The sequence below is a fragment of the Caloenas nicobarica genome, chromosome 4, assembly GCF_036013445.1.
Source record: "Caloenas nicobarica isolate bCalNic1 chromosome 4, bCalNic1.hap1, whole genome shotgun sequence".
NCBI lineage: Eukaryota > Metazoa > Chordata > Aves > Columbiformes > Columbidae > Caloenas > Caloenas nicobarica.
This window is the reverse complement of record NC_088248.1, coordinates 71,359,336-71,503,514: the sequence shown is the minus strand read 5'-3', so window position 1 is coordinate 71,503,514 and position 144,179 is coordinate 71,359,336. Positions and strand designations below refer to the sequence as shown.

Here is a 144,179-nt window from a genome sequence, read left to right as displayed (position 1 = left end):
TGACATGACCCACCAAGCACATGGCAGCTCCATTGTCAGAGCTCGTCTAACAGGAGAGATTGAATTTCACACCGCGTTTGATATTAAATCTCTCCCAAGCACAAGCTGGCTTGGCTGGGTAGAAAAGACATTCAAGGATGGGCGGTGAGGGCCTCAGCAAGGGAAGGTGCTAAATACCCACTGCCCTCATTTGAAGCATCACCATCCAGCCTCCACCTGATCTCAGTGGGCAGCAGATGTTACGGCTGCGTCTGCCTTGTCCTTTATAACTGTCCCACTGCAAAACCAACAGCTCCACCATGTCCCATATCTCGTTCCCCCCTCCCCTCGCTGCAGCCTGCACGCTTGCTGTGTCTCCTCCCAGGACACCTCCAGCACCACCACTCTGATCTCCCGTGTCCCCTCACCTTCTGCAATGTCCCAGTGTTGTTTTACTTGTTGCTGAGCCAGGAGAAGCACATGCTGCTTTGCTGGCCGACCCAGGCTGACTGGTCGGCCAGAAGATGGATCTTTCTTGGAAAGTAGTGAGAGATCACCTTTGACTTGAGTCAGATGCCTGAAATAAATAAGCTGTTTGAACTCTTCACTGATGACACAGAAAGTGCTCTTTGCAATAGGGACACTGTCTTCTTATAAGCTTGTAAAACGCAGTGCTCAAAACGTTACATGCAAATAAACTGAAAATGGATAACCAGACTGAAATAGTCCAATCGGGAACCAGATAGATAGAAAATTAATGTATGTGCAGTTATTTACCATTGCACTCTCTTTTACAGCCCTCGTGAAGGCTTCTCTGTAACCTCTCACATCTCTTCCAAGTTCTGTGAAATCCAGAGCTTGATTAGTGGGTTACCCTAATTACATTTGATTAGCAGTGGCTTGATTAGCAGTTTACCCCGGGAATTGCTAGTGATTACATCTGGGAATGTGGGAAACCGGGATACCTACAAAGCATCTGACAGGTAGATGAGAGCTTCTAGCTTGGTGTGATCTGGAAAGCCAGACCCCAAATCAACATTTTGTAGATACCTGTTTGTACCTGATTATGTAGATGGGCCCTTAGATTCCTTCACGGTCTTTGCCACTGTCTAGTTGATGGAATTTGGGAAAACCTGTTAGCCCAAACTATTCAGGAAGTTCAACTCGAAATAGCCCAATGTGCAATTTAGCTCATAGATTTTTAAGTGAAAATAAAGGGCTTTTGAATCAATTTGCATAACTTTTCTTTTCTCACAGGACACTACATTTCTCCCAGTTATCTGATACCAGGCTAAGAATTTTCAGTCTTATAACTCTAAAGTACATTCGTCTCTCTAGCAAGGCCACCAATCTTGATCTGAAGACAATATGAGATGGAGAAATGGCTGTTTCTCTTGCCAGTTTTTGTTTCAAAGGTTAACGATTGTCACTGCTAAAACTCATGCTTCGTTGTCAGCTTGAAATTGCCTGGCTTCCGTGCTTAGACCCTTATTCTTATTACAACTTTCTCTACAAGCTGAAAGAACATTTTAAATGCTGATTCTTTTTCTGTGCAAAGGTACATAGATGTTATAACTAATTCAACTATTTTGCTTCCTTTGGGCTTGCTGTACACATAGAACTCTATAAGTCCCAAATGTTTTGCCTGTGAAGGCATTTTCTTTAATCTTCAAATCATCGTAATGGTACTTTTGTCAATTGTAGGCACCGGAACTGAGTATGGCTTTTCATTGTTTAGGCCAAATCCGTAATAAACTCAAAGTGTTTCTTGGTTCATACCAACCCCTTGGCTAAACCATGACAGCAGAACTCAGGCTCATTCGTTTTTCAAGTATGGCCACTGAATAATTCTGAATTCATTTTTGCTCTCTTCGTTCCTGGATGTACTTCATTTGGCTGCATTGCAATATATTTTATCAACACATTTCTGCTTCTAGATGACCATCCAGTTCTCCTTGCTGGCTACACTACCAATTTCAGAGTTTTCCCCAAATCTTGTCAGCAACATTTTTTTTTCCTTTCGTTTCATTCATAAAAAAAACCCCTTACAAATACTCATATGGTTCTTATTGCTATGTCTCCCTTCCAGAAAAACCCCTGTTCAATAATCTCCCACTGACAACAGCTTTTGGGGAACTGTCAGCGTGAGATGGTTTTTATACTCTATGAAGTACTCTGACTACTGCATGCCCATAACTCTCAGTGATCCCAGTGGAAAATGAGATCCTCAACCTGGTCCTCAGGACAATGTCAAAAAATATGTTAACAATACTGTTGGATATTAAAAACACATTGCCCAGCTCCGTGACCTGATTGTAAAGTCTGGTTGCTAAGCATGAACAATAACTAAGGCTTTCAGAATTTTTAGCATACTTTTCCTAGTAATTTTTGTTTAATTGTCAATAACCACTTTTTACATTTTTTAGATCCTTGCAAAATATCATAGCGCATGCCTTAACAATGGGACCAGCACCATTCCGTGAACAAATACGTTCTGCATAGTCCTTCCTTTCTGTAAAGATTACATGAACTGGGTTTCAATAAAGTAACACAAGGCTTGCCATACCGTTGTGCTCCGTTGGACAGTCCATGGTTGGTGTTTCATTCCTTGTGTGAAGGTTCTCCTCTGGGAGCAGCTGACAACACTAGCACCCATGCTGTTGCCCTCTTATGGAGTCCCAACAAAGCCTTACTGGGGAAGTCATTCTGGAAAAATTACACTTCACTGCAGCTTTTACGTGTCTGAGATCTACTTTTTCTTGGGTGCCAAAAGCAGCCTCTGGGCTGTATCTATTTACCCCAGGCCATCTGGCAGAGCACCAAGGAAATGAGGCTGTAGATGTTCCAGTTCTCCACAATCTGAGATCTTCTATCTGCTAAGGGAGCAAACCAGACTCACAGAAGGATAAATTTAGCTGTATATATAACTTATATGACTAAAATAGCTGATGCAGAGAAGATACACCATGTCCCAGAAAGAGTGAATAAAGATCGACAACACCACTAAAGGAAAAGTCTTTTTGGATGGTCACCAACAGCAACTGGAACTTTGAGTTTGATGCCACATCCAATTGTAGTTTTGTTAGTTTTGACCTTATTATGTTTATTGCTTATAATCGTTCTATATATCAAAGTTTAGCAAAAAAATGAAACCAACTACATCTATTCAGCATGTAAAACATGTACAATATATTGATTCTGTATGTGAAATGGTATAGAACTAACATTAATTATGGTTAAACTAAACATCTTATCAAGTAATTGGACTCTTGCCACACTACATATTTATGACAGAGAGACAAGAGGTAACTGTACTGCCACTCTATGAGTCAATAAAGTGGATTGACTGTAGACACAGGATGGAGTGTGATGGGCGTGCTCAACCCCTTGACCAGACTGGCGGTGGTTTGGTACAGGCTCCAAAGGAGGCAAAGGCCTGAGCTGTAATCAGGCCATGAGCTCCTCCATCTTCCCCACAAAGGAGCAGAATGGTACAGTGGGCCCTGGTGCATATGAGCTTGGAACACCAATCACGCGAGAGATGTATGAATAACAGGTGGCTTTTCTGAGACTCATTTATGGAGAAACAAAGAAAGTTATGGACACAAGGAGTCTCATACCTACCTTTCCTGTCACATGTGATTTGACTACAAGCCAACCACTTTATTCCAAAAATATAACAACCTAGACGAGCCTTCTTTTAGCTAGGCAGCATGGCCGTATGGCAGTGACCTCCCCTTGAGCTGGGACCCCTCTCAAGGTTGCTCCTCTAGGCAGAGAGACCTTTTACCAATGGCAGATCTTTCCTAAGTGACCGATATTGTGTATAACCTTGTAGTATAATAACTTTGATTTTGCCTTGGTAACTTTGACTGCGTGTTGAATTGCTACTAATGAAACGTTATCAACCCCTGTGGCCGTCCAATATTGATTATTATAACCTCTGTATTCCTTACCCTATTTCCCTGTATCTCTGCCCTTAGACATAAACCGTTGACCAAGTCTGAGACTATGTCTGGATCCAGCTGCACCTAGAGTCCTCTCTGAGAAGGAGTTTAGAAAGCAAGGGGATCCATTCTGAACTTTGTGACTCAATGGGAGGGTTTTCCTTATATTTTGCATCCCCAGTCTCTGTGTAAATCATTCTAACTCAAGACTAACTAAGTTTTCCTATGTATAGTTCCTCCATAGAGTAATTAAGAAGGTGAACCTTGCCATCAAACTTGTTGAATCATGTCAAACCACTGTTAACTTCGCTAAATTCCGTCAAATTCATTGAACTCTCTCATATTTTACCTCAATAAAACATATTGCTGCTTCTCTCTTTCAAGTGAGCTGCATTCCACTCATCCGTGACAACATATGTATAATGAGAGAGAGAAAGAAATGTGCATATATACATGTACACACATAGTCTGGTTGATTTCCTTCCTTGAGGCACTTCATCAACTGATTAATTACCAAATAAAGGCTGTGCTATTTAGTGATTCATTTTTTTCACATTTGCAAGCTGTAATCTAGTCTGAATCCCTGGTCCTACGTGAACACTGGATTACTCACATCTGCTCAGGCAGCAGATACTTTTCTAGCACACTATGCACAAGGTAACAGAAATATCACACTGAACTGAAGGGGTCAGTGAGGTTTTCAATAGCTTCCACATTGGGAAGCCCAGCATAAGACAGATTCATTTGTTTCCAGTTGGCAGAAGAAACTACTTGCCATATCTTCAGTTGACAGAAATCTGTGCAGCCTCATTGACTTCTAATCAGTTAACTTCAAATGAGCTCTGCTGAACCAGGTGGAGATCTTAGAATGAGGAGTAAAAAAAAAGTCATTGCACATCTGCATGCCACCCCATGCCAAACTTTTTGCTACCTTGGCGAAGTGTACCATAATTCCTAGTGGCACTTGGACAGTGCCAGAAGTGATCCAACAGGCCCCTTCCTAGTGAAAAAGAGGCCACTGAGACCCTTCTCTCTTCCTTTTTGCATGTAACAATTTCTCAGTGGCTGTTTGGTAGACCACAGATTCCTCCACTTTCAAGTATGGCTTTGCCTATGATATGAGATGCAACTCTGACCAAAGATGGATGACTGCAATTAGATAATTACTCACTTTCCAGCTGCATGCTAGCCCAGAGATAGCCTGAACAACCTATCAGTACTGAAGATCAGATAGATGAAGGCTGCTTTCAGGTTCACAGATTACCTATCAGTACCGCTCTTTGGAAAATCAGTGCTAATTTTAGACAACCCATAACAGACAGTAATACTAGCATTACTTGTACCAGTCATAACAGTACGAAAATGCTAGTAAATCTATCAGAAAGTCTTTTCCTATATGATTTGGTTTCATTACCTTTCCTGAAGAATATTGGTGATACTATGGCAAAACTAGGCCATAAAGGTCAGAAACCAAGTACATAACAGAGAGGGCATGTGACAGCTGAGACCGCTTTTGCTTCTCATCTGTAAGTTACATTGTCAGAAAACAGAAATAAGCCTCATGTAACTCAGAGGGAGAAGAAGAAAAGAAAGCAAGAAGTGAAAGCGAAAGCGAAAGGGAAAAAAGAACTCTTGAGCTAAGAAGCCTGGGTCAAGAAATCCAACACTGCAAGAACAAAAAGTGCTTGGATCTGTGTTTTCGCTCAAGGCAAAGGTGACGTGCCAGGTCTGGACTGGGACTAAATTCAGATACAAGTTATAAGCAGTGTCGACATTCAAGGACACTAGAATCAGCGTTCTGCTCAGATTTCATTCACAGAAGTGCGTATCAAAGTTAAACACCCAGAGAGCATACTGATGGAAATTGCTAGACCCAATGCAGTTTTCTTTTATTCACGGAAACATACAGCAAAGTAAATACCCACACAACATGTCGATGTAAATTAGTAGGCCCAGTGAAGTCTATATAAAAAGTCTGACTAAAAAGAAATATTACTGGCAGCACAGGGTGTCAGCTGGGGCTTTCATTCCTAACTGGACTCGTTCAGGCTGGCAGCCCTGTCTGGCTGGGCTCAATGCAGGTGTTTTTCCACTTCTGGCTGCTACTTTTCCCCATGAGGACAAGGGCCAGACCTCCACCATCTTCCCTGGGTGCAAGGTCAGATGTGAGGAGCACGTGGGGGCACAGAGGGAGACTTTTATGTGGCCAAACAACTTTCTGGCCTCCAGCTCTTGAAAAAGTTTCCACTGTCTGCCAAGCCCTTCGAACTACCCAAGCACTTCGGAAATTACAGCATCTCATTTTCCTGCCAATTGGGAAATCTGCTTCACTGCATTAACTGTCAGAAAACAAACTACACTTTTTTGGGGAATAATATGTTTGTCTCATTAATGTTGAAGTGCAGTAACTTAGACACTGAGCAAAGGTGTGTGGTGTTTCACTTAGGACTCCCCACGAGGGTCCTATATTCAAAAGCATCAGAGACACACTTCTACATTTTTGTCTAGGCTGAACACCTACGCTTATACCAACTATATGGCTCTGGCTTTTTTTTCCCATCCACTGCTCACATTTCTCCTGGATTAGTGTTCTATCAATGTCATTAATGCAGTCATATCAGGAGAGCCAGTTGCTGCATTTCTGCTTTGTGGCCTGGAGGGCCCTTAACCATCCCTAAATTGAAGCCCTCTAGGCAATAAAATAGTTGGACCCTAAGGGATTTATTGGAAATGTGCTGTGAATGAGCAAACAGAAAAGAAATTAATGCTATGTTGATCCTCCTGGCTCTAAGTTCACCTTTTATTTGGCTTATTAAGAACTAGTATGTACTAATGAGAAAATAAACCAGCTTTTAAAAAGCCTCTGACACATGATGTCTTTTAATATATCCAGTGAATATTTCCAAGGCACGTGTCTCTTTCTGAACAGTGGCTGCCTCAGTAAGTGTCCTAGAAAGGGGATGAACTTTTGTAGATACACTTAAGACACACTTTCCTCACCACCCAGGCTAGAGAAACATGGGTTTAGGATTCCATTTTAAGGGAGAAAACTAACTTCAAACAGTAGGTGCCACATGCCGGCCCCATGGGCAGAAGAGCAGCACAGGTATTTGGGCATTAATCAAACCTTCCCTCTCAGAATAAGAGATGGCTGCATGGAGAAGCCTGCAATATATGTAGTTTAATAGGTGAGGGAGAAAGACAAGACAAGAAAGATAAGAGAAAGCTCTGTAGCCTGGATTCATCTGACCTTGGTTTAGGTGTAGGAGATACACAGATGGCAGTCTGCCTGTCCCCATAAAAAGCAGTAGTCTGAGCAAAGTGAAGCCTTTTTCTCCCTCAAGATATTAGTTCAGCTCACCGAGATCTTAGTCATAGATTCGCCTCTACCTCCATTTATTATAAAAAGAGCCTATGGCAAATTCATTCCTAACTCACGCATGTTAGCAAGGTGCTTGTGTTTATATGGGCATTTATATGGGATGAAGCTATATTTGGATTGTAGCCATGAAACAGCTAGGAACAGACCCTCTCATGTGGTCAGTCATACTCAAATAGTACGTAACTGTTGTTCTTGTTCTGAATAAACATCCAACAATGATGAAAGTCCTCATCACACCAAGCTGCTATTTTCAAAGGGAATTTCAAAATCTTTTTCCTAACAGGAGTCTCTGAACATACAGCCTTAACCTTACTCTTGCTGAAATCAATTACAGAACTTACAGGTTACTTTCTTCAAGGTTACTTGAGGCCTATAAACTTTTATGCATAGCAGAGAGCTCCTTGGACACTGGCTCGGTTCAATAATTTCTCTTCCTTGGTTCCCCTCAAGGGCTGCTAAGCTCAGAGAAGTCTTGCCAAGCTGCTGGTCCCTGTCCTTTGGTCCTGTGAAGAGAATTTAAAAAATGTAAAGGAAACAGCAGAGAGTGTCCAGGCCCTAAGGGCATCACTAGGTGTTAATGTCCCTGCCCAGCTTCCCCCGAGACCCCCCATATACACCCTTGCCCATGGTCCAGGACCCCATTTCAGCTCAGCCCAGGCCTATCAGTATCAGCCTCAGTTATGGCATAGGTAGTCCTGTGTCCAGCCCCATCTCCTTTTGCTCCTGACTGGACTCTTGGGTGGACCTTGGACTTCATCCACCTTGGGCTCCCTCTCCCCATATGGAGAAGGTGCCTATTTTGTTCCAAGTATGGGCAGGCATTGGTCATTCAAGAAGTTTAGTGTTTTCTGGGTTTATACGAGGCTACCTAAAATATGAAACAATTTTTTTAAATGACGTTTTGAATTGGTTTTGTTCTGTGAACCAGCTGCATGCTGCTGGTTTTTATTCTGATAGCTCATTTACACGTGTAGGAAGCATAACTTCTGGGTCATATAGATGAATAAGGTATAGAACATAACGTTCTCTGGGAACAGTGATCACCATATTACCCAGATGCTCAGTCTGGCCATGACCTGCACTCCCTTACGGCTGTGTTATTTGCTGGGACAGGAAACAACATCCAAGTCAAGGCAGAAATTGGATTCCAGGGGGCGGTGGGGACAGAGGGCTAAAATAAAATACCCAGCTCAAACCTCATGTCTGTGTTCTATGAATATTACCAGGAATTCGTCCATGAACTACTAAATGCACTGCATAGCCTCAAGAGATACCAACACCTCCCATTATACCATGACCACATTGAAATATTTCCTGCAATTTCTCAATGTCAGCAGTAAAGTATCTATCTACCCTACACCACCTGTGGTGATTAAATGTGCCTTATAAATGTCAAAACACTTTCCAGCATAAATCTTCAAAGGTCTGCATGAAACTGTGTTTAAAACTGTCTCTTCTCTCTTTCTGCCTTCTGTACTAAGAAAGGGAAATAGCAGTAGATGGTATAGAACTTTGGGCATTTATTTCCACTAATGGTAGAACACAGAACTAAACTAAGACATACCAAAAGACCTACTAAGACATACCATAATACTAAGACATACCAAAACTATGAAGTACCAAAGGTTATTTTCTAATCAGTTCATGCACATCTTGCTGTTGCCAATGACTAGTCAGGTAAAAATGTCCTTTGGCCTCTGTCTGCCTGGAAAATCCATCTTACTTTTAAAGTCAATTGGAAGTTGTATCTGGAAATCCTTGGATGAGTTAATCTTAGGGTAGTGTTTTCCGGCATAGAAATAAACTGGCTAGGAAAATATTCTACTCTCCATAGGGTCATTCACTCCTATGTACAAAATACAACTAAGACTTTTATGGGAACAATTGCCTCTAGAAATGTGAATCATTTAGGGGTGGTGCCTACAGCTTCAATCTTGAAAACAATTACAAGTGTGAGAAGGTCCTGGATTGAAGTGGGGTTAGTGTGTAACTAAAACAAAGCACATCAGTTGATGGTCACCGTGCTAGGCACACATTCATTGGAGGGCAGAAATCCAGCCCTGCCAGCACCACCTTGTTTATCTCAAGTGCCCCAGAGCAGTTTGCATCCTCAAAGAGGAGGTGTGAGCTGTTCAACCACCAAGCACTAAACAACCTGTGGTGACCTGTCATCTAGACTAACTACGCTATCTGTAAAACCTGAATATTCTTCTTCTTCATCACTTCATGCCCTCGCACTCCATACTATGCATCCACTTAAAAAAGACTGGTCTAAATTGCAGGGTCCTTTAAAACTTTTCCAAAGGTAGTTTGGGATCATTTGCAGCCTTTTGCAGATTAAGTTGCACGCAACTCTTCCCATACAGACAACTCCTTTCCAAACCAAAGACAAACATTTGGGACTGTTGGTTCATATGTGCTGTGGACCTCCAGCGCTGAGACTGGACACGCTGTGGAAATGCACGCAGGCTGGCAACAAATCCCCCAGGCTGAGTTGCATCTCGAGTGAACTGCAAACCAGTTCACTTCCCATGAAATGTTGACATAACACAGACCGAGACGGGAAAACCTGCAACGGGGAAGACTTTGGCCATAGTTCTGAACAGCGTGTGCTAAAGGGTAGTGACACAAGCAGCTCTAAGGATGTCTGGAAATTAGTGGTTTCCAGGTGCAGCCAAACATAGAGCGGATTAGTTTGTACTTTCCTGCTCTGCACGCATGCAGAAATGGCTATGGAGCCAATACAATAGACCAAAGCTACACATCGATAAACCTGAGAAGCCCAAGCAGGTATAATTTGAGGTCGGGGAGCTCACTTCCACCACCTCCTCCAGAAATTTCCCTTGGATAAGCCCAAAAATTCAATCTGCCATTAAAGATTTCAGGACTTTCCAGCAGTCCCAGTATTTATAGCAACCAGCACCAAAGACAAGCACCTCCTTAAACCGACAGTTATGTGTTTCAGTGGGTTCAGTTTGTAGATGTGCCTCTACCAAGACCACGTTCCTCCAGGAAGCCACTGCACTCCCTCAGTCACAGAGCATGTGGTGGGCCTGTGCAGAAACCTGCTTTCTGTAATCAGAAGCCATAAGGAGAGCGAGCTCCACTTCATCACTCTCTGCCTAAATATATAAATAATCTGAAATCTGAAGTGTGTGTTGGACAGCACCCTCGGGCTATCATTTTACACCCAGCTGTTATTCTCGGAGGATTCTCAGTAAAGCCAGGAATAGACCCAGCCAGGAGTCGGGAACAGGCTCAGAGGAGAATGTCACCATATGGCAGCTCCTGACTGTTGCATAAATACATTGATTAGCTGTACCGGCTTCAGGATGTCTCTATTAAAGGACAGTAAAGTCAAGAAGAGATGTAAAATCATCAGAAAGATGATAAAGTACCTGATCTGGCCATTCTTTTCCATTTAAGTATCTTCTTGTCTGAAGTTTGACACCGATCGCTTGAGAAAATTGGTTAATTTTGGTTAATTCCAAAGCTTAAAGACAATTCCTAAATAAAAAATGAACAGAATAATCATATTTTATTGCTATGACAACTCAGAATAGCACATTGGTAACTCAAATGACAACATTATTCCTCCTATTACATTGACATTGGCAAGAAAAGAAATGGTGTTAGAGTTTGTAATAAACGTTTTCACAAAGGAAAGATATGATCACATGTTAAACCCCACTGTGAATGCAGAAATCCTCACAGAGTATTTTCTTTGCCTGTTTAAGCAGCTAGTGAGTGGGTTTTGAACTGTGTGCTTTAATGCTGAGAGGAATCTGTTGTAAAACAGGTTCTCCCGTTCACTTTCTGCCTGGCCTACAGCAAACTACTTGAGCCTCATTGCTCTCATCATTGGTCCAAACGCAGCTCAAGGGGGAGAAAAGCTGCAGACCTTCGCTTGATCTGAGAGCCAGGAGACTTCATTGTGTCCTCTTTGGTGGCAGGTGACACACCTGGAGCAGTGGGTCACATCAGGGATGGTTGTGGTGGGCCAGCTGACAGGGACAGGGCACTGGTGCTAGAACATGGGGCTCCTATGGCAGCTCCCTCCAGTTGGGTACCTTGTAGAGACCTCACCATGCTCGGACAGCAGAGCTCAGTTTGTGCTGGTTGGGATGTGCAAAATAGATGCTGCCACCAAAAGCCAGCCACTCAGAGATTTAGCAGGACTGGGGTGGTAGAGAGGCAACAAGGATAGTACACCATTTAAAAAAAAAGACGAACACCAGGCTGTTTCAGACCCTGAGGTAGCATTGGGTCTAGGTTTTCTGGGACTGGCTTGGGCTGACCTTCCCTCTCCATGAATGCAGAATGAACATCCCAGCATGGCACCAGGGAGCTCTATGCCGTGGTCCATACCACGCTCCAGATGAGAGGATAAACTCAGGTTTTCAATTGCTAGTGGCTAGAGTTGCTGTTTTGTGCTTCTGGAAAGACTGAAGCTGCTCACCATGAGACCAAGCCAATTTCATAGCTGGGTGACAACTGAAGAAGTATAAAACAGCAAACAAACTCATCCTGAAAAGTTTTCTGTACTGCATTTTGGGTTCAAAATGTTCGCAAAGAAAATCCTGTTAGTTTAGGGAGCTGTTGGCCAAAATTGATACATTTTCCAGGGAAGTCAGCCAGTTTTTAAAGGAGGCCAAATCTGTTTCCACATGGAAATAGGCTCGTTTTTGGAGGATAGATGAGCTCTGCATAAAAATATATTAAATTCCTTCCTCTACCCACAACTGTATATGCTTTCATGCATCTTGATGGGAGAACTGCTATTCCGTCAGCAACAGGGAAGTGCAATTTGAACAAGTGTAATATTATGTAACTAAAATGACAGTCATGTCAGTATGGATGAGATGGGAAAAAGAGAAGAAATCTGGAAAACAAAAATTACCCATTTCAGTTAGCTCTTGGAAATGCTTTTTCAATGTATCTAAGCTCTCCTGGGAGCTGCACATGGGTACAGATAGCTTCACCTTTCTTGTTCTTTAACAAAAATAAAACAACGCACAGCATAACTATTAACAAATGCACGGTATATTGCCATTAATCAACAAAAGGCCAGTTATACAGCTTGTACAACTGTAATAGCCCTCATCCTGAGTGCATTTGGATAGCAAGTTTGTTCCAAGAAGCACACCCTCCTCAAAGAGCATCATGGAAAAAGGGAAAGGTTTTTTAATACATACTGTACCGAAGAACTAAGATGTGTCAAAAAACACATCACATGTACCAATGCCTCTCTCTGAAGTGTCTGCCATTTGGAATATTGTCATTTAAATATTTTGCCTGTTTAGTATATTTTGAATGGCTTCATTATAGAGCTGGTGGGAAATTCTCCAGTGAACCTGGAAAAAAGAATTTCAGATTCAAGATTGTCAGGATGCCCCATTTTAACCTTTTCAATGAAAGAAAAAAAATGAGTACATGTTGATACACACACATATATCCTACAATATGTATCTATAAAATATATAGCAAATTAGTAGTAACTTGACTCATAAATAAAATCATAGAATCATGGAATCATTGACTCATAGAATAGTTTGGGTTGGAAGGAACCTTTAAAGGCCAAAATTTCAAAACCACTTGGAAATGATTGAAGTTGAAGATTTCAAGTGGTCTACATTAAATGCTAAAGAAGGGCTTCAAGTAAAAAATGTCAACATTTTGGCAATTTACATGGGATAGAAACCCAAGTCTAGCCCTCCTGTAATATTACACATCCCAGATCAATGGCATCTTTAGTAAAGGAGATCCCGGTGCTGCCCATCATTGATCGACATGATATGAGACCTTATTCCTGTTGAGCTTGACACTGCAGGGACATGTAACTGTGGCACTTGTGACCAGGCTGGCTTCAGGGAAGAAAGTTGTGCACATGTGTAGGAATCACATCTCAGTTGCCAGCTCATCTCTTACTGAGAAAGGTCATTGCCTCATTCAGGTATTCGCTAAATATAGGAAAGGCTCAGGAAGCTGAACCCTTTGATCTTGAAATACTTGCAGGCTTGATGCTATGAAAGGATGAGGGAAACATTTAAAAAGGATCGAGGGAAACAGATGTTTGGCTTCTCCTATCCGCTACCACTAAATCAGTCACTGGCCCAAACTAGTATTTAGCACAGGTGATTTTCCACAAAGCTAATCCTGCTTTCATTCAGAGCATTCTTCTTCCAATAAAAATCCATCTGCTTGTCTAGCTTTAGACACCAGCATAAATTGTAGCTTGTCCAAATGGTTCTTTCAAGGGGGTCTCTGCACCAAGGCTGAGAGAACCACATGCTGTTTAGTGAGAAATCACAGAGCTGCTCGCAGCTTGAGCTGGCTGAGTCACCAGCTGATGAGAAACTTGACTTTTTGCTCGAATTTTCCTGCTCTTTTTAAGGGAAACTTTAAAAAACAAATAAACCCCACAGGCAAGCAAGCGAACTTTCTCGTTTCATAGGCACTCCCCTCCCAGCCATGGTTAAATACACCACAAAATCCATTTTCTCATGGATTTTTTTCATTTATTTCCTGCCTGCCTCCTTTTGTTTTTCCACAGGCATTAGTATCATTTTCTCCTCCTGAACACAGGCTGTGAGTATTTAGTTCATCCTCTCCAACACATGCAGCAAAGGGCTACCAAACGCAACGTGCCCCAGCAGCTGCACCCACAGCCGCTTTGCAAACAAGAAGCCACACTGGGGTGGCTTTTGCTAAAGAATGGTGATAGCAATAGTTCTGGTTCATGAAGTATCAGAGTAAAGGCATGGCTGAAAATCAAGTCGACCACGTCCTCCCTTTGCAACCCATCAGGGTTACTCTAGCTCTAACTCAAAGTCGAAGCTCACTGGAACAGCCCTTTGTCACAGCTTTCAGCAGTCCTCTGAATCACTGTTTCTCAGCAGCTTTTCACCTCTCCTAGCTAGTAATGCTCATCAGGTAGTAGGCCCAGATGCTTATGGACTAGTTAATAAACACAGATAAATGCTTAAAACTCTTAACTCTATTCAGCTGTCCAGACAATTATCTACTTATGTATTTGCATCATTCTTATTAACATTATGTCTCATCAGCTCCCATGTATTAAGGGATTTTGTCCTCTGCAAGTGCCTACCACAACAGAACAAAAAAGTAATGTCAACATTTGTTCCTATTTTTCTTATAAGTAAGTGCCAGGTTCTTCCGATCATCAAAATAGTTTTTTATCTTGAAAATGCTACAAAAAACATACTGTCAACAAAAGCAAGTTTGTACTGGAAAGTTTGCAAGTTCAACAAAAGTAATTCTGCTGCTTAAAAAAACTGTGATTGCAAAAGAACTCAAAACATTTATACTGCCATGAATGTAATTTAAGGATATATAACCTTTGCTAAACCTCTTACAGAAAAAATGGTGCTTCACCCTGTCTAAGATAATGACTTTTAGGTTGCAAAATCTAATAAAGTATTAGCAGTAAAAGTGTATTATGAATGCTAAAGTTGTATTACAGTACTGCAGCTTCACAAATAGATAAATAATTTCATAGCACAGCCTTCTGTAACTTTTTGAGTTGTTTATCATAGAAGGTTATTGTAAGACATAATTTGTTTAGCAACAGCATATAACATATAGCAACTTTGCTTACACCATGTAATTCAGTTCCCCAATAAGTTTTACAAAAAACAGGCAACATGTCACTATATTACAGTAAATAAACCAATGATAAAATTTGGGTTAACCCAGACTTTGTGTAGCAAGGCAGAGCAATTCTTGTAGTTTGGGGACCAGGGCAGAACACGAACTGAGTTCATGCAAACTGATTTCATCAAAGCTTAGTCAGGGTAAAAAACATGAGAGGATGTTTTGCTTCTCTCCAATTCTGAGCTGATACTCAGAGACTTAAGTGTCCCTAGAGATGAGAAAACACACTCGGTTCAGGGAACTACAGCTTTTCACATCCCCAACTAAAAAAAGTTCGCAAATATAAATAAAATACCTATCTTTTGAAATAAATGTCTAAAAAAAGTCAATATTGTGATACGGAACTTAAATCCACACATCATTTCAGCTTAGGTTTCCTTTAGGAAACTCTGTTGTATGATCACCAGCAAAATGAACCAATATTTTTTTCCTTTACCCGTAATATGCTTATTTCCCACAAAGGGTAATACGTGCTCTTCTGTTCATGGCCTTATAGACTGAAATTGGAGGTGAAAGTTGTTTTGGGTTAAAGGAGTATATGGCTGATGTATTTCTTCCACTTATTATTTGATCTCATTCTATTGTGTGTTTCCTTATGGCTCACTAAATAGGTCCGTAATCATGGGGAACAAGATAGAAAGGGTAGGGCAAGTATTGTATTTCCTGCCTTGGCTGGTGCATAATTTTTGTTAGAGTGTATTTTGAATCACAGCTTCAAGATAAGGATCCAGCATGAAGGATTAGAGATATGGTGTTCTGGGCTTAAACCTCCAGTTACTTTGGTTTTGTATGTAAGCAACATAAAGAGTTAATACACTGACCACTTTTTTATAGCTGAAATATTTAAACTTTTGCTTAAAAAAAAAAAAGGGAAATGGTACAGTGGTGCTTAAAAAAGTTGTTTTTCCAGCTCCTTTGGTACAACAATTGTTTGACATAAACTTGCATGACACTGTGAGCTTCCTCTCTGCTAATAGCCCAAATGTTCTTTTTCCAGCAGGAGGAAAATGCCTGTGTCCAGGGTGAGATCACACTGGCTGCCCCAGCACGAAGACCCCCACCGCGGTGCCAAGGCAGGGCTTGCCAAGCACTCTGAGCGCATGTGGAGTTTGGCACGTATGGAGGGTGGAAGAAGGGATATGTGCATGTGTGGGGGGGGTATTTTTTAAAGCAAAAGCCGTGTACAGTGTAGCCTGGAAGGGAAAAGAGGATATAAGATAGAAAATGAACTGCAGCTGTTTGCTTATAAAGAACGGGGTGCATTTTGCTGGCCCACAAGCCCTGAGTGCTTGAGTGAAGATGGAGGAGATTGCATCAAAGCAGATGAGATATGGCAGAGGTTTCATCCAGCAGAGGGCACGGAGAAGGGGCAACCTCCAGCTGAGAGCACGGCAGATGGCCAGGAAAAGAGTCAGCAAGAGGTTCAGAGACCAGCATCCCTGCTCTGCTCCCAGGAAACACCATTCCCCTTGCAGGGGTGGACACCCCGAGATCATAGAATGATAGAATAGTTTGGGTTGGAAAGAACCTTCAAAGTTAATCTAGTCCAACCCCCCTGCCATGAGCAGGGTCATCTGCACCAGCTCAGGTTGCTCAGAGCCCCGTCCAGCCTGGCCTGGGATGTCTCCAGGGATGGGGCATCCACCACCTCTCTGGGCAGCCTGGGCCAGTGTTTCACCACCCTCAGTGTCAAAAATTTCTTACTCGTTTCTAGCCTGAATCTTCCCTCTTTTAGTTTAAAACTATTATCCCTTGTCCTGTGTGGACATCCCACCTCTGGCCATGGGGTTGGGCAAGGCAGAGGGCAGCATACTCTGGCAGCAGGTTCCCAGAGACCAGAGGGCCAGAGCCATGCTTTGATCAAATGTCTCTGATGATTTTTGGGAATTAAGCCTGAGGAAGTGAAAGAAAAATTTCAGTACAGCCTTATGGCTCTTGAAATAATAGAAACCACTTGAGAAGCTGCAGGTTAGGACAGGTCTGGAGATTTCAGGTTTCAGTAAAATCTCCAACTGCTTCTTGAGGTAGCTTGTTGAAGCGGAGATCTTGCCAGGCTGTTACTCATAAAAAGAGTTGAAAGGTCCCAGAAAAAGGTCTTGCCTAGAAAACAGGTTGCATAAAGTCAGGTCATCCAAAATTTTCACAGCTTCAACTGCCTACCGTAGGGGGAGTCCATGACTAAATCCCAGCAGTACCCTTTACACACATAACACCGTATGTGTGCAAGAAAAAATGCATAGTGGACCTAGACCCAAACAGACCCTGGGGATCTCCAAGCCCTTTCATCCAGGACTTCAAGTGCAGGTGGAGATGTGTGTCCCTTACGATGGGCCTCCACAAGCAGGATCCTCCTATGTCTGCTGTCAAGGGGACACTGGCAAGGACCTTGCCTGAGAAGTCCCTTTCCCCACCTCAGATACCTCCTGGCAACCCTGCAGCGGGTCCCTCTGCAAGACCAAGGTCCACAGCTCTGAGCACCTCCTGGGATCAGTCCCTCTGGCCTGCAGAGGCCCTCATGGCACGGCCAGCGCTCCCCGCCTCCCCCCGCAGAGCAGGAGCAGGCACACCAGCACTTATCACACTCAGCAAATGCCCCGCAACACCCTGACTTGCCTTCAGTTAACCACTCCCTGGATTTCTCACTGTGGGCGTTATTCAAAACCGCAGACATTTGGTATCCATACGTCCTTTTGCTTCAGTAGCCCTCAGTGGGCCTGTCAAAGCAATAGTGTAGATATTACAACAGTAAAATGGAGGAAAGTGCTGAAGCTCTTTCACGCCAGATGTGCAGTGGTTAATTTGGGATGGCAAGAAGCCCACAGTGGCCAGTTCCTGCGTCCTGTCCAACAAGCGATGACATTCTCTGATTGCAAACATGATCCTACGCACCTCAAAGACAATTTTAGTCACAGGCTAAATTGTATAAATCTGCTTTCATGAAAGATAAAATCTTCCCTTGTATTTTTTTCCATTGCTCAATTAACTATTGTTTCGCTCAGCATGTTTTAATCATAAGTAAGTTCATTAATAGATGTGCTCTTTGGAATCATGGGGGACTCTGTGATACGATGGCATTAATCTTTTTGAAAAACATAATTAATATCATTTGCCCCTTAAAGGCATCCACTATGTCCCCCTGGCAATTTCATGGTACTGAATGAGCTCATCTGGCTAAAATGACTACAATGCATGTCTGCATAATATTGCTGTTAGTTGCATCCTATTTATTTATACTATTAATCAGCCACTACTAGAACTTTTTTGTGAGCACATTTGTCCTTTTGCTGTAAAGCCACCAGCTCAGCTAGCTGCTCTCCACCTGGGTCTCAGGAGAGTCGTCCTACAGAAAGATCATGAAAGAAGAAGGAGATCTAGAAATCCCTAAACTGGGAGCTTTTTGATGATTCTTTTCAAAGTAACCTAGGAGTTGTTTTATGACTAAGGCCTGATCTGGTTAGAAGGAGTCCCACTGAATTCAGCAGGCTTGGGGGTGTCACTGAACCCTGCCAGTCTTCCTACCAGCCTCACTAAAACAAAATTCCCGGTTTCTGAGTGAATAGGCACTTTTCTCTCCAGAGCTGGGAAAGGTGAAATTGCAGCATACCCACACAGTGAGAGGCTGAGCCATGCACATTAAAGATTCCCAGCACAGGACAAATTTGAATATATGAGTATATCTTTATATTCTCCCTACAGCCACTTACATCTTCCTATCTGGAGTCAAGATTCAAACTTCCAAAGAATTTGGGTTTACTTTTATTCATCCTAGATTTTCAGCAGTAAAACAGACACTGCCTTTCTCTCCTTTATAAACCAGGCTGAGGACCACAGATAAACCTTCCTATACAGAGGTGAGATAACTTCATTTTTTCACGAGCATACTGAAGAGCTGATGTGTGCTCTGAGCAGAGCAGCAAAGTTTGTGGGTTTGCTTTGTTTATTCTGTCCATATTTGGATGGGAAGAGGCATAGGCAGTAGATGAAAGTAGCTCATATGATAAAACTGGGTTTGGATGAAACTCAGCAGTATATTACTGTTTCATTTTAGCACTCCTGAAATAGTAAGGCCTTGTCAAATTCAGTCCCAGAGGAGAAGACCACGCAGATTTCAGTTTCAACATGTGCCACATAGTTGCACTTTGCCATATTTGCTCACATTATGGCATATATGTGTGGAGGAAGAAGGGAAGAATTTTCCCATTTCTAAGCTGTAAAATGTCTTTCAACACCTCTGTTCTGTACTGCAATAGCAATATATCATTCCTGGTCACAAAGCGAGGCAATTACATGACTACAGCTGCTCTATCTGCAAATATGGCGATCCAAAATGTGGATTCAGCTCAAATTTAAGCATGAGGTAAGAATTTTTGCTTCTTAAATTCTGACTTGTGTCTCCAAAATGCCCATTTTTTGCTACCTCTTTCATTTCCAGCTATGCATATATTACTGAATATATGACCGCGACCTTATCCTACAGGGCTTTTGGCCAGAGGTTTGACTGGTCCTCCCACAGGCAAGATGCACTTTGAGACTGCAAGTTGCACCAAGAGAAAAAAAAAGTGAACTGTTTCACTAACAAGGAACTTTGCTGACCCTTAAGAGCAAGGAGGAGCAGTCAGATGTTATCTACTACCTAAGGACACTGCTATTTGTAGCTTTGGCTGCCAGACCTATCTGATGAAGGACGTACAGGAGAGGAATGGGAAGCTGCATGCAAAGATGGTGATGTTGCAAGTTAACCTGGACTCTGAAATCAGGGGAAAAGGCATAGATCAGAAGCATCTTTTGCCCATTTCTGGCTCAGTCCTGTCAGAGCAGAAGAAACCACCACCCTACACACACAGAGATGATTCTTCTCCTGGAGGCCAGAATCTGGATTTTAGCAGCAAGCAGGCTCCTGGGAGCAGAGTATCCCCACAGCCCCTGGAATGTGAGAACCAGTAGCATCTTCGGGTCTTTCTCCTGCCTAGGATAACTGCATATGATGAAGAAATGCAACCATCTCACTGAGTCCAGCCCAGCATACAAAGTCAAGGAGTCCTACTAATCAAAAATGAGCAGGTGTTGACCTCAGTGTTCCTCCCAGCTGTGCCACAACATAAGGAATTTTTTTTTTACAATGAGGGTGCTAAAACACTGGCCCAGGTTGCCCAGAGAGGTGGTGGATGCCCCATCCCTGGAGACAACCTAGGCCAGGCTGGCCAGGGCTCTGAGCAACCTGAGCTGGGTGAAGATGTCCCTGCTTATTGCAGGAGGGTTGGACTAGATGACCTTTGAAGGTCCCTTCCAACCCAAACTATTCTATGGTTCTATGATCAGGAAACCCTCTGTGCCAGAAACACTCCCTCTATAAAGAGGGAATAACATTTCTCCCACGCTTGGACTGTCCAAGCTACTTAAGCACTTGGACAGGGATTTCATCGGGCTGGAGCTTTGCAGATAAGAGCTCACAGTGGGAGCCCCCATCCCAGCCAGGGCCTCCCGGCACAACAACAATACGGATGATTAGCCGTGGTGAGCGGTCAGGGCAGGCAGCAGCCCTGTCTCTTGTCTAGCCCACACCGTGCACATCAGGGCTCCTAAATATCTTTCCTAGTAATATTTACAGAGCAGCCGGAGCCACAGATGCTGCTGACCCAACAAAAAGAGGGTGAGGCAGGTTTTCATCGTGTCTCCTTGCTTCGATTTGGGCATGCAAGTTTAGGAATATTGAAGAAATAATTCCTCAGCTGTGTCTCAGGCACAGGCCAGAGCAAACTCTCTGCTGACTGCAGACCTATGGCAGAGGAGGTTGCCTCCTGGCTCTCAAACAACTGGTTTAAACTTCCTATCAGTGTTTTTGCCCAAATCTTCCTGGCAAAGGTCGGATCTCTCCGCATATCCCTCTCGTCCGCCTGCTCCTGCCTCCCGCTCCCTCTCCCTCCATCTTCCTTCCCACAGCCGTGGGAACAGGCTTCATCACTTGAGAAAAATGCCCTGCTCATACCCCCCGCTGTTGCTTGAAGCAGACAAAAAAAATTAAAGTCTTTTGAGCAGAGAATCCTTGTCAGGACAAGAAATAATACTGACCTCAGTGAGGATGGCATGTACCGCCAGAGAGGTGGTTCGGGCTGTGTGTCCTGCAACCAGCTGTCTGCGCGACTACAATACGATGTGGACTATATGGAATATAATTTCCTTCTCCATTTACATTTAATACAATGGCTTCGGACCACACATTATTAAAAAAGATGAAGTCTAGGCACTTGGCTTTCACTAATGGCTTGTTACTCCTCTGACACTGTCTCTTCAGTGCAGAATAACAGGGTGATTTGTGTCTCTCCCAAACACTCCCCTAGACTCCTTCCCTACTCTGCCTGAAATTTGCTACTTTTAAAAAATAATACCACCTCTGTATAACTGTGGGAGGACTGGACTCACATGGGTGGTCTCTTGTAATGAAGATAGAGTATCTGGGAAAAATATTTTAATGTGTTTTTCTTCTAATTGAGTTTTTCCAGCGTTTGGGATAATTATTTCTACCAATTAGCCCAGTGGTATTGTTAGCTGGAGGCAACTGATCCTTCTTTAGGCCTCTGACAGAGGTTTACAGTATGCACAATGGTGCATAGTCAGGTTTATGAGAAAAAAATTGCCCCTCTGCTCCCAAAACTATAGGAAAGGGCTCCATTGTGAGACAAATATTTCCCATGGAAATTGTCCTGAGAAGCCTCATGAAGGTCTGGGTTTCAGATAAAAGAAAGTGGGTGGAGATTTTAAAATAAAGCTCAGGAAAAAGGGAGTTATGCCTGAGGGGGAGAGAGTGGGACAGGAGAGGGGAGGCAGCAGTCAGACTAGATGAGGCATGGGATGGTTTTGGTCCTTGTACCCTGCAATATCCCAGAAGAGATGCTAAGCCCCACGACTCTTGTGACCAAGCCTATCCCTAACAGTGAAAGAACAGATCAAGATTTAATGACAGTAAATTCCTTCAGAGTAAATTTTAAGACTTTCTTTACAAAAATAAGAGCTAAACAGTTGTTTTTCCTAATAAATGAGAGCTGAAAGAGGATGCAGTCACATCAGTGCTGGAGCAGTGGCCTTGGGCACAAGCCTGTAGTGGCTTTGCCTTACAACAGCCCTGAGCAGGAAACTTTTTAGCAGCCTGTAGAAGGAAGCTGTTAATGCTGAGGAGAGAGGGCTGGCAAGAACTCAGTGCCAAGACCCTGTGGCAAAAACACATAATTGTCATAAAGGTAAAGACTAGTGAGGAGGAGCATATGAACTGGTAGAAAATAGGCACAACACTGGGGAATTTTAAGCCAAGTCTTGCAGGACCAAAAATCTCTGCCTGCGCAAAATTCAGTTAATGAAAGTAGAGGAACTTTGCAAGTCAAAGATGAATGAGGCCTTTACATAGCCCAAAAGGCAAATGATCTGGTGATGATGGCTATATAAATATGAATTCTTACCTACATCTGAAAAATAAAATCTCCAGAAGTTCTTAAAGAAAGTAGGGAGATAAATGCTCCCCCTGTAGAAATTTTTCAGTGAAATCTTTTTTGTTAGAAAATGCTCGTTCCTGGAAAAGGAAGTTGTTTGTGGAAGCAGAAGAGCATCAGGAAAGATGCCTCTGCATTCAGGACAGAGCTCGTGGGCTGCTCCATGGTGGCAGGAACACCATTTACCCTGGGACAACCTGACCTACTGAAACCCCTTGTTTTAGGTACACTTTTTCTTTGCCACTGCTTGTCAGCGTTAGAAGACCACCACTGTATCCATGCAAGGCCAAGCTGCCGTCTCTCTGGTGTAGTCCCAGCATGGGATGGAGCCACAATGGTGCTCAGAGGCTCAATCACGGGCATTGCCGGAGCTGCCTGGTGGGTACCAAGGTTTTGCTAGTTTAGTATCTGCCCCTAAACATGCAACCACAGCCAAACAAATCTTATAGCAACTTTTATTACTAGTGTAGGAAAAGTATAAGAGAAAGTGAGCGAAGCTTGTTGTGAAATCAAGCCACAGGGGAGATTTTTGCAAATGGGAAGCAAACACCTAATGCTCCTACAGCAGGAAAGTAGGTACGGCACGGTGGAATGGGATTATAAAGAGAAAACCTGTAAAGATAACTTATTTTATTATGTTTTTATATGTGTGTTTGTCCCTATCTTCCTCCCTCTCCTTCTCTGCCTGGTAAATTCTTCCTACAGTGGGATGGTCTCTGAGTTACTGTTAGCAATTTCAGTGCTTTAACAAAGAAGTAGATAATCTATTACTAAGATAAAAGTCCCAAACAACCATTTTAGCATGTGCTAGAAGCCTTGGCAGTAAGTCCTTTACACCACAAATATCTCCATACAGAGCCAGGAGGCCTGAAACTTCAGTGGGGTCACTCACATGGTGACTGGCGAGGTACAGCATAGGGATTTAGACTGATCTCCCTGAGGATTACAGATCCAATTCATGAAAATATCAGAAACAGGAGTTATCCACAACTATTGCTTTTACTATGACATCTCTTTCTTTATTAAACTTTTTGTAAAATGTATAAATAAATATCTTTAAGCAATGTACCTCTATTTGACATTGCTTTTCCATGGAAGCAATGGCCCCAGTTTTTCCAAGGACTGAAGGTCCTATGGGCAGAAATCAGATAATCCATCTGCCTGGACCATTCCCAATGTCTGTCCATCTCTCTGAACTATTCTGCCAAATCTACTGTGATGGAGACTCTGCAATACTCATTGTTAATCTTAATTTCATCTCAAATGTGAGAAAATAAGGGTAAGCGTCTCTAAGGCAGAACTGGATACAAAGGAGGTTTCCTGACTTGAAAAAATATTGTTTGATCTTTCTTTCATATTGTCACTTATTCTACACATTTCAGATCAGCAGTATCTAGTGTATGGATCTCAGCTTTAACTATCTCAGACCAGTTTGTACTGGCTTTTACAAAAGATGAGCAAGCTCTATTATGGCTCCAGGTAGAAAAGGGTTTTTGCTGAGATCACACCATAATAAATTGCCTGGTGTCTGTTCTAGCAGAGTTTTAATAACCTTAAAAGATGAAAAAAAGATAAAATCCCTGCTAAAAAATCTTGAAGGAATTCCTTAAAAAGAGAGGTCTGTCTCACATTATAAGAAAGTCCCACTGTGGTTTTCCACAAGCTCCTACAGAGAAGCTTAAAATAGTGAATCGGGCAGTAGTCAACAGGGATACCCTGGACCAGATCTAATGTACATGCATGCAAGACATTTTTTAACATGCAAGCCAGTATCAGATGCTTTAGAGAAAATTCATGCAGCTGTGGGATAATCTGCCTGCCAGGAGAATTTCATCCTAAATCTTTATACTGAAACACTTAAACCCTGAAGAATGAGGTCTGATAATATTTCCAAGTCTCTAGTTTTGTTAGCTTTAGAGTTATAGTTCTCTCTGCACTTGCTATCAATAAAAAATGTCCAGTTCCTAGTTGAACCTTGCTAAATCCTTGGCTTCAAAGAAGCTTGGTTTCAACAGTCTATCTAGACTTTGTCAGTAAAGGTAAGGAGAAAGAAAAATCTTTGCAAGTGCCTCAGATATCAGAACCAGCTCCAGGAGAATATAACACTGGGAAAGATACAGAAGAAGTATAACTTCAAAAGGTCAGAGTGCAAAAGTCTGAAGCAGCTGAAGAAAAGCCATCTATCACCCCAGAGTTTTAAGATAACTGACAGAAGAAGAAAATAATTTTTGAAGGATAACTGCTTCCACCGTGCAAAAGCAGGTTTTCTTTGGTAAATATGCTAACCCAAAGCTGTTCAATATCACTTTTGCAACAGATGTTGGCTACATTTGCACACAGGAACTCCAGGAAATGGTTGAGGTGGATGCAAAGAGTCGTGAATGTAAGTATTCAGCAATACTTTACAAAGCACTGTAGCTTTCCTGCAGGCAGTGGATCTCTGCCAGTTGCACAAGATGAAGATCTGTCCTACTCATGAAAAGCTTCAGTTCTTTGGGAAAAGAGGTGGGCATGTCTTCGGAGTTGGTCTCCCTGACCTAAAAACCCAAGGAGACCGTGGCAAGATGGAGCAGCACATCTGAAAATCCCCCAGATAACTATAGGTCATAGCTCAAAGGTGCACTGATGACCACATTTAGTTCTTTTAAAGAAGAAATTGCTCATATTTCTAGAGGGCATAATGGAAAAGGGATCTTAATTTTGCACGTCTTTTTGGGAGGCAAAGAAGGGCACCACTAATGGGAGCCCTGCTTCTGCTTAAGACGTGAAATCAATCCTGAATGTTTGGGTAAAGCAGAAACTGGTCTAAGGCAGTTAAAACTTACTATCAGGACATTATATTTTTAGATTAAAATACATACAATCAATCATTTCTCATTCTGAACAGACATTTCTGGGCAAAAATGTGGCATAAGACCAAAAGAGACCACCCCAAGTCAGGGCAATATCCCACCTAGTCCTTTCCTCACCAGTATCAATGCCTTAGGGAAAGGAAACACGGCACATGTAGGTCAATTATTTTCATGATGTACCCTCTCATGCAGGGATTTACCAAGCAAGAAGAACATTTAATAACTGTTAATGGACTCTTCCTCCTTGAAAACGCCTTTTTGAACTAATTTATAATTTTGGCCTCCACATCATCTCTAGCAATGTGTTCCACAATTCCACCGAGTGAAAAATTAGTGCTTTGGTATAATTTATTTTTAAACCTCATAGTGTGACTAGGCGCCCTTGACTTTTTGGGTTGTATCCACATTCTTCACGATGCTCAGGATTCTGTGTGTCTTCACTGCACTGCTTTCAGCCACCTCACTTCTAAGCTGAAGGGTCACAGTCTGTGCGCCAAAGTTGTTTGCATTCTTCTCCATCCTTTTTGCCTTTCTTTGTGCCAGCTCTCCTCTATCTTTCTGAACATAAGGATGACTAGGATTATGCTTCATATCCAAATTAGAAAAAGACCCAGCATTATGTATATGTTCTCTTTTTTCCCCAGAGAAGTGCATTTTAAAACAAGATAATACGAGACTTGCCAAGATCTCTGTAAAGCCTCATTGATTTTATTGTTTCTTCTCATGCACTCTCCACAATAAACCAGTATTGCAGGACTATATCCTTAGATCCTATAGACCTGGCTCTTTTTCCAATAAACTTCAAAGCGAAGCCCTCACTTAGTTTAGCAGGCCCTTTTGCTTTTGCACTTGAGTTGTGTAATTGTTAATCCAAAACATCCTGTCTCAACGATGCCAAGCACTTTAAAATTAAAATACTCCAAAGCTTAGAAAAGTTATACAAGTGACCCCCAAAATAGTTGCCCTGCCATTTTCTGCCTGATGCGATTTAGTGTTGCAGCGAATATCTGTTGTGTCTCTGGATAACTCCTTGGTCTGCTAGGTGTGCGTGCTCTTGTCTTGGGCTCTGTATCAGGCACCGGATCTGACTGTGACATGAGCTAAAGCTCCCAGGAAATCAGCTTTCTGGAGTCACTGCTGGAGCAGGATTAGCCAGGAAAGGTATTGCACAGAGGTACAGATTTCACAGCATTTCTTCCACTTCATTCACTGCGACCGAAGATCACGATGGCTCTGAGTCAGTTCATTCATAGCCCACCTCGTTTCTCCTCATGTTGTTTCTTTGGGTTTCGGGGTGTAAAATTTCACGCTGCTTGTGCAGCCCACAACCTCGCTGCCTCGGGCTGGTCCACCCGCCTTTCCTCCCTGCCTGCATCCCACGGGGAGTCACGCAGGTTGCTCTGGGGAGACGATTATTTTGCAGTTGTGTTGAGAGCCACTGAGGAAGGACCCGGCCACCTTCCCAGAAGGTGCTCCCTGACATGGACCTCAACAATGTCCTTTGCCAGAGACCTTACTGCTGGTGTAGGGCGGTGAAGATGATTCACGCAACCAAATGTTTGAAGTGCCGACAGTTTTTACATGGCAGAAAGGGTGGACTACATTTGCCCTGTTTCCTTTTATGTGCCCAGTCCCATGGACTGCAGGGTGAATCCCGGGAGATCCTTAGAAGAACCTGACTATCCAGAATAATAATTAAGAATTAATGACTGGATATTTACCAGCACATAGGGTTGCCATGTTCAACAGAGTTTGCAACTGGCAACCTTCAATTCATGCAAGATCAGGCCTGTTTAATCCATTAATCCTCACAACATGTTGAAGCAGTTGGATTTTATTGTCCTTGTTTTGCAGAAGGGAAGAGCTCAGGCAGCAGAGTTGGGTGACTTGTCTTTTGCCACAGAGAGGATTTCTCCTTTAGCTCTTCTTAGTGGTGCCAAAAATCCCACCTTTTCTAAAATAAAGGGCTTAATTGGAAGTCAGCTGAAAGAAAGGAAGCCTTTGGATCAGTCTGGGTTCAGGAACTCTCACGTGACAGTCACACTGTCACACGCACACCTTTGTTTCATGTCTTTCAAAACTCTCCAAACAATTCCTGGATTAAAACTGCGGACTCATGCTCATCCAGTGCTAAACACCTCCTGTTCCTGCTGCAGGAGGAATGAAGCGTGCTCAGCTCAATAAATTGCATAACAACTAAACATTATCCAAAAACAGGACAGGTGTGATGAGAACCAGCATTTCCTGAAGCTAAACTGCATGTGTGTGCTACAAGACACCTTTCTTTATAACATCCAGGGCTGTAGGGGTTTTCTTTTTTAAAGAAATCTCGCATTTTCACAAAGTGATAGATAAATAAAAAGCATCAAATGTGGTTCACGGTAACAAGAAACCAGTGAAAGTTTATGACCAACCAATCCACTTAACTCTGCCAAAGCAATAAACCACCACTGGGGTTATAAATTGTTGAGCTGAGTTTGCACTTTTAAAATGTTTTCCAAAATCAATTGCTCCCCCAATTAGACCATTAATTGTCAACAACTTAGTTAAATAATAAGCCAGCGGTTCACATCTGCTTGGGAACAGAGTTGAGCTTCAGCTGTTTCCCTGGCTACTTGAGCTGAATTCACGTCTGTTTTCATTAACATGAGTGAGGGTAGGAAAGCAAAAAACTATGCTGGAAATTAAATCAAGTTCTCCTCCCACTGCCTGAAGCACACAAATCTTCTAAGTTAATGGTGCCACAGAATAGGTCTGATTGACCTCACTGGGGGTCGAGGATGCACAAGGAATGTGGGGTCAAGCCCCATGGACCACTGACCTTTCTGGGGAGGTGTGTGTTATTGCAGCCTCCACCAAATCTGCTGCTCAGTGCCCATTTAATGTCATTAGTATCTACCTACACACAGCACTGATGACCCCTGCTTTTCTTCTTCTCTATGTGAGCATCAGTATAGGAGCTCTGCTGTTAGAGGATCCCAAAGGCTGTGAAACGCAGCTCCTGCCCTTGGCCTTTGGGGTCAGTGTTCACCAGGCATCAGCGTGGTCAGTAATGGCTCCTACTTGAGGTCAGCTCCATCGTTTATCTCCATGGGACAGAGTCAGAGATGTTGCATGGAAGGGGGAAGATGAGACTTGTGAAATATGGTCCAGCAGAAGAGGAAGAGAATATCTGGGGTACATCAACTCTGGGACAGTGGGCCACCACCAAGCCTGGCTAGCACCAGAGTGTTAGTGTGGCTAACACCTATCCACCTGTGCACCTCCCTGCCATGCTAATCCCAATTCTACATCTTTTTGGTACATCTTGGCACATACTTGGCATCCCAATATACCTGTGGTGGTGTATTGCCCATTGCCAGTGAGGATGGACACTGCAATATCCTGATGTCAACAAACTTCACCTTGCTTCTTCCAGCTGGACCAACAGGAGTTAGGGTCTTAGCAGAGGACAAATTTAAAAATTAAAACTAATAAGTAAGTACAACCAGCAAGCCTGACAGAACTTATTATCTTCTCACATCAATTTTATTCTATTGACTCTCCAGGTATGTCAGTGACGTATTTCCAGGGTTTGCAACAACATCAGCAACTACATCATACATTTTGCATTAACTGTCTCTTGCATTTGCCAGCACTCTTGCTCAAGACAGAGGCCATGGGCCTGCTCCTTTTGTGATTGCACTCCTATAGCAGAGCACAAGGCAGTAGATTTTCAGGTTGCTATTTTCAGATACACGAAGTGCCCGGCTATGCAGTTAAAACAGCAGTGGTACACCTGGACAACAAGAAATTAGGCTGGCAACAGAAACACAGGAATCAAGAAAACTTATTAAAGCCATTCTCAATGACACTCTTCCTAAGGCAGTCTACTTTGCCTCCTGATAGCATTTCCACCAGTGTCCAAGCAGATAACTCTGCAATGCTGGAGCTACCCTTTTGGTAGACACATTCAAGAGCATCATGAGGGCAGCCAGTGTGCTGAGAAAGGACCATAGGAAGAGCTGAACTTGATGGTTAAAACACATCATCATGGGAGTACTTTTATCTATTTTTGAGTGTCTTTATGTATTTTTCAAGACAGGATTAACTAAGTCAGTGCCACAGCATAGCTACCGTCACCCAGAGGTTTGAAAGCCAGGACCAGGAGTTCTCTCAACAGGCTTTTTCCTTGCTCTTGCCACCATGTTACATGTGTGAAAAACAAGCAGGCGTAAAACCATCACATTAACATTATTCAGAGCCCAGCCCTACCCTTGCACTGCTCTTTCCTCTGAAGTACACCCTGTCCTCCTGTGTGCAGTTATTTATATTTCTTCATGCTGTCCTTTCCGGCAGGCTGTTCTACTTAACACCCTCTAAGAAGAGAATTCCCACCAGGACCTCTCTGCAGCAACACTTCTTTTAACCTACCATTATAATGACCATAATTTAATGCCATTGTATTTCTCCTCCCACCTCAATGTTAAACATTAACCTTGGGCCCACTCTTGACTGTTGAAGGCATCTGCTGCAAACATATGTGAAATACTGGGCATTATTTGGCTCTTTGGGAGATGAATGCATACATAGGTCCATGCTGTGTTGTTTCAGGGAAGAGCAGAAAATGTCTGTGCAGAGCCAGTTTTAAAATCAGCTATTAAATTGGACTTTCATCACTTCTGCTTCCGAAGGTTGGTTCAGTAAAGCACTAAATCTTTTCCACAGCCCAAGGATTCAGAAGGCACAGAGGTTTCCTTGATGATCAGCCTTGTTAGCTCCAAGGACCTTTTCTTTCAGAGCCCTCATTGTGTGGCAAGAAGAAAGAAAAAATGGGTTCTTGGAAGTAAAGACCCTCCTTCTGTTCAGGTTTGCATAAAGAAAGGGTCGCTGCCCCTGAAGGCTTGCCTCTCTCTTTTCCTTTTCTTAGACCACATAAATAGAAGAGTAACACCAGCCCATAGGCTGAATATATCAGGTTCTGATCAGTACACCAAAGCTTTTGCAACGCACAAAACTTATATGTGCTGTCATATGCACGTTAATCCTGTGCAGGATTGAATGTGCAGATTCTTGTCTTTCTGTGGCATGTATCTCCTGTTGCATAATCCCCAAACAACACTCTGCCCTTGGAATAAAAATCTGAGAATTTATGAACTGCTTTTAACCTACAAATAGAAGGCTGGTGATAGGATCAGTAGGTACTGAAGGAAGAAGTGTTAGGAAGTGGAAATCCTAAAAACTATCTCATTTTCCTTTGTCTTCAAAGGACCTGACAGGTCTCCCTCTCCCTCGCTTCTTCTCACCCAAACATACCAGCAAAATTTCTCCCACAAAGTTATCCATGCCTTTCAGCCTTCTTTTACTTTTTCAGTGTTTTGAAACACCTACCATGCATAAAAGCAAGATAAATCTAATTGACCCATCCCCTTCTTCTCCCTTACACAGCTCACAGTAGCAGACTGAAAGCACTCCACAAGAAGGTCCTTCATGTGAGCGTGTCCAGCAACTTGCTCGTGGGGACACCCCTCCCTAATAATTGCACCTGGAGGCATCTGGAAATCCAGTGATGGTCCTGTTTGCAGACACGAAACAGACCCAGTTTACAGTCACAGCAGACAAAATCTCTTTGTTCCCTGATGTAATATGGGATGCTAACTATTCCACTTTTCTGACGAAGAGCAAGGTGGTTGCTGCATTTACCCAAAGCCATGTGAGAAGCTGTGACAGAGCCACTGGATAAGCTCAGGTGCTCTCGGTTCCCATCCAGACCTACTTCAAACAAGCATTTCTCAGGGATGGCATCGCACCAAAAGCCTTACTACACCTGGACCCATACACGTTGAGATGTGCGGCTGCGTTGCCTGCCTCTCTGAGCCACCCGCCCTCTTACAGACACATGCAAGATCAGTTGGACAATATTTGCTCCTCAGTCAATCCAACTGGCTGTTTCTTATAACGGCATTCATCTCTAGGTGTGTACAGTTTGATTATTTTTTATTCCAATGCCTTTCTGGGTAAGTGTTGGTGCTGACTGCTGCATATAACCCCAGGTCCACATTTCTCTCTTCTTTGAGGACAGACATTCTGTCTGTATGCCAAAGCTGCCTGCTTTCCTTTGTACCCTCTAGTGAATAAATTCAGTTTAACCATGTTCTTTTCCTCTTCTCTCTTGTGTCTTGCCATCTTTATATCACAGTGAAGCATTTTTTTGTTGGAGAAAACTGAAGCAAAAAGGCATTAAATATGTTGGCCTTCTCTAGGTCATCTGTGCCTCTCCTGTTCCCAATTAGGTAATGGGCTTCTGCTTGCTGCTGTCTTTCTTTTACTTTACTGTATTTATAGCACCTTTCTCCTTGTTTCCTAACACTCACTCCTCAGTGGTTGTAATTCATTTAGCACAGCAACCTTTCTGCCCTACATGCTTATTTTATTCCTTGATCTCATCCTCAGTAATGTGACCTCATTCTCCTGTTTAAAATTATTCTTCTGGGACTCTCCTATCCTTATCCAACCCTCTGGCTACCCACAGTGGGTAAAGCTGGGTCTTCTACCATGAGCGATGTAGCCTGGCTCAGGTGCTTACTGCCTGTGAGCAGAGCTGCAGCTCCTCGCCTCTGGCCATGCTGAGCAAACCTGCCAAGATGTGGGACCTCCCTCGAACAGCAAGTCTTTATCAACCACACAGCATTTAAGTTACTCCCAGTCCTTCCAGCACCCACGGACAGTGGATATGCCCCATCTCAGGCATAAGCCAGGTGAAATCTTATCCGCATCCCATGTCGCTGAGATGCTGTGACAGCAATGGGTGGGAAATGGTGGGACTCAATCCCACGCCCCATTTCCACCAGCAAAGGACAAGGGAGCATCCAGAGAGAGGGAAACAGGGCACTACAAAAATGTCTCTGCTCCCCATTAGTGAGGGAAAGCCATAGTAATCTGCCCCCAGTTTTCAACTCTGCTGGAGACTTTAGTGTTGGCTAGAGACTTATTTGGGTTTTTTCTGCAGCAGGGATGAGCATTTTCCTGGGCACACTCTCTGTGGTAAGGTTAAAAGGATGCAGGTCTGCCTTACTCTGCTCCTCCTCCCTGTTGCACACAGGAACCGACACTTCCCAAAGCCACCTCTGTGAAGTCTGCAGTGAATGAACATGACACTGGCAAAAGTAAAGCTGTGGGAAATATTTCTACTTTTAAAATGTTTGGCAAAAAACTTCCGACATAAAAAGCAAAAGCAATCACTACTCCACAGTAAGGATAACTCAAACAGAAGTACTAGGAGCTTTATACGCGTTCAGTCTGTCCTGCTGGTCCCTATGCATGCTGCAAAAGAAGGATGTCTCTGCAAGAGAGGTTCATCCTTGTTTGACTTCCCAAAGACATGAGGGAGTTGCAACCTTACCTGTTCCCTCCATGATGCTCAACAATGCAGCTCCCACGCTGAGGTCCCTGCAGTGCTCTGCCCTACCCAGGCTGAAACATCTCCTGAGTGACAGCGGGCTCCGGCCCCGCTTCATGTAACCTCACCAAAAGTGACCCTAGGAACCACTGGGAAGGGAACAATTTAAAAAAAAAAATGCAGTCAAAGAGATGATCACTACCCCAGTTCAGGTAGAATGCCAAGGAGAGGTGATCACAACCCTCCAGGCAGGACACCAAAGACTTCCCCTGTCCAGCTTGGGCTTGTTGAAAACTAGAGTGATTCTACTAAGACTTGACTTGGTATCACCAGGTAGCTTTCCTCCTTAGCACAAGATGTCAAATAGTTTTGCCAAATGCTTGCATTGCATTCATACGTGCTGGCTCTGCTGGCCAAGCACGATTTTTTTGAGCAGTGCCTCAATCCTCAAAATCTTTCCCCTCTGAGACTACAAGGGCTTGGCACTCAGAAGCCAAAGGAAGAAAAAGCTGTTGTGATTTCTGAACGAGCAGCCCAGAGTGTTTTATTTCCGTGCAACTGGAGGCGAACAGCTTGAGAGAGTGTTATCTCCATCATTAGAGAACACAGTTCATGCAGGGCTGAGAACAGATATCAACAACACTCATGAACCCCTCTTCCAAACTTCCTACATGAAAACCTGACTTTAAAATATTTTAAAGCTGCATTTTTAACACCTGTAACACTAATTTACCCACATATATGTCTGTGGTGTGCCAAAGCATCAGTTACAATATCACAGAAGCACTTTCCTGCTGACATGTCCCTAAATGATCTCAAACTTCTCTTTATCCAGGAAAAGTTGTTTGTTTTGGTTTGGTTTTTTTAATGCCTTAATTCTTTAATTTCAGGTAAACTCCAAGCAGTTTTCCAAAGTCAGCCTAGAGCCTGGGTCGGAGCTCAGCTGGGCTGGTTTACTTTTCAGCCCACAGCTGACCCAGGCCCTCATCACTGCCTGTACCAGCTACCGTATCAGGTTCTGTGAATGCAATTTGAATTCAACAAGCAGCCCTAATTAATGCCCCTTATGTTTGTTTGACTCACCAAAGATACGTGTCGGCCTAAGTAGTAAATCTCATAGTTGCATAGGAACTATTGGGATCAGTTCATTTCCAAATGTGTCCTGGATAGAGCCCAAGATATCTAATACTGTGGGGAAAACACATACTGAGTGTCAAATTAAAGCAACAGCAGCTCTGCAACAAATGGCAACTTCCTCCTGGAAGAGTCAAAGATGGCTGTAACTGCAGATGCTTTTAAATGTACTTTTGGAGTATGACTTAAAATAGTTCCTCTCACTCCAGTTCCTGCTTTAACTCATATCCAACTGCTAAACATACTGTGGCTGTTCCTGCTAATACGCTCTCTGACAAATCACAGCCATACATAGGTTTCATTTCAGTATTTCCAACTCGCTCTTTAATGGGAGATGAATGTGTCTTATTTGCTGACCGCTTAATGAATCTTAAAGAATTTCCAGGCATGCACTGGGATGGTGCTTATTAGAGCCGCTTGCAAATTGTTTTATTTGCTTAATTCTGTGCCCATAGGATATTCACTGGCACCTGGATGCTGTACTGGCTCGTGCAACACTAACATGGAAATAAGTATATTATGTAAAAAAATAGAAACCTCAGTGGGAGTTTTTCCATTTACACTTGACCGGAGTCAGAAACCAACATATCAAACTGACAAGATGTATTATATACTTAAATGGTTGCTTTACTCGTGTAGTCATCTGGCTTCCCATCATAACTGTCCTTTAGAAATATATCAAGGATCCGATCCCGGCAATTTCAGGTCTGTTTAATTTCGTGCACCCAGGGTTTACTAATAATTATACATATTGTCTTGGTGGCCATGCCAATGAAAGACACCTCTGTGGATTTGCACATGCATTTCGGGATAGGATTTTTTAATTTTTTTTTTTTAGGGTGACAGCTTCATCAGGAAACACTTCCAGGTGCAGCCTTCCTGACATAAATATTTATACTGTCACCTGCCTTTCCACCTGCTCTCAGCCTCTGGACCAGAAAAGAGCAGATTAAGGGCTGGGGACAAGGGGAAACGCAGTGAGGAGAGAAGCTGAGAGGGCATCCCGGGGCAGGGGTGCTGGAAGAGATGAGGGAGAGCAAGGGATGGAGTCATGGGCAGAGGTGGGCAAACTGTAAAAATATAACATAGCATATATAATTTTGGCTAGGATGTGAGCAGGTTTTCACTGGCAAATCTGTTGGTGTCCATCATTATTCTGGATTTCATGTGAGCTGTGGGTACATGGCTACAGACACTGCAAAGCCCCTTGAGCAACAAAGAGAGAGCTTGATCAGAGTCAGATGGAGTTTGGGGGAATAAAACGCCCCAAAATGAGTGGCCATTGGAATAGAAACAAAAAGAGAAATTGTACATTGACCCTGAACTCATCTGACCGAAAAAAGGAATAAATCCCTCATTTTTCCAGCATAAAAACCTATGCAGTTTTCTAGGGACTAAGAGGCCTTAGATCTTACTGCTTTGTCTTTCTTACTGCTAGTAGGGCATTCAGCCTTAAGAAAACCATTAAGAAAATGTTTTCCCAGGGTATCCCAGGCTTTTTACTGTTCAATAGCAGGGGGGAAAAAAAATGAATTAATATTATTCTGTTGGTTTCACAAACTAAGAGAAAAGACTTAAGGATTTCCCTTTCTTAGAAAAGTTTTACTTTCCAAGTCTCAACTGTACCAAAACTAGCCACATTTACTGCAGAATAACCCCTTTAGTGTTTAGTGTGTATTTGAAATATCCAGGCATGCCAGATGAAAACCAGCAGTAAGAAATCAGTGCACCAAGAGAAAAAGGCAAGGATGGGATCGGATCCTCCGGGTCTGGCTGCTGGCGAGCCTGCAGCATGTGTGCGCTCTCCAGTTCACTCCCAGTGCCCTTGATTTCTCAGGCTGTTTTGAAAGACAAAAAGAAAGTTGGTAATCATACACCGACAGATGGTTCCTTGCTTAGTTGCCCTTTATATAGAGGGAAGCGACTGCGACTTTTTGTTGTTGTTGTTATAGCCACATCATGGTGAACTTCCAACTCCAAATCTATTTCTAAGAAGCGCTATGCAGCAAATGTCTCTTAATAACAAACCTTGAGCTGACTGGAAATTTCCTTTTTCAACATTCATATTCCATTCTTTGAGAAATTTTTACCCTTTTTTTTCACTATTCAATGACAGAGCTGTCTAGAAAGTTTTCTGGTGAACGCTGTATTAAATATATTTCTTTCATGCTTATAATTAGAAATTAGATGTTTCTTTCTTGGTTTCTGACTGCCATTCCTTACCTTCACTGCAAATTGGCAGCACATGAGCTGCTTGGCTTTTATAGTGGTCGTGAACATTTTTGATTGATTACTTAGGGGCAAACATAATGTTTATAACACCTCCCTACACATATCAAATTTAAGCTGTATCTGTGCATAGTCCTTTTTGAATGGTATTTTGCAGTACTCTATTTGCACTAAAAATTATGAATGTCCCTAAATAACTTTGCTAGGTGGAGGCTTGAACCAAAAATCTGGCCCAATCTTAAAGTTAGAAGAGTGGTTCTCTACAATAACTACAGAAAGCTTGTGCTACAGTCCACCTCATGTCTAGTGGTTCATTTTGACCCTTTCTTGTTGATGTAAGAATTCATTGTACATCTTACATTCAAGCGAATAGCAATTTCTCCAAGATTCCCTAATTAAGGGAAAACCCTGTAAAACAAACAAACAAACAAACAAACAAACAAGGGTGAGACTTTTGGGGAGTTTTTGTTTCACATTTTCTACCTGTGCAGACATCAGTACAGGCCTGCACCAAAATTAATGAGTGTGAACAAATTTGCACATGAAGCAGTGTCCAAGTTTTCTTTTACAAACATGGGGGAGACTTTCACTGATACTTTCCAGCAGCACAAATTCCACACATCAGAACTACTCACCTTTTCAGGTACCGAAGTGGGTTGAAGAAAAAAAAAAGATTTCTAGCTTGACTTTTTAAAAATGCATTTTAAAAAATATTTCATATTTGAAAAACAGAAGGGGACAATCTCTACACATTTTTACCATAAAGAACTTAATGTATCTGTGTTTATTTATTTTTAAAGAATCCTTTTTAATTTTGTGAGGGAAAATCTCAGGGAACACAAATAGTCAACTTAATATATTTAATTCAGAAATTATCTGATCCAAGCCCACTCCAAATTATTTTATATTTGGGGCTGAGGTTTTGGGGTAGTCCATCACAAATCCATAAAATTTGGATCTACCTCAAAATCAGTCCATAGCGGGAGGGATCAGAGCCAAATTCAAGACTTTTTCCAGGTCACTCAGTGCTAAGCAAGTTTAACTTTTTTTTTAAAATTCTACACTTCTCAAGTGAATACCAGTACCAAATATCTGTCTCAAAATTCACTTTATAACAGGGATAAATGAGAGGAAAATTCCCTTTCTCACAGGTGTTTTATGGATAGACCACATTGCTGGCCATCTAGCCGAAAAATATGTACCTTGATTTTCTCTGAGGAATGCCATGCTGTTAGTAGACAGGATCACTGATGTGAACGACTCACTCCCTTACAAACTGTTGTCTTTCTTGCCTCCCTTTTGCAAAAAGCTCTCTTCTTATTGATCTAACTCAGTAGACAACTGGGCATTTCTTCTGTTGTTCTATCCTCAGTTCACCTGCCAGGACTTGAGCTTGCCCAAGCACTGCTGGGAAGTATTAGGATGATGCCTCGTTTTCACATGGAGAAAGAAGACATCACAAGGAGATGCAATGGCATGTCCCTTAGACAAACCTACCCAAAGGCCTGGACCAATTATTTCACAGATTTTTTTTGTGTTTGTCCTTGTTGCAGGAGAGCTCGAGGTAGACTCTTTGGTCCAGCCAGAACTGTTGTCCCTCTCCATCTCCTCATAATAAGAAACAAGCACGTCCCCAACACTCAGCCCAGTCAAATTGCCCTGCAAGCACCTCCCTCCCCTGACTTGGTGGATCCTCCAGCTGCCACCCTCCTCCTCCTTCTCTTCCCCTCTTTGGCACTGATCTGAAACCCCCACGGGTCACACAGTGGGCAATGAGATTAAGACCAGGATTTGTAAAGATGATGCATTTTTAGACAGCTTAATAGGCCAGATGCTCAGCTGAGGAGCAGGCCATCTGTCTACTCAAGCCCTACCTGTACCAAACAGGTTATGGTTAGCAGAACTGCTAAGAGAGAGAGGGAGTCAATTTGGGACTGCAAACCCAAAACCCAGCTACACGGGGACACAGAAGGACCTTCTGACATGAAGCATGTGGAAGAGAAAATGGGAGATGATGTTCACAGCTGATAAAGGTGCTAGTAAAGCAGAGATAATCCTAAATGTGTGCACAGTGAAGGACTTCTTTGCTCTTTCAGCAGATATAAAGGAGCCCAAGAGTCGGCAAAAAACATAATTATACTAACTTTAAAACCCTTTGGGCTGCCAGAGCAGTGTGAACTGAGCCCAATTTATAAATGAGAGTCAGACCCAGTCTCCAAAGCCAGCTGCTCCTTTAGTGCAATGGTCTGTCTCCATACTTGCTGATAAGCCGTCTATGCCCTGTGACTTACAATAAAAGGGGACGACGGTCCCTGAACAAACCCAGAGAAGAGGTATTGATTTGCAAATAGTTTAAAAGAATATTCAGGGGTCACGAGCTGACCCTTTTTGAGCTCTGACATTTTATATCAGGGAGGATCCTATTGAGATGGGAATTCATATCCTAGACATTGTTTTGTCATGTTTCATAAATAAGTTGAATGGCTTAATTGATTGACACTCACTGCACTTTCCCAGCTTCCTCTGACTCAAAAGTACACTGCTGTTTTCTGCCATAAATAATATGAACTTTCAATCAGCCACCAGACACAAAAAGGAACTGAAAATTCTTCATACAATAGCTGCAATCTGGCATGCAAGGCACTGTATGTCTAAAAAGGAGAGTGGTATTTGGTATCGCCAGGTACTAATTTTCTTCCTGTGGCAGAAATAGCATTTTCCTACCCAAATGACCCAAATGCTAAACAAGAAATACCCAGGGTCTCCTGCAGGGAGGAAGACCAGTTTGTCCCAGCATTTATGTGTGTCCAGGGGTTAGGAAACTGATTTGCAGTCCTGTGAACACAACACAGGGAAGGACACACTGGACCACCAAATCCAGTCCCTTGGAGGTGCTGGTACAGCATCCCCTTATCACTTCTCGACGCTGATCCAACTCCATCTCAACCCCAGTGACAGTATTTGCCCCCATGCTTCCCATTTGTCCCCAGATCTCACTCCTCTGATGGTTACAAACCTCCTCCTAATTTCCAATCCATGCTTGTTTCTGATTAATTGAAATAAATCTGTTTTCATGGCAGTTTTATTCTTTGTCTTAAATAGCTCTTTTCCTCCATGGATATTTAGGCCCCTGATGAATTTGGCATTCATTTCTCCTCTTCGGCCTTGGTTTCACTAAGGGAAATAAAAAAGCCACACACTTTGAATCTCTTCTTCTTAAGACATTTTCATGGCCTTGTCAGCAATTCTAGTGACTTTTGGTGAGCTTGGGAAGCTTGTAGCCCACATGTTAAAAAATGGTGCAAAAAATAGTTTAAGTTTGTTGAGGACTTCCTCTTGAGGAAGAAAGGTGTGGATGTAAGCACTTACCTCCAGTTGTCCAAGTTGGAAAACATTAGCTTTTAACCTCCCCATGCTTTAATTTCCTCATCTATAAAACAGAAGGGACAATGCAGACCTCAAAGAGGAGTAATTAAGGTTTCCAAAATGCCCAAGATCTTCAAGTGAAGAGTTCAATTCTAAATGAAAAGCCCTTTTGTCTGTTGTTCTCTACTTGTTACTTCTTAAGGAGTGCAAATCCTGGAGAGATGGCACTGTCTCAGACTAAAGCCAGTGCTTCCCCATCAATTACAGTGTGCAACTGTCATGCAAAAAGTTTCAAAAAGGGTGACAGGCACCAGTCGCTAAGACAGAGCAATAAAAACTGGGAAAGAAAGAATACTGACTGAAACTATTGCAAGGCCAATTGTTAAGATCAGTAGTTTTTCTTTAGAAGCAGCAGCAAACAGTTAAATCTATTTTCTTGCTTTGCTTCAGAAGAAGTCTCTCTGAGGATGACCACTATAAGCATCCTCATCTGTAATTAATAGATGTTTGGAAGGACACTTTCCCACTCAACATATGAAATTATAGATGATCCCTTAATTCCCCAGACATTTGCAAGTCTTGTCTTGTCAGAATTGAATTTACTACAGCTGATTACCCTGAGAATGCACTGACCTTCTTAGCTCCTGCTGTGGTCTTTATTTTTTCCATTGCAGATAATATGGGGACCAGAAACTGGGGACTTGGTAGTAGGGATTATGTGATACTAATGAAACAAAGCTTATTGTTGATGTTAACTGTTATTACCACTAGAAAAAGTGCATAACTCCAGACAGATGGACTTTACTTTGTTATACCAGGAGGGAGCAAATGCATTCTGACAGTAGCAGCATCTATTTAAAATCTGGATCACATCTGGTGCCTCTCTAAAGCAGGCCATATCTGATCAATCAGAATTATGGCTTTCAGTCTCCAGATGAGTTAGAAGAAATTCATTATCTGTTTTGAAGCTTGCTTCTCTTTCATCTATTAAAAAATAAAATAAGATTCATTGTCATTGGATCAATTTAGCTACTGAAAGAGAAAAAAAAAAAAGGACAGTAATTAAACTAACTACCAGGCTCCACATCTGAAGACATGATTAATTCTTTTAAACACTGCACATGTAGGTACTTGGCTCATGCTAGGCTTCAGTCAACAGTTTCTTAGCTGATGAAATAGATAACCTTGGTCTTATCTCCATTTCTGGCTATTTCATAAACTCTCGGAAACATCCAAATGAATTTGTTCAGACTCTGTCAGAGGTCAATATTTGTCTTTCAGGCACATGTAGCCCCTGCACTGGCTTGGGAGAGACCACCCTGAGGACAGCGTTGTCTCCATGGGGCCTCCTACCCCAAGGATGTCCCCGCTCTCCCATGTATCCCCTTCTGGACCAGCAGTTTTGAATGCTGAAAATTGACACTGAAATGCTGGGAATTCTTCTGTGTGAGGTCTGCTGAACCCCAAGAGACAGCAAGAGGCTAGGTTTGCAAATAACCACAGACAGAATATAAAACAATGTGTTCTGCTCTGGATCATTTGAATTTCTTAATACAATTTTTCTGATTACAGAGGGAGTTTTTTCTTGCCTTTGCTGATGAGCACGGAAGTCACACCAACAGTGACTTTGCCTCTGAAGTTCTTATCATCACTTCCCTTTTTACCATGTGTTTTTCTTGAGTTCAGAAAATAGCCGCCTGAAAGCAATGGACTTTTATTTCCCTCATTCACAACTTTTAAAAGAAAATTTACATTAGATAAGGCATTTTATAGGCCTTATAACTAAAGCCGGTGAGAGAACAAAGTGGTATTTTGGGGATGGGGAAGCACAGGGTTTAGGTTAAAAACTATAACCTTTGAAGAACAATTTAAAATATTCACCAACATTTGTGAAATATTTCTCAAAACTAATTGTCAAATTGCTATTTTTGATTTGTGCTAGTGAAACCCAAAGAAAAGATCTGCTTTCATGAGTGGGGTGGGTGGGGTGGGGGTAGTGGCCATAACCTTCCAGAGGCGTATCAGGTGTGCAAAGACCTAGGCTGGCTTTAATTTCTTCCATAGCAGTGATGGCTCTGGAGCAAATTATTTTGACTGTGTATGGATTTTGTTCAGATTGGTAAAGTACAAAATGAGGTTATAATAGCTGCCTGCCCCAAAACGCTAAACCACCCTGAGAATTAGGTGGGGCATCTCGAAAGCCATTTATCTACCACGGGTGCAGGACTGTCATGGGGAACGTAACTCTGGATGATAGACATAAAAATCTCCTGCTAGCAGTACTAACTTCCCTGGAATTTCTACAAATCATGGATGACAGTTTTCTAACAAAGAAGTAAAAGTTAACGGTAACTAAGGTGGAAGTGATTATGTTTGATTCCTGTCTAAGCCAGTTAAAAACACATGGTATTTCAAGACAGCCAGTTTCACAGAGCTGAATCAAGTACAAGCCAGCTGTAAGGAAGGACTGAAGACTAAATGTGACACATGTAATGAATAGTTTAAAATTATTTAGCTAGATGTAAAAAGAGCCAAATAACAACAAAACCAAACTAAAATAGTAAATAAGAAAGCATTGTTCAAAAAGCAATATAGGTTAGAGAAGACAAACAATAATGACGAATGGATGGATGTTTAGAAGGCAGATGTTGTAAACATTGAAAATACATCCTGAAGCTATATAAAATTAATAAAGAAGAAAAAGGATGCAAGTAAATACATACGGCTGGAGAAAAAGACAGCAAGAAGCAGATGTTTGAGTCCATTGGGACCAAGAGTAACCCTACCAATACTATAAGCCCATAAACAGTAAGACCATGAGAACAGCCAGTAATAATGCAGAAAGTCAGAAGCGTTTAACAAAAACATCCACTCCTTGCCAGGAGTAAACCAGACATTGTGTTCATATCATAAGGAAAGGATGTATATCTTCTACTCTAACCATAATCAAACTAAAATCAAAGTAAAACAGTCGCTACCAAAGTAACTATTTAATGTCAGTACAACCAGATACCTTGCACCAGGATTACTAAAAGAGCAGGTTAGGAAGCTCCTCTAGATGCTGATTTTAGTAATGCAGGTCCAGAAGGGGCAGAAGCTTTAGAGGAAGTAAATATTATGGCAGTGTTTGGACACAGCAAAGAAAATGATCGAATAAGTCTGACAGCCTGACACTTACTGAGGGTAGTAATAACAGAAAATTTGATACAAGATTTGATGGCTAAAGAATCCAAGCAGGTACTCTAAATAATAACATTTTGCAAGAATTTATAGAAAACATAGCTTCTGAAAGTTACCAATGAAATCACTGTGAAAGAAAGAAACAGACAGGACCCATTGCTCTCACTTGTTCTCACTCCACAAAAGATGTAAAATATTTACTTTATCCTCCAGGTAAGAAATATTTGGGGGTTAGGAAAACATGACACAAAATTCAGATTTATATTCCTTGAAAAACACATTTGTTATCAAACTTAGAAGGATGGAGGAGGTCCTAATTAGGGCTGGTACAATTTGATATAATTTTTCATTGAAAATTACCAGCTGCAAGCTGTAAATTTTTTAGTGAGTTGTGGTGATCTAGTAATAGTTTTTTGTAAGTGTCATATTTTAGCAATGGTATAAAGCTTCATAGCAGTGTGATCCCGAACAGCTGCAGAAACCCATAGATTATATGAGATACTCTTCTCCCCTCTGTTTTTATATAAACTTCAGTAATTAACCTCCAATGTAAAGAAATAAAGTATTTGTGAAAGAAGCGTAACAGCCAACTTCATCTAGTTTCTACCCAAGTCAGAAACAGGCATGAAGCATGGTCTCTGCCAATAACTGAAGCACTTTTTAAAAAAAATCTGTCATCTCTTTGATGAAATGAGGCACATCAAATTCCTTGGGGTGAAGAGACAAATTCCCTTTTTGCCCTGAACTTTCTGAAATAATCCCAGCACATGTTCACCACCCCCAGATGGAGCACGCAACGGCAGGTTACCGAGTTCAGGCAATGACGGGGGTTCACGTTGCTGGTTGCTTTGTGCAGTTATTTCTGCATTTTCCAACAGCCCTTTTACCATATGGAGACAAAACTCACTTTCAATCTCCAAAGCGTCACTCTTGCTTTAAAACTGTCCGTGACTTGAGAGGTGGGACTGAAATCCCAGATTAGGACACGGGAGGTGTCCAGATTCCTGATGAGGTCAGTGGAAATGCAGTCTAGGCAGTCAGCGAGATCTGGAGAGTGATTTCCCTGAAGAAGACACCCACTTTGATCAGCAGGTTAAATCCCACACAAACCCCTTTAACATCTAATTTTTCAGAGAAATGGATCCAATGCTTTGCAGCAGGAAAACAGAGCTCTTTTTTCCAAGGAAATATTTCGATACACATTTCTCTCTGTAATGAAATTTCTCCTCAGGACCATACAGAAGGCACTGCTTACTGATTTAAAGCAAATGTTCTTTCAAAGACCCCATTGTTTCTCAACTTTATGGAAACTTTTCTGCTTCACAGCTCTGACCTCGTAATGCACAATGTCCGAAGGTGCAGCTACCCTCAGATTTTTGCAAACACAGTGCCTGTTCTCAAGAATAAGTACAAATCAAAGCTTTGCATCGATTTCTCTCTGATTTTGTTTTCTTTGAGAATTTGTTCTTCCTCACTTCTGGATGTGCCTGTTGACTCTTCTGAGGGAAGGAAAATGACAGTGTTTTCCCAAATGCTTTCTGTGTCCTTCCAGCCCCAGCTGGGAAATAACACTGCATCCAAGCCAGGCTTGCAGGGGATGTAAATCCCTCGTACCAAGACCGTCCTCCCCATCTCTGTCTCTAAGAAATGACCAGCAATTTTGCTCAGGTCACCCTAGGCCATAACCTTTGGTGCAAAATCCCCCACTTGCAGGAATATGTTGGGAGGCACACGTTATGAGAACGCCTAAGGTATGGAGATACATTTGCATCACATCTCTGATAATCAAGATATGCTGCCAAGCGACTGTTTACAGGTACTGCGCTATCACATCATGATTTGCAATATTCCAAAGTATATGTAAAAAAAAAAAAAAAAAAAAAAGAGCCCAAACCGAGACATACCCTGCAGCACCACCTCTGATGATAGAAATAAATTTTCCACACCTGCCAACTTCACACCCAAACCAACATCTGTTTAATAAACACTAGGTGGAGAAAAAAATACTGACTCTGGAGTTTCATCAACAAGTATAGAAAACCTGTTAGTATGTCAACAATCAGCTATTTCTGCTTGATGACTGTCACGCACGTCCGGATGAGATATGTTTCTCAGCTGTGCTCATTTGGGACAAGGCTACGATAAAGGTGTATACTAATTTTAAAAAGCAATCAGATAGTCTAAATTATGGATTGCATAAAAGAAATTTCACAGTGGAACTCAGATGTGAGACTATCTTGTTCATACCTATGGTATAAGCACATTTTCATCCCCGTTTTGAGTTTGGATTTTAAAGCCAATTACATTTAGTTAGACAAAAAGAGGAGATTTTTAAGTGTGCTGACAGTCTTTTTGCTTTGCAAGCCATGCGAATTGCCAGTTATTAGCACCTTACAATCTTCTGATCTTCACCCCTGACATTTTTCTTCAAAGCCTTTTATTTCAGATTTTTAGGTATTCTTCAGAGCTCTGCCTAATCTTCACATTTGAACATCGTTCACTCACCTTCCACACATGCCAAGTGTTACATTGCTTGTTGATTTACTTAACAATTCAGCCTTGCAAGATCCCAAGACACTTGTCATCGCAATGTTTGACAATGTAAAAACTCCTTGGAAGAAAAAAGAAAGCACTTTTTTTTTTTTGCCACCCACTGAAATATCACATACTTACTTTATTACCCAAAACAGTTATTAAAACCAAAAGTTTAACATTTTTAATGACTTTTTTAGAAAGGAAACAAAACCCAAATATACTAAAGGCACTGAGCTGGACCAAGAGCACAACAAAGCATTATAGTACTAATTCCTAAAATCAAGTAAAAATTCAGGATCTTGGCAGGAGTCGAGGTTACTCCAGTTGGGTTTCAGTAACCTAAGACCTTTAATAAACCTGGACCAAACCCTTCAGCAGTTAAATCAGCCTACAAAAGGAGTCCCTTGCCCGGGCTCCCTCCCTGGAGCACCGTCTGCCATCAGACATGTCCCGCTGGGTCCCAGCAGCGCCGGGAGCTGCTCCCCCTTTCACAGCCAGCCAAGTCCATTCGCGTCACACGCGCTGCTCGCCCGGGACTGTCCCTTTTCTGTGTCCGTGCCCATTTGGCAAGGACCCCCCCCCGGCCCTTTCCCCAGCCCCTGCTCCTGTCGCCGCGGTCTGCGCACGCACAGATTGCAGCCTGAGCAGCATTTTGGCACTTCAAACCCACAACACCTGTTTTGAAGGTTAGCAGATAGTGACAAGTATAATCACAGCCTCCGCTGAAGTTTTAGCCTCCCAGCAAGCCAATTATGCTATTATTTTTGACGGTTTTTTTTTTGTCTCCCCACACGCACATACCCCACGACTTTCCAAGGCAGCTCCCCAGGCAGCTGCAACACACTCCATGTCAGTCACAGGACGGTTGGGGTTGGAAGGGACCTCTGGAGATCACCCAGTCCAACCCCCCTGCTAAAGCAGGTTCACCAGAGCAGATCACACAGGAATGTGTCCAGGTGGGTTTGAACGTCTCCAGAGAAGGAGACTCCACAGCCTTTCTGGGCAGCCTGGTCCAGGGCTCTCTAAACGTAAAGTTTTTCCTCATATTCAGGTGTAACCTCCTATGTTTCAGTCTGTGTCCATTGCCCCCATCCTATTGCTGAGCACCATTGAAAGGAGTCTGGTCCCATCTTCTTGACATCCACCCTTGAGATATTTATAAACATTGATGAGATCCCCCCTCAGCTTCTCTTCTCCAGGCTGAACAGACCCAGCTCTCTCAGTCTCTCTTCATAAGAAAGGTGCTCCAGACCCCTACTCATTTTCGTAGCCCGCTGCTGGAAGGTCACCTTTTGTTTGTCCCCTTTCTGGTGGCCAACAGGTCTTGACTCCATTTCCCAACGTGCCAAGGCACTGCACCATGGTGCTGCTCCTTGACAGACACACGGCATGAGGATGCTCCAGCAGCTTTGTCCACGTTCATTGAGGCCACCACACAAGGTGAGGTTGCCTCTGGAACTCCATCCTCACATTTCGCCCTTATGGCCTCTGAGGTCTAAGGCCAAGAGGAGTCACAAGCTGCCCCAGTCATGGTTACACACTGCAGGACTGGGATTGGAGTGGGGTGACTGCCAGGACAGGAGTGGGAGGCTCATATAACCTTGTCTAAAGGTTCCTACAGCCAGAAAGTCCCTCCTAATCTCAGCGCAGGGGGCTTTCATTTGACTGTGAGTTGACAAAGGTCTTCTCCCCAGGCAGCCTGGCCTCATCTCTTGTGTAGGCAGGAGGATAGGGAAAAGGACCTTAAAACGTGAGTGTAGAAACATCCCCGTCTCCTTGCAACACCTATAGCACACACTTTACCGGTGTTCAGTCCTGCAGCCTCAGTGGGGACATAGCTCCTGGCCATTGCAGTGTGCAGAAAAACACTGTCCAAAACCGTCATATTTTCAGCATGAGGCTTCTGAAAACTTCTGTCCGGAAGCCTCTCTGGATTTTTCAGCACACCATTTTGATTTTGTATTAGCACAGAGAGACCAAGCTTTCTCCTTCTATTCTTGGAAGAGAGTCCAAAGATACCGGCAAGCACTAAGGGCATTCAAAGTCCATCTCAATTACAAACCCTGCTGACCTGAGCTAAGCAGATGGACGCTGAGCAAGGGTTCTTTTTTCAGCGCGCTTAACACGCTCTGCAATTAAATCCCAAGGGTAGAAAACAAACGTTGAGCCTGGTGTATGTAATCTGGAAGGACAGGGAGGGAAAAGCCAGGTTGTTGCTTCACGAAACAGGGGCACTCAGCTTTTTGAAAAGACTTCTTTTTTTTTTTCCAATTAAGCTGAAAAAAAGGCAGCGGTAAATGATCATTTAAGGGGTCATTAACTCTGCCGCCCAAAATAAAGCAAACACAGCAGCACTGAAAAGACCTGTGATGAGCTGACAGAGTCTGCAGAACTCCTCAGTGAAATCCATTTCTTGTTGTCACTGGAGAGAGCATGTGTTTTCTGTAGGGTTACACAACATAGATATCCCTGTCCCCACCCTAGCGATGGGGACATCAGCCATGTTCAGCATCTTCACAGCACCAGGAGCCGGTGACAAGGACCGTGCTGGTGTTTTCACAGTGGAAAGTCCGAGCCTCAAGATGCAACTAGAAAACACGACAGGGTTGGTTTTCATGATGTGCCAGCATAAGAAAATGCACAAGACTATTTCCTTTGGGGTGGGAAGGAGGGACGGGGCATAAGGTTTTTCTCTTTGCTGGCTTCCCAACTGCCTAGCAGGACCTGCAAGCGAGCATGGCACTCTCCTAGTTTTGGGGAAGGGAAAACGATTTTCCTTGTAACTTTCTGGCAAAATATCAATCCAATTTCCCTAAAGAGAGGAAGCTGATGGCAGCACAATTTCCAGTGGGCTCCCTTACTTGCTCTGAGTTAAGAAAGTTCACGGACCTGCATGGGATCTGTCCCCTGACCTATGGTTGCACTAGGGCAGCTTGGAGGCACCACATCCCAGAGGACAAACGGTGGGGCTTGGCATGGGAGGGATGAGTCTAGAAGTGGTGCTGGGCTGATGAACAGATGGAGACAACAAGCCCAGATCCCACCTGCCTCGTGCAGGGAGAGGGCTGTGAGAGAGCGAGGAGAAGAGGAAGGTGGGACCAACTCCTCTGCATCACAGAGTGGCCTCGTGGTACCTGGAGGTATTGACTTCAAGAGATGACAGATCAGCCCAACCAGATGCATCTGCTACCTGGACCATGGGGTGGGAGAGGGGTCATGGCACATACCCAAAAATGCAGGTGATGGTGGCCTGATGGGGAGGTTCACGCTGGTTCATGATCCACCCGCTCCTGGCGTGGGACTGAGACCCCTCCGCACACTGGAGCACTGGCACATAAAGGCTGTTGAGGACACTAAGAAACCAGAATGGCTCAGCAAAACAGTCCACAGGAGGGAACAGGTTATTTAAAGGGTGCTTGCCCAGGCTACGCGCCAGCAATTCTGTTTGGAGGCCAACAACCCCACCATGGGGAGCAGTGTGAGGTGAGGAGTTAGGTGCCAAGTTCCCATCAGCGTTTTCCAGCCACAACACTGCTGCTAAATTTAAACAAAATCTGTTCCCATCCATTCTAGACACCGTGCTCTTCCCTGTCACACAAGGCAACCTGAACCTGATATGCCCTCCAGGCATTTATTTATATATTTATTTGCAGTCGGTTCACCTAGTGACCACCCATCCCTCCAGAACATCTCATGACCTCAGAGGCAGCTGGGGTGCCAGGGGCACTCAGCCACAACTTCATGGGAAAGGATGGAAAAATGCGATAAAGTTGCTGATGCAGCTTATGCAGAGTCCCCAGGAAGTGTAAGGATCTGCATGTTGTCCTGCTTTCATGTAACGTTGGGCAATGTACCTTCTCCACTAAAAATAAGGGTTGCATTTGTACCAAAGGTGTTCCCAAAGAGAGGCTAATTTCACAAACGCAATTTTTTCTGAGCGCAGGTCACCTTGGCAAATGCTTTTCCTTTCTCTGAGAGTGGAGAGATGGAGGAAATGCCTGCTCAGAGCTCCTGTGTCCTCAGCTGCATGACAGGTCAGTAAAGAGCAATGAAACACCCCATCAACCAAGCCCATGCTATTAAATTGAAACCAGCGATGCCACACGAGTGTTCCCTATATCATATAATCAAATAAAGCTGAAATTTCCATTCCTTTTCAACTGCACTGTTGCTGTTGAAATGACATATAGAGTAAAGTTCCTGCTGTAAAGTAAGCACCTGGGGTTTAGTTTGCATACTGCATGAATTGGGGGCTTTTATCCATTTAATATATTTCTTTTGTTATGTATTAGAAGAAATGCTTTTAGGAGCCTGAGAAACAGTAAGTTTGCATATCGCCTGTAACTAATACTGTTAGTTAAAACATTCCGTGGTGTATTGCTAATAGGATACAGAAAAGCCCAAAACAGGAACAACACCATTAGCAAAAAAACATAGGGCATGTCCTTAGCAGAAGGAAGAGACAAGGCACACCTATATTCCATACTGGCGTCCAAAAGCTTCCCACTCGTCAAAGCCAAAATACTACCATGGTCACAGCATTTCTGAATGAAATCCAAGATGGGTGGGTGGGAAAATGCCAGGCCCTTTTATTTTTTCTTCAAAAATTTTTGAAAGGAAATAATAATTTACAAAACCTTTCTCACTGGGAAAAAATGTTAGAAGAGGAAAAAGAAAAAGAAAGAGGAAAAAAGAAAAAGAAATAAAAACAACCAACAACCAATTCTAACTACATCTGGCCCTGCCACAGCAGTTTTTGTAATTACTACCCCAGGAGAGACCTGGGCCATGATTCGGGTTTCCCAGTGTTTAATTAATTTAAGTAACACGTAACAGCATTAAAGAATTTGTTGGGTTTGCTATGGTCAGTTATGACCTGGCCTGTAAGCTGTGGCTAAACTACCCAGACTTTCTTGTGTCTGGTCCTGTGATGTTGGGTTTTGTATTTTATTTAAGTAAACCCATACGGACTGCATGTGCTCTCTAAACAAAGTCAAACTGTGAGCACCCAGTGTCACTCAGCACAATCCCCCAACAGCTCCCAAACATGCATCCGGCCCAATCCTTTCTTCATGGATGACTCCATCACAGGACTCACCTGTTTTAGCTGCTTGTATTTAAAAATACAGAGGAAATTTCCTTTTTCACTTGTTTTCTTTAGAGTCTAGCTAGTCTTATAAACAAGGGAAGGCTGGGGAGGATTTAAAAAAAAATCTCTTCCTTCATGGTATTTAAGATTTGAAAATCAGAAGGTGAGACTCTCTAGCAGGCGAGTGTGCAGATTAATCGTTCTGATAGCTGGACCCAACCTTGCCTGCATTTCTGCTTAGCAGGTTAATGCTGGGCCATTCTTTGTGAACCTGCAAATGACCTAGAGCAGCTACGTAAGGCGCATGACCAAAGACTTCACTCCAGAATAATCTGGAAGAAGGCTCAGATTTCTGTTCAATATCTGTTGGGTTTGGTTTTTTTTCCACAGAGAGGATAAATTATTTCTTTTGGACAGACTTGGAGACAGCTCTGCTTATGATAACTTGTCAACAGAGTAGCAGAGAGAGACAATTGCATTAGTCTTTCGGCCCTTGTGTATGAAAATATGGAGAGATTTATAGGCTGTTGCTCAAGCTGCAATACCAGCTCAGCACTGCATGTGTTTGGGGCACTAGATAAATAAGAAAATTCACCTGCATCAGTTATGAATGACAGAGAACGGTGGACAACAGGGAGAACTTCCTTGGCCCTTCAGGAGAGGGTCATGGCTGACCTAAGAGCAGAGACCTGTTCCCTCACACGTGGCGGAGAGCACTCCCACCCCACTGAATCATTCCCCATCACCAGGAAAGCCCTGGTGACCTCTCAGAGGACAAGCTGACCCCAGCACAGGAGGCAGCATCCACAGCATCCACTTTCTTGAATCATCCCTACATAGCACTTTGCTTCTTGAGCACCACAGAGCAACAGTGTGGGAAACACAAGTCTTGTACTGAGGTGGAGCATCGTCCTCAGCCATGACTCTGCAGTTGGCCATGCCAGGCCTGCCCGTAGCCATCCACCACAAGGACATCACATATATGTTTGTTTTAAATATAGAGAGGTGATCCACTCCTCTGCCACTGTGCAGCTAACTGATGCTCAGCCAATTAGTTTGATCTTAGTGTCCTAGATGGGATTCAGTCAGCATTTAAGTATATCATCGACAAAAATAGAAAATCAGAAGGACCTGGGAGCTATTTTGGTCTAGGCTTTGACTGTAAATGGTGTGGCTGATAGCTGAGACCACTGGCTCTATTACAAGTAAAAGCCCCTTCTAGAGTAAACAGACGAACTGACTCAAATAGATCAGCTTCAGTTTTCACATAAGTCTTTACATATGAGAAATACTCTTAACAAGGTCTATATTGCCTTATCCCAAGGTCCCTTACAAGGGAAACAATTAATCCCTACTGTCCCCAAATACCTTCTTACTTTCATGTCCATCCAGTTATTGCTGTACACCAAGGTCTTCACATTATGTCATTGGATTCAGAACACCAATAACCATATATGAAAATTCAGCTCATATCTTCTAGCAATATCAGACAACTTGGTTTCCAGTGGATAAGTTTACTGCACTGAAGTATATTTTGGAATGCAATATCCAGCCTCTGATCTCTGACTGACTTAATATTTGCCTCCCACTATAGCATTTGAGAAATGTTAATGGTCTTTTTTATTTCCTTTTTCCAGCCAACACCTGTGAGAGGGAGCGAAGTAGTATCATCTCTGTTTTGGAGAGAACCACTGTTGGCAGAAACAAGCTAAGGCCAAGGTTATTTGAAATGTCTAAAACCCAGCCAGAAATAGTTCTTCTGGGTCCTACTGAAGGTACTGAAAAAGGTAAGAAAGTTGGTCAAAATTGTTCTTGGAAGCTCAGCTTCCACTGAAGGTAGAAGAATGCTTAATCCAGAAGCAGAAAAAAAGAAGAAAGAAAAAACAAAACAAACTCCACACCATCACAAATCCCAGTGGGTGAAAGCTGAAATAAAGCACTGAAATAGATAGTATTTTTCCCAGCTGTGAGGATAACCTTACCATGACCTCCCAAAAACGGGGTCCTTCAGTCAAGAGTGACTCCTTTTGCAAGCTCATTTGGAAGCTATGAGCTTGATGCAAAATGATATCTTCTGGTCTGAATCATGTAGGAGGTCAGACTGAAAGATCATCATAATCCCTTCCAGCCTTAAAGTCCATGACAGATTAGTGTCTTTCACATGGATAGCTCTTGCTCTGAGCAGATGCTGAATTATTTCAGCATTTAAGTGTTTTGCTGCTGGCTCTGATAGGATTCACTGCTCCGACCATGCTGCCTTCCAGCTCTTTATCTTCAGGAGAATGACCTGCTGGTAAGGGCTGACACAAGCTTTGTCTTCCAGTCATCATTTTATTTTAACAAGCACTGGATCCAAAAATGGACTGACAATCCAAGACAAGAGAGTGGCAGATTTTACAGCCTCTTTCTCAAGACAGACACATTCCAGAAACACCAATTGAACATATGGAGGAAATGCTTGAAAAACACCTCCTGTGCTGTTTTGTTCACGTTGCTCCAACATGGCAAGGATGCTCAAGTATACCTGCCTGGAAAAATTCCAAAAAATACCTGGGATGCCAGAATTGTGCTTTAGTAGATGACACCTCCTAATACATCACCTTGGACTGATGTTCCTTGAGGAGAAACCTACTATTAGAGACCAGCCTAATTGCAAAATCATGGAATAATTTAGGTTGGAACAGTCTTCTGGAAATCCCTACTCTAACCCCTACTTGAAATAGGGTCAGCTTCAGAGCTGTCTGCTCCAGCTTTGAGTATCTTCAAGGATGGAGAGTCCCCAGACTCAGACTACTGGAAGAAGAGCAATAAATAATGGAACCAAACTCTTCTTGGCAGTGGTAGCAGGCAGAGCAAGGCACAGTAATAAAAGTTAGCAGAAGAGGTTCCCAAGTTGCAGCTCACGAAGCTCAGACTGGCAGCTCTGAGACCTGTAACTGAAGAGGGGACGGCAACTCCACTCCCAGAGGTTTTCAAGACTTGGCCAGACAAAGGCTGAGCTGGCCTAACTAACTGTTGGCAATAGCCTTTCTTTACATGGGATGTTGGACTAAAGACTTCCAGAGGTCCCTTTCAACCCATGTGTCTATGACTCTGTAAACAGATAGATCAATGGATCAATCTATCAATGGAAATCAACATAGCTTTTGTAAAGGTAAGTCACACCTGAAAAATCTATTAGATATTTTTGAAGGATTGCCAGACATGAGGGCCAGAGTAGTTTGCTTAATTTGTTGCACTTGGGTTTTGAAAAACATTGTCAGCTGGTAAAGGCTCTAAAGAAATCGTTATTATGGATAATCATAAACAAATGTCAGATTAAACACAGAAAGTTAAAAGTAGGCATAAATAACAATATATATATGTGTGTACCTATGTGCATATATTTTTGTATATATGCGCATTCTGACATATGTAATAGAATAAGAGTTTATGGAAAGTCCCCAAACACCTTGTAAGCTGTGCTGGAATTTCAGCTATTTAGTGCAGTTGTAGTGATCTGGCAAAGGGATGAAAGAATGATGAAATGACCAAAGATCAGGTACTAAAAGTTATCCAGGATTTTCAGATCTAAGCCTGAATGTGAGTAATTGTGGGAGGTTCTCATGACACTGAGTAACCAGGCAATGAAACCACAGTTAATACTCAGTCTCAATAAGCACAGATTAATGTTTGTGGGAGAAATCTTCCTAGCCATACATAGGAAAAGGACTGAAGAAACTGTGAATAATTGTCTGAAAATTTCAGCTCAGTAGCTTTGAAAAAGTGAGTGATAGGAATTACCAGAAAAGGGCAGAGAACAAAAAAGTCCACTGCACATGCCCAAATTTTGGAAATTTTAGACAGCCCTGGGCAATATTTCTCAATAGTAAAACCGCAAAAAGTGACGTGAAGGGCAATGCTGATCAGGAACCTGAAGTAGCATCTGCAGGCCAAGTGACTGCATCTGCTCTTCAGCTTCGAAAGAGCTGATGGAGGGACGGGTGACCAGAGGGAATGCCACTAGAAGCAGGCTGTCCCATCTGTAGGTTTAATTTCCCCAAGCCCTGGATTAGGTTCCCTGCAAAAACACATGACTAGTAACGATTCATACTGGTGTACCCATAACATGTGCAGAGGACAGGGCAATTAAGAGCTAGAGACCATATAGGTATTTCATTCTGAGGTGGCCAAATTACATATATGTGGCAAGGTCTACCAGAAAACTCACATTTCGGTCTGCAGAGATAGACTGAAAGAAGGAAAGAAAGCAAGAGAGACCTCTGACTCACAGGTGCTCGGGTGCGATGAGAATAAACGAGAAACGGTTAAAAACAAGCTGCACCTTTCACACCCGCACGCCCCATGATGAGACTGTAACAACCATGTAGACTTTAAGTGGCACGAGAAATGGCAGGGATTCTAGTTTAATGTTTTTACTATTTACTTATAAATAGTATCAGTGGGTAGAAACTCCTATTTCCAGTTTTGTAAGGGAACAAATAATTCTAGAAGTCTGTGCTCTCTCCAGAAATACCAGCATCAGGGGATGTGACAGGTTCAACATCCTGGAGGAGAAGGTCTGGGCACCAAGAGCAGTGGACAGGACACTATATCGCTTGTGTCGAAGTGCAGCTCATGTACAAAATCTGACTCACCTGTTACTGTTCCCAGGTAACAAGATCAGTGAGAGAAAAGGGGTATACCCCTTAGATCTGGGAGCTTTCTCCAGGTCTTGGCCACAAGTTACTGTAAGAGGCAGGGACCTAAACGGCCAGATGTTTTTGTGACAGCTGAACAAATTCATATTTCCTTGACAGTCCTTTCTAGAAAGATTTTCGTACAAAGTGCTAAATACACTGGAAGGTTTATGATGTAGGACGTTAAAAGCTAGGATACCAAAATGGCCAAATTAGTAGCTCCCACCCATATAATACACAGCTTTCCAGGCACTATGTACAGACCCATGAGTATAGAAGTCTTGGTGAATGAGCATCATCCAAATTAATTTGGGCTTCTCCTCCTGCTATAAACAACGGATTGGAGCTTCTTGGCAGTAGTACTGACTTCAGCCTCTTCCAGAACAACGAAGCACCAGTATAGAGTCCTGCAAAACCAAGCTATGCCGCTTTTGAATTTCAGTTGTGCCTGACAGGTTTCAGAAACCGAAACTCAACCGCACAAAGCTTTGCAAACAGATAGTGTGACAGGAAAGCTGGCCAGCACCCAAGCCCATCCTGACAGGGGAAACTGGCACAGCTGTTTCTGAAAACACCTACTCAGTTCACCCATGCACTGAGCAGTTCTACAAGTTAGTCATTAACCGCCTCGCCCCCACAGAGGCCCGCATGGTGTATAATAACCTCATGATGTGGCTGTCTACAGCCAAGCGCCTCGCAGATGTGTAATGGATCCAAACCTTCACGCGCTCCTGTGGTGTCTTGGGGTGGAGTAGAAGGAAGGAGTCTTGGAAGGAAATTCCCATGATGGTTTCAATGGTACTCTAGCTGCCAAAGGGGAGTCAGGATGCTCTGTGGGTGCAGCCCCAAGTGATGAGGGTGAGTTACAGACAGCTGAGGCATTACGGAACCTGAAAACCGCTGCTAGAAGCCGCATTGTGCAGTACTGCTCACTGGCAGGACCTCGCCTGGGATGTGAGAAACGAGAGTTCCTCCTCCACCTGGAAAAGACTCAGATCCCTGTGTTGCTTGGAAGGTTCTTAAACACGGTGGTACTGGCACTACTGGATGAAGGCTTGTCCTGTTGAAGTTTGCCCAAATGGTAGCCACACAGGAAAGACTCCAGGTGGAGAGATACGAGACCCGACACTTTGGGCATTCAGCAGGGACCTGGCTCCTACTTCTTGCTCCAGTTGGGTATTCTTATCATTAGACCAGTCTCCTGTCTCCAGAACAAACTCTGCAGTGCACCACTCAATTCCTCATCCTTCCGTATTTTCAAGTGGTCCATTCAATCTTGAAGGGCCAGGAACAGATCACGCAGAAGAGGACCAGCTCTTTTCTTCGATTTTGAAGGGATCTACTTTGAGAAAGCTGATTTCTACCATGGAGCCCCTGGCCCATTGCTCCCTCAGAGCAGGACAAGACTCATCAGCACAAGGGAGGATTTCCCGACCACCTTCTGGCACCCGGGGAGGCTGCCAGCAAGCATTGGGGTGGGGGGAGCGCTGCAGTGAAAAGCTGGAGAGCACATTTGATAAATAAAAGGTTTCCTTCCCCTTCACAGCAGTGACACGGAAGGAAACAAAACAAAAAGCAACACAGGACTGAGATAATGCCCTGTACACTGTCTAAGCCTCTGCTAGGGTTCCCCATGCTCTTCCAGGCTGAGAAGCCTGAGAAAGAGAACATGTCCCAGCTGCAAAGCCCAAGGTCCTTGTCACTCGCTAGCATCTTTATGATCCCCCTAAATAATTTCTGCTGAACTCACTGTGGTAAATTTTCGAGCACCATGGTACCACCGCTGTACCCTGGGATGGCTGGAGGAGCCTTCTCCCAGGCAGCAGCCGTGGTTGTACCTGCTTTCCTCTCTTACACACTGTAAATTTGCAAAAGCACGTCAGCTACAACCAGGGACCAGGCCCAGTGGGTGGCATTTATTTCCTCAGCTGCAAGCAGGGTCTGGCCATGGCCGCGCAGCGAGCTGCGTGCTGCAGGCCCCACCAAGGACCTCCACGCTCTCTGGAAGGAAGGAGTTTTATTTCCATCTGGCAGCTCTCCGTGCCACAAATCAAGCGACGCATTGTTAGTTTTAAGACAAAAGGGGAGGGGAAGAACAAAAGATCAGAGCGGGACTGATTTCTGTCTTGTCGTCCTCCCCGGGGGCTCTTTCCTGTTTATGAAAAGTTTGCTGAGGGCTACAGATGAGCCTCCAGTACAACCTCTGCTCCAGACAGCCTCCAGCACTTGGGAAGAGGAAATGACTCCGAACTTGGCAACGCGAGGCCCATCTTCGCCTGCACGTCCTGCCACTCGCTGGAGAGCAGAAAGCAAAACCTCTCAGAGGAGGTGCGCGGAGCACTGCTTTTTGTCACAGCCATCAAAAGTGAAGGCGAATAGAAGCATAGATTCATAGAATGCCCTGAGTTGGAAGAGACCCACCAGGATCATCGAGTCCAACTCCTGTCCCTGCATGTGACAACCCCACAGTTCACTCCATGTGTCTGAAAGCGTTATCCAGTCTCTTCTTGAACACTGTCAGGTTGGGGCCGGGACACCTCCCTGGGAGCCTGTTCCAGTGTCCAGCACCCTCTGGGTGAAGAACCTTTTCCTCATGTCCAACCTGAACCTCCCCTGGCACATCTTCCTGCCATTCCCTCGGGTTCTGTCGTTGGTTGCAGAGAAGATATCAGCACCTGCCCCTCAATGCATACTGAAACTTTTGCACTTAAAATGATGCAGGGAACCCACTGGTCTGGCAGAGTCATGGATGTCGTGGAGTCAACAGCAGAAGTGAAGGCTTTTCCCCAAGTGAAGCTGAGGGACCCTTACCCTGCCCAGGACCCTTCTGTTCAAAAAAAAACCAGCTGAAACACACTCGTTGCCATGCCTGGGAAAAGCCCTTCTGAGGCCACTAGTGTAAAAGGTGAACACACAAACCATCCACAGGTACAACGAGGAGTGCAGGGGCGGGCAGGCACAGTCCAAAGGTGCTCTGTTGACCAGCAAGACAACGTTTTCCTCCCAAATGCCGACCCTGCAAATGCAGGCTGTGGTCTGAACCTCCTCCCGGGTCCAGCATCAGCAAGCGGTCTCAGTGCAGTTCTCCCCCGGCTGTAGCCACGGCTCAGGGAGGCTGTGGTCCTCCACCACCCTGCTACGTCTGCTTGCGCTGGGACACCCTGGCTGTAGGGAAAGAAAGGAGTCAGCTCAGCTTTCCAGTTCCCAGATGAGTCTCCAAAGTAGTCAGTAAACAACGCACGGCAAACAGAGCAAATGAGACCAGAAAGACAGTAAAACGATGGAGCCATTTTCAGGGGCTGGAGTATTTTGCAAGCCAGGGGTGATTTGAGTGGGGTTGGCCCAAGGTTTTTACGTGGGCAAGGCACAAATAGCCTTTGTCGGCCAAACCCCAGCATATCTGTAGAAATACTTGTAGAAAGCTAAAAGAAGGAATCAGAGGAGGTTCTGCAGGGCGCAAGCACTGTGTGTCCAAAGCATCCTTCAAAGGTAGGATCCCACCCTTGCTGGCACCACTGGTACACGCAGGTGCTCCTCAAAACGGACAGAGTTACAGTTGCACGGCATGAAAGACATCCTTACCTTATTGTGCTTTTCAGGCTGTTTAATTCCCCCTTTATTTTAACCTCTTCACCATCCCTGGGAGTCCAGGGGCTGTCACCTTGCAGGGCTCTTCCCTCCCACAGTCTCCCCATGATCAGGTCCCTCTGGCCTCCAGACCAGCTGTGTGCAGGGGACCTCCTGGTCCTCCATGAAGGCAGCGAGGGTACCCTGGCACAGCCGGACTCGTGCCACCCACCCCTGGGGAGGTGACACTGTCAGTCACAGAAATCCCGTTATTCTCCAAGGCAAAGCCCCTAAGTGTCTCCTCAAGGCCAGGTGGGTGCCAAAGGACACCCTTGAGCTGGGGTGACATGTCCCACGTGGGCAGTGGCCTCCAGCCTTGCCAATGCACTACAGGTGGCCACAGCAACTGCGAGCTGTCCTGAAACTGGAGCCTTTACAACTAGTTAGATAACAGATATGGCCCATTAGTTTGGCAGGCCGACAGGCCTCTGTGCCAAAAAGCCCATCTCTGCTCAAAAGGGACACTGTTAACAGTAACTCAAGAGGATGCAACAAGAAGAAAATAAACAACAGTTGAGGCAGTTGGTGTAATTGGCCAGCAGACGAAAATAAATTTATGCCAGCTTGTGAATACGGCTGCTGAGCATGATTCAGTGCATAAATCGTGTGGCACAGAGCACAGGGCAGGCAGGAATAAAATTAAGTAAAAGACAAAGGCCAGGCTGCCTCTTGGAGAATATCACCCCCCAAACACCCAGCTTTTCCCATTTATGCTCATTTCACTCACATGTGTCCCCTGATGTCATTAATGCATGAGTTTCCCAGCCCAGCCATAATGTTTTTCAGGAGGGACATATGCCCGAGCCACTGATAAAACAAATACTCAACCCCTCCAAAATCTGAGCAGAATTTAAAAAAAATAAATAAAAAAGAAAATGTTCAGCAGAAAATCCCAACCATTTCAAGTGTTCTTTGAGAACCATACATGAATAACAAAGAGTGAGCCAGCCATTTACTCCTTTGCGGATCACTTTTAAGATCAGCTTTTGTTCTGTGCTTTTTGAGCAGCTCAAGTCCAATGGACAAAAATTCCATTCCCAGGAGCACACAAGAAAGAAGTGGGAGCCCTGGGCTGCACATTTCACCTTTACTTTTTTAATTCTACACTATAAATGTTCGGCATGGTCTTAACACACTGAGCCAGCGCTTTCCTTTATGCAGTGGGGCCGACAGCTTGGAAACTGGGATTCTGCAAGGAGGAAAGAAGGATGGAGGCCACAGATGATGTGAATCACATAGAGAAAAAGAGACCTGAGCCAGGATGGATGGGACCCTACCAAACACCAACATCATTGCTGCTTTGCAGATGGTGCTTCTGGATCTTACAGGCAGCAGAGGAGAAAATATCTTCCCTTTTTGCATCCTGACCTGGATACGTATAACGCAATTTGGACACCTACTCATCTCCAAGTTTAGCTGCAAACGACTTGCTCTCATCAACCCTCTTTTGCAGGAAAGCTCCAGTTCTTGCTCACACAAAAGTGGCTTCAAAGGCAGCGGAGCCCCATGCTCATGTTCCTTTCCACCTTCACAGAGATGTCCCACCTTGTTGCCAGCTCAAACATCCTTTGCAGGGAAAGCAATGAACAAGCTCCTAGCAAGAGCTGGTTTTCCTGTCTTTTTCCTCAGAGTGACAGGCTGCTTGTTTCCCCCCTCAAATCCTGATTTATTCACTCTATCTTTTTCAAAATACAGTCAACTGAATCACAGCACCAAGCAATGAGATCACTCTAAACTCCGCAGAAGATGTTATCGCTGCGGTCCTATGATTCCCTCAGTCTTTGCTTTGACTGCCTTGTTTTCCTGAGCCATATGGGACGATGCTGCCTCTCAGCAAAATATAGATGTGAGAAGTCTCAGGGGCTGTGCCTCAAATAACAAAGACACTAGAATTTCCTTAACAATTATAACTCTAAAAACTACATTTTTTTTTAATCATAGAAGAAATACTTGGGCCAAATTTTCAAAGATTAGTTCAAATCCCGTTTACACACGGCAAACAAATGGTCTGGTTTTCCCTCAGAACTTAGAGGCTCTTTGAAAAATCAGGTCATAGAAGTGGGAGCTACTGAAGGCAGAGACCTTCTACCAAACCCTTTCCCAAACATCTTCCCATGCCGACAGAGTCACTCCTCTTTACAGCCTCCCACACAGCCTGGGAAAGAACATCGCACTGGAAGCATCAGACAGCTGGAAGAGGTGGGGACCACTGAAGTTAGCGGCGTTAGATATAGCTGGGCTTATTTAAGCAAACACACTTTCATGCTTTGATAGGATGCACAGATTCACTGAAACTGAGGCCAGGAGAACCCACAGCATGCATCCAGCCCGTCCTCATACGTCCAGTACAGAAACCATTTCCTTCTTTGAATATGACAAATGCATCTGTAGCATGACTACAAGGTCTCCTAATTAACAACGAATTGTGTTTCTTGCCCATTTGAAACCACACGATTGCTTCAGGAAAGCTGTTTGTGGGCATGTGTGGTTGTGCACAGGCACGTGGAGGCACTCGCTGCTGTGTCATCTGGCCATGAGGAGACTGTCACGCGTATCTTTGCACCTGCAAAGCCACTCATCCCAAGTTCTCCAACTGCCCTGCAAATATTAATTGATGATTCACATCCTGGGAAGGTAGGTAAATATCAGCTCCCCTGGTTTTACAGACAGGTCAACTGTTGCATAATGCCACTCGATGTCATTTAGAAACTAAAACCAAAAGGTCATTTGCTGTTTTAAGGACTATCTCCCATTCCCTGTATTGTGTAACATTACTTCATGTTATGTAAGCATTTTTTTTTCCTAGTATTTTACATGTGTGTCTAACCTAGCTTCTGCTGGCGTCCATGGTTGTCTGTTCTGCAACCACAGATAAGTGTTCTGCTTATTTATTGGAAATCTCCCTTATCTGCAGGCTTTCATCACACGTTGGAGTCCCCAACAGCTTCCATCCCTACAAAGCACCAGCAAGCCCCATGCACAGCTACTGGAGGGAATTGTTTGGACACAAACCTCAAGCAGATATCACTGGGGCAAGCTGTAAACCAGACACTCAGACCTTTAATGATTAATGACTGTCCAGACACATCTGAAACCCAGAAATCCTGCATCAAGTCTGAGCAGAAGGCACATCTGCCCAGGTAACAACTGGCAAACCTAAACCACTACTTGAGGTTCATTTTCAGCATTTGGCAGACAACTTCCCCCTTCATTTGGAGAAACACCATTGATCAGTGGATTTTTAACTCCCTAGACCTGCCTGGGGCAGTGGGTGTGTTAAACTACACCTTGTAAAGAGGGAGAGAAAAGGTGTGATCTCAGGACAGACTGTTGCTGGAGAGTGAAACAGCCGTAGGTGTGCATATCTCAGCTACGGGACGATTTCTGCTCTTATTGTTGGGACCTTCTGCTGCTGCTTTGTTATTAAAGTCTGCAATGCCGGTCTGCTTTAGAAAAACCTTGTTTGCAGCAGGTATAGCTCCAGAATTCTTTGAGTTCATATTTCGTTTTATTTTCTTTTGTTGGCCAAATCTTTGGTAGAGCTCTGCTTGGGCTAATAACACCAAGTTACAAAGGCTGGAAACAGGGTGTTTTTTGGAAACAGGTTGAAACGAGTGCTATTTTTCTCACAGCTGCAACATAGGTGGTGACAAGTGATGCTAGAGGCTGTTACTTGACTCTCCTTCCCCCACTGCTCCAGTGTCCCATGGAGGATGTCCCAGGGAAAAGAACTACCTTGGACCAGGCTGTGACAAACCCTGCAGCCCAGGAAGGTCACCACGGGAGTAGCCAGAAGCCGGTCTTGGCACCAGCGCAAGGAGAGCCATGATTTACCAAAATCCAACCATCCACCTGCTTCCTTGTCTTGTTCCTCTTGGACCTGGGACAGGGCAGGCCTCATGTTGTGTCTGCCCTCATATTGGACAAGGTAACCCTTCAAACAACTAGATAAGACGCCACGCAGTCTTTAGAAATACATCTCAGTATTCATTGTGGAAGTATCACGTTCACCCCACCATAGAGGTGGAGCATGCATTTTGACCCATATCTACCAATCCAATAGCTGTGCTGATGCCCAGAGCCAATATATCATCTTCTGGGCAAGTTACCTTGAGCTTCAAAGAGACTCCTCTTCCATGAGGACAACAGGATGTGTCTGTCCCAGGTCTTCCTCCTAACCCAGTGATGCTGGAGAACTTGACCTAGGAACGATCACAGTTCAGCATGGGTTAGAAAGATGAAAAATAAACACTTACCAAATGTGCTCTCCCTGCCCAGCAGCAACTGAAGTTATACAGCATCTTCTAGGTTCCCAAAAGGACCATTTTACTCTTAGACAGCCTCTTTAACTATTTTTCTTTCTCTTTTTGCAGCACAGAAGGGGAAACACTAGCTTTGCGGATTGAAAACTGTTTCATGGAGTGAACGCTGTCAGTACTGAGGAAGAACATAAGCTCGAGAAGGAACTGTGCTCAAACGAATGCCCTATTGTGAGATAAGTTTTTCTTTTAGCAATGAATCAACATAATAATCCATCTGTAACACTAGATGTGTCCACCTGTACTTCAGCAAAGGGCCATCTGCCCATCTGCATATATGTTCAAAATGCTGCTGGGACAACCGCGATGGTCTCTTAATGAAAGGCACTCAGCAATTAGTACTTAAGTGAAATCATGCCTAGCTGGTTCTGAACCCTCATTTATCCTTCCCACTCCAACGCAACAAGTGTCTGTAACTTTTTCTCTTTGTTTTTATCCCAGCAATTTCTTTTTAAATCCGGCGGGGAGGGGTGAACGCGTTCCGATTCCTGCAACAGCAGGAGCCGAATCAAGTTGTAATCAACATATGTCTGGTGTAAGCTGCGCGGCCGCGAATTAGAGGGGCAAACCGCTCATCATTTCCAAAATACCCACCTGCTCGGGGGCCAGGCTGCAGCGAAGCCATCCACTCCATCTGTCTGATAAACAGGCTGCAGATTTGCTGAAAGCTGAACCATTTTGCCTCTATTTGCTTCCTTTCTTTCCCTCTGCTTCTCCCTCCCTCTTCTAATTGGAGCTCGCTTGAAAGGTGCAGGCACCCACAAAAAACAATGCGGCACAATGAGGCCAGCGCTGACGTTCGTTAAACCGCTTCAACCGAAATCCGTGCCCAGCTGAGGCTGAGCGAGCACAAAGGAGACAGACCTTGTCAGCCTCCAGCCAGAGCAGGAAAATTAAAAATAAAATGAAATAAAATAAATTATCCAGGCTACGAAACAGTGCAGAAAATCCATTTGGGGTGCGTTGTGTTACAGTTATAGAAAGTAGGTGCAACCGAGGTGCGAAGGGTGGTTTAGCACATGGGTCCTGCTGGAAAAACCAGGTAGGAGAACACACGTGATGTTAAAAGCCCCGAGGACCAGCCCTCCAGCACCACAGCAGAGGGACGACGCGGGAGCGAGACCGGAGCATCCTTGTGTCCACCCCAGCTCTGCCGCAGGCTCCCTTGTCAGTTTTAAGGCATAGCCCCAATGATTAGATCGAGCAAAGACCCCAGAGAGCACAAGAAAGTAGTGGAAATTGTGTGTAATGGTATTGTCATGTCTAAACAGGTGTAATCAGGAAAGCACGGCTTCCTGGAGGAAGTCTTCCCTTGCCATCCATGGCTCAGAATCATCCTGGCAGTCCCGTTGGTGGTTAAATAAAGATATTTCCACCCCTGCTCTAAAAAGAAAAAAAAATAATAATAATAATGATGGCCAGGAGGCTGAATTGCTCGCAGCCTGGGAAGCGCAGACTCCTGCATGGAGTGTCTAGGCCAGGACATGTTATGGTCATGAATTTCCTTCATCTAATTGCTTAACCTCATTAGGGAAATACTGGATTTCTCCACTAATCAGACCTTCCATTTCACTTACAAAGGAGAGGAAAAAAAAAAGGAACTAATTGTGATTCTAAATACATTTTACTGAAAACATTCAACAACTTCTACCAGACAGTAAGGACATCCTAGGAAGGCACATTATTCTCCCAGTAGCCTGGACTAATTTCATAGGAATCAGTTACATTTTCAGATGAATTACTTGCAAGAGGCATTGAAATTGGACAGTAAAAGTTATCTGCAAGAGTAGGTTTCAGATGAGGCAGGGAAGAGCAAAAAAAAGAAAAGAGAAGGGAGCTGGGGCAGTTGAACGTCATCCCAGCCCATAGCTGAGTGCTCTGGGAACACGTCCTCACTCCACGCTGCCGGAGGGAGGAGTTCAGCCAAGTCTGGTTTAGAAAGTGGGACACGAGTTTAGAGCACCCAACAGAATAGCCCTCACTTTAAATTCGCATCATCACTCACATCGGATGAGTTTACCTGGATCAGGACATCACAGCTCAGTCCAAACTGAGGCATCACAGAATCATAGAATCTTTTTGGTTGGAAAAGACCCTGAAGATCTTAGAGCCCAACCGTTAACCTAACACTGTCACTAAACCATGTCCCTAAGATCCTCCTCATGAAGCATTTAATATTTCGGTTTGGGTTTTAAAGAGTTTAAGAAGTTAAATGCCGCTTTAAGGAAGTTTTAAGCTTGTTTCCATAGAGTTCACGCAATACTTCCCCTGCTTAAATCACTCACGCCATAAATCTTGAAGTCACTTTGCAATAGCAAAAAACCCCATAAAATCACTATTGTTGGATGGGTCCAAGAAGCTGCAGATAGTAAAAGCACCCAGTGACTACTGTGCTGACCAAATGGGGGTGGAAGCAGTAACTCGAATGAGGTTAATTACACACAAACTCCATAACAACTGATGTCAAAACTCTCTTGGAGAACACATCAGAATGAGCTGCTGAGCATATGGCAGCAATGCTCCTCTAAAACTGTATTTTGTGTGTATTGAACAACTAACAAGCTCCACCAAGGGTTCCAAGGATAAGCAGCAGGGTTCTAGATCTCAAGGCGCATGGAGATGTGGTGGAAGCGGCAGCACACGGCTCTCGGACCAGAACCTTTGCAGGTGAGCACATGCAACATGTTCCACCAACCCAGCCGGCTCACCTCTTCTAAGGACAAAGCTTTGAAGGAAACATCCCAGGTGATCTGCTAAGCTGCACTGAGGAGAGGATGAGCCCTGCTGTGAAAGCCTGCTGTGCAAGCACACAGATCCATACTCTGGTACTTTTGAAAATGAACGTCATACAGCTTGCAAAATAAACACAGTGATCAGATTGAGAAAAATTATTCTGGCATCTGTCAACCACCACTGAGAACGTTCCAACAAGCCCATGGGTTTTCAGGGTTTCTGCAGAGGGTAGCTTTACAGCAACACATAATCAGCATCTTTACCTGCAATTTGAGAGTAAATGTAAATTCACCGGGCACCATCCTACCACAATAGACTTGGATACAGAGAAATACACATTTATGTTTTTCAGAAAGATCACAGAATCATAGACTAGTTTGGGTTGGAAGGGGCCTTCAAAGCTCATCCAGTGCCCCCCCTGCCATGAGCAGGGACATCTGCACCAGCTCAGGTTGCTCAGAGCCCCGTCCAGCCTGGCCTGGGATGTCTCCAGGGATGGGGCATCCACCACCTCTCTGGGCAACCTGGGACAGGGTCTCACCACCCTCAGTGTAAAAAATTTCTTCCTCATTTAGTTTAAAACCACCATCCTTTGTCCTATTGCAAAAGGCCCTGCTAAAAAGTCTGCCTCATCAAATAATAGTAATAATAATAATAATAATAATAATAATAATAACAACAACAACAACAGTAATAAATCTCTGCTATGGGGTCTCCTCTGCGATTGCAAACCCAGCCATCAACACAGCTTGGATGGCAGCAACTGCCCATGGGGCACTTTGCATCTCTGCTGCAAACCAGAGCGCTCATTCCCCCCACCCCAAGTCTTTTAAAACCAAATGCACTTTAGGAGCAAAAGATGTTTTAGCCCAAGCTTACAACATAGGGGCCTATATTCTACCACATGACTGGGATCTACAGATCACAGCTGAACTACTGGGAGCTCCTACCTCTGCTCCAGAGTGCTCTCCTTGCCACGCTGTTCTCAACTCCTCTTCCTCCGGCTGTTATTCACCTTGTAACTTCTAGGCTTGCTTGGAGATGCAGGTTGCACAGATCCAAAGGAAAAAAAGGATGGGAAAGGACAGTGGGAAGTCAGATGGCCTTTTTCCTGCCCCAAAGCAGGCTGAAATGCAGCTATTGCTCCTGACAGATGCTTGCTCTTAACAGATCTCCATTTGTGGAAGAGCTACTGTCCCCCCACACATCTGTTCAGTGATTCTCTACACTTTAAGTTTTTTTATATTTGGCCTTATAAGAAACTATCATTCATCCTAGCTGCAATTTAAGCCCAGTTATTGTATGATTTCAAGCTCAATTCTTTCAGGGTATCCTCACAAAGTGCATTTTCCCACATTTTCAAGATACGTCATGCCACTCTCCACTGCACGCTCTAGTCCTAAGTGCAGCGTCTCAAGTTGCAAACCACAGGTGCTCCTGCGAGGCACAGGATTGAGTCTCAACCAAATATAGCACCATTTGCAAACCTTAGCCTGAAGCTTGCTTTTCTACCACCAGCAGGACAAACTGCCAGATCCCTTATCTGAAATAATATTAACTAGCTGTCCTGACTCTGAATTTGTGCAGTTGTTCAACCCAATCTAAAGTTAGTGCCTTGCTGAAAAGGATCTTGTCTTTCCCCACCATCTCCTCCCTGTCGAAACCATTTCTACAAGTTGCCAAGGCTATTTTGAATTCTAGCGCTATCTTATCTTTCACATCTGTCCAGCTTCCTGTTGACTGCAAATTTAACGTGCGTACTATTTTGTTATCCAGGTTGCTAATAAAAACGAAAGATAAGTGACCTAGAGCAACTCCCACCACCCCATGCAATACGGTTTTCTGTTCTGACAACGGGGTGCAAGATGGAAGGAAACCACTCCCTGACCAGAGCTGCTTACAGCCCAGCTCAGCCCGCTACCAAACACGATTCAATCTCAGAAACCACGCTTTCCCTTTTTGCAAACCGCCTTCTGTATTTGCCCGAGAGCCACTACAGGTTTTGTCCTATAATCAAGTGCCACAAAGGTACCAAAATTCATCATCTGTGAATGTCTTTTGGAGTAGAACTTCAGATCTTGGGTGTGATGCAAAGCCAAAACCTGCCCACTCTCAAGTAAGATTTAACAATTCCTTTTACTCGCTGTTCTCATGGGGGATTACATTTGCATCTTTAGACAAAGTGCAAAAATTCCTTTCAGCAGATTTCTTCATTTGCCAGTGTTACTGCACAGCTGCTCAACTACTTATTTTCCTGTCAACCACTAATGAGAGCCTAAACTAGATAATTACTACTTCCTACTTTCATGAAACTTGTTCTTCAGTACCTAAAACCACTCCTATCCGTTTGTCTTCATGAAAGGGCTATTTAGAGTTTTAACAGCCGGCTTTGCAGGAGACCAAGTCCTGTGTCACCACAAGCAAATGTATCTGTTCTTTCACTTGGGAAACTCCTTCCTACCCTAGTTGTACAGGTAGGAACGTGGCTTCGTGTTGACTGGAAACAGTGCACCCACAGAAGGGAACTGGAGAACCCTGTGTTTGAGGATAGAGAACTCAATTCATCGAGATCACAGTCAGACTGTATTTCAGAGCTAGAATAAACATTACCTGGTCTTCCACTCTTGCCTTCGCGCTATCACCATCTTCTTAATAGCTTCAGTTCTTGTTATTTTTTTTTCCTTGACAAAGCACATCTTACCTTTACCTTTATTCATGCCCTCCAAGGTATTTTCCTCTTTTACTTCTTCCAGGAGCTTGTCTTCCTTGGAGGAGGAAGAGCCAAATGGATTGCCACATTAGCTTTCTCATTCCATGCCATTACACTTTTAACTAGAGCACTTTCAAATAGGTAAATTAGCTTTTAAGTGATCCCAGTTGTACTATTGGCCTTTGCTACAATCCTGCATTAAAGCTGATTCAATTTTACTTAACCTCTATTGCTCAATTAAGAAAAACACACAAAGAGAAGTGTGGTTCTGCAAGAAGCAACTGCAGCCCAGGAGGGAGCTGGGTTGTTCCATTACCCACAATGACTGATCATCGCCCTACAGGCCATTTCCCATCTACCAACAAGGGGAACTGGCTGTACCTTGCTTGCTACTTCTGGAAGTAGCTATTTCTTGAATAAGGAGCAAGAATTGTGATCCTCAGTTGCATAAGTATATTTCAAATAGCTTTGTGCATGTGTAAGCACCATTTGTATGCTCTGTGCTACAGCAGAGCAAGTATCTGTGGGACAAGACACACGTAGTTAACAGGAGCTTCTGAAGGAACTGGTCTTTCCTCCAACAGCAACTCCTTTATTTACTCATCCGGAAAAAGGAGAACGATTTTTGTCAACAGTGAGCAGCTTCACTTTCTCCCACACAATACATATTAACATATCAAGAACCCAGCAAGTCTTTGCAGTGTTCTTGCACCTTACTATGCATATATATATACCAATATCAATATCACAGATCATTGCCACTTGTAGTTGTATATGCAGTAGGAGTCATAAATGCAAGAAAAAAAGTTTTGAGTTTCTTAATGGCTACACAAACTTTTCAAATTTTGCAGAGATACTGAGTCATGTAAACTGGTTCAGTAATTAAAGGCCAGTTCTCTTTGTGATCTAAGGCTGACCCTAATCACGAGACTGGAGCCTGTTTCATATCTTGCCACAGCCTTTGTCATATGCCTCAAGATACTTATTTCTTATTGTAATCGCATTCCATTAGCTGACTTAAAATATGTCGCTGTACTTTGGTTTTATGGCACAAATTGCAGTAGGAGTTGGCTCACTTAAGCAGACTAACATGACGCATAATCTAGGCTTCCCCATTTCTATCCAATTTAAAACCATTTAATTTCCCCTTTGTTCAGGAAAATCCTTGTTGTAGCTGAACTAACAAAATAAGAATGTGTTGCAGTAGTCTGCAATGAATGCAGTGTTACACTTGAGACTATTTCAGTGTATGTAATCACTGAGACACACTTTTGGGATCCAGCATGAGTTATTCTCCAGACTAGCCTGATGTCACCATGACCAGAAATCTGCCCTCCTCCTCCACCCCATTCTGCATGTAAGTACCATATAACAGAATCTGCCACAGACAGTAAAATTCATAAGCAGACACAAGTGCAAAGCAAAATGTCATTTTATTTAATTCAAGGACTATTTTCCTTCTAGTATTGCTGAAGGGATCACCTCCTGGGGAATTGATCATTACAAAGTCCCTGTCTAAAAGTTCAAGTGCTCTTGTTGTACATTCTTTTGAACCACAGAAAACATAATGACCAAGTAGGTGGGCAGCTACTTGCAGTTTTATCCCACCTAAATTAGCATTGCTTCAGGCTAGAAAACAATTCAAGTAGTAAAATTATGGAAAATGTTAACCTTTAAGGTCACTACCATATTTTGATCAAAAAGTCCTGAATGTATGAAAAGAACATTTGTACATGTTATGAAGTTTTTTTTAAACCATACACTGTCAAAGATGGCAGTTAAGTATTTTGGACCAGTTGTCAACCAGATATTTAAGAGTTCTATCTGAAGGTTTATTACCAATTTCATTATGCAATTCACTTTTCACATTAAGGTCTTTAACAAAAGCAACATATACCCGCACCAGAATCACTGTAGACAGATTTAGTTTTATAGAATGCCCTTCTGAAAATTCATTTCAAAATAGAGACGCTTTTTCTCCAGAACTGTAAAAGCCATAAAAATGCAAAATATCTGTTAGGAAAATTTTTAATCAAAATTATTCCTTAATGTTCAAAATAACGTTTAACCTCCTACTTTTTTGTTGTCATCCACATATTGATCAATAGACTAAACAGGTAACAATGGTTCACGTTTTTCCCCCACCTGAAATGTTTCTTCTAACACAGGCCCAAGACAGGCAATACAGAGATTCAGGGACATGGATTATGCATGGCAAAGGTAATCCTCTATCGTTTTAATTTAGAACAACTCTGATTCTAGCACACAACTTGGGAGTCTTAGTTGTTTTCAATCTGCTCTAGGTCCAAGTCCCCACAGTCTAGAGGAAAGATGCCTTCTTCGGTGCTCTCACAATCACTCGTGTCCTCATCGCTTTCACATACTGCAGCTGCTTTCTTATAATCCCTCGTTTTGAAGCTACCTTGGCATGACCCGTGATGCCTTACTTCATCCAGCTGTTCTTTCATCGGACTGGAACCCGGGGTGATGATGTTCATAAGATCATTTGAGTCACATGGGGATGACACAATTGTCTTCATTTGCGTGTCATCATCATCATCTTCATAGTCAAGGGAGCAAAGACTTTTGGAATTTTTTAAAGTCTGCAATTAAAAAAAATACATGAAAATATTAGCCATGGGAGAAGCAGAATAAATTCCTTAAATTCTTGAATGGATTAAGAGTGTGTGCTCAGAAGTAGAGTGCCACATATGTTTAAAGTAATCCTGGAAACAATGAGGGACATGAAAAGAAAGGAAGAACAGCATTTACTTACTACGCAACCTGGTTTTGTGCAGATATTTTGCTTATGTAGATTCCTGTTAGTGAGAAAAAACTACCAGTCCCCTTTTTATGCAGAAAGGGCCCAAAACCTCGCTTTAGTCAACTAAATGAGGAACAGCAGACACCCAGCTTGATGAGGAAGATCAGCTTTCTGGCAAACCCATAGCACAGCATTTGGTAACATGGCATTAATTTCTCCCAATTGCCAAGAGTGGAGACAATGAGCCCTCGGGCATCACCTCAGAGATAGTGACTCTACAAGGTGGCCAGCACATCTGGGTAACCTCAAAGCAGAAGAAAACCAAGCTTCTACTGGAAGTGTTTTGCTCCAGAGTCAGCTAAGTTTGTCTTACATTTGGGTACCATTTGAACAAGAGCTCAGGAATTTGAGCAATTCTGTTTAAATGAGAAGTATATTAAAAACAGAGGGACACTTACCTCTATTTAGACAAAGGAAAAAGAAAATAAAACCTCAGTAAAAGTGCTACCTTTGTCCTGCAGATAAGGAATAAAATGCCTAAGCTCCTCATGTAACTAAGGGATCCTTGACTAGAATTCAGAAGCAGCATTTGGGAAAAATTAGAACTATATAGACAGCAGAACTTCGATCTTAGCAAGTGAGAAACTTCTAAATTCTGCCTCATACAAGCAAACAGTGAGAGGGGGGTGAAAAAGTCAGGGCCACTCTCCGAGGTGGTACGAGCCAGGGGAATAAAGCTGTGCTGGCTTTCAGTATCTCACCGGTTAAGTGACTCCAGTCTCTCATACGCAGCAACTGTTTTATTACAAGTAGATTGCAGGGAACAAGACCAACTTTCACACCCATTTTCGGCTTCTTCCCCCAATTTGTCATTTCTTAAGTATTTTCTATTTGTTGATACATTCGGATGAAATAGGAACATTGCAACATCCCCGGTATGCTATATTCCAGATGCTTTTTCCAGACCCCTGGGTAATCTTTCTACTTCACCCATGCATGTCAGCAGCTTCATGAGCAGCTTAACAGTATCTTTATGTATTTTTTTTTTTTTAAACAAAACTTCACAAATTCAGAGGAAATCTGAATTAGTCAGCCCTGCCTGTATAAAACTGGATGAAGGAAAGTCAGGAAACCTCACTGAGGTGAATTGATATGCCTGATCCCTCAGGGTCAATGTTACATACGGAACATCTTGCAGACAAGCCCACCACCACTCTACAAGTTCATACAGTTGCTTGGACATCTCTACATCAAATCTTGATGAATCAAATCTTGAGGAAAAGCTCGGGTGAAGGTAAAAAGCAAAACTCTTTGAGTTTTGGAGTTCAATCACAGCACAATCAGGTTGAGGAGTGAGCAGCAGTACCAGTGTGGGATGGTGGTCCACCATCCTTGGTACCTCTCCTCTTGCTCAAATTTCATCTCCTATAGTATCCATTAGATGACTAGTGAACAAGTCACAAGTTTCAGGCTAGAAGGATCTATAAAGAATAATTCAGTTTCTTTGGTCAGACATAAACAAGACTTCATTTAAGAGCTGATTTACGCAACTCCCAAGACCTGCATCCAAAGATCAACTTTCAAAAAAAAAAAAAAAAAAAGACTGTTGTCCATGTCAGGAGGAGTTAAAAGTCTTCATTAGCCATGGTTGAAGCCCACATCCAATGTTGCATGTGGCTACCATCAACAAAACCTTGCATGATCAAAATGCTTTCTATTTCCAAATTTCACTCCACTATGAAAACAGTTTTGGTAAAAAAAAAAAATGTATTCCTGTTTTCAAAACATTTCTATATAGCTCACTCACAGCTTACTCAAGTACAAACAGTTGAGCTCCTTTCTATGACTAAGAGGTGTGAATTTCTCTCATATTTACTTAAAAGTAAACCCGTCTATTTTTAAAGTAGAAAGTGTTAAAGGATATTTTAATCCTAATCCTATCTCACTGCTTTGAAAAACAACACATTTCCTGTTATGTATCTCCATATATGGCACAATATTTTCAGTTCCTTAAATCTTATAGTAGGCACTGGGAAGAAAAGGGATCAAATAAAGGAAAGCTTTGAAAGCTCTGCTTTCAGTGTTTTAGAAAGGAATTCCCCAGTCCCCCTTCAAAATATCTTTTATTCAATTTACTGCTAGAAATTAATCCAACCGCACAGCTGTCCTTCTAGAAGGTTTGTGTACATAAATGGAAAATTGCCTGTTAGCTGTACTGTGCTGAAACCACTTGAATGGGAACTTTTAGCCCATTTCAACACAACAGCAAGTGCATTCAACTGGTTCTTTGTTCGCCCACTTGTCACGACCGCACCGAACTAAAAATAGGTGGATTTATTATCTCGCAGCACAATCCCGCTTCTTTCACAAAGCAAAAGGTAGAAATTGCAATGCATTCAAGCCCTCTGAACTGCAGCTTTCCACATTGCGCTGGTACAGTACCACACCTTCAATGCACAATTGTGCTCGGTGGGGAGCCCGCAAGGACTTGCTCAATGGTCCTTGTTTCATAAAGGATACTGGACTAACAAGACAAAAAGAGTCCACAGTTGGCAATGGATAGAACTCAATCAGCTAAAAGTATTCTTTTGTGTGATGGGAAAAAAAAAAAAGGAAAAAAAGAAACTCAGAGTTTTAAAAGAAGTGAGGCGATAAAACGTCTGAATATTAAGGGAAAAAAAACTTTGTTCCGAAAACAATGGCAGGGAAGGACATAAAAGAAATCTCTCTAGACCCTTGCCACACAAAGCAAACAAGAAAGGCCCAGAGTAGCTTGAAAGGAAGCTAATGTCTGTACTCTTTACTAAACCTCCAGTTCAGAAACCCATAATACATCACTTTCCAAATATAAAAAGGAATAAAAAGGTTGTTTTTGTCTTACTAACAAAACTAGAGCATTTGCTACAGTAGTCAAGGGAAAAAAAAAATAAGTCATTTACGTACACGAAAACCTAGTGTATAATGGGAGCAGCAGTTCTCATGCTTCTTCCCCATGTCGCCATCACGCATTGAGTCCACTGGTTCCCCCCCGTTGTTTTTGGAGGGGGTGGCAGACGCAGCTGCTCCCAGGAGCTGCAGCAGCTGGTAGAAGGTGAAGAGCAGGGGAAGCCTGAAAGCACCAAAAGCCCTCAGCCCATCCTGCTGCTTCTCAGCACTGGTCACCACAACAAGATGGGCTGCTCCCTGAAGCCCATCTTCCTCAAGAGAAGCAATTCAGACTAATTAAGACTACTTATCTAGCTTCCTTTCTGTCCCGTGCCAAGACTTTTGTCTGTGACCGCGCAATACAAGAGATTCTGCTTGAAGAGACAGCGGCACAGAGGGTTTCTTGACTGTTAAGGTCTCTACCAGGGATATGAAAGGTGTGGGTGATGCAGTGGTCCTTATGATGGGATCAACAAATCCAAGCATAACACACTGAAAAAGCAGCCCCAAGCATGGAGCAGCACACGGCTTTTCCTGTTGCTTCCCTGTACCTACCCAGTTGATGGAGATGGGAAAGAAGCCACTTAGATGGGCTGTATTTCCCTTTGAGGGTTTCACGGCTCCTTATTTCACTTTCTGGACTTATATTTCCTACAGATTAGTCAGACTGGCTCAAAACCAAATGTCTTTACTGTTGGTAACTCACGCCACAGTTAAGTTTTAGATCAGAAACACTACATAGAGCATGATGTATTTTTATCTGAAACACTAACCTATCCCCAAAGAGGTTGCGGTTTAGCCTCGGCAATAATCAAGTCCAACCATGGGACAAATTCGTAACATTTAATAGGCTGCATTTAATAAGGCTAAGAGTGAGACTGAAGGACTTCGACTTAAAAGAACAGTCGCAAGAGACTGGTCCTAAACAGCTCATTGAATCATGTTGAAAACTGCTTTCTGAACACACCATCACCTGAGCGACATCCATATCGCATCCTACCACAAAGAGATGGGAACAGAGCCCATCCCTCCCTCTAAACTGAATTTTCACTTCATGCATCTAATTAGTTGCATTAACATCAACACAATTTGAGTAGGTGACATGTACAGTGGTTATTGAAAATTGTTAGAAATCTCAACTGGTTGTATAGATTAAAAATATCCCATCACAGTCCTAATCCTTGCATCTTTTACTGTGCATAAAGTGAAAATAGCACAAAAAATGCTGTATTTATGTAACATACTATTGACCTTTCTGTGGAGTAAAGCTCTTGATGTTTGACTCTGACTGTCCTATCTCAAATAGCACTGAGCATTTCAAGAACACTTTGGTGTTCACAGATAACCTTAGTTTTAAGAAGCTTACAGTTGAGAAGAAATATTGCTTCATCGGTATGAAGTAGTGCTGTCAGGAGGAAAACAATATAGTATTCTTCATAATGTTGTATGCTTCGGGCTTGATAATGCACTTTAAAAGTACTGAGAAAGTTTCTCCCCAGTCAGATGAAAAATCAAAGATGTAGAAATACATAAGTTTTTAAATTCATGTGTCTAAAAAAATACTTCAGGTCAAAAACATTGCAGATACTTAAACTATGCACTTGAAATAAACCAAAAGAGAAGTTGTTGGGTTTGTTTTGTTTTGTTTTCCTTGCATTGAGCTACAAACCAAGTAGTTACCAAAACCATTTCTATTTATGTATTTCCTGGAAACAGAATCAAATCCCTAGAAAATTCCTGACACCTTCAGCGGCAAAATCTAATCTCTGATCAAATTCACTTTGGAAACCAAACATACTGTTTGCTTTTTGTGGCTCTGCAGTTATCCCTTATTTTCCTGGAAATCTGATGTGCTTATTTCATCGTCTACAACTCAGAAGCAGGAAAAAAAAAGAATACTGGATATGAATGAGAAAGAGGAAGCAACCTCTACTGTTTTGCCATGTAATTAGACACTAGAATAACCATTCCTTACATCACAGATAAAATTACTGCTGCACTTTTGTAGTCAAATAAGGTAAGTTCTATTTGCAAAGCCAAAGACCTTGTTAAAAATCAATACAAGCTGACATGCAGCAATATGGTTGTGACTTGAAACGAAAGTTGTTCAGTACTTTGTTTCTACTGTATCTTCAAAGGTTATTTTAATTTTTTAGATGTAGGTGCCCAGGAAGAGAAGTAAACTGACATCAGCTCGTTTCACATCCGATGCTAAACAGCATCATGAAGTAACAGGCTTTCATCTTCCACCAGCCAGACTGTTCTAGATTTAAGCATGCCGTTTTCTGGTGTAGTCTACCATGAAAGTTGATCTATTTATTGGCCTAGATTTTTATGCTTATATTCTAAATTGTGCCACGGTATCCTCACAAGTTTTGTTTATGAGCTGTAAGAACTTGTGATTTAATTTGGCTTTTTTTTTTTTAGTGCTATTAGTTGGAAAAAATACTAGGGCTTAATGAAATAGAAATATTTAAGCAAAATGTTGAATTTGTCTAATTATACTCACATAGGCAAGAATACAAGGCTGTGCATCATCTGAGATAACTGGTAGAAACAACTGGAATAGTTAAAAGTCTAGAAATGAGAAAAACAAAATGCACAAAGACTGGGGAGGGACCACACCAAATTCCAGGCAGCCACGTGTGAACTCACAGGCAGGGCAGGTCCCAAACACAGCCCGGATCACAACTACCACGGATTAAGTTTAAGCTGAAGAGCTGCCTCCCCCTTGCCCCAAAGTCAGACATAAAAGTTATTCATGATGGGCAGTCCACACACAAAAATCAAACTTCACATTCAAACTCAATATCCTTTCCACACCTTTTCCTTGTCGTGGTTTGCAAAGATCATGTAAACAACTGGGGGGGCCTGTGGATTTTCTCCTCAGTTGTTTAGGTGATCTTTGCAAATTAAGAAGTTTGTCAGTCTAAAAGTGTTTCTCTAAACAATTTAAGCAGACAAAATGCTCCTGCTGGTTTCATTCTTTCCTTTCTTCCTTTCCTTCCTCATTCATTCCTTTCTAACTTAAATTTTGGTGGGATAGGGGCAGTTTAATACAGAGCTAACACACACAGAACACTCAGGTGCTGGGGTTTAGCAGTTTCTACAAATCCAGGACTATTCATCACAAGGGTTAACTATTTTTGTTTGTTTTTAAAGACAAATTGCAAGCTAAGTGAGTTAATGCAGTACTTAATATAACACAGTCAAAAATATGATTCAACAGCAATACTAACATGAAAGGACTGAACATACATGGCGATTCTCCCCTTACACAAAAGCCAGGCCGACATTAACTGCATTTTAAAGAGTTTACAATATGGAATTTTAATTAAGATATTGGCATCTAACATTTTCTAAATCACTGAATTTGTGAACTGCAACCTTTTACCGTTCCTGTTTCAGTAAGTGTAAGTCATGCAACCTTTTATTATGAAAATGTGGAATTATATTCTACAAACACAGGCCCACCAATTTCACCTGCATGAAATTAAGTAAAAGAGTTTCAACTATTCTCAGTACCATTCCAGCAAGCATAAATACCTACAGATGCTATGAGTTATTCCATTAACTGAAACAGAAGAGGCTCACACAGTAGATTTAACTGTTCTGAACTGGCTGATAACCAATATAGTGTCAAAGTGGAACATAATGACACTTGCTTTGTTCAGCCGAACAACACAGCACAAGACTTTGGCCGGGGAGAAAGAAGATTAAGCCAAACAAGACAACTACCAGATACGGTGTTTGTTCTAATGCATCAGTGCATTTCAGGCGGAGGTTTCCTCAAAGGGAAAGAAGCATCACAGAAAAGATTCAAAAGGGCACTGAAACAGCAGCAATTGTGGCTGCTTGACTCTAAACACATCTCCAACAGGGACAGTGGATTTATCCACTTTCTGGATAAACTGAAGAGCTGGACAATGTGGAACTGGACTTCTACTGTGCTTGAGCTGCACAAGCTCAAGAGGTTTCAACCTGGCAAATTCACACCAGCCAAGCACATTCATGAGTGATGGTGTGATGAACAAACAGCTGCACTGTTTGTGTTCATACAAGGATGACGAACACATCTGGGTTTGGAGTAGAAGGGCACAGACGGAAACAATGTAAGTACGCGCTCTCCTCCAGAGAAGTGATTCATGTTTTGCCAGAGCTGCTCCATCCTTCATGATTCAAGAACTTTTACCTTTCCTCTCAGACAAGAAACACAGCCTCTGGAAACAAGAAACAACATAAAGTGCATATCACCGGCTCCATTAATAATATAAAAAAATGACTTTATAGAGACTTGGCTTAAATAATGTCTAATTCATACAGATTCTAGAAAAATGCATCTAGTTTTCTGCATTTTAAACTGGGAAACAAGGAAGGATGCTCACATCACTGACATGAGCTACACACAGCCCCCCCTTCACACAGACACACACTAACAAACTTCGTAGTTCCTCAAAATGTTGATATCCCTGAACAGTACAAGAAAACTGTTTCACAAGAACACAATTGTTTAAAGTATCATCTCTCAGTGTTCAGCATCAGGATTTAAAACCAGCGGCCACCCTGGGTAGCCAAAGCCTTCTAACGTATTATTCCTCTGACAGAGGAATTAACAGACTTGCAAACTATAATCAGCTCTAAAATAACAGAGTTACTCCCAAACCAGGAGTTCTACTAGGCTTCTAGATTTCTAACTAGGTGCATTCAAACAAGAGAAACAGTTGTGCTTCCACAAGACTCCTAATGATCAGTCCCATCTTGAAGTTCACTTTACCACACCAAACTCTGTTCTCAAGCAACAGGGCTTAAGTTGACTGATTATGCACCAGAGTAACACAGGACAGGATTTGACCCTCATGACTTCAAAACTTGACCATATTGGCTTCATTTCCTGCCATTTATGTGTCATCTATTTTTATAGAGAACTTCCATTCCTGAGCAGTTTAGCCAAGGTCTTATTCCTTCATGGCTTTGCTATGAGCTGCAAAGAATTACTTTCACAACTGAATCACATCTCCACTGATTTCTGCAGAGTACACCCATGTACAAACTTCTCTTAAAATTCTAGGGTTTTTTTTGTTTTGTTTTTTTTTGTTTGTTTGTTTGGGTTTTTTTAATCCTTGCGTCAAAAATTGAGTTGATACAATGGGTCAAATTTATAAGAAATTAGAGAAGTAAACTCCAAATTCTGATTCTAAGGCTGCCCTCATTAGTTCCTGACAGACATCAGCCTCACCTATATTATTGGGTTATGCTGGCACTCCATCATAACCAGTATTTTAAGGGATTCTATAATTGGTCCATAAAGTTCACTTCTGCCAGGGAGGGGGGATGGGAGAGAAAGGGAAACATGACCTCAGCTTGGGAACAGTTTCCCCTTCTTTGGACCAATTTTCCACTACAGAAATACTCATCCAAAACAAAACCTTAAGATCTTGTTATACCAGTGCATGCATGAACACATGAGTACATACACATGCAGACAAAGTACAAGCGCTATTAGGAAATCTTTCACTCAACTCAATGCAAAACCCACAATTTAGCAATAAATTCTTGTAGGAGCGTTAATTCGAACTGTAGGTGGACTCACGCCACTAATTATTTCCAGAGACAAGTTGAATGCAACACATTTGTTTAGGAAGAACAGAATTAGCACTGCTCACCTTCAATCTCTAGCGTGCTGAGCATTTTTACCAGCTTAGCATCTTATTTTGGACCATTCTGAATTTTTCTTAAACTGCGTGGCTCAGGAAGGGCTCTCGACATCAAGTGGCAAGGTCGCCACAGATTTTTAAAAACTGCGTCAACTTGTACTAAAACTTCTGTTTGGTGGATGTGATTTAGACGAATTCATTTACTGATTCAAATACCAAAAGCTGACAACATTTTATCAGTTGATGCTCAATGTTTTTTTCTAGAAGGGTTAGGTCAGGAAATCACATATGTGGCCCTTTATCCTTCAGCTGCACTGAAAAACAACAATGCATGTTTTGAAGGACATCGTACCAAGTCAGAAGAGAAGCAACTCTAACTCAACATCCAAAATCCTGAAGTCTTGTGGTAACACTAAAACTGAACTCTACTTCTCATTGTACGGCCAACTTCAGTCTTCTATTTTGTAATAAATTCAGAGTTTCCATGAAAAAGCTAGACACTTGAGTATTACGCACATTTTGTTTTAAAGACTGAAATTTGTTTATAGTACCACAACTTGCCAGGTTCCCAGCATACCATAAAAAACCTTTTAAGTTTTAGCCACATGGTTACTACTATAATGAAAACCGAAATCAGGAAACTCGTCAGAAGTCTCATTTACTTAAAATTCAATTTCTGGTAATACTTAAGTTTTATTGCAGAAGGACGTGTCATCTTCAGTATATAAAGAAGCAAGTACTTTCAAGTATATGAACAGATCAGCTGTTTGATTATCTGCAGCTAACTTTAACACCTAACCACCACCTCCCAGATCACTTACGCAGAAAACATCTGCTTACAACTGTACTCCATTAAAAGTTGCATCTAATAGCAACTTAAAGGAAGCCACGCAAACTTCTCTTTGGTTTGCATATACTGGTATGTAAACAAGTCAGTATTTCGCATCCTAATTGAAGAACAAATTGACATCACTAATTGACATAAATTCAGATCAGTTCATTTCCACATGCTTGAGACATCTGTTTTGCCTTTATCACACCTATGTACCAGCATGTACATGCAGCAGGAACTGATCTATGCAATGCAAGACTAACAAAAGCCAAAGTGACAGTTAAACTTGAGACTTTCCAAAGTGATTTTAATAAACCTCTCTGTACAGAAAAACCTCAGAGGGATCAATTTGGTTTAGGTCTCTTTTGAGAAGATGACACATCAAGTCTGAAAGTGACTGTCAAATAGCAAGGGAAGTTTCACAATAGGTAATATTGAGAGTATGGAAGACCAAAGCTTAGTTACAGAATGAAAAGAATTCTTCCAATCAAGTAAAAGATGCACCAATCTATTAACTTGATTACCATGTAATGACAAGAACCTCCTCTCCCAAAATGAACCTAAATTAAACTCAAAGAGGTATAACTCATTTTCTAATAATTTTTTTTAAATTTAACTGGGTTTTCATTTTTTTCCACAAGAGATCTGGAAAAAAGTTCCCATAACGATCATTAAACACTATTCTACTCTTCTGACTGAACCATCTTTTGCAATTTAGAGTAAGCAGAAAACCTAATCCCCTGCCACCTGCCAAAACCCAGATGGTAAAACCTGAGAAAAGTGCTCTCACCTCTTTCTAAACCCTTTGGTGCAGTTTAAGCACATTAACTCTAAATATCCTATAGGTAACACTGAACCATTGCTCCTAACTCAATATTGTATTGTATTCCAAGCAACACCACCAACAATTGTAGCATAATCCAATTTTATGACAGGCTAAGTAATAATTAAAAAAGAAAATATCCACAGCTGGCTGAAACCTGGCTTGTGAGTTAATGGACGGCCCCTTTTCTCATAATGTCAAATGCAGTTGGTCTGGTACTCATTAGCTCTTTCAACGACGAATACTTACTTGTACATAGAAGAACTTGCCAGAAAGGAGAAGCAAATCTGTAGCAGATATTAAGCTGCCTCCTCCTCTTATTAGCACATCGCTTACAGAAAAGTACCATCAATGTACAAAGATAGTTTCAGGTACAACAAAGCAACACTGTGCTGAACAGCCCTGAGAAGCTCTGGCTATTTTCAAGGCATTTGTTACAGAGCATCATTTACAAAAGAGAGGGAAAAAAAAAAAAAAAAATCTTCTGTCCTTAATGAGATTTCCTTTCCTTCGCTATCCTCAAGGCTTATAGTCCCTCACTGTCAGAGCCTGGGGAACACCCAGCACAAGGGCTCGCTTCATCAAATGCCATTTCGGGCCTCATTTCACATTGTGACCCGCTCTGGCGATGCAAAGAAAGCAAAACGCCAGATGCTCTCTGTGCCTGCTACCTCAGCAGCGTTTCATTCACTACTCAAAAAAAAAAAAAAAAAAACAAAAAAACAAACCACACCACACAACCAAACCAAACTTCCAGGCATCTATTCAAAACCAAGTACCCCCAGCCCGGTCTGTCCTGTCACAGGACAAAGTGCTGGCTTGTCTTCAGCTCACTTTTGATGCTTGCCTATCATCTCCCAGCCCAGCCTACTCCTATCTCCTTTCCCTTCTTCCCAAGCCTGTTGGAATTTGAACTTTAAATGGACGCCCTCCATGGCAACAATAGATAGAAAAGGAGCCTTTGATTGTTCATGCGTTGCAGAAAAGAAAGGAGGAGATTCATCCTGGCTGCGACCTAGCAGGAACTCATCAAGCACGGCTCCCCAGCCATTGCAATGGGATGCCTTCGCCTGTAGCGACTCATTCAAGCTCCCTGCATCTATGTTTCCATTCAAAGAGGATGAATTCTTCAGGTTTCCACTGTTAAGGAATTAAATTGTTGATCCTGTGAATGAAGGGCAACACCAAGCTTGGAAAGCTGCCCAAAAGGTTCTGTAACACTCGGCAGTTTGGAGTTAATTCAATATTTATTGATATCTAGCAGGATTTACAGTCACATTATTTAGAAGGGGGTGGGGGGGAAGAGCCATATTTAGACCTTGGTAATAAACTATTTTTAGTACCATCTGTTTTTCTAGTTTGTTCCCTTGCTTAGGCAAGAACATATTTTTATCCAGTTCCCTCTTCTTTGCCCATTTAAAAGAATCCACAGGGCCTAAACCAAAGTACAAGTAAGGATCATGTTGAATATTTATTGTGCAGCAATCCTCCTCATGTTTTGGAAATCAAAATTGCTGACTAAGGACAGACTTGGGCTGATGCAACAGTATATGTTGTCTTCAGTTACGAAACTTCACAGATTTTTTTTTAATGCAAGGGGCAATGGGTTTTGCACAAAAAAGGTTACTATCTGGGAAGAAACAACTGATCGTTAACTGCATTAAGCTGTTTGCAAAGTGTTCACACTCCTGGCAGTGCTTTTCTGGGCAACAGTTGTCGAGTTTCACCCTCATAGATATTTTGCCACAAGTACATTCTGCCAGGCCAGGCTGCTGTTCGAGGGGGAGACACGAATCACAAGCAGCCGCCACAGGCACCTTGCCCCTAAGCGGTGAGGTGTTCCAAGCTGCAGCTGCCACCCAGTCAAAAGCTATCCCAAGCCGCAAATCACCTCTTCGAGCTTACATTTTTATTCTGCTTTTAATATGGGGCACAACACTGGTGGCCTCTGCAGCACAAGAGGGACAGCTGGTGGTTCGCTGAATTCCGAGGGAAGCAAAGCTTTGGGTACTTGCATGCCGACTGAGTGCTCTGAAATGCACTTGATAGCAGTGATATATTCATCTGATCCTCCTGACTCACAGAAGTTTCCTTTTCACCCAAAAGAGTAGCACGAATAGTTGAAAGCTTTGCTGTTACAATTGTGTCAGATTAAGAAATTTTACTTTAGAAAACGCACCTAAAATATGAGCTCATGGAGTTCTTACCCTTTACAAAGGGCAGGAGCAGTAAGGGTTGCAAGCTGGTTTACTAGGGCTTGCAGCACAAGTCAAGCATTCCTGGGAAGGAGAAAACATGCAGCAAAAAACCAAGAATAAATCCCAGCATGTAGCACATAGGTCAAAATTAAATTCTACAAATGCACACCAGAAACATACAGCCATTATAATGGGTTCAAAGAGTCCTGAGGACTTTGAAACTTGCAAGCAATCAATATTATTGATTAATATAACATCCATTTGGCACTGGCATTATGCAACAATAATTTTAGAGTGTGAAGGATGTAAAACACAATAGTGCTGTCCAACTAGCAGCTTCCTTCCACTGTATCACTTTTTTTCCCCATGGAGAAAACAGGGCACAGCACTTCTAACAGCAAGTACAATGAACCTGCAGGTAGATGGAAGGTGATACCGAGTCAGGCTGTTCCCAGGATCAGGGCCAGGATGCCGAAGCCCGTTCCCAGTGAGAAGCATCTCCACATGCCCCAGCAGCGACCGCTGCGCTCCATCTCCCAGACAAAGCTCGGCGGCTGCTGCCCACCGATGTGCCGAGCGGTCTGTCCCTCTCCAGGGGAAAAAAAGCTCCAAATCTGGGCTGCTTTGACAGGACATTTCAAAGGATGGTCTGCCTCGACTGAGAGAAGTTCAACAGGAGAGAATCAAAGTCTGCAGTACTTTCAGTGGCCGCATAAAGCACATGGACAAAAGCCAACATATGCAGTAACTGTCGCAGTAAAAATCAAGAGCTATTGCCAAGTATGTTTAAGAGCAAAAACTAAGCTTGCAACTTGTAGTTCAGTCCCCTAAGGCTGTTGCATAACCTGCACATACATTACAACACGAGAACAAATTAATACTGGTGATTAATCAGGAATGTAATTGCAGGATCTGGAAATCTTCAAAATTCAGCTTGTTATAAGCACTGTACCAACACATCTAAATTCCATGTGGGTAAGGATGCTCACTTGTGTGCGCTTAGCATCAGTCCTATAGGTAACAGTGCACTTTTACACACATTTGGAAGGTATAACCTACCTTAGCCCTTTTACAGTGTTTACACCTTATTAGCTACCACAAATACTTATTTAGTATGGTGATGCATTAAGACGGGACTATAGGGACACACAAATTACAGAGCCTCAGAAAGCAACTGGAGAAGACGATAGCAAGAAGAGCCAGGATAAAGCTTGTTAGGATCTGCCCATCCAACCTTCCTTACACACCAGATGGCGATGGAAAGATGACAGTTATCTGTCCTTAAAAATCAGTGATCACAAAGAAAGGACTTCTGTGATTAGCTCTCAAGTCCATACCCGTTTGAGAGACAGCTGGATGCCAGCGAAGGGAGCTGTGGTAAGGCAGAAGAGTCCCTACAAACTCCGTTTACATCCTAATCCACAGTGATCTCTCTTCTCCACCTATACATATATATATATATATAAATAAAATGTGCTCTTTAAACAGCCACAAACAAATCACTGTCTCCTGAAGGCAGTTAGAACAAACATATCAATGCTAGCCTGCAAGGTCACTTACATTAACTTGTTCAGTGTTAACTCTTCCTAATTTGGAGTGATATTGCCCTTGATAAAATGCTTCTGCTAGGAAGATGACACACATACAAACTTCCTTGGCCACTTCCAATCATTCACCACTTTCTACATTTGCTTTATTTTCACAAGAATGTCCTGGTTTATGTCCACTACAAGTATTTGGAGGCAATTTGAACAAGTTTCTATTACATTACTCAAACTAAAGGTTGGATTCAAAAGCCTTTAGTTGTTAAGAAGTAGATGCATACTTCACATATTATAAGGATTCCTCCTACCTCACCTTAAACAGTCAAGAGTACAACACTCTTAGTAGATCCAAATATACACTAAAGTTTGACCAAATGGTTTTTGAATCAGACTGCACCACTGCAAGACGTCACAAAAACAGACTCGTCACCCAGGTACCCTGTTGGTTTGAGGGGTTCGTTTATTTTAAAGGCAGCAACTAAATAGTTTGGATCTTAATGAAGAATTTAATAGCTCCTTAAAAGATGGGGATCAATTCAGGTCTTTCCAGTACACTCAAGCCACTTAAGATCATTAATTGCTACTTAACTACTTAGGGTCTATGCTTTCTGCAGTTAAAGTAGCTTGGGCTCAGTAACAGAGACTACAGAAAATTCTTATTTCTTCACATGGTTGTTCGAACTCTCTGGGAGGTGAGTACTCTCCCTAGGAGAGGGGATGGTAGAAAGAGTTCAGTTATTTTAGAATATGAATAACAGAAGATAGCATTTTTAAACACAGAGTATATATTCCTTAGTTATAAATTTGAGGTGAGTCTAGAAGTTGAACACACTCCACTGCCAAGTTATTTCTGTATCATATTAAATTCCATTAATCCATTCCTACTCACGTGACTTAATACACAAGTACAAAGTACTTAAATTTAACAAGTTTAAGAGCCATTTACCAACCCAGCTGCACACTTGCATGCCCTGAAAACACACCCTCCTGTGCCAACTACCTGAGCTTCACAAGATTAAAAAAAAGCAAGGTTTTTGCTCTGGGACATGCAATTTTAACAAGTCTTGGAAATTCAACTTAAAATGATTTCTGGCTCTATAGTAACACAAGTTATAAGGGCTGCCCTATCTGAATAATATTTTAAAAATGCTTAATACAATGAACATTATGCATCAAGCACTTACAGCAGTATACAACCACTCTGAAACCTTGAAGTCTATATTTTGATTTGGGTAAGTATTCTTAAAACAAGTACAGTGACTAACATTCTCAAAAATATCTGCTTAGGTAAGCTACTATGCAAAAGTCAACTCTAATTAAAAGCTGAAAGGAGGGAAGGAGAAAAACAATACACACTAAATTCACATTTTAAAGGTTTAGATCACACCAGCTCTGGACCAATTTTATGACTGCACACTAATGAAGAATTTCCAGCGAGGTTCTATGTTGACTGTGCTTCAAGCACGTCTGATTTCTGCCACTCGAAGCACTCACTACAGCAGTTACGAGTAACCTTGAAACTCTACTAAATAGGACATGACAGTTAAGCCACAAGGCACCTGTCATACACATTATAAGATCACACTTATGATCTTTCATACTACTTCTACATCATAAAAATAAAGCAATATGAAGTAGTGTTAACCTACTATTTTAATCTAAACACCCTTATACTATACGTTTGTTAAAAAGGACAGGTTTTAAAGCACTAGGTGAAGTAAAGTTGCCTGTCATTAGTTGAAATTCAGAAAAATTTTACTCCCTCTAAACAATTTAGACCACAGCATTCCTGTTTGAATACTGCAAAGATCACAAAGTTCTCCTGCTTAACTGTTGACGTGCATCAGTCCAGAAGACCGCCAAAGTGCATACCGATCTACATAAAACAGAACTGAAAGCTGAAATAGTTAAAATATAACGAGACAAAGGAAAAAAAACCTGCTTCATACAGCATCAACAACCTAGCCTGAAAAATACCTGGTATCTGCAGAACCCTTTCCCAGAACGACAGTACCTTTGCAGGGCTTAATTTGCTTGACCCTGGCCTTAAAGGTACTTTATTAAATTCTGTGTTCATGGAATCTGTATTTGGTAGCCCAAGCAATCACATGTGGAGTTTGAGTTGCGGCAAACTAGTTTACTTCTTGCATGAGAAAAGGAACCGCACAGGCTACGTGCCTTCTGTTACGGTTTTACTATTCAGGCTGGGCTGAGACAAGGCAGTTTCTTTAGCAGGTTGGAAGCCAGAAATAAATATTGATGAGTGTGGTATTGGAACTTCCAGCTACACACACGTGCCTGGGTAAGGAAAGGTGGAAGGAGAAGCAACTCACCCCCACGACCCACAGCAGATCCCAGTGCTACAGCGTCCAGGAGAGGGGACACTGAGCCAGGCCTCAGTACAGGCCCGAGGATTTACCAAAGCACAAGATCCAACCATTCCTCCTTCCCCTTGTGCTGACACATACAGCATGTTTATTTAATAGAATCATAGAATCATTTCAGTCGGAAGAGACCCTCAGGATCATCGAGTCCAACCATAACCTGACTTAACTGTGGCACTAAATCACGTTCCTAAGAACCTCGTCTAAAAGCCTTTTAAACCCCTCCAGGGATGGTGACTCCACCACTGCCCTGGGCAGCCTGTTCCAATGCCTCACAACCCTTTCCATGAAGAATTTTTTCCTAATATCCCATCTAAACCTCTCCAGCACAACTTGAGGCCATTTGCTCTCATCCTATCACTTGTTACTTTAGAGAAGAGACCAACCCCCTCCATGCTCCAACCTCCTTTCAGGCAGTTGCAGACAGCGATCAGGTCTCCCCTCAGCCTCCTGTTCTCCAGGCTGAACAGCCCCAGCTCCCTCAGCCGCTCCTCATCACACTTGTGCTCCAGACCCCTCACCAGCTTTGCTACCTCCTCTGCACTCTCTTTAGTGCCTCTAGTACCTTTCCTACTGCGCTGAATCCCACGCAAGCAGCATCATGCCTTTTTGGAAATAAAAGCTAATCCCTTTTACTGATAAAGATACTTTACACAAAAAGGCAGCTACATACAAAAGTAAGATTTCAATACTTTGATATTTCTGATCAAGGCAAACTACATATTGGTGCCTGGAGCGCCAGGTTACTGCAAATACTGACAGAAGTTAACAATTTTCAACAGGCTTCCAAAATATAACTCAACATTTTATCCCGTTGCATCATGAAAACGAACAGATCCACCTTTGTGCTGAAGATACCTCACTTTCAGACATTCTACTGATGTGAGCAAAAGGCTTTTTTTTTTTTGCACCCCCCTGAGATACTAAGACATGCTCCTTCTCCATTTTTAGAGGAAACTGGAGATTACTAAGGGTTTGCACCTGCAGAAGAACTGGAAAAAGGCCCTAAGAGAAAAGTGTCTACATTCAGCTATTCTACAACAGTCATTGTCCTTCAAAAGTCACACCCTTCCTCACCTGATAATTGTGCTACACAGGCAAGCCTCAACTCATTTGTACATATGTGAGGCCTTGCTACAACTTGTCCACTTAAAATAATGGGTTGTCAAACTGATGGTATGTTTAGGGAAAAAAACATCTTTAAAGACCAAGTTTCCTTTGGTGATACTGCAAAATCATTTGTGTGAAAGAATGTTAGTGCTGTGTTCAAATTAAAACCAGAGGGTGTTTCCCTGCTATAGGAAAAAGGTGTTCTGTCTAAAAGTATCCTTTGTCATATTGTCCTGTATACCTTGCATTAATTAAGCACAACACGATTAAACACAAGTTGAGCTCAGATGAGTTTGCTAGCTTTCATGCAGCTGGAAGCAATGGTCCTAGGTCAGAGGCAGACAAATTTGTTCAAGAAGCTACAAAAAGTGAAACAAATTGATCCTCTCCTCCCCAGTTTCTAGAGTATTCTGCATTTTTGCCTCCTCCATCATACTTCTTAATAATACCCAATAGAAAGAATTTTGAATCAAGAAGTTTAAATGAACTGGCAAGAAGATTAGCTTTAAAGTGTTTTAGTCACATTTAACAAAATTATCATTGAAAATGGATTTTAGTTTAGATCAGTTTCTGTATAGAACTTGAGCACTGGAATACTCAGACATTTGGTTGAAGTTTACAAGCTTGCCACATTAATAAGTTATCAGCACACAGAACACCAGTGTTGGCCACTTAGTATGTAGTCGGAAAAAGCAGAAGCAATTCCACCTTAAGAGCTGAGGCTGCCTTTGCTGTTTTCTCGAAGCTACGTGAAGGCAGTTAAACTGGAAGTACTATTCAGCAAACATCCAGACTAATGGAAAAGTCATTTCGAAGGGCACCGAATGAGTTATGTTAAAAAAACCCTAATTACTGCAAGTTCTAAATTCTTAAAAAAAGACTATTAGGTGGATGAAGTGCGTCATACCAGTATTGCAACTTAAACTAATGGAAAGCTACCTAAACTTATGTTTCATGAAGGGTACTGCAGTTGAGACTCCAAAAAGCTTGGGCTAATGCTTAACGTCTTAAGCTTTTAACAGTAAAACTGAAAAAAAAAAGTGAAGTACTAGTTTAGTCATTACAGATTTGTTATTGACGATACATTGTCAGCAAGATACATCTTTTGACCTAGCAAAATTAAGTTTAGTAAAGACAGACATATCTACTGTTTATTCCATTAATGACTTGAATCTAGGAATTATAATTCATCTCAGACTGTCTACTGCACTTCAGAGTTAAGAACTCCTGTTCAGAAATCACATTTTTTTCTCCATCACTCCATTATCACAACAGACCTAATCTCCAAGGTACCATCCTATTTGCTAGTTAATGCAAATATTTACTTGAACTATTTAATTGCATATTTAAACTAGACAGGTGATGCCTGATCAAAGTCTTTTCCTGAAAGTCTGACACACAACACAGCAGATGTGTTCACGTGGCAAAGCAACCTTAAAATCTATGGTGGGATCTCCAACACTGGGAACAGTGCAGAGAAACTATAACCATGACAACAACCAGTCACCTAGGAAAAAAAAGCTGCAATACCTCCTGGTACCAAAACAACACATATGAGTCCAAACTTCATCCTGTGTTGCCCAAATAAAAGCAGTATTTTTCACCCCAAACTGATACCTTTAGTCTCGGATCTCTAAAGAGAAAATTTGAAACAAGCTTTTTTTGCTGCACATACATATGGAGTCAGATTATAGAATTACTCAAGAACTAAGAAAACAAAAAACTCCAGGACCTAAAGAAAAGCATGTTAAAGTAACTTATTTTTCGGTCTCTGCTTGCACAGCAAGGTGGATATTTCCCAGCACCTAGACAGGAAACAACTAGCAAAATTTGAAGGAGCTTTAATCTCACTTATTTTTCTTAATTTTGTTTTATACAGGCTTGCCTGGAAATGACCATATTGACTTCTGCCATAAAGAACTTCTTAATTTAACAAAAATTATTTAATCTTTTGCTTCAAAATGCACAGTAAAAACCTCATTCATTCATGTGACCACTTGATTACTGGGAAATCCCCACATGAATTCCAGAAGCTCTCAGCATCCTGACCAGACTGCACCCCAGCACTGGGTGCCCTTCCTGCCACTCTCTCCCTTACACCACACCAAAAAAGCCCCCAAACTTCAGAGGCCTCCTTGATACTGTCTATACCCACGTAATTCTTCCAAAAATACTGAAAAGATTCCCCTTGCTTTATGCAAACATAAAACATTCTTATTTTTAAAAGGAAATTCCCTTCCACATATACACACATGAGCCTTTGCCCTTGTAATTTCAGCAGCACAACTTGGTTTCATATCAGGACTGCAGCCCCCATTTGTTGTAAGCCAATTTTATTCTTTCCCCAAAAATCCACAGCAGTCATATATACAAATCTGAAGCAAGTTTATTTTCCCCAATGTGTTTATATACCACACTGAATTCAGAAATTCTTTCTGAACATCAAAAACCCCACAGACAGATGTGTTTTCTGCACTAATCCAGCTAAAATCTAGGATCTCTTTATCTTCTGTGTCTACTGATCTCACGGGAAGTTTCTTGGGTGGAGTCTTGAAAAAGTTTTTAAAAGCCTCTGAACTGTACCTGAATTACTAGTACTAGTTTGGTTTTCTTGCACATGCCCATTTCTGCTGTCCAAAGAAACAGACCTAAACCAGAATACATCCAGAGAAAAACCTCAGCCCTGGCACATTTCAGCCCCTTAGAACTTAAGGGATCATACACCTTGCTCACAGCACAGCAATTCATTCCAACTCTTAACATACTCTACTTTCCCTTGTTGACATAATCGAAGCAGATTAAAACACTTTTCCATAAGCAAGATAGGCAAGGCAGCTCAGTGACCAGACTTCAGTCCAAGGGGGCCCATAACAACAGCATGACACAACCAGTCTTGGAAGTTACGCCTTATCCCAAAAGGAAAAGGGTTAGTCCTTCAAAACCACGCTATGACATATCGCTTGGCATAAAAAGTCAAGATATAGTCTGTATTAAGACCCTTAATGGCAACAAACTTAAGCTGCCTACAAAAAATAAAGTATTGAACCTCAGTTGCTTACTCTACAAAAGTCTGTAGAAAAACAAGTCCAGAGGAGAATAAATGTTTCTTAAATATTCTTGACATCCACCCAGTGGTCATCATGATCAGACAGTTTTATAACAACCATAGCTCTTCTAGTTTTATGTACTTAACAGCACTGGCATGTTTACCTCAAGTATGGCACACAAACCTGCTCAACTCTTTTCACAGAATCATTTCAGTCGGAAGAGACCCTCAGGATCGTCGAGTCCAACCATAACCTGACTTAACTCTAGCACTAAACCATGTCCCTAAGAACCTTGTCTAAATGCCTTTTAAACCCCTCCAGGGGTGGTCACTCCACCACTGCCCTGGGCAGCCTGTTCCAATGCCTCACAACCCTTTCCATGAAGAATTTTTTCCTAATATCCCATCTAAACCTCCGCCACAGCAATTGAGGCCATTTCCTCTTGTCCTATTGCTTGTTACTTGGGAGAAGAGACCAACCCCCTCCACGCTCCAACCTCCTTTCAAGCAGTTGCAGACAGCGATCAGGTCTCCCCTCAGCCTCCTGTTCTCCAGGCTGAACAGCCCCAGCTCCCTCAGCCGCTCCTCAATGACCAGCTAAAACCTCACCCATTAATTTTGCCAGACATAGCGCAGCAACACCAAGACTGTAATGTAGAAATGAGAATTAATCAACATACAAAACAACTGCACCAAGATGGAGGTGGCCATGTATAGATGATGCAACTGAAGATTGGTTAAAAGGGGAAACGAAAAAAATGCCCAAAAGAGTACGTTAAACTTCGCTAGTTAAAGCTGAGTGTCATCAGCCACATAAGGGAAGGCTGGAATATTCAAGAACTTGATTGAAATGATATCATGGGCACATTTATAGAAAAGCACAAGGTCACACTATCACACTGCATCATGAGGAATTCATCAGTTGGAAGGGTCAGAGCAGGACAAGGAAAACAAGTGACTCCAGTCACCAACACAACGCGGCCGTAAAAGGAGACGGAATAAAGCAAAAGCAGACCCTAAGCAGAAAAAAAAAAAAAATTAGAGTTTCAAGAAAGGAGTCTGAGGCAGGCAAGGTTCAGAGAAAGGCTCCTTTGGAGGAGCCCAGTTTATTTAGCGTGAGAAAAGGACAATCAGCAATAACTGTTCTCTAAGTGTCATTACGTAGAGGGATCAATGTAGAGGAGCTAAAAAAACACCTGCAGAAAACACACCCACATAAGGAGAAATTATATTATCAGCCATGAGTATGTTTAAGGGATGGCTCTCACAACCTTATTCTTTGCACCGGTTTTCTAATATAAGACAACCATGCTGGAAATGAACAATAAAATCCAGTTCCAGTTAAAACCCATGTTTGCCAGTGCTCACATGCTAATCTTAAAGAAAAACAGAACCAAACCCATCACCTTCTGCTTCATTCACTTGCCTTTTGCAGTTAAGTTGAAGCCTAGAAACCTGTGTAATATCTTTCAGCAGACTTAAGCTTGGCTATACATCTGGCAGCTATTACTGTTTGGAGACTGATGTTTTTACAGTATTTAAGTCTAACCAAGAAGCCTGCGGAAGAGAAACTAGTGGGGTGCAGAGTGTTACACATGAACAAGCTTATCATAAATCTCATAATATATTTAAATAGATCACACAAAAAAATCTTTTGAACACAAGTTGGTCAGTGAAGGGTAAAAGCAGCCTAGCACAAAATAAAGTATTCCTAGAGCTGTATCTTAAATACAGTAAAATAAGGAACCAACGTTTAAACTGCTTTTGTGACAGACTAGCATTCCTATGCAAGATTTCTTTTGAGAAAAAAAAATAAACTGCAACATTTATAAAAGGAACTGTCCCAAGTTCTCTTCAGTTGTATGGAATACAGCAAAAGGAAAAAACTAGTAACTTAAATGAAAATACTAGGAATTACTGTATTTAGTTGATCAACGAGCTTCCTAAAGGAAACAAAATGCCCATTAAAACAAGAATATACAAGTGGAGAGAAGGTATCACTACTGGTTCATTCATGCATACTCAGCTCTGAGGAACAGTCCAGAATATCTTGTTTATTGGTTTTCAGGCTTCTGACATCTAAAATTTAAATTGGATAAGTAAAAAAAAAATCCAAACACTAGTCTCATTTTTTTTAAAACAACAACAATTTTAAATGAACTAGTGATACTCAAGCCCTTACTTGTTAGGGAAAGGCCTATCATCTTATGCCTTACACTTATGTACACAAAGCCTTTTCAGATGGAGAAAAAAAAAATCAAAGTATGAATCACATTAAAAAAAAAAATCAATATAATTGAAATGGAACTGGTGTGTAGAAGGAGGAGATTTAATGCAGAGGGAGTTAGCAACAGCATTCATAGTTTGCTAACAGTTCCGTTGAGGTTTGTTCTTACAGATTAGAGGTTATTACAAATATGACTGCTCATTAAAAATGCATTTCAACATCCTGCCATTCCTCTTCATTTCCTTCTCTGTAATCCTTGGGTTTACAGTTTCCAAGCACAAACTTTAAGTTACAGCAGAAATAACTCGATCCTTGAAGGTAAGGCTACTGATACACATTACAAACTATATAATCATCACAAAAGTGGACGTGACCCCCACTCTGAGTGGACACAGATGAGATGATCTCCCGTGGAAGGCACGATACGAAGCTTGTTTCGTAATAAGGGAAGGACTTTACCACAACAAAGGAAAAAATATGACAGCAGCTCAAGCAGTACTGTTTGCAATATTTCCCATATCAAAGCAAAAAAGGTCCTTAAAAAAAATAAACAGAGGAGAAATTCAAAGTGTCCCAAACCTGTCACTCATTATGTTCTGCAGACAATATGTTTAGCGCTGGTTTCAATCTTTCCTATTTAGGTCACAGTTCCTGCTGCTCCCACAAGTTACTGTGGTGCTCTATGACTGGGACAGAGAAACACCTCGAATTGCCACTATTAGTTGGAGTGAATATGTAGTTCATTCCTTTTTTTTTTTTTTTTTTTTTTTTTTTTTTTTACTTTGTGTAACCGGCAACTGCTTTTGTCACCATTGAGGAGAACAAGAGTCTGAACTGAAGTTATTTCACCGGTACACGAGGAACCCCCAAGGCAGAAGATCCAACATCTATCAGTATGTTCATATCTGAAGAAGAAATACTATTCATGCTTAAAAAGACATATAAAACCAAAGACCACTCCAAAACCACCAGTTTTACAGATAGTGCTGCTTGGGAATATAATAATTGGAAGAGACAGGCATTGAGATCTATTCATAGACCTAGAGCATAAATTAAGAAGGCTGCAGAGGACAGATTCCTTCCTTCCCCCTTCAAATGCCAGCACCCCCTCCTGAAGTACAAAAGCATCTTTTTTCTTAAACCCATAGCTTTAGGGCACAAACTTCCAAATTGTCAAACTGCTGACACTGGTAAAGGGAAGAAAAAAAAAAATCCCCAAATGCTCTTTGGGAAGAGAACTTTTGCGAAGTGTTTTTACTCTTTTGCCACCATCATCTGGCTGCAGACTGTGCTGTACATCCTACTTATGAGACTTGTATCATGGCTCCCCAGAGATCTTCATATTTTTCAGAATATGCACTAAGACAGAAAAAGCCAGAACCATGCTAAGTGGATTACAATTTAATACAGTAATGTTAAAAATGAAAAAAAACCCCACCAAAACATAGTCATAGTGGAAATAGGCTTGCTAAAAAAATACAAGTACAAGCCCTAACTAGCGCTGTCTCAATAAATGACAAAGATGATCACATCTGAGCCTATTTGGATACCAGCAGCATGACCCTTTTGTTACAACAGTAGTGTCCAGGAGAGACGAATTTAAACCAAAATTAAACACAACAATATTGTGGGTGGAGAGGTCAAGGGAGCTCACATGGCTTCACGGGTGCTTGATACTCTCAGGCGTGACCCTCAAACACACTGTGGTCACAGCTGAGCCATCCAACAAATGTGAGGGTCACTAGATCTCAAGCCCCGCTAGTCAGGGAACATCTCCATAGCTTGTGTAAGGCAGCCCCTCCAGTGGCTCAAGATGAGCTCAGTGTATTTATATAGAAACTGCAGATATTACCATCAGCTGGTCATGCCACCGCACAAAGAGAACTCAGTTCTACTGGATCTTTCTGGTAGAACGTATAGGGTATTTCTTCATGCCATAATTAAAATGGAGCAGGATTTAGCAATGCTCAACACCAGGACGCACAGCTGGTTTTCTGGATGGTTATTCTCTACAAAGGAATCTAAACAGGATTTTGACACCAGACCAAGGAACTTGAAAAATCCCTAAACAGAAAGCAGCAGAGCGAGGCGGAGCAGCAAAGGTAACTCAGAGCAAAGCCGAAAGGGACTTACAGAACACTAATATACAAGAAGCAGAACCTGAAGAGCAGCAAGCTGTGTAAACTACTTAATTCAGCGCATGCCCTGGTCTCACACAGGAATACAAGAAAAATTACTTCTGCTTCCAACATTCACTTCTCTTGTCCTTGCTCCAGAAGAAAGAAAAACTTACAGCAGCAAATAATAGCCCATAACTTCCTTATAAAACACAAGCACATGCAGACACACAGATCTAGTAATGGGGAAAGAAGCTGGCAACACTTCGCAGGACAAAGTTTTTAGAACATGTGGAACTAGTCAGGAGACATCTTGTTGGACTTCCCAATTTCCAGTGAACACAGACACGTATTTTGTAAGGATGCTTAACTACCATTTGACAAAAATGCTGATTCCCAGTAGAACAGTTCCATACTTCAGGTTTGTACCATGTAAGATTCATCCTAGAAGAAAAAGCCCTTGCCTACAGAAAGCTTTGCTTTCTCAAGGCCTATTACTGAAGGAGCTTTTCAAGTTCAAGTACCTACTTTATTTTATTTTTTTTTTTTTAAACACAGCTGGGCAGAATAGCATCCAAACTCAATGGTAACAGAGGCAAAGACTAGAGGCTCTCCAAACCGTGTGTCAAACCATCAGACTAACCCCTTTAGGCAACAACATTCAAGGTAAGAAAAAGAGTAATTTGTCTTTGAAAAATAACTAGGTCAAGAAAATGCTCTGCTGTGGTTAGAAAAAAAACCACAAGGCCACTTCTTAACAAACTTTATGACCTGTACAACTCTGGGTTGGAATGTAGTTATCAGCTATGTTTCAGTACAGAAAGCTTAAATCTGTTCTTGACAGCAAGATCATTTAAAGTGTAAGACTGGAAAAATATGTTCCTCTCTAATACTGCTCAACCTAAAAAGCTATTTCTAACTAAATTAAGGACTTCATTAATTAGCAATTAGAGCTATAGGTAAAGGGGCTTTTTCTCATAATGAAGGAGGGAATTATACAAGATCTAGATTATCCAAGCTCCAATGCATCTGAAATGATGCCCCAGATGGAAAGCAATTCTGTACCCACCCACCCACCCCCCTTTTTTTTTTTTTTAAGATATCAAGGTGATTTATCTTGCCACATGGCAGGAAAAGGTAAAAGCATCAATTTTAACACTTATCTGCAACAAATTGGCAAACTGCAGATTTATCCTTAGGTATTTGTACTGACACCATGGTAAAACAAGCCTCAGTTAACTGGGCCTGTTTACTAAAAGAGGATTAGAAAAATTAAGAGCAAATTCAAATTCAGGCCTGGTAGAGGCTGAAGGTATTGGGACAGCATCTGTTATTGCTTCCTCATATGGAAAGTTCTTAAGGACTGTCATATTCTGGAGCCTGGCAGTCAGAAGATGACTCACTTGCTTTGAGACAAAGCATTATTACCAAAATATAATGCCTGCTTCATACAGACATTGTAATCACCATTGTATTTGAAAGAGGAAAACAAGGAAAAGGAATCCAGCTTCTCTTCCTCTGAGTCCTCCTCATACAAAACTCAAACCACAGGGGTGGCAAGGGGAGGGGAGTGAGGAAGATGGAAAACAAATACTAAAAGGTTTCAACTACACGTATTGCAAGCACAAAGGTTCAAATGGACTGTTCAAAAGGAAAGTTAACTCCACAGGACAGTGTCTCTGAAAATTAAATCCACAACATTTTTTCCCCATTTTGAGCTGAGCTACGCATTACTTATAGGCGCTTGGATAAAGCCTACAAGTTTTATATGAAAAGCTCAGACAGGTCAGCCCAGTAGCTACACACCATAGCACCATCTGGTTTCTTAATCCTTACGAGATTCATCGTCAAGTTATAGCCTGACCTGCCTTTCTTATAGCCACATTTTGGAAAGGTTTACACAATGTTTGCCTCCCCTGAAAGAATAGTATAATCTAGTATCTTACTTCATTTTAGGAACCTAGATTCTATCCTCTCTTCCACAAGAATTCATCACAGCACACTAAAGAACTAAAAAACACATTTAAGGCTCTGAACTTCCTCATCAACAGTTGAAGTTCCCAACATTTGCTGCCCAACCCACCCTTTAGTCAGGGCACAAGGTTGTCTTTAGGCAACGCTGCTACACACGTTTTGGTGAAAGACTCAGCTCTTTGCGCAAGAGCAACTCTTATTTTACCTGGTAGAGTGTCTAAACTTATCAGAAGAACTTAAATCGTAGTGTTGTTACATTGTTTTGTTAGTTAATAAACATAATACCCAGATTTAAAAAAAAAAAATCAAAAAAAAAAATCAGTATTTTCTAGCACTTTATGTTAAAAACCATATTGGAAGGGATGGGGGTAACCTTGCTTACAGAAAACAAACATCAGTTTTCAAACACCACAGTGTTAATAAGAACTATGTAATTACAGATAAGCCTTTTAACTGATGTCAACAAAGTCACTCCTGAAATAGAAAAATTCAGACTTGCTACATTATTTTCACGCAACAGATGTGCAGTTCATCTATTTAGGTTTAGAAGGATGAAAAAGCCATCTAACTATATCTGAAATGGCAAAATCCAAGCTCATAACTGATTGTCGGATAGTAACAAAAAAACCCAGATTTCTAATAAGGTTAAAAAGTTGTCTTAGAGAACTCCTTATGTGACAAACATATATATGTTTATATACCAAAAAAAACCCCCAAACAAACTCTATAGTTTAATACCTCCCTGAAAATACTATTCTTATTTAAGCAAGTTCCTGCTCACACAATGGACACAGCAAGAGACAAGCACTAGATGCTGCACATGATTAAGAAGTTTAGAAGAATGCTAACAAGTACAGGTATATTTAAGCTACATTAATTCAAATATGGGAACAAATTCCTAGTTCAACAGACCCAACATGTCACACCCCACGTTGGGGCACCGAGTTTGCAGAGGAACAGTTTGCTTTTTTGAAGCCAGAAATCAGCATTGGCTCATTCCACTTGGGGAATCTGTTTGAGAAGGAAAACACCATTTGAACAAAACATCTCCCCCTAAACCTTCCCCGCATTCATTATAACAGCATAGAATAAAGTTGTATGATGTGGGGGTTTTTTTTTTGTTCGGTTGGGTTGGTTTGGGCTGGTTTTTTTTTGTTGTCCTTTGGTTTTGTTTTGTTTGGGGTTTTTTTAATATGTTTAGAGTTTAAGTCCACTTATTATTTACACACATCTTTGCTGCAGAACACAGGAACACAGGCTTTTTGTTCTGATGCAATACAGGTTAACCGATTTTTTTCCTTCCTTTTCAAGTTTTGAAAACAGGATTTTTTTTTTTTTTTTTACATAAGAACTTCAACATAGGAAGCAGCATCTGTATAACACTTCACAAAGAAGAGTAAATGAAACTTGAGATGACTGAAAAGGTTCACCACTTTCTACAAGCTATTCATTTTGATTAACCTATTTTGCTGGAGTACTTTGAAGAAATTTAAATTATTAAGAGACATAACTACAAGTGAAAGGAATAATCTAAACGTAAGACTGGAAGTGAAGAACTAGCTGAACGCTGTGGCTGGTCCTACTCAAGTCCTCAAAGTTCTCCAAGAAGCCGCGAGCCCTTGACTATTATTTCTTACAGCAAAAACTACCGCTTACATGTAATACCTCTAACTCGCACAAAAAAATATTTCAGGCTAAAAGCACAATAATTCCTAACATTTTCACAAAACAGAAAGGAATAACTGGACATCTACTCCTAGTCTCTAGACACAGACTTAATATCTGCTGTTCCTCGTCCCAATGCTGCAGGAATTGCTTTCAAACAGAGATTAAGAGAGCTCAGCTATTTTCATTGACCAGAGGACAAGGAAGATTAAAGTTTTATTTCCATAGAATATTATCTGTTATCATGACAGTAGGAAAGAGACCCCAAAAGCCATGCCGCTATCTTAAGTGAGTCTGAATGAGTTTTATAACTTAAGCGAAACTGCCTTTCCTTCCCACAAAAGGCTCTTTATCTGCTAAGGAAACCACATCTCTGAAGGGATTTGAAAGGGTACAGTGGACCAAATACTATAAAAATATATATATAGTGGGAAGTAATCATGTATCAACAGAGAATTAGGATGATTTAAAACATCTTTCCTCACCCATAATCTCCACTTTTTTTTTTTTTTTTTACAGATTGATAGCAAGCCAAATATAAATAGTCACCCACACAAACTCCATCTCGAACTGCTGTACATTATTTTTTATTTAATTTGAGGATATGTGAGGCATAATCACACTGCATAGTAGATGCATATTGCTCAACTTCAAGTCAGTCAATTTAGCCTACAATCCAAGTTAAAATACTTGGAATTTTACCAGACACCTGTTATCCCGAGACAGGTGCAAAGAGTTGAAGAGTATCTGTGCTGTTTCACCCATGCCACTGAATTTTCCTCAAAAAGTCCCTCCCTCTCATAAATGCCACAGGAGAGCAGCCACCTGAGAAAACTCTTCCAACCTTCCACATCCCTGTTCTTCTCCAAAGAGAAGTTCCTCCCATTCTTAGCAATTCTCTAGCTTCTAAACTAATTTGCAATGAATAAATAAAATTGCTTGACAGACCTCCAGTAGGTCAAAGCTGACTTTCATTTCACTATTCAAAATCCTGCAGGTGTAGCAGTAGGTTATTTTCACTCTGCTGGAGCTTAGAAAACCTACATATCTCTCATTGTATATCCACTTCCATTCAGACATTTGCCCTTCATGTCATACGGTTGTCCTTAAAGAAAAAACACACTTTGCAAATGCTGAAGTCTTTGGCCTCTTGCATATAGGGGTACATTGTATAGGCAAACAGTGGAAACATTTTCCGTGAGGTCCATTGCTGACTATTTCTTTTCAGCTATAAATTAAGGTTATACCTTGAACTACACAAAGTGAATTTAAACCACTGATTTACTTTGGACAATTTTGATACCCAGCTCCATTCCTCTGAACGAAACATTGATCACTGAGCTTAAACTACTTCATGCCTTTTGGAATACAAATCATCTTATCTTTTGCTTTCTTGGTTTATGATTGCTTACAGAAATTTCTACGATGGGAAGAAAAAGAAAAAAAGGCCCCAGAACTGTTTTTCAATGCAAAGTTAGGCCAGGATTAGCTCCGTTTTTCAAGTGTGAAGTTAAAGACTCCCATAGGAATAGGTATTAATTTCTCAAACAAGAACCAAAGTTCTGTCCCTGGCTAAATTACTTGAGCCACAGCTGTTCTTTCTGGTTCTTAATGTTATACAAAGGGAAACTACCAGTAAATTAACTATGTTGCACATTTACATTTACTACTATTTTATTGATCCAAATCAACCCTAGTCCAGTCCTTCGCCACACAGAGCTCACCTATATTCTGTTTTCCACAAACCATATTCCAAAAGCCAAGTGTGGCAAGGGTGCCCTGAAGCCAAAGATACCCCCATACAGTGCAAAGACGTCTGCCATCTATTTTAGCTGAGAAGCAGCGGTGCACATCAATGCATCACTGAATTGCAAAGTGTCAACCACAGGTAGGAATAAAAATTAAAAAAAAAAATCAGACCTATGTTCTGACCAAGAGATGCTGTACTACATCTTGCAAGAGTACCATAAGAGCATAAGTGATTAAGACTTGCAATAGTATTAAATATCTTCCCCAAATCACATTCCACAAATGTGGCATGCCAGGCAGAGAACAGCTTTTGCTGACTTCACTGTATCCAGAAGCAGAAAATACATCTACCCCAAATAACCTGGTTTTTTTGGTTTGGGTTTTTTTTCCCCATTTTGACAGGAGGCTAAAAGAGAAGAGCTTAACATAAGCATCTCAAACTATTTAAAGTAACATGCTTACTATTTAGAGAGCACAAACTGAATGAACTTCATGAGCCAGTACTTAACCTACTTTAGCCGGTCCAGGCTTGACTCGCAGGTTACTCTGCTATAATAGCATTGTAAGGGACTCTTGATATCACTTTATCTTGTTCATCCTAAAACAGCAGCCTGGGAAAACACCTAATGCAAGTGAGTGGCTACTTTACTACGTTCTCATGTGTACGACACTGTCTTCCGTATGTCCATGTTTGAGCTCTAGTTATAGCAGTGACGCTGCTTGTGCAGCTTGGGAACATTAATCCACTTTTTTGTAGCATAATCAAAGTGATCAAATCTACTGTAACTATACTTAAAAGGGCACACCCAGAAATTTTCTAGACAACAAGAATTCAAAGAATCAAGGAGAACGCTTCAGAGCTTATTTTGCTTAAACTTAGCGAGGCTGCAGTACAGCTAATGTCTGCATACTGACTATTACAGTGACCTCAAAGAGCAACAAAACAAAATGAATGTTTAGTAGTTCTCAGATAACAACCACAGCTTACTCAAGTGTCTAAACAGCATAACAAACTAATTAGCATCACATCTCACCCTTGTATCTATTCACATCAGCTTCTGCAAACCAGCCCCTACAAAGTACAATTCAAGTAACGGGATGCAGAGACTCCACAAGACACATCAGGAGTTACTAAAAGTCTCTGCAGGACAAGTAGCAGTCATCTGATCTAAGCTTAGTCACAGCACTCCTGACGTGTTTTGCCCTTCATAAAATACTGCCTCCTCATCACACTCTTCAGGGAAACATATCCACCCCCACCATTCATCCCTACTTTGTGTGCATTTTTAAACTGCTGCGGAAAAAAAAAAAGGAAAAAAAAATCACTAGTCTCTCTGCTTATCCTCATACCTAAGTGATACTAGTTGTGCTGTTCTGGACAAGTCTTTAGGACTCAGATGCCATCTTCTGAGATAAGCCCTCCTTGTCATGGAGATCCACAAAGCCACAACGTCACTGTGACCTGAAGCATTAAGTCACAGTAAGCATAAAGCAGAGAGAGTCTAAGCTCAGTTTACTTTCAGGATCAAAGTTATCCAAGTGTTTTGCTCATTCAAGACCTTAAACTCCAAGGAAGAAATCAAATCAAGCATTCAGATGTTTGGACAAAGTGATGATGAACGGAGTTTACAAAAACTAAACTGGGGTGCAATATTGTGGAGGTCCAAAGTAAAGGGTTAAAAACCAGATTATCAACAGAATACAGATGTATGGATAGTTCTCAGAGTTGGAACCACTGATGCACAGCCCAAAGCCCCCAAGATGCACACGGGCAGACGCCAGGCCTTCACACTGGAGGAAATATCACGTTGCACATTCCTTGTTCCTGGGTGGCTCAACGCAGCTGTTCCATGAGGCAGGGTGCCAGGACACACAGAGCTTGGCCTGACCTGCTGTGGCACTTCGGATCTCTCTCAGTACCTAGAAAAATCCACTAGTGTAAAACCCAGATGACTTCAAAGCATTTCTAAGGTGGCAGAAGCGCCCTGTGCTCGGAAATCACAACCGCAGTCCTCAAGTTCCTTCACTGTTCAGAGACCCTTAGAACTTTTCATTGTGTTGTCTTATCTAGTCTCATGTTAATGCATGAGACACCATAGTACTGAATAGCTGAAACGACTCCTTACTTGGATAAACCCGACTATTTTGTATTAACTATCTGAACAGACCAAATGCCACTTCAGAGAATGTGTTAAAGAAGTATGGGTTATTTTTTTTAAGCATGATACCAACTCCACACCACAGCATTGGGGGAGGAGTAGCACAAGAATGTTAAACACCAGAAAGACTTCAAACTAGAGCGTGTTGTTTGATCTGAAACAGAATAAAGTCTTACTGTCACAATAAAACTTGCTTACACACCAAAAAACATGTGCAACCTCTTGGCTGTTCTTTACTTGTCACACCTCAGGATCGACTGACGTAATTCATGAAGCAGAACATTTAAAAAAGCTCAGCACTTTCCTCCTCGTTTCAGTAAAGAAATATTTCGATCCTCCTGCTGCAGTTACCATTCTAAATGCCACCTTTACTTATTCTGTGGCAGCCTCTGTGATAAGGTTTATCATCTGCAGAAGAGCGTAAGTCTAGAGAGGCTCTTTGCCATGCACGGTCATCCTGAAATACCACGGTGACCAGATCCCTGCAGAGGCGAAGGCGGATTGACCCTCCAGCTTCTTATTCAGCTGACTGTGAAGAAATACTAAGTAGGCAGAAAGTCCCAGGTTGGAAGGGATCACAAGGATCATCTGCTCATACGGTGTTCTGCTGTTCTACAACACATACAGCTCTTCTTGTGCACATAACTGAACAGAGAAAGTCATTTTGAGTCCTTAGGGGCTGAAAACAGCTATCATATTTTGTTATAATTTCCTACAGGTTTTTTTTCCACTTGTTTTTACAGCTGTCTTCATGTTCTAGAACGTCTGAAGTTTCACAAGTATGTATTTTCATCTTCAAGTCCAAAAAAAGATCCTCCCAGAATTTAGCACCATGTGAGAGCTGAACAGTGGTGTGCAGCAATCTGCCTGATCATTTCCATCTATTTCTACATTAATTACTCATTTTAATGAAAATTAGTGTTTCCCATGCAAATTGAAGAAATGGCACATTCTTTTCTACGAGGACATACAATCTCAAACAGAGGGAGGGTACAGTGAAGTGTGAAGGTGTGTGGAGGAAAATAAAATTGATGTATAGAGAAAGAAACAGAGCTGTCTGATTTCTTTCCTTCTTTTCAATAAAGGCACAAATTAGAATACTAAAGAGGCAAGAGTGGAAGGAACAAACCTTGAACAAGTACAGAAACTAAAAATAGGTTATAAGGCTAGAATAGCAATCTGAATTTACTCACCTACGAGCTCTATTTAAGCTTAAGAAGCAATGACAATGGGAACTTCGTTTTCAGAATTAGACTTCAGACTGTCTAGCATTTAAATTTAGCAAATTGGTAGGGGCTGAAGCAGCATCAACCCAGTACATTTTCCAGAACTCACTAGGTAAAGACAGCTCACTAAAGAAAAAAAAACCCCAACCCCAAACCACCTTTTTTCCCCGCTAAAGCTTCACCCAAATTCACATCTATTCCAGAACTTCATTCACACAGAACAGCGCTTGCTTCAAGTTGAAGTAAATAAATCATTTAGTTCTGATAAATATTGGTTTGAGAGAGCTCCTAGCTGAGAAGCCTTGAGCAACGTTGGTGGGTGTTCCAATGCCAACCTCTGGGGACTGCAGAGCATTCGCACAAATGGCTACAGACCCCAAACTCCCCTTTTCACACAGCTGGGGCTCCAATATTCCACCCTTCTGTAAAGTAGGAACTCTGCCTTCCCAGGACTTAAGTTCTCCCTAAACAATACTAACTAATTACTGACCTGATTTTGAGCAACTATTTGGTAAGTTTAGTTTTTTTAGAAGATTTGAGGAAATCAAAACATCTGCAAGAGAGCTTAGAAGAAAAAAAATCCTTAAAAGCACTTGTTTTCAACATAGGTCTTTCATTAACTGACTTAGAAGTGAATTTGAAGTCACAGAGAAAGTATTTTTGGAAACAATAACGAGCCATCAATATATATGAGAGAGAGGTCTTGCTGAAATTCCCCTTTTCGTAGTCCTGATCTTCACTGAGCTATATGCAGATATAGGACACATCCACGTTTTGCGTGACACTTCAAAATAAGTCTTCTGTAGTATTAGCTTATAATATTTTGCATAGCTGTTATTTTGTTTGGCCAGGAACATTTAAGAACCACAAAATAAGCATATACATTTGCCAGAATTTGCGTCACGGGAGAAGGTGGGCTATGAAGAAATGTAAAACTTCTAATAGGGTAATGGGCAAGCAAGGTGCCATTCTAAAAATTCCCAACACTTCTTGAAAACTTAATTCCATTTTTACCTCAAATGTTTTCTGCACTTGCCTAGTTTTTAAACAGATGTTTTCGTTGAAGTTTAGCACGTTTGAAAGCTGCTGCATTTCCAAACTATACTTTGTGCCTTTGATTAAATACACAGTAGTATCTTTATAGGAACATTCTACTGAAACAGTTGAATTAACACCCCCCCCCCCCCCACAACACACACATCAGGCAGAATGACACTGCAGAATGAACTTGGTTACATAAACTACTCAGCTTACCATAAAAACATAATTTCAAAATAGGTCTTACAGGAAAAAGTGATCAAGACCGGCTGAATATTGGCCTCACGTCCTCTTCAATTCAGCAGCAAGTCTAAATAGCTAAAAATACTTCTGTAGATGTGGGCTACATCAGGTCTGCTCCATACACACTATTACATGGATTATTTAGAAGGTATGACATCTGATCAATGGAAATAATTGTGCCAGTCTGAAATACTGCATCTCAGCTCTAGAGCTTGAAGAACTCAAGCAGCAAGTCTAGCCAAGAAACAAGCAGGTTTTAAATTTTACATTCTGTTTAAATAAAGAAACATGCATTAGACCACAGAGACAGTTGAAAGGAAAATCCACTAATGTTTCTGGAGTAGATTAGCAAACTAATCTCAGCAGTGATTAACACAGAGAAACTGGCAAAATCTGATTAGCTAACTAGTAAACTTGCATCTTAACCAAAACTCAGAAAGCTGCCCAGTCATATCTAGAACAGAACTCGTTACCACCTTGTCAATAAGCAAGCAAATAATTCTGTATAGCTTGCCGCCCTATTACCTACCCCGAAGCTTCATCAAAAAAGCTGTATTTTTAAAGAAGAAAATCTTTTAAGTTGTAAGTTGTCTTATAAAGGTATAAGAGAAAGACAGATGTCAGACTTTTAGCCAAGCAAAGCGGACATAAACCAGCTAACTCAGTGAATATCCACCAGTAGACAGTTTAGTTTCAGTATCTTACTAGCATTTTTGCCCATAGTAGGCTACGTAAAGCCTACTAATGCCAAGGTACCAAAGACTGGACATTTTACGCAGAGCCCCATTCTATTCAGGCTTTCTTTTGCACAGCGCAACAAACGCAGGGACATTGGTGCAGAACTTCCTTTTCCTTATGTTTTCATCACTACTTCTGCAAACTGTCTCCTCCCCACTAAACTACGCACACAAACCTCCCACGCCTGGTATCTACTGAAGGCAGCAGGGGTACGTTCTCATAAGCATAAAGTGTTCTCTGACCATAACGTAAGACTCAGTTTTACATCCAGAGAAACTAAAGGAGCATCTTCAGTTTTAAACTCTAGCCGTTGCCTCTGTGAACACAGAAGCTTTGAAAAATGAGCTGTGTACATGCTTTCGTATTACACACAAAGTGCAGACATTAATTCAGTGTTACTAGTTTTTTTAATCAGCACGTTTACTATCATGTGAGGGAAGCAGAATTCTGAATAACTAGCGTAAAACACCTCTCCATTGAGCTGGAGCATCTGCAGTTACCATATTGGAACGCTACTTCTATTTCTGGCTGCTCATTAGCAGTTTCTTTAGTCAATTCATTTATGTAGGGGTTTGCTTGCTCTTATTTAGCTTTATGGAATTACTCAAACAGTAAGGGGACACTAGACCAAACAGATTTCCACCAAGATGACTTAGAAATCATCATATGCTGTTCTTGAGTAACAGCAGCATAACTTTTTTTTGCTACCCTGTCTACCCCTCTTCCCCATGGCTTCCTTGCATTTTTAAAACAAGCCATTTTATTTTGGCTTCTGCTCCAAGCATCTTTTCATAGCTCTTTGTACTCTATATCAAGTAGCCTGGACTTCAAAAACTGGGCCTTGGGAGCAAAGACTAAATAAGTTGCTATAGGGTAAAGCACTAGCAAGAGTAAGAATCCTACTGTACTGCTGAAGGCAGAAGCGAATTAACAGCTACGAATTAGCGCGGTTTATCTAGAAATAGCCTTTCTGCAATAGCTCCCTTCACACACCGAGGAAAGTAAAATCTCACCCGTGTCATTTTAAAAAAGTCTAACGATGGTCTGTTCCATCGTACATCCTCCTCCCGTCTGCGCTTTAGCCGGCTTTTCTTTTCGTTCAGAACGCAAGGCTGCGAGCGGCATCTCAACAAGCCCTGACGCCGGCTGAGCTCGGGTGTGGAGGTGGGAGTGCTGTTGGCTGAAGGCAAGAGATTCCCCGTCTCGGTGATGTGCTCCTGGGAGAGGGAGAGGCGGCGCCTTGGGTTAAAGTCACAAGGGCCTCCGGAATTCCAGCGGGTGCTGGAGCCCGTGCTGCCCTCGCTGCTGTCCACAAAGCCGCTGCTGGCAGAGGAAGGTCTGGGAACCGGCGACGTGTTGAAGCTGGTGACGGTGAAGACGTTATTTAGCGACAGTATGTTTTGTGGCAGGCTGATACTTGTGCTTCTCTGTAAGGTCGCACTTCCGTGGCTGTTGCAGCGTTGCAAGGTAGCGCTACCACCGCTATTACACCGTCTCTTTGACACGGGAGTCCAAACCTTTGAGTTTCCAGGCTTCCACGGTGACCGACAGCGAGCCAGCTCATCAGGCTCGGACAGGGACCTACAGTGGCGTTTTGTTGGTGGCGCCAAGGGTTGACCCGAGTTTTCGTTAAGGTTTAATTCACTTATCCATCCTGACACCATAGACGTACTGGAAGATTCCTGCTGCCACTGCAGGCTGCCATTGCTGGCAGTGCCGGTGCTGAATGGGCAAACTGGGAAAGGGTAAGCTGAATTCCTTGTGTCAGTCTGGATCGGGCAAACCCCATTTAAAGCTTTCCAAGGACTGTCTTCTGAAAACAAAAGAAAGATAAAGGTGAAAGATGTAAAGGAGACAATTTGTTTTAAACCTAGTTTAATGTAAAATCATGAATCAAACTCGAGCTTAGAACCACAGGCCACAAATACCCAGATCTTAGCCAAAATTTCACACTAGGTAACGTTCATTTTTAAAAAGGTAGAAAATTCCAAAAACATGAAGATCAAAGAATTTCAAGAGCCAATCCAGGAATTCCTGTATATATGTACCTTGTTAATTCTTCTTCTGTATACCAAAAGATTACAGCACTGTGTTTCTTAGCGAGCAACAGGAATAGTGTCCTTACCTGCTTCCTAGCGCATAGCAAATACTACAATTAAAACCTGTAACAGTGAACAACCAAAGGTATAACCAAGATGGATTAACAAGTAACATGAGAACCCACCAAGGAATACTGAAGTTAGTTTTTTTTTTTTTTAATAAAAGAGCAGGGTAATCTCTTCATAGACTGCTGTCCTTCATTTGGCTGTTATGCTTTTCCATTAGGAACACCTTATTATAGAAAAGTTTCAAAGATATGGGCGTTCACATTTTGCGGTGTGAGAAGCCTTACTTTAAATTAGGAATAGTACAAAGTTAAATCAGACTGCAGTTTCCTTTTTTGCCTTTTGTTTCCTTTTTTTTGCTGTTTGTTTCCTTTTTAGCTCATATTCAAAGCGTAGGGAAAAAAATTCTTAATTCAATGCATAAAATGAAGTGAGTATCCTTTAAGAACCTCCTGCAAGTTTTACTGTGAATACAGATATAACCCATAGAGCACAACTTCTCATCTGAAGTGACAATGCTGGGTTAAAAGCTGTCTGCCAGCGAAGCCTCTCACTCTTTTGTAAAGCATTTCTTTGAGAACATTCTGCACATTTTACAGCTGTTCCTCCACATTATACAATGAAGTGTAAGAACTACAGCAGACTTTGGATTTGCAAATTGAAAAGCAGCAAAACTGTTGGCCAGTTAACAGTGCTTCATGCTTGGTTAGAAAATTTGCTAATTTAAACCAATTAGCTGAGTAAGTTTCACTTACCCTGCCTTTAAAGAAAGAATATTTAAAATACCGAGTTTTTCCTCTATGCTTACTTTAAGAACCTAGATATAGCCTAAACATTAAATACTTGTATATTCTTATAGTTGGCTGTCTCGACTAAGTTTTAGACTAATCAACAGATAAAAGACTTGCTGAGTAGCTTTAAAAGTTGCAAACTCAAATAGTTGTACATGTTCCATGCCCAAAGTATGTCATGGATTATCCTGGTTTTGGATCTTATTTAAAGAACACCCCATTGTCTCAAAATCATTTAGCTGTGCAGACAGCTGGTCTATTCAAACAACATGTTTTATTAGAATTCCTCTGTCCTTCCTCCTCCATTCTTTCAGATGGCTACAACCACATACTGTGCTTTGCCTTAAGCATGTAAGCTCTTCAAGGCAGGGACCATCCATAATTCAATGCAAGCAAAATAGCAAACAATAGGATCCAGATAATGTTTGAAACTTCTAGCATCTACTGTAGGACAATTTCCTAGCTTGGACTGGCTTGATTTTTTAAAAAATCTTTAGGGAGCTTTCTCGCAGGCTGGGAAGTTGATTTAAAGTTTGCTGTAAAGAAAAAAAAAAAAAAGGCGCCAAGAGTTGCACATGTGTTTTAACTGTTTACATGGTAATGGTATTTAAGATAAAACACCATTTCCCTCTGAAACCTCACACAAACCAAGATTCACATTTTTATGAGGAATCCCATTGCACAAATAGAAATCCTCCACACTTAAAGACACAGCAGAACATGCAAAATTTCAAGTCCACCCTTTAATAAAGCAGTATAAAGTTTACATACGAATAACTAGCATTTTCATTTTTTGCTAGATACGATTTACTCTTATTTGCCAAAGCAAATAACACTTGTAAGGAGGGCACCGGTTTGCATCAAGTTGGATATTCTGTGTGGCAAAGATGTAAGAAGGTGCATGAAGATGTGCGAGCTTTCTGCTGGTTGCGAAACAGCGTTGCTGGGCTTCTGTGCACTATGGCAGATACTGAACCCAGAAAAAGTGTTACAAGGGCTTTTACTATGCAAAGCAGATCACAAGTACAAAACTAACAACCAGCTATTCCCAGTATTGTTCAAAGACCAGCTTAAACCAGCAGGCTCTACAGCAGCATGCTCCATCCCCCTCACCTTATTTACAAAAGAAAGGCTGCTTGCTACACCAATTACCTCAGTAAAACACAGCTAAGGGTTCTGAAGAACTTACCGTTGATTTCGAAAGGGAACAAGCTGCCACTTTTGTTCAGCTTCTCAGATGAGTACTGAAATTAATCAGAAAAAAAAAGTTTTAACTGTGCAAAAGAGCATACACCAAGGAAACTGCATGCAGTTTTCAGTTTCCCTATATGTGCATTTAACCACGTCTTTAAAAAGACGAGGTTTTGCTGGGTATGTGGAAGAAATTCCTGAACAGCTGATCTTTCTAAACAAAACCTCTGGCATCTATTTGTAATGTTGTCTGATATATTGCTGAGTATCAAACTGTTTCAGGAGTTGCAACATTACCCCATGTGAATAAACCGCAAAATTAAGGGTGATAATTCACCCTTAATGGAAAAGTTTTGATAAAATTCTCATTTCAGTGGAGAGGAAGTTACAGGCTGACAGTTGGGTATCTATTTTCAATCTTAAGGGTGAAAAGCAACATACCCTTCACCTTAAACTAAGAGACAGAAATAGCTTTATCTAAATTAAATATACAAACTCTTAAGGGGCCCCAGAATGAACATTGCCCAAATTAGGCTTCACTAGTATTTTACATTTTCTTAAGAATCAATGTAGGGTGATGTTTTCTTATTTCTTAAAAGTACAAAAGCCATTTAAAAAAAGTTATCTTTTGCAGACTGACGGGTTTTGAAACCAGAGTTTATTGGTGATGGTTCACTACTCAGAAACAATGCAAAAGCCACATTTAAACCAAAATTTGTGCGTAAAGGGCTTCAGAATTTATGATTAAGCTTCATCAGCAGCATCTGCACAGTAAGACAAGTTTGTATGCAGAATGTCTTCTGTTTTCATAGCTAATTTTACCTAGAAAATGTTACTACAAATGGTCTATATTTCTCGAACAGAGAATAGACCTTACTACCCAGCCTCCTACGGAGGAGTTATAAATAAATTGCTTAAGACTCCACCAGAGCCCAAGGGCCATTATTTATTCCCCCATTGCCACCTCAGGATGGAAAGGAAGATTTCTCTAAAAAGAGAGCAACACAATTTATGTGAACATTGTTTTTTGTGTATAGCCAAAGAAGATAGCATTGTACACACACTTCCTTTCCAGATACAAAGTCAATTTTTAAACAAACATCCTTGGGCTACAAAGCTTTTCTTTCTTGCTGTATAGCAACACAGAGTGCTGGTGACAACTTTATATCCCTGAGCCCCACATATAAGACACAAATGCTAAACTACAATAATATTCCCTTGGTGTTATTGTTTTAGAGGTAGGAAATAATGGAACAGATGTAAGGATACGGCAGCAATTAGATTTTTAATCTTATTTTTTAATCGATGTCTGCATATCAGACAAGCCATTTGATTTTTCCTTTATATTTGCATCTGTAGATGCATTTATAAGTTGTTTTTAAAGAAGGCTACTTTAAGTAAATAACAGAACTCCAAGTCTGAATCTCCATCAGATTTGTAGTTAGCCCTATTCAAACCATCTGAAGCCCTGCAACTTGACAGCAGGAGCAGAAATCACTTTTTCTAGTTTGCTTTTCAGAACTGTTGTTGCCAGTTATATACCACACATACTTAAACTAGTATCAATTGTTTACTCTAAACAGCTACTAAGGTATCACATAGAACACAAGAGCACATTTAGGTAACAATAATAATTACATTTCAGCCATCCCTGAAGGAGAAAAACAAATCAGAAACTTAAAGATAAGGTTATTCAACCAATTCCTCCCTCTCCAGTTTTCCCCAAGTGAGAGACAATACCAACCTATTCAACTGTCAGATAATAGCTAAGAAAAACATATTTTTGGAACAGAGTTCCATGCCAAAAAGTTTTAAAGCTAATATATCTTGAACCACATGGAAAAGGGCAATAAGAACAACTTAATCATCGTAATAGGGATGTTTTAAAAGACTGTTCACACAGGCAAAGACCTTGGATGCTTAGAAGGAACAGAACCTCAAGGACAATCCCCTGTGGCAATTATGAGATTGATTTATAGTTTTTGCAAATAGTTTTTAGCCAAATTCATCTTTAACAAGCTCCTCGTCACAGATGTCTAAGTTATTTAATTACCTGCACTTTAGCCACCTTAAAAAGCCTTGTCTATCAGGTAGAGACCAAACCATTACACTTTTGACAGCTACAAAGTGCTGAGAGCATTTTTCAAGTGGGACATGGAAAAAGTGGGACCATATACACACAGACTATCCATACTACAAAGAATGACGGTGATGTTCTTTTTCTAATGCAGACAGCAGCCCTGTCCTTACAGCCATTTCTGATCAGCTTCTAGTGAATTCAGTGCTCAATTCTACGAGAAAGTAGACATATTACAAATACAACTTGTCCCCTTAAGTGATCGTTTACACAGGATCCTGTGAAGTTACAAAAAAGTGCTAGTTCTTTGGAGACTGAGACCAAAAGCCCTCACTAAGAATGTCACACCTGACACCACGTGCAGAAAAGGGACAGTAAGCTGCACCATTTCCAGTAAAGGCCCAAGGATGACTAAAGGGAGAATAAAGAATCTCATTTACGAGATGTACTTGGCTTTCTATAACTGAAACTAAAGATACTTGGAGACACTACCTGGCAGTATATTTTAATGATGTTTGGAAGTCCAGACTTGACTAGACTCTATCAAGCTGTAAATTGTTTATAGGAGGGAGGATCTTTTTATCTACACAGCACATGGCAGAAGTCCCACTAGATATTACTGTCACAGGGCACTGAACCAGTTTATCAGCTCTCTTGGGCTGGCCACACTCTACCCTCCCCCAGTCTTTCCCTTTGTGCTATGAGCTACCTGAAGCTTCCTGAATTTAGGGCTTTTTTTAAAATTATACTAGAGAAAAATCTCGACAGGGAAGTCTGCTACCCTCTGTGTGAAGGAAATCTTCCTTAGAATAAGGCCAAATCATTCAAAAACGTAATTTTCCTGAAATCAAGAGGTCACACATGTCCATCTTCCAACTACTGCTTTTTGAACAGATGTTTAAAAAGGCACCAAAATCTGATGTCTCTTGGGAACTTTTCAGAAAAAAAAAAAAAGGCAAGCACGTTTTTTTAAGATAGAGACACACAAAACAATGAAACCACAAGTTCCACCTAAGGTTGGAATTGTTTGCTTCATGCAAGAAAGTGGGTGTATTTTGAAATGCTTGTTCAAACGCAGAACCTCTTTTGTGCATTTGGAGAGACTATGCTCAAAAGAAATTGCGTGTTATGACATTTAGGACAGCGCTGCAAGTTTAAATCTGTTTACTGAGTCTTAGTAGCTGTTCTTCTGTTAAAATATTCACTTCAAAAGAAATCTAGTCTTGAACTGAGTAAGTGGAAGAGGCACACAAATGAGACTAATAATTAATTATAGTTTACATCACAAGTTTAAAAGTTCTTTGCTAGTGAAGACCCAAATATAACAAAAATAATTCTGGCTATTCTACATACACTCCAATCAACTATATGAAGAACTTTATGGCCTGTGCTATCCTCCTCATTATTCTCAGAATGACTTCTTGATCTTCATGATTTTAAAATTTATTTCTGTTTTTTTATGTATGTTTGAATTTCTTCAATTTACCAGCATTCTTCCCAAACCACAGGAAGGTCAGCATTAATTATTCCAGTACTAACTTCACCGCCACCATCTATATATGTGACTTTCACTGTTTGAATAGGCCACACCAGACCTCCATCTCTCTCCCAAATATCCTTCAAATATGACTAGACATGAAGGAGTGAGAAGCATTTGACCTTTTTTTTTTTTTCAGAATGTGAAGAAGTGATTAAGTCAAGTCACATCTTCGATTCAGCCCTCAAGTCTTTCGGCAAGTGGCTTTCCATCCAAGGAAGTCAGCCCAATTCTAAGTCTTCCAATACAAGTCAGCTTTATAAAATTAGAACTCATGAAGACCCACATGCACGGAATAGATTTATAACAGAGCTTCTTCCTTCCACAAGTGCTCATCTGGAGATGCTCACATTAATACCTGACCTTGAACTCTTGCATCTCACACACTGCTTTTCACAAACCAATACCAGCTTCTACATGAAGACCAAAAAAGTGCGAGCTTTGCCAGAACATACAGAAAAACCCTCAAGACTCTTAAGGTTCAAGAGATTTATGTTCAAGGAAATAAAGACCAACTACTTGATTTAATGATGCTGTCAAGTCATGAAACTAATAATATGCTTGCAGAACATCCCACTGTTGTGAAGGAGAGTCAACCAACGAGGGATATTATTCTGCCTTATGAGCTACAGCGCTCACCTGAGATAAAAGCTTGGGACAACCTTCCTGCTTCTACGGCAAGAAAGAAAATTGTGGTGGTGTTTTGGGTTTTTTTTTTCCCCCCCCTCCTGTAGGTAGGTGCAGCACGAGACTGTGCAACGTAACTGAGCATGTACTGACAAAATTAGTGACACCAGTTTGGAAAATTAGCATGACATTTAACAGAGCAGTAAGAAAAGCTACAGTCAGTGTTTTACAACATACTCAGGCAACAGGTAAAGAAAGGTACTTGGTTATCATACAGGTTACACAAATGAAAAACCATATTATGTCCTATATATGTTGTCTTTATGCCCAGCTCGGATAGCTGGAAGGTAAATAGCTTTGAAAAAACTAATTTTTCTTTCTTTTATAGCCCTCATTTCTGAGCTGTGTTACAGAATCGCTTTTCCCCAGTTATTTTATCTATTTGTGCCAGGGAGAGCACAGTGCAGACACACTGTGAAAGGGATCATTAAACTGATAAGGGTTAACATTAACCAGGGCAAAAAAGGTTACTCTTAATCCTCCATCAGCTCACAAGACGACTCACCACATGGTCCCACAGAACTTTGTGCCAGTGCAAGTAATTAAAGGCGCAGGCAAGACCATTTTAGAATTGCTCTACATTGTTGTTGCTATTAGAAGAAACTACATCATTACTCTGAACTTCTTGCCAAGAAGTCTAGATGTGCTAGAGCTGATTTGAGACCCCCCACTAACAGTCTTTTTCCCTTATTAAAATTTAGTAGTTGTCTTTACTAGTGGAAAAGTGTGGTTTTTATTATCTTAGGTTCATGTTTTAGTCAAGAAGCCATCATGTGCTCCCACAAATCCTTTTCAGGAGGGAGTAACCTAGGTACGTACTTTTATTCACACCTTCTACTGAATTTTACACCGTACTTCATGATTTCCACACTTTTTCAATCTGCAATTTTGTATAGACAGAACCTGTCCCTGGCCTCAAAACTCATTTTCTCCAAGGACTAAAGCATTTACAAAACCAATTACTTGACAGATTAAGGTGGGGAGAGAAGTAGGAAGAGGGGTGTGGATGAAACAACTAATGAGACATCATCTGCCATTTTCCATTCCACTCTACTCATTCTTCTCCCTGTTTTATTATAAGTACAGATAAGGACAGGATTAAAAAAATTAAAAAACAAACAAAAAACCCCAAACAAAACAAAAAAAACCAACCAAACAAAACCACAAACAAACAAAACCCACCACACACACCAAAACCAAACAACACAAGAAACCCACGACACATTACAGCATGCCAACACACTCCTGCAGAGACTCCACAGAATGTAAAAGCAGTGATACATCTCTCTCTGCTCTCACAAGTCTCTGGTTCAAAACCAGTTCAAGAATACAGTAGAGTCCCCTACAAACTTCATATCCCAAGTGCTTCATCAAGCTAGCTGAAACAAAAGCAAGTTGAGTAAGCACTTCTGCAAGGGTTAACATCATTGCAAGTCCTTCTATATGTCTTCCAAGAATAGCATATATTTAAGGTGAAGAGAGTAAAACCAAGTTAGTTATAAGAAGAACTCTAAATGGACCTGTTACACTTCTAAAAATAAAACCATTTGATTAATGTCTACTATTAGACATCCTTACAGGACAGAGTACTGGACAAAGGGTCATGCACTTCCCATATGAGAACTGCAGATGGTTGTGCTCAAACTCCATCGTATTCAGGATACGCTTCACCCGGTTTGGACTTGTGCAGTAAATAAGGAAGCGGTTCAGCTACTTACATGCAAGTTAGAGAGGCAGAATCTTACTGTTAAAGTTAACTGAGCATGATTCAGGTTCAATGTTTGCATTATTTACCATTTAAAAAAAATAACAGAACTAGAGTTGAACAATACTTTGACATTTAGTCAAAGTAATTTCTTGGTGTCGCATTGGTACCCTGGAGTTTGATGTACAGAAGGTGTCATTGCAATTAAAGTCAGTGAAACAAGGCTAGTGTGTTACATGAAAAATATGGTCTCAGGGTTCTCAGGTGGAGACCCAAATCGACAAGAGACAATTTTGCATTACTTACCCTGCAGAGCAGATAATATCTCGTTTTCACAAGTGAGATGTGAAAAGAATAGATTCCTTAGTGTCTGAATAACATGCTTGAACCACACCCACAGATTAAACCAGCAGAAAAAAAAATAATCCCCTTTACAACCCTTTTCAGAGCACCAGGCATCCGAGACACTGATAAAACAAGGACCTACTAACATCAACAAGTCTGATAGCCAGTAACCTGACTTTCAGTTCAAGTGTATTTACTTGATGACCTGTTCTCCTGCCCAGAGCTGATAGTTACCTACATGGTGGTCAGTGACTTTTGTAAGTAAACACTGTTATCAGATATCAAGCATTTGCCAGCACTTGTGTTTTTTGTTAGGAAAAAAAAAAGAATTCTGAGAAGTTTTGATGGTTCTTTTCAATCATGAGAAAACTTTATTCTGCGAATAATTTCTGGCTTTTTATTAAAATGAAGCTGGAAGGTTAAAAAGATCATTAAACTAAGAAACCCTCACTTCAGGACAGACCATACACTAAAGTTCCACTTCTTCCCCTTACAACTCCCATCCACCCTGCAAACCAGTCCTAACTTAAGCAGCCAAATTCTGACTGACCTACATTCTTGAATTTATGTAGTTTTGAGTTACTTTTACTCTACTTCGCATTTCACATTTATGTGTTATTTTGGTAGATCCTTACCAGATTAATACTGTACGTTTTACATGTCAGATCATCCAAGCTCTGGTTCTGCAGCTTTTCTGTTATTAGTGTTACCATGGTAGTTGTTCCTTTTCCACTGCTCACACAGAAGTGTTGGAGGCTCTTCGGTCTCTTGTTTCAGTACTCATGAGCCATTTCTGGTTTGGTTAAAAGTCTCGAGATTTATTCTTCCATCTTATTGCAAAGTTTATTTCCAAATGCCGTCAGTGTGTCATGTCTGTTTTTCTGTAAAATTGAGGCAGAAAAAGGAAAAAGTCAGAAAAATTCTTCTGTACATCACTATTAGTGTTGTAACAACAGGGCTCGTGTTTGGACCACTCCTCATTCGTGCAAGTAAACCACTCTGTGACCAATGCTATTGCCTCGTATTTCAGATTACATGTCTCTATTAATGAAAGAATACTATTGATTACAACTTCAGACAGGAGATGAGACTCATACGTAGTAAAGACCAGGATATTATTTGGCCATTTCCTATTATTAAACTGATTCTATCTCAGATTTTTATCCAAGGCAGAAGGAAAGGCTTAAGCTTTCCCTCATTTAAACGACTACTAAAGTCTTAGCCAGGTGTATTAGAACAGCATATGAAACATGCAGATACTTACCACCCTGTTCTGAACATTTAACACTATTTGCTATTTTAAGATGTTCTACCAAATTGTTTCATCACTAAACACTTCTTAAAAGCAGAGTGGAGCAGTGGGTAGCTCAAATGCTATACCCACTTTCTAAACCCTCAGCTACTTTTAATATATTCCCTGTGGTTCTTCTATTTTAAAGGTTATGTAATTGCTACCTGTCAGCAAACACCAGATCTTAAGCTTGTAAGCAGGACAGATTACCATACACGTAAAAGCATCACTGACAACAGCTTAGATACCTTTGTTCTGTGAGCAGTCATCTAAATCAAAAGCACCGGGTTCACCAGCTGCCTCTTTCTATCCTAAGCATCCTCTATATAATTTCTTCTCCTCTCTTCCCTCAGCATCAGGAACCCATAACTGCTGCAATATTGTTCCTTACTGTCTTCCAAAAGTCTTTATTAGCTGGTTCTTTTTACCACAGCAAATGGACCTCTGTACTTTCCTCAACTCCTTCTCATTCTTCCAGTTCTCAAGAAGAACCAGGACAAACCCACAGGACTTCAGCTTCTTCATTTTCCTTCTTCTGTCATCAGGTCTTTCAGGCTCACCACAGATCTCAAACTCACTTCCAGTTTTCAAAACCAAGTCTACATTAGTATTAATTGCAATTTTTCACACTACCTTCAATAAACTCCTCTTCCCATAATTTTGCCTTACTGTGTTAATAAAAACATCTTTCCTCAACTCATGCTGATGATCCATTAGTAGCATGCATTAATCATTTGTGTTTGTGATTTAAGTGGTCAAGGGTATTCAGTGACTGCTTTTGGAATAAAAAAAAAAAATGGAAGAGATCCACATACAGGTATTTACAAGTTTAAACAAGGCAACACGAGCCTTGGGGAAGGAACACTGCTTCTGCTGCTAGCACCAAAGGCTTATGTCCACTTGCTATGTTTTAAAGTCTATGGTAAAAAAAACCAACAGAAAATAACTTTAAATGAATGTTTCCATAAAATAGACTATTTTCCATGCTGCTACTTATCAGCTGCTTAAATAACCAGTAGTAACAAGAAAAAGAAGCCACTTGAGTCCATGTCCCAAGTTAAACCCATCTAAAACTAAGATATTAATAGTATTAATGGTAATGTTAGATTATCTTTTAAACCTGTTGCCTTTGAGTACATCCTCAAATGATTTTCATGCGCTAACCATACACTATTTCACCTTCACAGAAGTCTGCCATGTAACAGCCTCCTTTAGCCTCAAAGCTGACCCACAATTGTAATTTCTGCCCATCTTTTGGCCTAATTCCCATATCTACTTTTATTTGCAATATGAGATGATGCTTACAGGTGCTCCTCAACCATAATGACCAATGCTACCCAGGTATCTGCACTGGTCTGTTTTTACTGAATGTGTCCTATCTTTCAGGAGAGCACCTTGAAATATTTACCACATCTTGTTCTGAAATTACACCAAGACAAATATCAAAAACACTCAAGCTCATACACTCACCGGTAGCAGTCGCATTTACCCTTTTCAATGTAAGCACGTATCAAAGTGCAGCTCACAAAATGCTGTGCAAATTTAAGGGCGAGTGTGTGAACAGAGCAGTATTTAGAGTAGCATGGCCAAACATTGTCACATCCCTTTTAAACCTGCTGAAGTTAAAATTAGACCTATAAATCCAGAATAGAAGTCAAAAGAAATGCTGACTAGGGTCAGAAATTGTCCATATACAGACAGCAAATATACTGAAGCTGAGGAGCTTAGTAACTGGCACAAAGACTTTCAGATTCATTTTAAGGATTAAGATTTCCACAACTAAGAGGCTACTGTTAAACACCTGCTGAACTTTTCAGCTGGTTCTTAATTACATTTCTCTTTGGAAGGGCCATGTAAGAATGTGTGTTTTTTTCTTCTAGGAAAAAAGTAAAACCAGTAAAACTACCAAGGACAGGGAGGAAAAAGGTTTTGATCTGTAATCAGTTAACGACAATGTATTTATACTTTGATTAGTTCTTCCTTCTAATATTCAAATGTTTCACTGAAATTTTAAGTCGGCATAATACAAGGTAGAATAAGGAGACGGACAGAAGAGTATTAATCTTCTGTTAATGACCCAATACATTCAGTTTTATGACAGGATAAAAGGCAGGCAAACGAAATCACAGAAACATGGCACTTTCAGCTGACTTGCACAGTTATCCACGTTCCTAAATCCTACCAGCTACTGAAAGTAATGCTTGAGAGCTGCAACTGTGCAGGCCCTTTCTGTGTGCAACCCAACCAGTTCTGAAACACAAGCAAAGAGGGAATTCCAAAAAAAGATTTCTCTTTTTAGCAACTCACACTTACTAGCAATGCTTTTTTAAATGACACACGCTCCACTGAGAAAGAATTTTTTAATCTATTTAAGGGCTACATGGGACAAGGGTGAAAAAGCCAGACACGCCTTCATGTATCAGCTCCCAGTGTCTACTGTTTCCCCCCATCAGCAAATTCCATTTCTCAGTACCAAGCACAAACCCTAAGAGTAGGAGTTTTAGTTCAGCCCAGAAGCAAGCTTTGGAAGTGAATTCCCTCCTTATCCTCCTTGAATGTGCTTCATCTCACAGCATGGACCAGTCTCACCAGAAGTAATCCACCCTGAAACAGAGCCAGAAGGTGCACCACAGCCACCATGAGATGCTCAGCACACTGGTCAGAAGCAAGCCACCAGGCTGTGGACATCTGTACTAACTGTATTACACTACAAATCTGCTCCTACTGGGTGGTCCTTTTTGCTAATGACAACATAATGAATGTTTAAGTGGAAAAAATGTGACCACCATTACAATTCTTCCAGTGAAAGCCATTCTAGGTTGCAGTTTGATAGACCTCAGCGGCCATCGGAACCATCAACACATTTTCTTCTCTGGCTATTCATTGCCCACAGCAGTGTGCCAGTACAAGTGTTTTTGCTACGACACAGAGAACTACGTCAAGGGATGCTGATAGTTGGATAAAACCACAACACTTTGTTTTGTTTCTGGGAGAGGTTGTTTTCCAGCTGGATCAGTTCCCCAGTCTGGTTTACCATGAACTGGACACAAACACTTGTGCAGGCATGTTGTGGGATGCTGAAGCTGCTTGTCGAGGTGCCTGTCCAACTACAGCTTAAAACAACAAAAAAAAGCATTTCCCACACTGAGCCAGGCAGATTCTCCTATAATTAGGAACTAGGTTCACACATTTTGCTCCTGTTTTTCTAATCCATACTCCTTTGACTAGTCAAACTGACCAGTTCAAAGGGATCTGAGATCACCCCTGCAGCCTCAGCACTCAAACTGACCCAAGTCCCAGCTCACTCTAGTTAAGCCATTTATGCTCTATGAATTATTTCCCTCATCTTTGCTAATTAATATTGTCTGTTAGGAGACAGGAGATTAAGAGTCACTTTATCTTCACTATGCTGTTGTGATTTTAAAACTTTATCAATATGTATTTTCAAGCCTTACAAACTTTTGGCTCTCAATATCTCCTAGAAGGACATGATTTATAATCCAGAAGACTCTTCATGGTATTTTCACGTTTTTAGGTGGGGTTTTTTTGTTGTTGTTGTTGTTTCTTTCAAGGTCCTGTGCTGTGGTATGTATTTAATATAACCACAGAGATGGTAAGCTATTTATTTTATATACTTTTTCCACCATGCTCTCCTTCCACATCTGGAAGGCAGCTAACTTTTTTCTTCAGTGTCTCCTTATCACACCCTCTACGCTTATCAGGCTGAAACCCTCTCGAACTGCTTGGCACTTCAAACTAATTGGATTTTCAGTAACAGGAACCGTTTGACCATCCTCGTTACGGCAATGTGCATCCTGCTGAATTTGCATTTCTTCAGCTGCCTCGCAGCAGAGATCTTGGCACAATCAAGTTCTGCAAGTACATGCCCTGCTTTCCATACAACCTGTACCCCCAAAACACCTCTGCTGTCACCACGTCTCTACAGGTAGCAGCTGAGCCGGGCATGCAAGTTCAAACACTAAGATCCTCCAAGACTTGAGGTAATAATAATAATAGCCACTGGTTCTCCAAGTTGGATGAAGTCCTACAAGATTGTGGCCATCCTTCCCTTAGCACACTCTCCTCTATGGAGCCTGATTAGGTAGAACAGAGAAAGCTGAGCCATCCAAGATAAATATGCATAACAAAAGATGTCAGTCAGTCTCTGTCCTGGGAGAGACTTAATCTTACCAGGATCTCCTTAATTTGGGATGGTAAGAGGTGAGAGGTGGGGCAAAGAGAAGTTATTTTTATTGCTGAAAGGTAGACCAATGAAAAGTAATAAAAGAAATGAAATAGAAAAACCAAACTCCCAACACAAGCCAAAGCTAACATTCCTCACATTTGGAAAATGAGTTGTGATGGAATCAGTATCACCACTATCTCCGATTTAAAGTTTTGTTCTACAACACATTCTGAAGTCCAAGAAAAGATTTATTATTCTATCTCTATAGCACAACTAAAGAAGAGAAGTTTTATTTCTTTAAAAGTTGAGCCACAAGTAGTAGTGACTTGTAAAATCTCTGCCAAAATTAAGGGTGGAGAGAGAAGAAAAGTGCTCGTGTCACGAATTCCGTATCTTCTCAGTGACATCACTGAGGTCTTTTTTGGGAAGACGTTAAAAATATGTATTGCCCAACCCCCCAGTCAATTAAAGGATGTCAGAGGCTCATCCAATTTGACAGCCTACTTTCAAAGAGATGAGTCCTGATGAAGAGCATAAAGCCAATTCAAAAAATCTCTTCTTGGCTTTCAGAGAGTACGGCAGCCAGACTAATTTCCAACCCACTCCTCCTTCTCTGCATCCTGCAGGACAAAATGTTCCAGCAACAGCTCATCTCGCTGGGAAAATTTACATTTGCTCAAAACACTTCTAGCAATTTCTCCTCTGTCTCTGGAAGTTCCATCTTGGATGAAGAAGAAAAGATCACAAGATTTTAGATGATTTTCCCATAACACAAATGTAGGTGTTTCTTGATGATCACAACTCCATTTTTTTCTGCCTCTGGTACTAAAATTACCCAGTGAGAACACAGAGGGTCGTTCCCTCTTTTCTATTCCTTCATATTATTTCCCATTCTTTGCTCAGACCTACATCGAACCCTTATTACCAACAACCCTATAAAGACGTATTTAGCCAGCTCCCAGCAGAAGAAAAGGATTAGCTAGAGTCAAAATTCCAATTCGGATAAGTAGGTCCTTTAAAATATTATCTCTGCTTCAGCAAGCCAAAGCAGCTAATCGCCCCAGCAGTACTAACTCCACATCTAGATGATTTTGCTACTGACTCTAGATGAAAGATGTGATTTCTTTTTGTCTCCTGGCACTTTCTGCAGCGTCCACAAAGCATTTCAAAATTGAAACATCATGCAAAACTGATCAAGTTTTAACAGGGCATTGTCTGGCCCATCCTAGTTACGCTTGAAGCAAGACTAAGTTGGAAGACAAACTTTTTAGAAACTGGTAAACTAATACTTCATGCCATCTGAAAAAAGCTACATAAAGCCTCGTTTCCTGCAATGCAAAATTCAAGCTTCCAAATGGAAAAAGAACATTCCACTCCTAAAACTACACATTATTTGCCACAGTGCTAAGAAGTTCAGAGGGAGGCTAAGCATTCCATGTAACACAAGACTATTATTAATAACTTTTAGCCCAGAAAGGTTCCATAGCAGGCATTTAAAGAGAACTATTTGGTGTCTATCCTTTTTAACACTAATCTGCAGAGGGGTTATTCTGCAACCTTTCAAAATTCCACATCAAGTCCAAAAAAAAAAACCCCAACCAAAAACCAGATCTTTAATGAAAAAGTTTCCTGCAGCTATAGAATTCTCCATCAATGTTTTGGGGGACAGGTGCTAGACACCTCAGTTTCCAGTACACTACACTTTAGGGAACCTATCTTAATGCACAATTAACTAGCATCCCTTTGTTTTCTGAGGTTTTCCACAAAAAGTGTAAAAATAGCGTATTATAACAAAAGTTTCTGACCGAAAGGGATGAAGAAAGAGTAGGGTTTATAGCCATAGTTCATATTCCGTAGAAATTGTATCACGATTATCTAGCAAATCCTGTTTAAATAGTCGTTCCTCTTCTTGAAGAGTTCAGAAGTGACAAAAATAAGTTAGGGCTCAACAAGACCCTCTACACATGCTAGAACTCAAAATGAAGCCAAAGAGGTTAGTTCCAATGCTTGCAATTCAGAGTTTCTTTTAAAGACTAAAGAGAGATTTCTTGAGATACAGAATCTCTCTGCTTTCTCCATACAGTGCTTTCATAAGCCGGTTTATATTAGAAGGAAGCCTCAATATTATGAGGTGTTCAAGCCTGGATTAAGGTTACCACAACTCCAGCATAAAACTGCAAAAAGAGACAAGAAAAAATACACAAGAAGGCATCTTTTATATTAACTGATGGCCACTGGAGTCACGTTTCTCAGATATTCCACAGGCTCAGGAAGCACAAGCAATAAAGAGCTCAAAAAAACTGTCTGCTGAAGAACATACCTCACTGACTGTGCAACACAGGACTATATTCCACCATCCTAAGGAAAAACTGGGATTTGGGTTGTTATTGCTTCCAGAGACAGAAGAGACTATCAGATCCACTCGCTTCAAATGCAGAAAATCACTACGGAGTCCAGAATTTCCCTGCATTTTGACCCTAAAGCATCATCATTCTAACACTAACTGGTCACTGAGACAGCTGTGACAATATAAACCATTGCTAAAATAAGGCTGCATCCTCCACACTCATTTCTACTCCACCTCCCACATTTCAGATGTGACAGCTCCTGTGAGAAGGAAGCAAAGCCTCAACCATCACATTCAGCCTTTGGACTCCCGTTTTACTTAACAAAATCCAACACCTTTTGGCAAATCTCTTGAACTCACAGGGAACAAGTAGTACTCTGAGTTTTCTGATTGAAAAAAAATAGACCTTGCTCAAAGGCTCCAGTGTGAGATGGAGAAAACCTGCAAGGAGAAGCACCATGACTAGACCCAAGAGAATATCCTGGCTTTAGATGGTGGCTTCCAGTTTGCAAAATCCACAGCCAGATGACATGCTGGAAAGAAGTTAAAGGTAATACTCTGATGTACAGATTTCTCATTCTTCAGGTGCAGAATTCATCCAGCTTGGATGAAACACATACAAAATAAAGACCTAAAATCATTTAATAAGCTTTGAATTAGAAATGGAAGATTTTACTATGTTACATGATAAACTGTTGTCTGTAATAAATGCTACCCTTTATTTCCCAAGTTACTATCAGGTGGTTTGGGTTTGTTTTCAAATTAAGGAGTGTCTCCTTCCAAAAAGGCAAAGCAAGAGTGGAGATGGGGGATGTTAAGCCTCAGTCACCATTTATAAAGTCAAGTAAACTCAAGAGACTTTTTCCAGGTCATCCCTAATTAAAGCATGGAACATATCACCACAGAAAACTACGGCTAAGAACTCAACCCAGGTATAAACCCAGGTTTATACCTGTCTTTCAGACTCAAGGAAGACCCAACATTAACATCACAGAGAAGTCACCCTGCATCTTCTAGAGTATCTTTGTCAGACAGGACAACAGATGAGCTGCACCACGAAGCTTTTCCAAGATGCTTTTGCTACTTACGTTCTCCTTCCTAAAATAATCTAGCACTATTTAAATGGCAGGCAAGGATTTCATTAATCTTGCTGAAGGATATTTACATCTATGTTTGGAGTTCCATTTGAATGAGCCATCAGCCCATGGCCAGTCATCTCACTGCAATGTACAATTTGGATTTTTTTTTTCCTCTCAGCATTACTGCAGAAAGCACAAGCCTACATTGCACAGTGTTGAGGAACAGAAACTCTGGTATATGAAGGTTTTTATACATGAACGCCAAGCCCTTTGCTTTTGCCATAATTACGAACTAAATGAGCTAACAGTCATTATTTCAAGAATATGCTAGCTCAAACTAAGCATTATTGCCTGTTTAAGTAGAGCAGAACAAAACCTAGTATGCACTCACCACTTAAGAGCATCACTGGATCTTTCAGTCTATGATATTACTGAAAGCTTGGAGCTCAGGTCCTACACAAGTTATTTCCACCTCCACATACTGTTTTTATAAATATTCTATTTAAAACCAATGGAAATATTTATTTAGTATACAAAGCCTCCAGCAAGATTCAAAATTCAGATTCATTATAAATAATCATTTATACAGAGAATGAGCGTTTGAACAAATATACATACCACCAACCTAAGCCTATCACCCTCCCACTATAGCAAGTGATCCAGATTATACAAGACCCACAAGATTATTTTACTCTAAGGCTTGAAAAAAAAGAAAAACCACAGATGAAGATTAATTGGCCCTACCACTGAAATATTTGCTTTACTCCATCAGCTAGAGAAGAAAAGCCAGGGGGTAAATAAAGATATGCTGTAGTATCACCTACTTTCTCTTAGTGTTTGCCCTTAAAAACGAGAAGAGTCAAAAGGCATGTATACACGCTTTAAAAACACTCAGGCCTGAAAAACACGCAGCACTAACCCTTAACTTGTATGGCAGTGACAATGGTTACTCCACACATGCTGCTGCTCCTCCGTGATAAACTGAAATAATAATACCAGTACTGACGTACTCTTATATCACTAAACCCTATGGGCTTGGAGCTGAGGGATTATCCAAATCCCTCCCATACATCCTGCTCCCAAAACACACACAGCTAATAAATCTCCTCTTATTTGCCTTCAAGGTTTATTCTGAAAAGTTTCAGACATCTGGTTGCCCTGTTCAAAATCAAAAGCCAAACTAGTAGGTTTGTTTTTATGAACCCGAGTGTGACACGTTCTTGCTGGAGGCCTCAGGCCAGGTGAAAACCACTTGCGTTAAGATGCTACTTCATGGCATTTCAGGGATCTAATGAGCTTTATAATCTGCACTCAGGGAAGTCTCCCTAACATTACCTTGTGTACAACTATGGAAATTAAAAACAAGGAACCTGTGGTAGTCCAAATATTTTTCAGTAAATAGTACAGCTAGTGAACTGCAGATGCTTCTAAATTTAGAACCCCAGTGCTTAGCAGTGTTCTGTAAATATCCATACGTTTCAATGCTTACAGTAACATGAAATACACTTCTCCCTGAGCCTTACTGTCCTTATTCTTCAGACTACAAGTCATATTTCCCCCTCGTGACAAAGTACTATGACCAATTTAGTGGGATAAGAAAAGTTTCAGTCTTTGTCTCAAAATCATAACCCTCCAGAAGATCATTGTGTAACTGTACTGAATAAATACCTGTATGTGCATATCCTTATTTTAGCTGTTTATGACGAATACGCATTTTAGATATCTTCATAAAAAACCCAAAAGTCTAAAATGAAAGCAAATTACAGGAAGTGCTAAGCAGGAGTAAAGTTGTATGCAGGTTTACAGACAGTAGTTAAAGTTTTCTGCTACATTATCTGTCCTGAAAGACCACAGAAATGCATTGAACAGATACGAGATCTGGTGCATGACAGACAAGCCAGTTCCCTCTCATGGCCCAAATTTGTTCTCAATCACAGCCGACCATCTGTAATTTGTTACTCAAGCAACTTGAATTCATCAGGCAGGAGACACCACTCAAGAGGTGGCACACTGGGAGATCTCAAGTTTTACAACACCCATCTAGTTACCCGATCCATTAGAATTCAGCAAAATGCTTCAACGCCACACAGCTTTGAAGTAGCAAGAATTTTCTTTAACATAAAGAGGTCTCAGGTATTACACTACAAAGAACTGAATGCTAGTTTGAAGAATTTGTTGTTGTTGATCTGAACTGTAGTTTAGCAAAGTAAAGAGCAACTCAGTTACTGGTTTCCAACTTCTGTTTTGCACATCCCAGGAGTTTTCAAATGCTGAAGTGTCTGAAAAGATCTGCACTACAGATATTAATACATTACGCTACTACATGTGAACCCTCAGTTACAGTCCACAAATAATCCAAGTGTGAGCAGAACACATATTGAAGTCAATTAAAATAATGGAAACAAATACAAAGACAAAATCAGTACACATGTCAATGTTGTGCTTTCAGCATTCAATTCAGATATTACTTGAAGTGTCACCAGGGACATTCTTCTGGACAGACTTAAGGTACTTCAATAAAAATGAGTTCAGCTGAGCTGTGCAGCCGAAGTCTTTCTAGTTCACGAGACCATTCCAAAAGCAAGATAACCGCTTTGTTTGTCTGCACATTCAGCCTTCACCAGCACTCTGAACAGCTGCATTCAGGAAACGCTGTGCCAGAGGTCAAGATGCAAACCAAGGGGTACACAAGTGCCGTAGGTATTTAGAACAAGCATTTGTAACAATTACATGAACTAAAAGAAATCTCATGAGACAAACAAAGTTACACCACAGAAGAGAAGATGACTATGTTAAGTCAGAAAAAAACCCAATGAACTCCATTTTAACTACATCAGTGTATGTGTGGGGTTTTTTTTCTTTAAATACTAAAAAGACAACCTTCTGCTCAGTATTTTCACCGTGTGCTACCTCGACACCATCACATGTTTCATGAATGAGTCATTAATTCTACAAGCAAGTTCTGTGGAGAGATTCATTTGCCAGATCCATGGAAGTCACTAGGACTTCAGATCCTGAAGTTTAGCCATATACCACAGGCTATGAAACCTTAATGCAAACCCGTGCTCCCGCATGGGAAGCACACAGACACAAGGTGCTGATCAGTACACAGGTACTATGGATCACACTTCACTTAGACTAAAGCAGAATAATTCAATTTTATTTGAGCCAAAAAAATGCCAGATGAAGAGTGAAAGCTAAGGAAGGGGAAGGGCCTTTAGTTTTAATCTTCACTGATCAGGACAAATTTAGCAGCTTTAAATGGCAGCAGGTAAGCCAAGTCACTTGACTAGCAAGTCAAGCATAACACCTGCAGACAATAGTGCAAGAGAGGACAGGACCACAAGTGTTTAGAAGGGAAATCTGTGTCCTCTCACTTGGGCAATGATGTTTACAGATGACTGCGTTCTGACAAGATCAGCTCCTGGCAACCAACTTGAAGGACAAAATGGTAAAGACTTATCAGATAAAGTCAACAGTAAGGCAGATGCAAGCGTGTCTTACCCTCAGTCTTTAGATACTGATAAAAAGTGTGCTTTATCTAAACGCACTTTGAAATAAGCCTCTGAAATTACATCTGGGTTTCTGTCATCTTCACTCACGCAAAGGTTAAGCATACTATAGTCTGCATAAAGCGGTAATATCTTTTTTCCTGCTGAAGATCTAAAATATCAAACCACTGCATTTGGGGAAGTCACAGCCTGAGCACCTGGACCCAAGAAGTACCAAAGTGATAAACAAGGTTTTGACAGCTGCAGCCTTTTCTGCAGGTGCAAGAGGCATTTACTTCATTTCAGCTTGGCTCAGTTTAGCAATTAGTTCAATAACTAGTTCAGAATTTAGAAAGAGGTTTAGCTTTATTTGATCCTATCAGATCTTGAGCTCAACTGAGAAAAGGGAGAGGGGAAGGGGAGGTCCCCCCAAACAGTTCCAAAGTTTAAGGCTCTTTATTTAACAGGACTATAAAGTTTGGTCTCAAGGATACATGGTATTTTGCAACTGATTATATTTCTAAAATTTGAGCACCACACTTAAAACAGAAAAACCTTGCACAACCAAATATTATCCCACCTTAAAAGAGTCTTTCTGAACACAGTTCCCCATGTACCACCCTCAATGGCAGCTTCCACAGCCAAGCTGGCAGCAGGATGCACCTAACTAAACAAGCCTGAAAAAAAAAAAAAAAGGCAAAAACCCCCCGCATCAAAACATCCTAACAACAAAATCCCTATTTCTGTTGACTATTAAGGAGCTTGGAACAGTTAACTCAGCTGAAGGTGTAAATCCTGCCCTGAATATCTAACCAGAGGGCAGAGCTGGGATATCCCTTGATGTACGAGTGCACAAATGCTGCACACAAGCAGCGCAGCATTAACGCCCAATCTACCCACCCCTCCAACCCATGCCAGCCACCAGCTCTTCAAGGATAGTACAGGGGATACTTCTCGGTCCTGCTATTCTCCAGCAAAACCTGAAGTTTTAGGATAACAGCATGAAGCTATTTATATCACCAGTTTGAAGAAAAAATGTAGCGATTTTATTTTGAAATATGGCATTACACAAATACAAGTTCAAAAGCCCTTTTACTTTTTCGTAACACTAAAAATAAGTGACTACATCTTGTGCATCAAAATACAGAAGTATTAACATCCTAAGGTACATTCAATACACGTTTCGCCATCCACATTGCATTTAACTTCAACACCAGGAGATGTTGTCTTACTTTTTTGGCAACATATTGTTGTATAAGTAATCTCAGCTAACAAACATTCAACATCTTTAGAGAAGAATTATCAGACTTTCTAAACCTCTGCTCAATTTAAGACTGCAGCATGATTTCCAAGGATAAATGTCCATCTCCTTAGAGCATGCAGTGGAAACACTGGCTAGAAGATTAATTACTCCAGCTTGTAGCCAACCTCACCAAAACTTTAACTACACGCAAATATACCTGGGTGATGAGAATAAACTGCTACATATGCAAGGACTACAAACAGGGCAACGATTAGAACAAGACTAAGGAAATTACTGGAAGGTGGAGATGCAGAGTAGTTTGAAAGTTCACAGAGATGCTGGAACAGCAATAATGAAGAGTATTTACAGAATTTTGTCAAACAATCCCAGAGAAAGAGCTCAGAGAAACACATTTCTGTAAAGTGCAAGCTTTGTTATGGGAATCAAGTTCGTCAGGGGAGATATCATGAGAACTAAGACTTTCAAGAGAGAAGATTGCACCTGTAGAGATGCCAACAAATACTTCCAAATACTTAAACCAAGAAAAGTACCGTAAAGAAAAAGTTAGCCCCAAGTAGTGTGGTTTATTCTTCAATGCCTGACTTGCGATGCAAGAGAAATTCCATCTCAAGAATTGAGCGCATAAAATGACCCTAACTACAGATAACTTCAGAGTCACTCAGCTGGAATTATTTGCAAGATATCAGATTTCGGCTGTTATGTGATATATTTGAGTACAGACAGCAACAGGTCATGCTTTTTGTCTTTTTTTTTTTAAAAGAAAAGGTTTGGACATCAGTTTCTGAAGCCAGGCCTGCCTTCATTTCTGTCTTCAGAAAATGGTCAAAATTCATGTGACTGGTCTCCAATTCCCTGCATTCCAGTAGAATCCCAGGGGAGGAACCTTTTGTGAACCCTAAAAGGCAACAAGGAGGTGAACAGCGCACACCAGGTTTGCTTTGAGATTAGAGTAACACGGTTTAGGGACAAGAGAGAACCTACAGAGGTCATACACCCAGGTTTAAAGACTTCTGCTGTTGGCAAGAAAAGGCTGTAGAGCGAATGCAATACTTGGTGGATAACCATACCCAGAGAGGTCTTATCAGTGGTGCATAGGAGAACACACCCAACAGGAACCCAGCTCACTTCACCCATTTGGTTGGTTCTCATCATCTGTTGCTGGCAGAGTAGGTTTGTTACAAGCAGGAGACATGCAGGAAGAACTACAAGACAGCATTAAAATTCTGCCTAACTCTGACCAACTGGAAAACTGTTCTGCAAGAAATAGGATGCAATTCAGTGCTGAAAAGTACGCTCGAGCAGGATTAATGGAGCAAACAGGAAGGCGAGTTCTTCAGAAGCAAGCTGTGGGCTAGGCTGGATCAACAAGCTGACCTTAAAACAAGTGTTAAGCTGTTGTCAGAAAGTCAAATGTATGGGGATGCATAAACAGGACTATCAGCTCCAGGGCACACGAAACAGTCTTTTTACTCCCCTCAGCACAGGAAAGCCTCAGCTGAAGTACAAAGTTGGGGTTTAAGACAAGTGTGAACTAACTTGAGAGAAAGAACATCAATGGTTAGAGCTGAAAAAACACAACCTCTCGGGAAGAACCAAACACACTAGTTTTATTTAGGCCAAAAGCATCACAATGCTGCAGGGTGGAGGGCAAGACACAAGGATACAGGAACGTGACAAAGAACAGTTTAAATATTTTTAAAATATTACTACAGGGGAAAGAATAGCTGTCCTTCATACCCGGGGAACTGGGCTTGACCAGCAGTAAGGAAAATGTCTAGTTCCATACCCAGCACAAGTTCTATGCTGAAGACAGTGAAGTGCTGGACTGAGAAGAAAGCAGAGCTGCTCAAGCTTCTTGTATCAGTCACATTAAATGTGCAACACTGGTGTGGGGCAGGGGACTCTCACAACCAGCCTATACCTCTATCAGCCCTATTTTTTTTTTTTTTAAATGACTACCTCAGTTTCAAGCCACTGTAGCATCTTCGCCTGTCCTCCTACAGTGTATGTTTAGTTCAAGTGAGCTAGAAGTTACTCTTCTGATTTTTCAAATCAAAACTTCCAGATTTGCATGTTCAGGTTATTTTACTATACAACAAAAGAAAAGTCACACCTGCTTCATACTGTCTTCATGCAGAAATAAATGAACTCCAGTCATCCACCACGGCAGTAAGCAAATTTCAGCAATATTGCAGTAGTATCCTATTGTACCTTTCTCCTCCGGCCAACAGAAAGCAGAAGCTGATTACTTCAGAAAGATGCCTAGAACAGTGATGTAATAACCTTCATTGATGTGGTGTCACAAAGCGCCATCCCAAAAACACGTGCAAGCACCTTTTACTACCACTATAGCCTTAGGCTTGGTTAGGACTTCCTGAGGATGGGAAATGCTGCACACAAACCTAATGCCTCAAAATAAAAATCTAATATACCCAGGATTTTACAGATGGGGAGTTGAAGCAGACAGGATCAGTTACGGCCAGCCAGAGGAAGTCTGTGCCTGTGACAAGTTACATGTTCGCATTTAAACTGCAAAATCTACAGCAAATAAACTGGGGAAGACTTAACTCTAAGAGCTCAAGTACAAGTAGGATACCTACAAAGCACACAATAGTTAGAGACCAAGTACTATCCTTTTTCATCCTTTGTGATAGTTATGGTACTACAACTATTTATCCAGGTACTTTTCTGCTTTGTTTAAATGCCATCCTTCTGACTTGTGAAACACAAAAATAAGCAAGCAGCAACAGTCCATCTTTATCCTCCAGAAGTTCAGCAATTTCTTATCCAAATATTGAACCAGACAGGTCTGGTCAGGATGGAAGATGATGATGGGCTCAGCAAACTCAATGGACAACACCACAGGTACTGGGAAGGGAACAAGCTGAGCTTCACACATGTTCCAGTGCCAGCACCATCCTCTTCTAACCAGCAACTCTGCTGTTGTCTCTTAACCTTTGGCAGCCCCTCAGAGCAGGCAACAGCACCATGGTTTAGCCTGCAAGTTACTCACACTTCTCAAATCCATCAAGTTTCAAGTTCCATTTCATCACTTAAAAAAAAACCCAAAAAGATGAGATCCTAGGCACCCACTCCTTTCCCACAAAAAAGTAATATACACTGCATTTTAGCCAATTCAAGTAGTTATTGAATGCTGTTTTCATTACTTCTCTCTCTTCCTCGCTTACTAAATACTGCATCAAATTACACTCGGGAGCACAGCAGTAGTCTCGAGGCATGCTTACACACCACTACACTCCCTTCTAAATACGACATAATGATTCATTATTTGCCACTACTATTAGACTGGGATAATTGAGTAAAAAGGTTCCTTTAAAAAAAAAAAAAACACACACACAAAAACCCCAACTAGGATTGTAATTTTAACTGTCAGTTCGACATACAAACACAATAGATCCATACAAATAGATCTTTAGGTACCTAAATAGATACTCTCATTTAAAAAAAAAATCCCACCCTCAAATAGTCCACAGAACAGAATTCTCCTATGTTATGAAAACATAGGTGGGGTTCATACCATGCTACAAAAACCACCTGCAACCTCAGTGGCCATCTATGCATTGACTAAGAAATGCTGAGCTGCAAGAGACAGAACCCAGCGGATCCAGACCCATCCAGTAGATTTCCAACAACTCTGTATTGATTCTTAATATATTATCACACCTGAGGCTCCAAACTTCAACCTTTTTCATATTCTGCACGCTATTTTTGGACTGTGGAAGGTGATAAAGCAATAGGGTTTGTCAGATCCAAACGACATACAGGTTTTTGTCACTTGTATCCTTCCTTATATATGATAAATCTTCCTCCCTTTCAAATTCTGCTGACAAATATGTCAAATCAATAGAAAAACTGAAGACAGATAGAAAAGTGCATTTTTCAATTGGGAAAGCAGCGGGAGTTAAAGGAAGCAGTACCTTTAAAACAATAATTCTCCTTATAAGCAAGCTTTGGAGGGTAGAATAAAGAACACAAACACCACACGGTATCCAGCAGTAACTGGATGAAATGGAGGAATACTTTACTACTGCAAATCTAAAGCCACAATTAAGAAGGTGAAACATAATACATGTGCACTGTACTGAAGGAATGATTTAGTGCCATTGACACCAACACGAACTGCACAGAGCAAAAATTAAACATGCTGCAATAATAATTTGAACTGCCCAATTAGGTTAAAAAACACATTTACCCTACAAATTAAAAAACCTCCCAAACCCCCCAAAGGCATTAATGCTGTTCACAATGTTATTTGAGATGCAAATTAGAGACCTAAAGTTAATATAACACCAACAGAAGTTCCTATTATTCCCATTTGTGGCTCAAGGGAAGGCGACAGTAGAAGAGAAGCCTCAGCCTTGTTCTATGAGGTCTTGTAAGGACAGTAAAGGTTTTTCTTCATTTTTAAAGTTAACCCACTTAACTTCAGTGTAGAAATTTTCAGGTTATAAATATGATTTTTCATAAGCCCAGAAGATTTAAGTGCATTAACAAACAAACAACAAGCCAGCTGCTGAGGTTGGCTGGACAAGAAGCGTATTAAGGAAAAGCAAGTATTCTTCAGGAAAAAAAAAGAAAAATTCAGATCCCGTCTCCCAGCATCACAGATCTTGGTCTAATGCACAAAAGTATAGACTGCAGTTATTTCTTCAACTATTTCCTGTACCAGCTGGGTTCCAATTTTAAAGCTCAGCAAACGCAGAAACAGCTTTCTTCCATCACAAATGCCCTTCCCACCATGACATGCGGGTCTTGGGATACAGAGTCAGTTTCGCAAATGGCACTTCTAATGACAGCTCTAGGCAAAATATTGTTTGATTTTGCACTCGTAGCTCTACCCATACAGACTTACTCACATAGAAGAGCAGTTGCCATCGCTGGCACTGCATGTCCAAAGCTCTACACTTGCAATTTGATATATCGACAGTATTATTCCCTGTATCTAACTATACTAGAGTTTAATTTTCGCAGGAACTTAAACCAATGTTGTCATACCAAATTCAGAGAAATGATGCTAACATTATTTAATCAGAACCCCTGATCTTGCTGTTAACACCCAACAAGCAAAACATAAGTGACGGCCTGTGTTTCATTAAAATAAAATCAAGTTCAAACAGCGGAAAGCCAATTATATTAGTTTTAGTTTTATAAGTCAGTAAGTTGCCTAATTGAAACACTTCATATTTTCTAATGCATAATGCTTAAAAAAATACTGATGTCAGTAAACTGAGAGCCACAACCCAGATAATGTATTTATTAACAACCCTGCCCACTTCCTCCCCTCAACCTAAAAATTAGCAGAAGTGTGGCCTTAAGAAGTTATTTCTGCCCACTACAAAACATTACAAGTTAACTGAGGAGTTTCTTGCCAGCTTGTTGACGACACTATTTCCCAAACTGACTGAACAGAAAAGTGAGAACAGCACAAAATGCAGACATGTAGAAAAGAGTTAAGAGTTACCTTGAGTTCTGGCTTTTCTATGGTCATTACAGCAAAATTTGTAAAACAGCCTAGAAAAGAATTAAAAATATGCCCTTTTTTTAACAGGCCTCCTTTTGAGGGGAAACAAAAATCCATTTTCTGAAAATATGACTGGTTCAATCCCCCTAGCATAGTGTTTAAAGTTAAGAGAATCTAACAAAGCACAGATATATATATATATATTTTTTTTTTATACAGACTCTCTTTCATCACTTGTATTGTAATGCTTCACTGTTGGCTAAAATCTTGTTAACCACACAAACTTCATGACATACCAAAAAACAGGTTGTCAACATAAACGGCTGCCTCTCAGGTATACACAGTCAACAGATTAAAACAACTTACCCACCGAGAAAATATCAGCCACTACAGTTCACCGAGTTCAAGTACCTACTTTCCCAGCCATGAATTTCTTCCCTAGAATTAATTAATGAACAGGGCTACTTTCTGCTCATTAACCCTCCCTTCAGGAGTGCTCAGAAAGCCTTTCACAGGTTTCTGCATGTAGTCTCACTCCCCCAGTAAGCTTATATTACTCAGAGTATCTAAAATGAAAGTTACAGCTACTTCCAGAATGCACAGGAATCTCTTACATGTGCTGCCATAATATATTTCAAAATAAAAGTTTATATGTAGATTGTGCAAGACTAAATACCAGGACCTACAAACATTTACCTGCAAGATCATTCTTACATGAATATCAGGTCTCAAGAATGTATTAATCTAAAAATAGTTCAACAAGTTTATCTTATAAAAATAAAAGTGAAAATTTAAAGCAAGCAAAGTTTTCTCCAAAAATAAAGCACAAAGCTTGCAGGAGAGAGGGAAAGTTACTGTTGCCAAAAGGCCAAATTTTTGTTTATCTTACAATCTTCAAAATACACAAAAAGAAATGTAAATCACAATATAAATACTAGTCTTTTCAGCTAAAGTTTCAATACAACCTCTTACTACTATTTAAGAAAACTCAAAGCATAACCAGAAAGGACAAATTCTTAGAACTCAAAACCAGCATTAAAAAAAAAAGTGTAGGAGCAAAGAAAGAATCACGTTTGGAGAGTTCTGAGTACACCATGTTTCTAAAGGGAATAATCTATCAAACCACAGGAGGTGACTAGAACTGCCATCATCACAGCTAACACAAAGGAATGTGGACTGGGGGGAGGCAACAGAGGAAGGGGGAGAAAGAACAGGGAAGGGAAAAGGAGAAGGAACGAAAAAAGGGAGCTCCAGTAATGGCTACCAGACTCCCAAGGAATTCCTATAGGAAAGAATAAATCCTTCACGCCACTTTAAAATAAAGCAATCCATGCCATAAATTGTAGTCATCTTGGTAACGTTAGGCTTTCAGTCTATCTGCTCATTGTATTTTCACAAATATGGTTTTGTGCCATGTACTAAACTTGCAAAGCTTAACACAATGCTTGCAAATACAAACAATATTTCTTCTTTCGGCCTCCTCATTCTTGTGAATCACAGTACCCTGCAGAAAAACAGCTTTTCAAGAGGAATTAGGGAAGTTTAACCACACCAAATTTAAAATACCGCTTTACAACTATTTAATCAACTTTAATTCTTAAGTTAAAGAGACAATAACTGTGGGTTACACACCAGCAGGTAAAGGCCGCTAGAGGACAGCCAGTTTACCACAGCATGGCGTGTCCTAAGAGGTTATCATTAGGGGGATGAACTTGCAGATCAGTATTTTAAGTTTATGTCCAATAGGCAGCACAGACTTCCACACGATCAAGAATAGAATCTTGTTACTGACAAAAAAAATAGAGATAATTAAAAATAACAGACATATTAATATGAATAGTATTTCCCAGAATTTCAAAATAAATGAGTAGTAAACCCATATTCTAGTTAAGAGTTCCACCAGCTCATGTAGAACTACTTGGAACATATGTTTTAGCTCCCCACACATACTGATCTCCTGCCTCCGAGTGCAATTCTTCCAAGCATTTTCAGAGGCACAATAATTGTAGTGAAACAAGCTCTCTGGGCTTGATCACATTCACTGCATCTCCAATAAAACCAGATCAAGTCACATGCTTCATTAGGAAAGTTTTTGCTGTTCGGCAAACATCGTGCTCCAGATTTCATAAGCCTGACTCGAAGCAAACAGACTATTCACAATTAGAACACATCCAGAAACATTTCAGCTTGCCACAAGATACACGGACTTACTGGTTCTTGCCAAAAATGGCTTTGACGAGAATATTTTCTAGCAGTCAGGCATATGAATGGGAGGCAATGTAACAGTAAAGGCTGTAATAACTGTTCTCAGGAAGCTAATTTTAATGTAAGCACAGCGAACCAGAAAATAGATTTGACCAGCTGGCTCAACTCATCCCAAGGCCTAGAGCTCATGAACATTCAAAGCCAGTGTCGTGTCTGGTCTGACTCACCCAGCCACCCTCAGCCCTGCAACCTGAAAGTTACGGTGCTACTACAAAGCGCTATTTCTGTAACGGCTGTTTTCTGCATGGTTATGATGGATTTATCGTTTACCTAACAAGAAAAAACTTTAAACTTTCAGATCTCCACCATAAGAGTTGAGGTAACTGATGCAACGCTGAACCAGAGTATCATCTACCAGGGTCAGGCTCCCTCTGTCTCACGGGACCTCCTTAAATAGCATCCGAAATTTCAAGAACGTATTTCTACTTAGTCTTCGCAGAGGCAAGAAGACGTTTAATAAGCCAAATAATCAGAACAAAGCCACAATTACTGCCCTTGGAAAAGCCAGAAAAACACAAAGACCCTATTCACTCCTCGATCTCAGAGTTTTTAACCCAGCTGGTCATTACACTTATGAGCCATAAATTAGAAATTAACTTTCTTATTGCTGAGGGAAGGGGGAAGGAAGAAAATAACCCCTGTTTTCACCCAGGAACCACAGTGGAAGGCAGCTATTGTGGAAAACACACACCGACTGACGTAACTCCCTACCGTTGAGCAGCAGAGGGGAGAATCGCCCCCGAACCCCGGGTCTGAACCCCGGGTCTGTGCCCGCAGACGTGGCCGCCGGGCACCGGCACAAAGGAACCAGCCGGGCCCCGCCGGGACCGGCACCGGGACCTTCCCCCGGCCTGGAGCAGCCCTGCCAGCCCCAGCCAACGCCGTTCCCAGCCCGAGAAGCAATTATTAAGGCTAATAAGGTGCTTTTTGGGTTTAGGGCGGATTTTTTTCGTTTTGATTTTTCTTCTTTTTTCTTTTTTTTGCACGCCACGGCCGCCGCTTCGCTTCCACACGGAGCCTCCAGCCCACGGCAGGGCGAAGGGGAGGCAACCTCCACCTCCGGCCGTGAGGAAGAAGCGCGGCCCGCAGCCTCAATACCAACAACAATAATAATAATAAATATAATATCTGCACCTGTTTTTCTCTCTATATAATTACAGAGACCGGCAGCCCGCAGCCGCGGGGCAGCAAGACGCTGCTGCCGCGGGGAAGGGCGGCTTCGGGGTGATACCCCCACCCCACAAGGTCCCTTCCCCGGGCGGCGCTCGCTCCCCCACCCAGCGAGAGCTGCCCGGTCCCCACAGCCGCCCCGGCTCCGTAAGGGGGCTCGGGCCTGGCCGCCTCCCCTCCGCCCGGCACCACCTCGGAGCCGCCTCAACGGCCGTTACCCGCCGGCTGCGCTCGCCCTGCTCCGGCGGGCGCTGCTCCCGCGGCCTCCCCCACCCGCCCACACCACAGCGCCGGTCACCGGTACCTGAGTCCACCCGGGCCGCCTCCCCTGCGCGTATGGACCGGGCTCCTCAATGGCAATTGAACAAAACACAGCCGGCTCCGCCCCCTCCCGGCATCCGCCTGCTCCCATTGGGGGACGCCCGCCCGCCGAACTATGACCCACGCTGCCATAGGGCGACGGGGCGTGCTGGCCCCGCCCACAAGGGGCGGGGGGCGGGCCCGTTCCCGGCAGGGACTCACCGCCGTGGTGCCGGTGGGGCGGGGAGGCGGTGCCGGACTACAGCTCCCAGGAGGCATTGCGGCGGCGCGGCGCCCGCCTCTCATTGGCCAGCCAGGCAGCGTGCGGAGGGGGGCGTCTGGGCGGGGGAAGCTGCGCCTCTCGCCCGGCGGGGGGATTACGTCATCGCGTCCCCGGATGGAGCCGCAAGAAGGGCGCGGGTGCACGGTGGTGCAGCGAGCGGGTCTCAGTGCGCATGCGCGCTGCGGCACGGGGGGCGTCACCGCGGGAGGCGGGAATGGCGGCTCCGGTTCTCTTCAGGGCCGCGGGTTCGGGGCCTGGTTGCGGAGGGAGGCGGCTGGGGCCGCCCCTCGCCGGAGCGGGGCCGGAGCACGGCAGTCAGGGCTGCTCTGCTGGATTTGGGCCTTATCAGCCTGTGGGCGACCTCCGCCAGGGGCCAGCGCGGCGGTGCTGGCGGGGCCTCCAGCGAACGGCTGAGGCGCGGGCGCTGTGGCAAGCCCAGGGGCTGCACCCGGGGCTTCCCCGGGAGCCACGGCTGCGGTTTGCCCCGGCCGGCTCCTGAAGCTCCCGTGCGTTCGGCGCCGCCCCGCGCTGTGTGAGCGTGTGCTTGCACTGCCCTCTGCTTGCCTGCCGCCCGCCTCCCTCAGCCGGGCCGGCCTGCTGCCACAGCCTCGGCTTCGTGTCACTGGGGTCCCGCACGGGCCCCAACTGGGGCCATCTTCTCCTGTCTCTCAAAATGGAGGCCAGAAACAAATAAAAAATTTAAAAAAAAAAAAATCTGCTTCTTACTTCGCAAGAAATGTACCTATGGGAGTTTTTCAAAAGCAGTTGTGAGTCAGCCGTAGTGAGGAAGTGGGATGTGTTTGGACAACAATTACATTGTGCGCTTGTCAGGGCAGAGGCTGCTTTGTGTGGATGCATAATCCTTAATATCGTGAGAAACCAAGCCCTGATTTACTGTTGCCTACAGGCCTAACATTACTGAGGTACAGGTATTTTTTATTAATGGTAATTATTACTAGGCTCTTATTCCTTTAACAGGCATCTGTTATTTCAGCCTTCTGCAACCTGTTCTTCAGTGTTTGCACGTGGTGGTGTGTTTCACTCCCTCACCTTTCCTTTGACCCAAAAGTTTTTCAGCTGACTTTATATTATCCTGTAAGATTTTGCTGAGTTACAAGACAATGCTGCAGTAGATACCTGAGTTAACATTACAATGCAGAGTCCAAAACAAAACTGTGCTCCTGAGACATCCTTACTTCAGCTTACTTATTTTCCAGTTTTTCAAATTTTAACCTTGAGAGACCCATAACTTAAAAGCAATTTTACCTTAAACAGCATTAGCAGGTTTTGCTGCCTTTTCCCCATCACTGTCCTCTCATCTTTCACACCCTATACAACTCCTACAGTACTCAGTTTCTTGAAAATGTTGTGTGTTTGTTTTGATAAACCTCAGGCTGAAATCTTCTCAAATAGTTTTCCACGATACCTTTCCCAAATTATACAATGAATATTTAAATTAGTGTACTAGTTCTCTGTAAGAGCAACACCTACCTCCCTTTAGAAAGATCTTGCAAGTGATTAAAGGTACACAGAGAAAAGTACACAGCTTTCTCCCATAGTTCTGTCCTGGCTCTTGAAATACTTTCTGGTTGTGCTCATTTTGCTCCTGGCCTTATTGTGAATTCTGGTGCATGGGAAAATGTAGCTCATCTGCTTTCATGATCCTACCCGTATCTTTGGCAGGGATTTGGCTCCAGCCTGTAATAAGTTTTGTATGCAGAATTCCTCATTGAAAACAAGTTATCCCTGAAGCATTTCATTGCTAAATCCTTATCCAAACTTAGAATTAACAATTTAGTTTAAAAAAAAAAAAAAGTAATAGTGTAATGTTATCTTTCACAACCATTATGTCAAAGTATTGCACTAGAGTTTAGCAGCTCAGGCATGAGATTTTGATGTAAAACTGGTTTCCCTCCACCTACAAGTTCAACCATTCTCACAGTTTTGAAGCATGAATGTTTCTCTCAGTTAAACCACCATAATTTCTTCCAGCCTCCTGCACGATTTTTGCTGCAAGTGAGGTAAAGCCAGAGGGAACTTTGTGTTTCTGAAGCCGAGCTGCCTCTCGGTTGCCACCGTTGACTTCCAGCCACGGCTGCGGCGATGGGGGGGCCGGTGAAAGGCGCTGCGGCCGCTCCCCGGCTCTCGCTGCTTCTGTTTTCGGCTTCCGTAGGCCGCCTATTTCCAACTAGGGTGAAAACTTTGCGGTAATTAAATTATCTTATGGATTAGATAACTCTTAAATCTTCTTTCTCTTTGTCTGTAACACTCCCCTGTGATTTCTCCACTCATTTCTTTTATCACTTTCCATTCTTTTCTCCAACTTCATCAGCTTTTTTTTTTTTTCCATTGTGACAATGGCTGTGACTCTGTTCTGTTGGGTGGAGCTGCCTTCAACTCTCTGTAGTCCAAAAACGGGTGGGAAGCTGAGCCCTAAATTAGTGATGTTACAAAGGTGGTGCCTTCTATAATCAGCTGGTTCCATCCCAAAATTCACCACATGGGGAAATCACAAACAACGGTCAACAAAAACTAAGGGACTGGGGTGGGAGATAGGAGTGAGTGATCACATCTGAGACAGGGCAGGTGGCAGCTTTAATCAATGTCCTTCAGAACTGAGCCATATTTGTCTCTTATTTTATACCCAAGAGTAAAGCTCTGGCAGGGATCCAGTTTATAATCCAGATCTTGGTAAACACAGACTTAAATTTCCCTCATGACAAGGTTCGATAGTGATTGTCTAGCACTTTAAATATCTAATTACAAGCATGCTACCACATGTTAAAGAGTGGTCGGTGTCTGTTCACTCAACTGTGTGTCTCCAGGAAGGGCCATCTGTTTCCAACGAAACAGTGAGACATGACTGTAGACAGGTTTCTAAAAGAAAAAAGACACAAAGCTGTACAATCAGGATGAACCTTAGGAGAAAATTTTCACCTAGAGGAACTGACGCATGGCACGATTGCTCTAAGATGCCCTTCTGGAGTAAGCATATAGAATTCTTCACTACATATATTCAGTTTGGTCTGCCTTGACACCTATTTTCCATGAAGCATCCCATCTCAACACCCATCTCCTACATCCACTTACCCATGATTTTTTTCCTCTCCTTAGTCAGAACGTGGTAGATAGGTGTGAGTGACACACTGGCTTTACCTCTCACGCAAAAACTACGTGTGTGTTACTACTAAGCTGTTGCCAGTTTAGGCAAATTACCACCTACGGTCAAGAAAGGAAACAGAGGAGACCATGCAACTCGATTCTCTTTTTTTTGTTATTATTTTCATACTGTTTATAGATAAGGAGCCCAGCAGCTATTTGATGTAGTTAAAGAAATGAAGCGCAAAAATAGTTCAGACACTCTGTAACGTACACAGCTGCTCACAAGGTTCAGATGAGCATTGTCAACACTATTTCAAATTGGTTGAAAGGTATTTTGCTGGGTACAATGATCACTTTTTACTTAGCACAGCATTAGTAAACCAGAAGTTAGTATATTTACTACATGCAGTGGTCCTCTTACAGTGAATTATAGAAGCAAGATGAGTAGGGATAGCAAGTCTCAGTTGGGATAGCGAGTCTCAGGTAAATTTACCCAAATGGTATTTCTCTTCTTGTAGCAATCACTGTTAGTCATTCATGTGTCTCCCCGTAAAATGTGTATAATGGAAAAGGGGCCCCAGTTTTAAAAGGCAAATTTATGAAGCCCTGTCAGAAAGATTCCAGATCCAATAAAATCCTTCACTGATCCTGTTTCCCTCGGGGTCACTTTGCAGTTGCCCTCGGGAGCAAGGGGACAATGTGGATTCCACCTCCCGGCCCGGAGAGTCCCCACACAAGTGGGTGAGATAGAAACTGGACTGACTTTGGGGT

At 41.7% G+C, this 144,179-nt stretch overlaps 1 protein-coding gene across 3 annotated transcripts; it reads right to left on the bottom strand.

Moving 5' to 3' along the window:
• Positions 1–69,708: 69,708 nt before the first annotated feature.
• FAM53A (family with sequence similarity 53 member A) lies at positions 69,709–140,094 on the bottom strand. 3 transcript variants are annotated; one of them, XM_065633949.1, is made up of 6 exons: positions 140,028–140,052; positions 136,289–136,338; positions 117,784–118,029; positions 110,796–110,850; positions 107,724–108,523; positions 69,709–70,897 (listed from the first exon to the last, which is right to left on the bottom strand). In XM_065633949.1, the coding sequence occupies exons 3-6, from the start codon at positions 117,859–117,861 to the stop codon at positions 70,574–70,576; spliced, it is 1,257 nt and encodes a 418-aa protein (XP_065490021.1). In that variant the 5' UTR covers positions 117,862–118,029; positions 136,289–136,338; positions 140,028–140,052; the 3' UTR covers positions 69,709–70,573. The 3 variants fall into 3 exon arrangements, with proteins under 3 accessions (XP_065490021.1, XP_065490020.1, XP_065490022.1); XM_065633948.1 differs by lacking the exon at positions 136,289–136,338 and having other exon boundaries at positions 140,028–140,094; XM_065633950.1 differs by lacking the exon at positions 136,289–136,338 and having other exon boundaries at positions 107,724–108,520; positions 140,028–140,094.
• Between the last annotated feature and the right edge of the window lie 4,085 nt (positions 140,095–144,179).

Bases quoted from the DNA above. Each gene is read 5' to 3' on its own strand.
- FAM53A (XM_065633948.1), bottom strand. From the start codon at position 117,861: ATGGTAACACTAATAACAGAAAAGCTGCAGAACCAGAGCTTGGATGAT. The intron at 108,524-110,795 runs GTAAGTTCTTCA...TTTTGTTTTCAG, and splicing joins GTTCCCTTTCGAAATCAACG to AAGACAGTCCTTGGAAAGCT. The intron at 70,898-107,723 runs GTGAGATTTTAC...TTTTAATTGCAG, and splicing joins ACTTTTTTAAAATGACACGG to ACTTTAAAAAATTCCAAAAG.